At 31.7% G+C, this 144,179-nt stretch overlaps 1 protein-coding gene across 1 annotated transcript; it reads left to right on the forward strand.

Annotated features, from left to right (window-relative positions):
• The first annotated feature begins 19,161 nt into the window (after positions 1-19,161).
• Positions 19,162-118,869, forward strand: LOC111693165 (histone H3-like). Its single transcript, XM_023457358.1, has 2 exons — positions 19,162-19,376; positions 118,550-118,869. Exons 1-2 carry the CDS (start codon positions 19,162-19,164, stop codon positions 118,851-118,853), a joined length of 519 nt encoding a protein of 172 aa, XP_023313126.1. The 3' UTR covers positions 118,854-118,869.
• Positions 118,870-144,179: the final 25,310 nt, after the last annotated feature.

The raw sequence follows: 144,179 nt of genomic DNA on the forward strand, positions 1-144,179 counted from the left end.
CCGAAACTGTAATCCGCTAAAATTTTGAGACAACTGCATATACTCAAAATGTACAAATATTACAATCGAAAGCTTAATATAGGTACTTTTTTAATTTTTGGGGCCGGTTTCAATTTTTTTACGTTGTTTGTAGTGTCAATAACATCACCATGTTTATGACAGCACATCATTCGTGGTTGCATGTTAATTTGTACTCAATATTTTATTAATTTCATTTATAGATCGTAAGTAATGGGACACAATGAAATTCTGAAAATTCTATGATTTAGCCAAACTTGTCTTATTTTAAGGAGATAAATAACAATATGTTTCCCGTATCACAATGTAGTTATTAGAGAGCGCCACCTCTACAGCATTCCTGTCTTTGTCACTCCTAACGCGGACTCTCATCTTAATTAGCTCAGCTAAAATACGTCATTTTATACATGGAACACCCTGTATAAATATTTTTAATGTTATATATTAAATTATTGGTATTTATTTAAGTTGAATTAACATTCAACTATTTGTGAAGAAAGAAAAAGTTAATAAGTCAGATAATTAAGTATGTAATTATTTACAAGAATTAAAAAAAATCGAAGTCCGTGTCTAGTGGAGAACTGGATAAATATTTAATTAACAAATTAATATATCAGTTTTTCTTAATTATATTTCTAACTGCAAACAATTTTACACTTGTTTAAAAGCTAGTACATCCTTTTTCCCATTAATATTAGTTCCTAATGGTTATGCAAACATAATTAACTATAAACGGAAATGTATTATTATCTGTAATTATTATTAATTAGGTGAAATTTGTCTTATACAGGGCCATTAGTGTGAGAAAGTAAAATAACTCCCTTGTTACTCTTAATACAGAAAAAAGTTTATATAAAAGTTATACAGAATCAAGAAACTACAAAATTAATTTGATACATACATGGTGATGAGTAAAAACGGGTCACGCCAAATATTACATTTTTTAAATGGAACACCCTGTATATTTTTAAACATATGAATTTCCGAGAAAATTCTATATATGGCAATATAAACAGTTTATCATTTTAGTGCGGGGTTGCCAAGTTATGTAGAAAATTCTTCGAATTTTGGACAAAAATCACCTCGAAGAAGTTAACTTTCAGCTACTAACACTTGGAACAAAATAATAATCAGACAGAGTTATAGTCAAATATTAGACAAAGGCTATAAGCTAACATCGATATTTTATACAGGACATTTTTTATAATACGATCATTTTTAGAAAGTTTAAACTTGATTTTACTATTCTATTTTATTCACATATCGGTCCACTTCAACTTTTATTAAGCATGATCTATATCCAAAATTGTTAGTTTTTAAGATATAGCAACATTTCTGGAAAACTTAATTTTTATTATTTTAGAAAATACCACAAATAAATATTAACTAATAAAATTAACTCAACTCACGTTATGAACTGACAAGTTGACACAATGTGATAGTTTTTTCCATTTCATGCCACCGAAATTCATAAAAATTAAGTTTCTCCAGAAATGTTGTTATATATTAAAAACTAATAACTTTAGGTGTAGAACATATTTAATAAAAGTTGAATAAAATAGGACAGTAAAATACAGGGTGTTCCATTCGAAAAATTTTAGAAAATCAACTTTGAACTTTCTTAAAATGATCGTATTGTAAAAAATGCCCTATATAAAATATCGATATTAGCTAATATAGGAGTCTTTGTCTAACATTTGCCTATAACTCTGTCAAATATGTTTGCTCCAAGTGTTAGTAGTTGAAAGTTATGGATGTCTTATTAAAAAAATGTCATAATGACGTCTCAGAGATTACCTATTGACGTCATAATCGAAGCAATGGTGTCAAAAGAAGCACAAATGAATTTAAAAATTAACGTGTATGAGCGTTTTTCCCTACAGGTTTTTACAGGCCGTATTTTATTTCCGGTTTCCATTCTAAACGTTCACACTGTATAAAGAAATATAAGAGTGACTTTTTCCTCGAGATATCTAATGCAACAACAACAAAATTAATTCTTATTATTGTTTGTTTGTCGGTCCGGCACGTGAAAAAAAAATGTGTTTATACTCTGAATACAAATTTTGTGTGTCTAATGCCTTTGTGATAATAAATTAATAACATATGTACATTTTTCGAGAAAAAAAAATCTATCAAGTTGTTTTGCATGTCCTGTTTTTATGAGTCACATCGTTATAGATTTTGGCACGCACAGTGTTATCAAAATTTGTTTTCTTAAAATTGTTATTCATCCAATTTTTCGAATATTTATTGCCTCTTCCGCAAACATGACTTTTTTGACCCGTATACCTACATCAAAAACAAATTCCGAGAATATTCCGAATTGTTTGTGAAGAAAACATAACAATAAGTTTATTATCCTCTGCCCAGGAAGAACTGATTAATTATGAAATTTAGATTCGTACAATGAAGAAAATATTGGGTGAATTAAGTCTTTAGTAATCTGTGGAAATTATAGGATAACTTTACTAACATTGAAGTGTTGTCAAGGCCATAACTTCAACTTATTTATTCTGTGTTTGAAAACACGCGAGCTATATCTGCAGCTGTAAGGAGTGCTGCCTTGAATCCTGGGCAATTAATGAGTCATATCTGAAATTAATCAATCATTATTTTTAATTGAATATTATATAATTGCCTAAAATTACACGCTACGATTTGTATCCACAACAAAGCGTTTAATGATACATCTAGCGTATAGATTAAGTTATCTGTTGTAGATTAGAATAGTAGATGACTATACTGGGTCTTCAATTGCTTTTTCCTTCCTCTTATTTCTACAGGGTGGCCAGTTTTACGGTATACCTCCAGTATTTCCTGAACTAGAAGAATTACAGGGTTGGTTAAATTACAATGAATTACATTTGTTCGTGCCATTTGGAAAAACTGAAAACTTAATTGGCTTTTTTTCATTCTTCTATATCTTTTTTATTATTAGTGTAATGAAAACATCTATTAACATCTTTTTCACGACTTCTAGATCCTTATGTTTTCAATTGATCAAAGGTTGGTTACGTTTGATTTTTTTATGGAAGCTATATTGGATTTTTGTGGTACTAGACTAGATGTATAACACTTGGATGAAAATATTTTCTTAAGGACCAATAACATCAATTTTATGAATCATTTTATTTAATCGTAGTTGTCATGGAAATCAAATGAAAATTTTCATATTTCTGTTTAAATGTAAACAAACAATGTAAAAAAATCGATATGAGGGAAAGCAATAAAGGTTCGGAGTAAATCCATTGAGTAAAATTATCGAGTACATTTTCACTCAATATTGATCATTTTACTCATTTGTGATTATATTTAAACCAAAACTGAGCACTTTCATTCAAATATAGGTACTCCTTAAATAAATTTTTCACGTAAACTCGATTTGGTGCACTTGTACCTAAATCAGAGTAAATATCCTCATTACTGAGTGAGTATAAATGTATATTAATTTCGAGTAATTTGAATAGCGCCGTGAAGATGGCACCACTTACATATTGCTTCTGTAATCTCGACCACAGTTGATAGAGGCCCGTTAGATGCTCCAGAAAAGCGTGATCGCTAGGAGAACGGGTTTTAGCCAGCGGCGGCGGGTCTCAGCTGACGGGTCTCAGCCAGGACAGGAGGGGGCCCCGCGAAGTGAATTAATCCCAACACTGTATATCCTAATTAATCCTTTATGAGTGATTTATTTTTGCACTCAATATTTAGTTAATTAAAAAACAAGTCTGAATAAAAAATTACTATAATAGTTAAATTTAAATCATATTAGAGAAAAAGTCAACTCTAAATTGGTTTTATAGAATAAAGTCAAAAGTCGCTCAATTGATAGTTAGCAGTAACTCGGATTTGAGTAAACCCTCACTCATTTCTGATGCAATAATTTCACTCAGTTGTACACATACGAACTAATAGAGTGAAAATTTCACTCAATCGGGTGTGAACAGAAATTGATACATTATTGAGTAAAATTGAGTGAAATTTGAGTTTTTTTTACAGTGTATCATTTACTGCTGTATAGTCATCATAGTGTTCAATTGTTCTTAACATTTGTTTCTAGTGGCACAATATTCAATAAGTGAAATGCTAGATATTTTTACGTTTTATCATGAAAAATTGACAATAATTCATAGCAGGAAACAAATAAATATAAATTGTACAAATTTCATGTTTGAATTGATTGAAGCACTTCTGTTATTTTAGTTCGCAATCGATCGACACACTGGACTGGTCTATCATAAATCCTATTTTTTGCAAATCCCCAGAGAAAATATTCCAAGGGATTTAGACAAGACGACTTTGATGGCTAGTGTATGGACCATTAATTCCAATTCAGGAATTGTTAAGACGTTCATCCAAAGTAGTTTAACAATTCTGGTATCACAAAGATCAACTGTATCTTGCTGAAACCACTTTCATTTTGTCAATTTCTCAAAAGGCAAATTAACTAAAATATCCTCAAACTATTTTCGTAAGTAGAACTGAAGTCGATGATAAAATAACCATGACTTCGATATTTCTCAGAACCCCCACTCTTTGGATGAAAACTGATCCAAATATGGGTCAAAACTGAATGTTTCCTAAATTTTGTTCAAATATGATTTTCGTAGTATTTTGAGGTGCTGAACACGATGCCATTACACTGTAAAAAAAATAATTTACTCAAAATTTACTCAATTTTACTCAATAATGTATCAATTTCTGTCCACACACACACCATAGGGTGAAATTTTCACTCTATTAGTATTAGTACAATTCAGTGAAACTCAGAAAAACATCAGAAATGAGTGAGTTTTACTCAAATCCGAGTTACTGCTAACCATCAATTGAGTGACGTTTGACTTTATTCTGAGTATATAAAGCCAATTTAGAGTTGACTTTTTCTCTAATGATTTATACTTAACTAGTATTGAGTAATTTTTTACTCATACTAAGTTTTAATTTAAATATAATTGTATTAAAGTCATAAACTACTAAGTTGCCACAGCGGTTTCTACACTGTAAAAAAAATTCTCTCAATTTTCATTCCATTTTACTCAATCGATTTCTGTCCACACTCTATTAGTATGAGTACAACTGAGTGAAACTATTGCATCAGAAATGAGCGAGTTTTACTCGAATCCGTGTTACTGCTAACTATCAATTGAGTACCGTTTGACTTTATTCTGAGTATATAAAGCCAATTTAGAGTTGACTTTTTCTCTAATGATTTAAACTTAACTAGTATTGAGTAATTTTTTACTCAGACTAAGTTTTAATTTAAATATAATTGTATTAGAGTCATAAACTAATAAGTTGCTACAGCGGTTTCGACACTGTAAAAAAAATTCTCTCAATTTTCACTCCATTTTACTCAATCGATTTCTGTCCACACTCTATTAGTATGAGTATAACTGAGTGAAACTATTGCATCAGAAATGAGTGAGTTTTACTCAATAGCGAGTTACTGCTAACTATCAGTTGAGTGACTTTTGACTTTATTCTAAGTTTATAAAACCAATTTAGAGTTGACTTTTTCTCTAATATGACTTCAATTTAACTATTATTGAGTAATTTTTTACTCAGACTTGGTTTATATTCTATTTTAATTAAAATATCATTGTATTAAAGTCATAAACTACTAAGTTCACTAAGCTGCCACTGTGGTTTCTATACAGATATGTTTTAGAGACAATATTTTAGGTTTCGATTAAAGGAATTGGTGAACTGATCGAACGAACAGATTGCTATAACCTATATTGTACCTTATAATTACGTAATTATAGATAACAATTTAACTATCCGTTTATTTAACCAAATATTAATGGAGACTTAATATATTGTCTTTAATTACTGTAATTAAATCATTGCATTTAAATACAATTTTCACAAGAATAACCAGATAAACCGATAGTTGTCCAACTCCAAAGCACACCATACGCCATACTGCCATCCACCATGCCACGGTCACGAGATAACCTAATGGGACGATGGGAACAGACAAAGACCAATGCATCTGGATATAAAAAAAAGGTGAGATCACTCAGTAACGAGGACATTTACTCTGATTTAGGTACAAGTGCACCAAATACGAGTTTACGTGAAGAATTTATTTAAGAGAAAGTACCTACTCAGTTTTGGTTTAAATAGAATCACATATAAGTAAAATGATCAAAATGCCCAATATTGAATGAAAATGTACTCAATAATTTCACTTCATGAATTCACTCCGAACCTTTATTGCGTTTACTGACACCGATTTTTTTACAGTGTATTAAAATTTACCCATGACCTCAATATTCCTCAGAAATATCAAAATTTGCGTAAAAATATACCAATACTGCACCTATCTTAATTTTCAGTCATAAAAAAACACAAATTTTGGATTTTCTAAGGAATATCGAGGTGATGGGGTAAATTTTACTAAAAACATTGTGTTCAGCGCACGAAAATGTATTTGGACAAAGTTTAGATAAAAATCAGTTTTGATCCATATTTTGGTGTTTTCACTCAAAGATTTCACTTTTCTCCGAAATTTGTCCTGAAGTCATAAATGTTGACTGTAGGATCGTGTGGTCTCTTGGGTTTGGACTTTTTTTGTGTGGCTGTGTTATCTAAAATTTCCTTAAAATACTTTCATAGAAAGATATTTTATCTTTCTCGTATGATTCACCAGTTAAATGCTGTGCACCTTGCCGAATCTCACGCTTTGGAAGATGACCATGTAGAATTACCTCAAACTTGTGTAGAATTACCTGGAAATTCTTCGAAATTCTTGGATTTACCTGGATCCACGATTTACCTCGTGCCGGTGAAAAATTTTTATGATAAAACCTGCGCTAATACAACGGATACTGTTATCCAACAAAGGTTCCCACAGGATATTTATGTTGTTTTTGTAAAACTGGTAGCAATGCAAAATATATTTGTTAAACTTTTGACGCACGACTCCGGCCTGTAAAAATGGTGGGTACTAAGAAATCTTGTTTTTTTAATTTACCACGTCATGGTAATGTAAATAAATCTAGTTATTTTATTACAATCTAAACAGTGTAACTGCTATTAGTTACGTAATTTGAAGACCGCGGCAGACAGTGGTAGGATACGCGACATGTGGTGTCTGTAATTATATCAGATCCGCAAACCGAATTTTGTTGGAAGGATTTTTTTATGTACCTAATTAACAGTTGACCATTTTGTATTGTTACGAAATAAACTACATATTCCCGTCAAATTGTATTTATAAAATTAGTGTGAAATGGACAAGCTCACCGTTAACTTGTAAATTACTTTTTAAATAAATTTTTAAAATAGGTCATTGGTAATTGTTTATAATTTTTTGTTTGAAAATGAAGACACGACAAATAATATCTAATAAATCCAATAAAGCTTCAAAATTTTGACAATAATTATAGTCAAATAAAGTTTTTTCGTTATGAGGTCAACGCTTAAGTCCAACGTCTTCATATTTTACATTATTGCGACCTTTTGGAATGTGAGTGTTAGAAATTACGTAAACCGAGTAACAATAAAATTAGTCCTTCATAAAAAGTACAAAAAAATAAGGTGATGTATGTTCATATACCTCACTGAGCTTAAAAACATTGTTATTTTATGAAATTGTTGTAAATTTAAGACGTAAAAAAGTAATTTAAGTAATTGTTCTTGTCTTAATAATCTCTTTTTTCCTAAATATGCAGTCAAACCATATTCTTTGTTACCAAATGTCTTTAATACATAGTATATGTTTGCGGTTAGGGTGAATAAGAGGAATTTTTTTTATTTTACATTTTACGGAAAAATGCGCACTTGGCAAAAATGAGGTTGCCATGGTGAAACTTAACATTTCATGTACGTAGTGTCCAGAAAATAAAAAAATCTGAAAATATCACGAGAGAAAACTACCTTTATTTTTAATATTTCTGAAAAATGTCACTAGCCTAAGTTGTTCCAAATTAAAAAATACGACAGAATTCCAATTTGTGGAAAAATGAGCATACTTTGATTATTTACAAACATGGTGAACAGGGTGAAGAAGAATCACGGACTTTTACTTGTGGGGCCGACTCAGATTGTGTGTAGCAAGCTTTTGGACAATAACCTCGAGCAGCTGAAGCAACGAATTATAGATGCTGTATCTTTAGAAGAGATTAGACGCAGCTACAATGAATTCCTTGCACACCTTCAAATTTGTGTGAACGTTGGTGGTGGAGTGTTCGAATTATGTTTTATTACACTTACATACGTTTTTTCCATATTTATTATGTTCAGCAAAAAATTAAACCAATTCTGTGTGCTAATTCTTTTCTTTAAAAACGATTTAAGTAACTTCTTTGCCCGACTTTTGCAAAATATCACTTTTCAGAAATATTGAAAATAAAGGCGGTTTACTCACGTAACAGTTTCAGATTTTTTTATTTTCTGGACACCCCGTAAATGAAATATTAAGTTTCACCATGGATACCTTATTTTAAATTCAAGCAAAACTTCTTATCAAGTGTGCCTTTTTTCCATAAAATGTAAAATAAAAAAGTTTTTTCTCATTCACTCTAACCGCGGACATACTATAAAGGGTGAGTCATTAATAATGGTACACAACTTAATGGCAGATTGTTGACGTCAAAATATAGAGATTGAGCCAAACATGTCTTAGTCAATCGTTGCTCCTTTTCGTTCTAAAGGATTTTAAAGTTGAACAAATATTTTTTACTATATTTGAAGTATGTATGGACCGATTATTTTGAAAATTTGTAGTATAACGTTTGTTGAGGTGGCAAATACGAATATGCAAACAGTGTTGGGATCACGTCTAGGAGGCGCTAGTTATATTGTCGTACCAAAGTAAAAACTGAACATTTTATTATGCATATCATAACAAATTATTAATCATAAAAGATTCTCAAAGCAACCACCAGCGACTTCAATGCATTTATTTACATTTTCTCTTATGTTAAATAAATTTCTATGTCGTTTGATAATATAAACTGATTCTTGAATATTTGTCCGCAGTTATTCTTGACTATTAATAAAGTCTTTATAAATTAGAGATTTAAGATAGCTTCAAAAGAAAAATCCAGCGGATATAAATCATAGAACATACTTCGCTACCGCGTCCAATCCAACGGTGTGAGAAATTTCTATGAAGATATTCTCTTACTTCTCGAGTATAATGTGCTGTCAATTTATTATGTCAATGCCTAATACTTTGGAAAGAATACTTTTTAAATTTATTTCCCAAAAATCTAAAAAACTTAAAATGTCTGTATACAACAAATATATATTTTTTATTTAGAATTGAACGTATGTAGTTAAATGATTTTTAGTTAAAAAATTCAAAATTGTAAAATACGAAAAGTGAGACAGGTTTTTACATCGACAGGAAAGTATAACTAGCGCCCTCTAGACGTGACCCCAACACTGTGTACATATTTGTATTTGCCGCCTCAAAAAACGTAAAACTACACATTTTCAAAACAATCGGTCCATACATTCTTAAAATATAGCAAAGAATTGAAAGTATTTTTTCAACTTTAACACCATGTAGAACTAAAAGGAGCAACAATTGACTAAGGCATGTTTGCTTCAATCACTATATTTTGACGTTAGCAATCTGCCATTAAGCTGTGTACCATTATTAATTACTCACTCTGTATACAGACTGTCTTACAGTGATGACCCACTAGAATATGTCAATTTGAATTTTGGAAATTTACGGTTCGGGGTTTTCGAGGATGCTCTCTTTAAATAAAACAATGTCATTGTTGTAGCACTTCCGGTTCTACCGGAAGTCGCCATCTACTTGCTTATTTTAAATGGGAGATAATAAAAATATTGAAGCTTCGCTGTATCTAAATCGAACCGTTTTCGACGTAAAAATGTTAACACATGCAAGCGTTTCGAAAATTCCTTATATCTTTCTTTGTTATGGAAGCTGTCACTTGCTTTTCGGAACACACAACACCCTGTACAGTTTCGATTTTTTCAGATATTTGCGGTTTTCTTCCATTTTCAAGAATATTATATTAAAAATATATATTCAAATATGCCTTATTCTATAAGTACCAAGCATTTTATATTTATTTTATATCCATGAAACGTTGTGAAAAAAGTAAATTTACAAGTTTCTTCTTTCAGAATATCTATTGATTTAAAGTAGATATGTCAAAACTGTTCATTATAATAACAAAACATTTAGAACTGATATTATGTTGAAACCAGTACAACGATTTTATTTAAAATCAGTAGCAGGAGAGCTCTGGAAAAATTAATATTGCTTGAGATCCGTTATGGTAATAATATAAATAGTACCTTGGCGCTCTATCGTCCAAGTAATTTTTACAGGGAGAGGAACACATGATAATGAACAAAACGTCATCAGCGGGTTCAAAGCCCACAAATTTTACAATATCGTTAGATAAATTTATGAATATGCATGTGCAGGATCCTTTATTTAATGAATTATATTGATATTCAGTTCATCTTTGTCTGCTACGTGTCACGAAGCAGGTGGTTCAACTGAGACTGCAAAACGTGATCAGAAATGATTGCATTTCTAAACATAATTTATTACAAGTAATAGTTTCACATAACGTCAGATGAGATTCTTATTTTCTTTTTTGATTAACTGTTTGGAGCCTCGATAGTGCTTTATCTAATCATTTAAAAGTACACAAGTGAATTAAATTATTGGTTGTCTACCCCAGTGCTATTGTACATGTACTCAAAATTGGAGAGTATGTAAAACATGTCGAAATATGATGAAAACCTTAGTAGAGTTTTTGTCAGTAGCGGCCCCTAAGGGAGATACAAACAACACTTTTATTGTAAATGTAGTTTCACCGTTGAAGATAATATTGCATTATGGGCTAATTCAGACACGGGGGAAACCGCGCGGATGCATACAGCACGGAGCTTATTTATGTTACCTTTTTCGAATTCGTTCACACCTTCCCGCCGCGAATAGATGATCCGCGCGGATTCCTCTGTATTTAAACAAGTAGCCCTAAAATAATTTAGTTTATTCTATGTTTATTACAATATCTAAATTCAAATTTCTTAGATTGGAATATTGAATAGGTAATCTAATGAGTAATTGACATATACTTGACATCTCTGTTAAGTGTCATAAATAGTAATTTTCTCATGGCACAATTTGATACATTTATTTTCAGCAGGAATTTTTGAGCAAGTAACGAATTATTGAAATGGATTTTACTAGATAGATACTAGCATGGCTCATGCTATTAAAATCTAACAAGAGTACCTTTTTTATGCAAAATATGATAAGTTTTTATATTTTCGGTTCAGGGAGTAGAAAAAATTGCGTACAAAGAAAAAATTGTAAAATTTGCCCCGTTATCCCGCATTTTCTTAGGTCCCTGTAGCAAATTTTGATTTGGATATTATACCGATTATTAAGCATATAAATGGTAATACAACCCCAAAATTTCGGGATTTAATGTTAAGCCGTTTTGAAGTTATGAAATAAAAACTGTTTCCTGAGTTACCCCTTCAAAGGGCTATATCTCCCTTATAGTCCAATTAAATGAGCCTCTAAATCCCAATTTGGTCAATTTTTCTGAATTTTTGATATAAGTTATTTTAGGGTATATAATAACAATAAGTGAGTAATTTTTGTTTCAACCCCCGGCCAGGGGTGAAAAAAGATAAGATAAAGGGGTTTTTCAATATAACTCAAGAGCTAGAAAAAAAGTTTCATATAAAAGTAGTAGAGCATAAAATTCTACATAAAAATGGTATATTGACTTTTTCTTATACCATTAAAATTAACAGAGTTAGGGAGACTAGAAGTTATGGGATGATTTTAGAAATTTAATCTACTCTAAAAAATTTAAACTTTCTGTTCATTCTGTGATATTTTTTAATTTTTAATAACAAAGTTAAAACAATTAAAATTTTTTAATCGTTAATTTTTATGATTTAACACTAAAACAATTTATTTCTATGCCATTCGATCGATTATTTATAAAAAAGTTGCTTTCGAAATTTTGTTTTATGACAAAGATAAAAAATCACGTTCGTTTTGTGAATTTGTTATAACTTTTTTATTAAAAATTATAAAATATATCTATTTTTCTGAAAAGATCCCTACTAATATTATAAATGTGAATGTACGTTTGTTTGTTACGTTTTCACGCGAAAACTACTTAACCGATCATCATCAAACTTTGTACACATATTCTTGGAGGTATTAGAAGTAACATAGGATACTTTTTATTAAAAAAAAATATTTTTTCGAAAGATTTTCTATATTTATTGTTTCAGGTTAGGTGTCATTTTTGTGGTTAATTCGTGATTTTACCCTTGATCTCTGATACTTTTTTAATGGCTTCAAAGCGAGCGAAGCCGCGGGTAAAAGCTAGTAGGTTATTTTTGTAAGAGTAAATTGGAAACAAATTTTAAAATTCATTCATTTTTCTACTTGTGATTTTTTTAATTTCTGAAATCATCCCTTAATTTCTAGTCTCCTTAACTCTGTTAATTTTAATAGTACAAGAAAAAGCCAATATACCATTTTTATGTAGAATTTTATGCTCTACAACTTTTATAAGAAATTTCTTTTTCTAGCTCTTACCCCTTTTGAGTTAACTTGAAAAACCAATTTATTTTATCTTTTTTCACTCCTGGCCAGGGGTTGAAAAAAAATGACTGTCACTTATTGTTATTATATACCTCAAACCAACTTGTATCAAAAATTCAGGCAAGTTGCCCAAAATTGCGATTTAAAAGCCTATTTAATTGGACTATTAGGGGCCGCCACTGACAAAAACTCACTGACTAAGGTTTTCATCGTATTTCGACATGCTCTACGTACTCTCCAATTTTGAGTACCTACTTATTTCGTTAACACCTTGTATATTTACGGTTTAAAATTTTACTATTTCTATGGCCTTCTAAGCTTTGAATTTTCTTAAGTGTACAGTCTATTTTAGCGTGCTCTTCATATACAGTTAAGTCGGTTTGGTCCATTAACATTATAATTTATAAGTAGTCTCCGCAAAAAATCCCCAGACAAAATTATAGAAATTAAATTCTTTATTTCTTGTTCCGAATGTCCGAAATGCTATTAAATGAAATTTACAACCGTGGCAGTAACAATGTCCAAGATCCCTAATTATTTCATCCGTCTTCGATTAGATCTGGAGTTTACCGCAAGAAATTGACGATTTGACCGCAATCTCTTCCGTGAGTGTTTGTTTTCTTCGGCACACACCAAATTGTTTGATATATTTTTGAGAAAACAACGCATTTGGTTAGGAAGAATTGCCCAGAAAATTTTGTGATAATGTTAAGTACGTCAAATACGTTAAAGGAACTGAATGCGATAATATTTCATAAGAAATCAACGTTTGGATAAATCACCGGTTTAATAACCGTCACTTCCGAAAGGAAACGAAGATAATATTGTTTTTAAATACCTACTCATATCGGCAAAAGTAAAAGGAGGATTGAATGTATATGAATAATATTGTTTGTAAAAACTGATGTCGGTAAAAATAAAAGAGTGTATTAATAGCTTTAACAGTAAGTCAAAAAGGAATTTCTTTGAACTGTTTTCTATAATACTCCAGAACAAGACGTTTTCATTGTTGAGCAATATTTTTAAAATAATGAAGGTTTGTCAGCTTCAGTGCGCAATTTTCGTACGAAATCGTAATCAACTGTAAGAGATTAATTGAAAAATTAAGGGAGACTAGATCAATTAATTAGTGATCTTAAACACTCTGGCCGTCCTTCAACAAGTCGTTCAACACAAAACATCGAAGCAGTTCGTGAGTGCTGCTGAGACTCCAGGAACGTCAATTCGGTCAAGAATTGGACATTTCGAAAAGCTCTTACAGCGTATTCTAACGAAAGATTTGCATCTTCATGCTTACAAAGTTCAATTGACTCAAGAACTGAAACTTACTGACCACGCAGGATGAAATTTACAATTTTTAATTAAAATCCTGTTATTTTAAATCAAGGAGGCTTGATTAAAATGTTTGAATTTAGATTATACTGATGAAAAGTTGGATGTTTACTACACAAACAGTGATGAACATAATTCACAATATCAGCTAAAAGTGGTATGCAATCAATTTGACTGTGTGCTAACAAATATAAAAATTCGATACTGTAAATAACTCTTCTTGACTGTAATGAATTGATATTAAATTGAACTAAAAGTAATTTATGGTCATAACCAACTGCAGGATAGACACCTGTGGTTTTGAAATTTAAAAATTTCAGAAATTTCCTCTGAACTTTCTCTAAACTAGCGATGTAAACATTATAACAGGGAGATCAGACAGTACCTACCACAATATTTTAACTTAGAACTAATGTAACAAAAATATAATGTCTTAAGAGCTAACACAGTCAAATCAAGATCAGTCAAATCGCAATCAAATCTAGAACAGTCTCTCATCATGAATACCAACATTTTAAAAGCTGAACTTGTCACATATTCAAATGAGTGGAAAATGACAATTCCATGTCGAAACAAATTCCAATTCTTTCTAATATTTCAGAATAGAAAATTGCTTACTTGTAAATGTTAAAATTTTACACTTAGTAGCGTTCATGGTTGTTATTTACGTTATACCAACTGTTGTTGAATTAGGAGACAATTATGTATAAAGTTAATTTTCATGAACAACTTATGGTCGACAGCAAGAAATAGATGGACACATTGAATTATAAAAGACAATTCATTTATAAATAATAAAAACAACAATGGTCCAAGGTTCGATCCTTAGGGAACTCCGGATATAGCTAAAAAGTAGTCAATTTATGACCGTTGTAAGTAACATACTGCTGTCTATTTTGAAAATAATACTGAACTAATATTATTAATGATTTACCCAAACCAAAAGAGCAACGAGTAAAAGTGGCCTCTTTTCAAATGAAATGATACTATTAAACTCTAAAAGTATCAATCCTGTAAATTTATACCATGCATTTTATGTTACACGAAATGAAAATGCAGTCAAATTGGTTTTATGCAATATAGAAAAAATCATCCGCAAATATCTTCTATGGTAAAAAACACCATATACAGGGTGGGACATTAGTGTGAGAAAGTAAAATAACTCCCTTTTTACTCATAATAGAGAAAAAAAGTTTATATAAAAGATATACAGAGTCAAGCAAACCTAAACTACAAAATTAATTTGACACATACAGGGTGATAAGTAAAAACGGGACACGCCAAATATTACATTTTTTAAATGGAACATCCTGTATATTTTTAAACATATGGATTTCCAAGAAAATTCCATAACTGGCAATATAAACAGTTTATCATTTTAGTGCGGGGTTGCCAAGTTATGTAGAGAATTCTACGAATTTTCGAAAAAACATGACCTCGAAGAAGTTGTATTAACTTTCAGCTACTAACACTTGGAACAAAATAATTAGAAAGAGGTATAGGCAATATCGATATTTTATACAGGGCATTTTTTATAATACGATCATTTTTAGAATGTTTAAACTTGATTATCTAAAATTTTTCAAATGGTATTTTATTGTTCTATTTTATTCACATATCGGTCCACTTCAACTTTTATTAAGCATGTTCTATATCTTAAATTGTTAGTTTTTAAGATATAGCAATATTACTGAAGAAACTTAATTTTTATTATTTTATAGAATACCACAAATAAATATTAACTAATAAAATTAACTCAAAATGGAATGATAAATTATGAACTGACAAGTTAACACAATGTGACATTTTTTTCCAAAGCCATTTCGTGCAACCGAAAATAATAAAAATTAGGTTTTTCCAGAAATGTTGCTATTTCTTAAAAACTAACAACTTTATGTGTAGAACATACTTAATAAAAGTTGAAGTGGACTGATATGTGAATAAAATAGAACAAGGTGGTTCCATTTGAAAAATTTTAGAAAATCAAGTTTGAACTTTCTTAAAATGATCGTATTATAAAAAATGCCCTGTATAAAATATCGATATTAGCTATATGCCTAACATTTGCCTATAATTATGTCAAATATTTTTCCAAGTGTTAGTAGTTGAAAGTTACTACAACTTCTTCGAGACCATGTTTTTTCCAAAATTCGAAGAATTTTCTACATAACTTGGCAACCCCGCACTAAAATGTTAAACTGTTTATATACCATTTCCATATGTTTAAAAATATACAGGGTGTTCCATTTAATAAATGTAATATTTAGTGTGTTCCGTTTTTACTCATCGCCCTGTGTTTCAAATTAATTTTGTCCTTTAGGTTTTTTGATTCTGTACAACTTTATATCAACTTTTTTATGTATTATGAATAACAAGGGAGTTATTTTACTTTCTCACATTAATGGCGCACCCTGTATGTCGTTCAAGCGAATGTATTGATTTTGTTTCAAACTAGTTTATTCGGCTTATATAGTCGAATAAAAATCACCTGTTGTAGATGAGAAAACTCCGAGTAACTACTTCCATGTTAGTTGTACCAAATCAGCCACATTAGTTAACAGTATATCAAGAACAAAAACAATATGCAATGATGTTTTGGTATAAAAAACGTCAAATAGATTATTCAAAGGAACATTCTTGAACCTATAATAGCTATAGTCTTGACATACAACGTGAAATAAAATTCATATGCGACTATCTGTTGGAATGTTGGAATGAAAAAAAAGCACCAAATCTTATTGAAACTGATATTAGGAACCATGGACCAAACTGTCTATTATTTCGCACACCCAGCTCTAAAATTGTGCCAATATTTTGTTGTAACATATAGGTCAGTTCACTTCGTTTCGCTTAATAATATGTGTGATATAAAGCAATTAGATAGAGCAGTGTGAAACGGAATGCGGTTTTACTAAACCGGGCACTATTGCGATAATCTGGTGACACTGAAATGACAAATGGTTCCTGTGTCTCGACTGGCCAAGCTCCAGCCAGACGGTCGAGAGACAAGTCTTATGGTTTCCATCTGGGAAATTCTGTCGTGCTTCTACCAAGAAATTAACTCACTTCCGAATAATACCAATAAAATCAATGTTAACTTGTGAAACCATTACCAGGGACTTTTAAAATCTAGATTAATTGATGTGTAATGAATTCACGACGTGAGCAGAAATTCCGTTCGCACATCTGAGGTTACAGATGATCCACAGTGGAATACAAATTCTACAAATTATAGAATGTTTTTTTTAAGATACTAGTTTTAACTCTGGATAGAGGTAGAAGATTTTATTTAAATTCTTTATTTTCCAAATAAAATATAATACACAACTTTTGACCAAACAAAAACTTCGAAGTAAGCTGGGCACAACACGTAATCCTAGATTTGAGGTCTTCTTCTTTAACTGTTACTGTCATAAGTGGAAGATAATACTAAAATGCTTAAAAGACATAGAATTACTGTGTATTTGAGGATGACATATGTTAACAGGTTTTGGACAAATATCTATAACGTTATTTTAAATAGAATTCACAATAGAAATTTCCCCTGTAGGACAAACATGTTCTAAATATATCCTTAGGATATTTGGTGGGATATAGTCCCATTTTCCAGGGTTTCGAAGGACATTTATATTACAAATCAGGATGTTCTTTCATCGGAAGTCCCAAGAACATATGGTTTGGATTATATGCTATCCTCAAGACAGTCTGAGGGCAACTGATTAATATAGCAGATATATATTATATTTCGGACATCTGGGGATACCAATGTTACAAACCAATATATCCTCTAGATATCCCATGGTATGTCCCAGGGAAATAGGGTTTATCTTGATTAAATGCTTTTCTCCGTACAGTCTCAGGATGTTTGAGTACTAAGGCAGATATAGTTTATCTTCTTATGTTACAAATTAGGATATCGTTCATGTATTCCACCGTATGTCCCAGGGACCTGGTTTAGATCATATGCTATCTCCAAGGTAATCTAAGAAGAGAGGATATCTTGTGGGTCTCCGGGCGACATATTTTTATTTCTTACCTATAGTTATATGTAGGTATATTTCAAATTGCCATTTAATTGAATCAACTTGTACCTCATTCATCGGATGGACCATCAGGTACCATCTGGGTTCCAATATTGCTACATAGCAACTAAAAATTCCTCTTCCTCTTCTAATTAGTCCATTTCAAAAAGAAAATTCTCTATTTCCTTAATTGCGCTCACGTTATTGCAACCGCAATTAGCCAAAATCGGTGTCTTATTTATTCAAATACAATTAAACATCAATACAACATCTGAAATGTGTTAACATTACACATTATATGTCCTGAGTGTAAGAAACTGACTAACAGATTTCTTTTCCTACTACTTATTGTTTTATTGTAAACATAATTAAAAATCATACTTCACTGAACAACATTGCAAGAAGGAATACCTAGAATACAAATCCGTTCGATTTCCTTACAATTTTTTTGCAGATCTATACGATTTGACCAGAAATAATTAATAGGACTATCCTTCGAACACATTATTCTTGCAATTGGACGACCGTGCTACCATCTAGACATCCCTTATCTCGTCTTTGGTATCATTATCACATGCTATAAACAGATCAAATCGCTTTAATTGTATCATAAACATGAGAAATGCATCAGGATTTTAATGTCGATTTTATTATTTTGTAAGGATAGATTGTGCATAAGTGCAACAATAACCTTGAGTGTTGGTTCTCAAAACAAAAGCTGGGTCAAAAACCCTAGGCCTACGCGAAATTTTCATAACGCACAACCATGTGTGCAGTGATCCGAGGACGGAGGCGGTTCCACCAACGGTAGTAATCAGTAGAACAGTTATAATTTTTGTTTGAAATATAAACAATCCAGTAATTAAACTCACAATTAGATATGAAATATCTAATTTGTGTGTGTTTGTAAATGTGAAAAAATGGTACATTAAATAGGTAAAATTTTTTTATTTTTTCCTAACTATTTAGAAATGCAGATAGATAACTTCGTTTAAAATAAAATGATAATCATAGAGAATATTAAGTATAGAAAATTGTTTAAAATCTATGGACAATTCAAAACATATAATTTCTTGTAAAAACATTGTATTTATTTACATCAGAATGGGTTTGCAGTTGAGTCGCACTCTTATGGACTAATGATAATGCTTCCTACACATATAAACAAGGTTAGGGCAAAATATTATATTTAATGAATAATTCTAGACAATGGACCCTACCAGTGGCATTGCCGATAAGGCGAATAGCTGCCTTCTGAATGACGAATGCTTTATAAGCGCTAGTAGCATTGCCCCAAAGACACCATACGCTAGATGGCAGTGGAACAAAGAGATGTACATCTTCAATATGGAATTATCAACGTATGGTCGGAGCTGCCTCAGCAAGAAAACCTGTTGCGCCAGTTTAGAGCAGATGCGATCTATGTGAGTAGCCCAAGTTATGAAGTGAATTATGAGTGAAAGTAATATCACGAGTCTTATCCATGTTAAGCTTAAGTTTATTAGCAGAAAACCACATACTGGCATTGTCTAGATCGCTTCTGCTCGCATCAACGCCACCACGTGTTAACAAGGTGGTGTCGTCCGCAAATAAAATGCATGTAGACTTTTGAATGTTAACAGACAGGTCATTGATATAAATTAAAAATAGAATTGGTCCAAGAACTGATTCTTGAGGTACACCGGCAATTGTAGGCACAATTTCAGAATCAGAGTCACCAATGGAAAGGTACTGTTTACGATCGGATAGATAAGAGCGGAAAAGGTTCAGCTCTTTAGAACGAATGCCATAATATTCTAACTTATATAACAAGTAGTTTTCGATATACAGGAACATAACGTTTTTTTTATTATTGCCAAAAAAAATTTAATGTTAGCATAAAACCTGGGGGATGGGAGTTTTTTAGGATGCTAAATTTCAATATGTCATTGTCTTTTACGCTGCTTGTAGAGGGCGCCATCTATAAGGGTACGCTTGAATTAAATTGGCCTTAACTTTTTTGTTACCCTGTACATTGACGTTTCGTATTAGCGCGTTTATTCCCCTATGAATTTTAAGCAAAAAGGGTATACTAGGTCGAAATCTCAGGCCAACCGTTTACCATGAAAAAATTTAAAATTTATTCACCACCTAATCAGTAATGCAATGATCTTGAATTTTATCTCTTTACATTTTATTCATGCAACTAGCCGTTTTCGAGAAAATCACTTCAGATCGTTTAGCCAGTTGCCAAAACTGCATTATTTTGTAAAATATTGCTCAACAATGAAAACGCGTTAATTTTTCGTGTAATGTTCCATTTTTAATATCCCTGAACTGTCAGCTGTCGTGCTGCCTTTTTTTCATTGGCAACACTTTCACTTGTTTAAATTTTGGGGCACCCGATATACTTACGAGATTATTGAATAACTGTTTGGAAAAACATACTGTTTCAAAGAACTGATAAATGATTTTGTTTATAATTTATGGCTATATTCAGAGGTAATACCTAAACAGAAAATGCTGGTAACAACAAAAATAAATATTATATATTTCCCAACCAACAAAAAACAACTTACTACTAATACTATTGATACAGGAAGCATGTTATCTCACAAGATAGCAACAGGTGCTTTGCGACTTTTGGTGCGATGGGTTCCTGCCAATACATATCCTACAGTCCATTCACAAGCAACTTTTGTAGAAAATCTAATCAACACCTGACGCAGATAGCATCTGTGTGCATTGAACGTAGTAGAATGTGATGAGAACGATCTATTTCTAGCGCAGAGAACGTCGGATGTGCAGAGGATGCAGATTTCTGTGTAAATATTGAAGAAACGCGATATTAGCTCGCTGAGAATATTTAGTTTGGCATTATGCAATTGAGAAGGTGCTGGACGGAAAGTATGTGTTCGAGTGCAAACAAAATAATTGCATTGTATGTATCTTTATGAACATGTGGATATGTAAAGTTAATCTTCCATATTCAACAGCACGATGAGTGACGAATTGTGTATAACAGCAAAAAAAATAGAAGTAGAATAGCAAGTTATCACATAAGTAAGTGCAGCTGTAAGTTGTGTAAATGTATTTTCATATTTTTGAAAAAAATTGTACTATTGAAATATCGAGATATCAGGGAATGAAACTCAATTAAAGAAAAAAATTCTAAATCATCCTCTTTCCTTTAAAAGAACTACCTAGATTAATGATTATTTTCTGGTACTTCTATCAAAAAAATAAAATTATCTTTACAACTACAGTTGTCTGGTGTTATTTATTTGAAATATAGTTTTCGTTCTTTATTCTTTATCTTTTGGGTATTTTGCCACCTTTGAAAAAAGTAAAAAAAAATAATGAAATAAAATCTTACGCAAAAAGAATGAGTGAGTTGCTTAACCAAATCTGTCACACTTAAAAAAATAACCCAATAAAAATACAATAAACATGTTACTACGAGGGCGGGTCAATAAGTCCGTGACTTTTTTAATGAAACACAGGTTTTTATATAAAAAGTTATTATATTTTTCAACATAGTCTCCTTTGAGTTCTATACACTTAGTCCAACGTTTCTCCAATTTTTTTATCCCTTCCGAAAAATATGATTTGTCGAGGTCATCAAAATAGGCATTTGTTTGTGATATGATTTCGTCGTTGGAGTCAAATCTCTTTCCGCCGAGCCATTTCTTCAAGTTTGGGAAAAAGAAATAGTCACTCGGGTCTAAATCTGGAGAATAGGGCGAATGAGGGAGCAATTCGTAGCCCAATTCATGGATTTTTGCCATGGAAACTGCACATGTGTGCACCCTTGCATTGTCCTGGTGGAAAAGAACTTGTTTCTTGGCCAAATGCGGTCGTTTTTTTTTTCAATTCTTCATTGAATCGATCCAAAAGTTGGTATAATATTCGCCATTGATTGTTTTCCCCTTTTGAAGGTAGTCAATGTGGATTATTATACCGCGTGCATCCCAAAAAACGGTCGTCATGACTGACAAACTCACCTTTGCCTTCTTTGGCGCCGATTCACTCCGAGAAACCCACTGTTTTGACTGCTGTTTGGTCTCCGGTGTGTTGTGGTGGATCCACGTTTCGTCCACGGTTACGAAACGGCGCAAAAACTCGTCCATATTGCGGTTGAACAACGCCGAACATTCCTGCGAAATTGTCGCACGGTTGCGTTTGTGGTCGATTGTGAGCAAACGCGGCACCCATCTTGCGGAAAGCTTTCTCATACCCAAGTGATCATTCAAAATTGAAACCACTGAGCCATGTGAGATGCCTATGGCTTCCACAATCTCTCTCACTTTCAATCTCCGATCGGCTAAAACCATATCGTGAATTTTTTCAATTGTTTCGGATGTAGAGACCTCAACTGGGCGTCCAGAACGTTCGGCATCTTCCGTGCTTGTACGGCCTCATCGAAATTCAGTAAACCACTTCTTTACCATGGAAATGGATGGTGCAGAGTCCCCATAATATTTATCAAGCTTAGCCTTGATTTGAGTATTGTTTTTTTCCCGCAAAAAATAAAGCTTAATGAGCACACGAAATTCACTTTTTTCCATTTTCTTCTCAAAACGCGCGGTAGTCTGCTATCAACGGCTGCCAAACACAAACTAAATGACGCAGCTTGTTCAAATTTAGACAGGAGTCAACTGACAGTTGCCTGTTGACAGGAGCACTGTTGCCATTTCAATTAAGAGGCGGGAAATTAAAAAGATCACGGACTTATTGACCCGCCCTCGTATATATCGCCCCCATATCCAAAAGTTGTTAACTGAAACTTTCGAAAATGTATCTTATTTTTTTTTGATAGTATAAATTTGTTTGTTTTTGTCTGTTGCTATAATTAGAAATATTATATGATGTTTATTCTATCATTATTATATTTGGTTGAATACAAATTTTTTATTTTTCAAATTCTCTATTTCTAATGCAGTGTTCGTCCTTGTCTATTCGAATAGGCTATTGATTATATCCAAAAAACAGGGTTAAAAGGAACTATGACATTCAAGCAATTTTATTGCATGAATCGTTCAAAGCATCATTTTAGAATAAAAAACGCGGTGCTATTAAATTAGGGGGTGAAAATTGGAGATAGGGGTGAAAATGCACCCCTTTCAGTTTTTTAATTCTAGCTCGAAAACGAAGCAAAATTTCGCTATAGTTTATAGGAAAAATTATTTAGAGAATTGAATTTCCCATCGAAATGGCTTATGTAAAAAATTTAAAAGGAAAATTTTATGCAAAAAATCGTTAATACACAGTTTGAAAAAAAGCAACTTATTTATATATATTGTATATATTATAAATCTCATTTGAGAGTAAAAAAGAAATATAGTATGATAAACTGTAACTTCATTTGAAAAATCTCTCATAGTCCCATATAGTTGTGAAAATCTTTATTTATTATTAACAAATAAAACTTTTGAAACAATTTTTTATTAAGTAAAGAACCAATTCGTCGTAAAAATAATAAGAATTATAATCATTATTATGTTAAAATCGACGAAAATCTAAAAATATTTAAGTTTGACCTGTTACAAATACTCAGTCAATATGCTTCCAAAAATTTCTGAAAACATATCATTTTGAAGGGAATCTCATCTAGTTTTTTTGTGCAGCAATTTTCTTTCACTACTTCTACTAAAAAAAAAAAATTAGTCAAAAAAATAAAAAAAATCTAATTTTTTGCTTTTTTTGAAATTCAATTTTGCTTGGTTCGAGCTACAATTAAAAAATTGAAAAGGGTGCATTTTCACCCCCATCTCCAATTTCCACCCTCTAATTTAATAGCGTTACGCGGTTTTTTCATATAAAATCACCATTTGAACGATTCATGTAATAAAGTATCTTGGACGCCATAGTTTATTTTAAAATCCTTTTATCAATAGCCTATAATTTTTGCAGATCGAAAGGTCTCGCCAACATAATGTTTGTTGCGTTCGCAAGGTATGTTATAAATGCAATTTATTGAATTCTGAAATTATTATTTGGAAACAGGCCAGAACCAACAAATTGAAACTGTTAATAATTAAAAGCCAGATATATTTTGAAACACATTCTCCTACGTGAGATTCTTTGTTAGGAAAAACTGTTTTCGTTAGAATAATCCATGATTGATCCTTTTGGCACAAGGGTTTATTTCATTAATTTTTTTATATTATTACGCAGATGGAAAAATACCACCCAAAAAATAACTACAATTGTCCTCTATGATCCTCAAGATTAGAGAAACACAGTTTATTAAGAATTGTTGAAGAAACACTGAAAAAATAAATTTTGGTTTGCAGTTGCCTTGTGATAACTACAATGTAAAAAAATTACACTCAAATTCACTCAATTTTACTCAATAATGTATCAGTTTCTGTCCACACCCGATTGAGTGAACTTTTGTGAGTGAAACTACACAACAAAAGTGAGTAAATTTCACTAAAATCCGAGTTTCTGCTATCAAGTGAGTGACATTTGACTCTCTTGGACCTTCTGAGTATGTAAAACCAATAAGAGTAGACTTTTCTCTAATATGATTTAAATTGAACTATTATTGTGTAATTTTGACCTATGAAAAATTCCAAAATTAAATTAAGTGTCATCATTACTGAGTGAGTCTAAATGTAAATATATTAATTTCGAGTAATTTGAATGGCACCGTGAAGATGGCACCACTTACATATTGCTTCTGTAATCTCGACCACAGTTGATAGATGTTCCAGATAAGCGTGATTGCCAGGAGAGCAGACCTTAACCGTCGGCAGCGGGTCCCAGTTGGCGGGTCTCAGCCAGGACCAGGACAAGAGGAGGCCCCGCGAAGTGAATTAATTTCAACACTGTATATCCTAATTAATCATTTATGAGTGATTTATTTTTGCACTCAATATTTAGTTAATTAAAAACCAAGAGTAAAACGTAACAATAAATAGTTAAATATAAATCATATTAGAGAAAAAGTCAACTCTAAATTGGTTTTTATACTCAAAATAAAGTCAAAAGTCGTTCAATTGATAGTTAGCAGTAACTCGGATTTGAGTAAAACTCACTCATTTGTGATGCAATAATTTTCACTCAGTTGTACTCATACTAATAAAGTGAAAATTTCGCTCAATCGGGTGTGAACAGAAATTGACACATTATTGAATAAAATTGAGTGAAATTTGAGTGACATTTATTTACAGTATAGATAAATGAGATGAGTTAGATGAGAATTTACATGGTAATTTTTACAGTGTTCAAAATGAGGTCCCTGGGATCAATATCTGCTTATTTTCCTAAAGATTCCTGTATACTAGATGCGTTTGTGAAATATTTAACACTGTATCTTAAAACGAAGCCTCCAAGAGGAATTCTTAGCATGAGAAAATATTCTTAATTTAGACTAGGAAACACTCCTTCATTTTTCTTAATTTACATTTCAAAAACTGTGAAACTTTATAGCTAAGTGTGGCTATTTTTATTCCTAAATTTGCACTGTTAAAATTCAATACACCCTGTAGAAGCTTGCTTCAGAACCATTCACTTCGTCGTTTGATTTGGGCTGAAAAACTAATGTAGTACGAATTTGAGTTTAAATTCAATTTGTTGGGTATGTACTTATCTTTTATGGGTACGTGATTAGAAATATAAAAACGTGAATATGTCCCTGAACGTAGAAAACAAATGTAGGTGTAAAATACCTTATTTGTCAGCTGAATTTTCCTATATTTAGTAGTCACTGAGGTGCTCTGGATTTCCATTGGAAATGGGACAGTCATTACACGATAATCGTTATCGTTAATCATTTTGATATTATTTAATAACAAAATAACATTTTTATTACATGGCACTAGTAAACAGTTTTCATGTTTCTGCTTTTCAAAGAGTTGAATTTGAAATTAGTTATTTCGTTCAATCATTTGCATTGCAAATTGAATTAGACAATTCATTTGTGATTACAATAGAATAGAATTTAAAATATTTTGTTGCACCGTGTTGCAGAGGTAAAACCATAACAGTGAATCCCCACAGAAGGGATTTCCTAAGTTTGTTAAACCACGGAATGATGAACGGTACACGGCTAACTAGATACACTCATATAATAATATGAAGAATTTCCAGTAATTATTAACTGAAACTTGGTGCAATTTCTCAGAAATATGAGAAGTTCAGTACTGGATAAATTATTGATGTTTATTTAGCGCATAGGAATTTATAAACAGCAGTTATGTACTACAAAGTACATCTTCATTCATTATATGATCTCATTGTACAGGGTGTTCAATACAGTACTAGAAAATTAAAAATTTAAAAATATAAATTTGATTTATAGCTGTGACGGCATTAAACACAAAAACAAATGTTTTTATTAAATAGATTCTATGAAATTATAATTATAAATTTCTTAATATTGCAAATTCTAAACCTGTTTGATTTGTTTTAATTGCCAACATGAATTAAAAAATTCTTTTTGTATTTTTTGCTGAAATTTAGTAACTTGCTATATAATACAAAATAACATTATTCTAAATTCATTATATTATCTTCATATCAATTTATATTGCAAATTGTTTTGGTATATTTTCATTTATTTCAATTATTACGTAATATACCTTACAATTACACAAACCAGAGGTAGATATCTTTTTTCTTTTTCAAGTTATTGCTAAAATAGTGAGGTTGTGCTAGAACATCCTCCTTTATTTAGTTCTCTCTTCAGATATTCTGTTTCGTTTCTGTTATTTCTGCAACAGCAACATCTGCTAGCAATTAGCTAAACTTAACAACATTTAAGTACGTTAAAGTCTGCTCCCGATGTATTATTTCAGATTTTGTTTGGAAGTAAACAATGTGTATCGAAAACTGCATTTTGATTGAAACGTAAATTCTTGAAATTGAAAATATATGTTAGCTTTTGACCTACATTCTGTAAAAATCACGTAAAAGCGTATTTGTTGTTCATTTTTAAGCAATACAGAACTGCTAGTGTGTATTTTATACCTGTGTGAATTATAAGAAAGTTATTTTACTCTGAAAATCATAGCCCACTGCACATTTCCGGTCACATTATTCATTATCCTCTTACATCATTTAATACTGTAGGAGTCGCATGTCATTGTAATGATTAACATTTATAATAACATTTTTGTTTAATGACAGGAATTGTATGGTCGCTCATTTGTGTGAGTAGGAATTTTATTAGTTATTGAAGCAAGCAGTTCATTTAAATATACTAATACGATCTCAGGTAATAGTTTTTAATGAGCAAACGAAATTTAATGTATGTTTTTAATAAAGCAGATATTACGGGTGCAATGCATAAAGTAATTCATTTGAGAATAATTTTAAGATTTTTTCTGAATATTTTCCATCCGCGAAAATTGTCTTCAAAATTATCAGACATGGATTGGTTTTACGAAATAATTTTTGTCTAACCAAAATGTACTGACAAAAGTAGACAAATTAAAATAATTGCACCTTTTCGGACTAAAAATTAATTTTTGCACGCTCTGGTAATTTGACAAATTTATTGAATTTGTTGAAACATTTGTAAGACTTCATCAGAAAAATTGTTTAAAAACTTGTACATGTGTTCTCTGGTAAAGATTCTCGATTTTTCCACTTTGTGTCCAATATTTTTCTTCTTAATACCAACAGCTTTATGTAAAAATATTGCGACTTTGAGCATAGAGTTTTCAGCCCATAAGCTTCCTGGAGACTTTAGTGTTCTATTTCTTGAAACAAAATACGTTTTTGTGGTATTTCCAATTTTTTTCATGTGCTGCAAGTAGCTTGAAGATTTTCTCATATTTATCTTTGGACACATTCTAAGTTTGAATTTGTCACATTCTTGAATCATCAAGAATGTGACAAGAAGCTTAAGTTGTGGCAAAAATATTATCTTGTAGAAATTTCTAATGACAATAGATGTCCCTCGACAATAAATATTCGGTCTCATAGTAAATATAAACATAAATTTTTTAGTTTTGTTTAAATTTATTCAATATTTGAGCAAATAATGTCATAAGGACTGCGGTCATTCCTGTCCTGGTTTCGGACATATCCTCAACTAGTAAAGAGCACTTACTGACCTTAATTCTTAATAAATAATTATACTATTATTACCATTCTTTCTATCTAAAACTGTCACATTATGTCAGGTGTGACAGTTTTGAAAGCGGGAAAACTGTTTGAAACCTAAATTATCTCAGGGTGAGGTAATGCGTATTTTTTATTTATTAGCAGTTTTTAGAGTGTGACTTTTGTTAAAGAAAAATAAATTCATAAAAACAACTTATAATGCGGTCAATGTCATTTCATAGTATCAAAGGAGTTGGTAAGAAGAGCTTCAAGTCGTCGTCATAGCTCTTTGTAAGGTCCGACGCATAAACTAAAAATAAGATAGGACCCAGCACCGAACCCTGGGGTACACCACTGTGTTCCTAAGTTTCTCTTGAAGAAGAGTCTCTCGACAAAATTTCAATTGACGGGGTGGTACCAACCCGGAACATATTCAACAATGTAAAATCTAGATATATATGTATTATTATATTTATTATTATTTATTTTTGGGATGTGGATTCGAGACGTTTTATATTTTTAAAAGTTAAATTATTTATGATGAGACTCTTTATTATTTTTAGGGTGTGGGTTGTTGTTATATTGATTATATTTTTGATACTTAAATGTTTTATTATTATGTTGTTTACGTTTAGTTGAGCGCCTTTATATTTGAATATGAATTATGTTTACTCAAAGATTTTTTTGTTAATTAAATAAAGGACGTATCGTTTTCACAAATTTTCATCTATTCATAAATTTAGCAGATTATTATTTTACATGTGACAGTTACTGTTGTAATTTCTAATGCTAAGTTACACAATGGTAAATCCCCCCTTATATAAATTTTATTCTACGATGATGCATGCATACGTCTTTTATTTGACGTTTGTCAAATGGAAAAAAAAAATTTTGAAATTTATAGAACGCTTTTGCTTAAACGAGTGCAAATTTGCTTTATATATGTCGACACTTACATAAAAATTATATTCCTCAGCTTGAAGTAGTCGCGCTGCATTAAATGGAATGTTGCCTGGTTCCCTCGTTGAATTCGTACTCCTCGCAGAAGCTGTCGAAATCCTCTCGTAACGGCACAACCTTTCCCAGGGAACACACACTGGACTTGGTTTTATTATCACTTGTTACACTATTTTATATTAAACGTTTTCCAACTATATTCAAAATCAATTTGTTGTTGATGCTTCGGGTGTTTGTTGTGTTTAACTTCGATACTTTCGGTCAAATGTAATTTCTATAAATGTAACATTCGGTTTTCTGACAGTTCAGTCCACTTTGACGTTTCTTCCACCAGTTGACTATGATACGTAAGTACGTGAATAATTTTTGATTTTGTTGAAATAAACAGTTTTCATTTGTTTTTCAGGAGCAAAACTTTCGATGTGACACCGTTAGATGAAAATGACAAAACTGGCCTCCTAAATCCCGAACAGTGGTTAAATAGGAAGTCCATGACATTTGAATGTTTCTATGACAACAAATAAATTGTAATTTTGGAATTTTATTTTTACATATTCTAGCTTTTAACTAAATTTGGGATACATGAACTGTTCATATTTAGATTTTATGCATTTTCTTGAGTCTTTTGACACTACATACACATTTCTAGGTTAAGTTGTATGTCATATTGAAATGTTGCACGTTTTACCAAAATTTATTATTATTTCGGTGCATGGACTAAATTTCAGCATGTCTGTCTTTTCAAGTCTTTAACACTGTCTATACATTACTTTTTACACCGTCCTTATGCATTTTTTTAGGTAGAAACGAGCAAAAGTTTTCAACACCCCGTTCCGAGGAACATTTTATGCAGTCTAAACAACAAATTGACCTTTGATTGGATATTACACATATAAAATGGAATGACAAGGGTCTGTTACATATGATTTTGTAGTCCAGAAACATTTTTACACAAAGAATTTATTTATTATTGAATTATTAACATTGTAGGATAATTCTTTAGTGTTCTGTGCTACTTAATTGCATAACATGAGTTTATTTACATAATTTCTCGAATGTGCAACTTCTAATTATGTTCTAATTTTGACAGCTATGTCGTTTCGTTAGAAAATTTCGAACAATTACAAATTTTGATATCTAAATTACTGAAATACATCTTTTATTTAACTTTTGTATGCTAGTAACTATACTGCTGTTTAATATTTTTCAATATGTCTTATATTTCAAATTTTATTTATGTGATACTTTACTTAGTATCAGTTTCCATAACATTTAACTCTCTAATTTATTCATAACATAACAGTATGTATATGCAATTATGAACAATGTTGGCTTCAATAATAACATAAATATTTAAAGATTAGATGAATAGTGTAATCATAGACTAATATTTTAAACATAAAATTAAATAGATCTAGCACTAAAATATGTACGAAAGATATTAATTCAATGAGGTCTGGTGAATCGTAATTTCTAAGTTCCTATATTTCAGATGTTGTCAATGTTAAAATCTATTAATAAAAATGTATCCCATACGGTACACATTTTTTTCCCTGGCACTGTACCATAGGTGGACTACAACATATATTTTTTTCGATGCACTCATGAAAATTCCTAGGGAATTACTTTTTGTGAAACCGCGACGGCGCGGCAGCGTGGGTGACATATGCACTTACGTCTAACGTTTTTCTTCACATGTCTCAATACCGATACAATAAAATACCTAGCCGCGTGGGAGTGCTTGACATACGGGTCGTAATCTACTGGGACACGTAATTCCTACACATACGAAATCGTAGGAAAATTGGATTGTTGCATTTATGTAACGCAGTATCAGCTCAGTGAGCTGTTCTAGTTAACGCGAATACAGTCAATATTCCGCTTAAAGGTTTACTAAAAATGTAAATATTTCTTAATCATTATTTGTTTGTGTAGTTCCCTACAATTAGGGATTAACATTTCCGACAGTTAAATTTCATGATACTTTATTTTATTCGTTAGTACTGCTATAGTTGAAAGATGTTATGTGGCGAATTCTCCCACAGACAAAAAATTTATTAAAACATTGTTTTGTTTCTGATATTTTTTGTACTATAATTCGATTTATGTATACAGGATGTCTCACGGTGACGGACCATTAGAATTATTTCAGAAACTACTTCGATAAATAATGACGTCGACGTGCCACTTCCGGTTATACCGGAAGTCGCATCAACTTGCTTATTTGAAATGGAACACCCTATATATTATTGCAATTTTGGATTCTACGTGTTATTTTTGGACTTTTATGAAGTTTTTCTATTCCTAAAATTAATCGTTTTCGAGATAATTAATTTTTTTCAAAAAAAATGGAGAGAAACAGTGACTGGCTTCAAACCATGTGTATTTTATAGTAAGAAAGATAAAGCAACAATATTTATAGGGGGTTTAGACTCTTAAGCTTCCCATCCATACTTTCATAATGGCTTAATTGCATACGGGCTGCTAGAAATTTAATGCCGAGTTTAGTTCATTTCAAACCTTCATAAGTCGTTTTTTTAATGGAACACCCTGTATGTTTTTATATGTATATTCTGATACATAATTTTATTCTCTTTCGAATGGTATCAGGGTTTCTTATACCTATCTCTTCTAGTTTTTAAGTTATCTACTATTTTTTGTGTAATCACCTAAAATCGTGTAATTTCTTGTACGCATTTAAGCCACTTTGAAAGTATGGATGGCTCTTCTGGCAATTTTATATATAACAACATGAAAACTTTTGTCACAAATTGTACGTTCATACTAACATTCTCTTTAAATCTAATAATAACTTCCTTATTCCCCGATCTTCAAATTTTCTTTTGATATGAAACACTTCCTATTCCGTTGAGCTTTTTATGAGTTCGTGCTACGCAGTAAGCACTCTCCCTTTTTAAAAACTAACACTTTTAACTATCTTTCTTGCCACCCACTACTTTTGAACAAACTTACAACTACCTGTATATTCCCAAATTCCTTTCTTTCATTAAAAAAATTTCGTCGTTTTTTTATATTTTAACGCCTATAAAATTTGCTTTTTTTTCTTTATTTTTTATATTTACTACACAATACTAATATAATCTTTACTGAAATGGTGTATTGAAAGCTAATTTATTTTTTTAATATAAAAATTATTTTGTTACATACTGTGTTCAGAAATTTTGAAAATTCTGATAACTAAAGGCTCAATGATGTATTTTGTGCTTAAATCTTTGTAAAAATTAAATTCAACCTCGTTCTGGAAAGCAGTTTGTATGCTATTTTTTGTCTGTGAATGAGCACATCCAATTAATATATATTTTTAATATAAATAAATAACTAATAATACGTATTGTAGCTGTTATTTAAAATCATCGAAAATTCAAAAATTGGCCTTGAATTTAAATGTCAAATTTGTCGATCAGGAAGAAAGTTAGATTAAGAATAATTTAATAGAAAAATAAACAACTTAAACAATAGAAATAACATACGATTTGCACTGATAAGTTATAGAAATTGTTCAATCAAAATGATCACCGTTTTCTCTCAGGTATCAATTTACTCTTAGAAAATTCTCTTTACTGATGAAGCTTGTTTCTCTAAAACACTTTTCCGGATCTACTTGCTGAGGTGCCACTGCAACTGGATGGAGCACCCCTCATTTTAGTAATTTTGTTAGAGACTTTTTAAACTACCAGTATTCAAATAAACGGATTGGAAGAGGAAATAATTTCACACCTCCATAATCACCAGACCTCAACAAATGTGACTTCTTTCTTTGAGGAACGTTAAAAGAATTTGTGTATTCCTCGCCAATAATTGCATCTCGAGCAGAATTGTAGAATTGCAATATGGATAAATACATATTCATTATTAGCAATCAGCAGTTATTGGATAGAGTAGACTTCAATTTTTGACGAAGAATAAATTTATGTCCGACAGAAAACGGTGATCATTTTGAACCATTTCTATAACTTATCAGTCCAATTGTGTTATTTCTGTTGTTTTTTCATTAAATTATTCTCACTCCAATTTTTTCCCTAATCGTCAATTTAACTTTTTTCGAAAAACATAAGAGAGTAGTAATTTGTAGAAAATTGAAAGTCGAATACGAAAATATCAGTTATTACCGTAAAGCAGTGGCGTACTAATTTATTTAGATAAATCTGCCACCGATACCCTGTATCTCCACCACTGGAGTATGTAAATTTTAGGAAAAGCCCTCAGAGTTTGGACAATGTTTACATAAATACATGTGCCCAATTTCAAATTATTTCACTTACTAGTTTTTAAATTATTTAAAAAAATTAAAAATATTTGTTGCAGTTTAACACCCTGTATCTTTTTAACGAAGAGTCCTAGATAAAAACTTTATAGGAAAGACTCCCCTTAAAATTCACCAAAGAATACGAGGTTTCATTTTTGGTCACCATTTGTGAATCACCCTGTGCGTTTACTAAAATTTATTAAGAGTATATGAAATCAAAATTAAAAATTTTACTGGCAATCGACAGTATAGAAAAACCCGGTACGTAAAAAAATCACTCGTCTTCGCGATTTAATTATTTGAACAAGTGTAGTGAATAACCTCTAATTTTGCACTGTAATTGTTCTATGAACGTGGCCTAAATTTAGCTAACGCTTTTTTACATTTAGGCTAACAGTCATTATTGACCTTGACGTCAAAATTCGCACGTTTGAAGAATATCCGAGTACCTGGTCGCACCTTTAAACTATTTTTGATGAGCCTAAACAGTCAGCTTTAACCATCTTATTTACATATCAACGAGTTTTTCTTTTTATTGCGACATTAAACAATGCTACAATTCATACGACATACATTTTCTATTAATTACGGAGCTATTGGCATAAATCAAAGCGACAGCCTTCTTGTACCGAGTCTCACAAGTTATTTATTCAAGGAAGATCAGTAACGCCAAACGTTACGCAACAAATCATCAATGAATATCCATATAACTGCAGGCTATTAGCACCTGAAATATACTTGGTAAATATTCATACGTTTATGAATGAAGAACGTACGAACGTGATACTCGAATAATTTAAATTCAAATCGTACGATTTCTTAGACTATCGCTCAGGGCCGGCTCAAATATTTTCACTTTCGTTTCATTTAATTATTGTAATCCTTTTTAATGTTTCTATATTTTTACCATATCGGTGTTTGTTGATGTCACTGTTTGTATGAGTTGTTTTGCCAAATATGCATTAAATAAATATTGCTCCTTTTCAATAGACTCTTTTAGTGTGACGTCACATATTTAGGCAACCCACAACAAATTGTCAAAGTTGTAATTGTGCAGACCGAATCTGATGCTTGTGTACTATTTACATAGATACTATAAAAATGAACAACTTCAAATTAATTTATTTTTACAAGGATTTTAGAAGTATTTAAGAACAACCAATACGTGTTTCGTAAAATAGATACACTACAACTTACAAAAAATGATATAAAAATAATATTCCTAAATTTAAATAAAATAAAAATTTATTCCTACTGCACATGCTCGAGAAGAATAGCCTCATACGCAGGTAAGATCTTGTTGACATACCATCGCTGTCATCTTAGCATATTTTCTCTTAGAAAAAAATAAGAAGTGGATCTTATTTGTGGAAGGGCGAAATGGGCGTTGACTATTAGACTCCTTCATTATAGCCTTCCTTGTCTATCACATGGATTTCTATGGCTTACTTTATCGCTCTCTCGTAACTTCTGATAGACCATCGGTACTTTCCTACACTGTATATGTTAATCCATAGAATCATTTTTCCACTGTTAAAGATCTATCACTTTTACTCGTAATTTAAAGATGAGATCAAAATTCCACAAGATGGAAGAAATTCTTTGGAAAGTCGTTTTGTATTAGTAACCATTGGTGTACAGATAAAATAGTTGCACAAAAATTTGCTTCATATCATTTTCTTACATATGCAAGACATATTTTTACATTCGAATAAACAAAAACCTGTGCCAAATAAGAAGTATCAGCTATAACAATTTTATAGTGACATCAGAAGTGTTTCTTGATTCAAATTAGTCAAAAAATCTTAACGAATTAAGAGTGTTGACACTGTTGACTGAATAATTTCCAAACTGGTTGTCATGTCATTGGTCTCAGCTTCTGGAAGTCCTCTTGTTGGTATGTGCAGGGCTTCTGTATCGTTCTGGCCCTTGACGTATGCAAATGATTCGTTTCCAAATTTCAGATAGTTCTAACCCTCGTCTTAGTTGAAATTATTTCTGCAAGCCAAGCTATACAAGTACCTAAATTGGTAAATATGTCAGATTTTTGTCCGATCATTTGGCTTTACTTATGTATATTTTTAAGTCTGTATTACCCTTTTTGGACTTTACCAGAATCATTATTCTTAATTCGCGAAATATGTTTCGTGGAAAAACGCACGTATTGCGGTTCCCTTCGGCCGGCCCTGTCCCTCCATGAATAATGCGGCGACCTTTACAGAGGTCGGGAAACAAAATAAGATCTATTCTCCGTTCCAAAAAGCTCTACACAATTTTCCTTTGACGCAAGTTGTATCGATGAATATTGTGAATTCCTCCAGGCGGTATAAGCGTTATGAAATTAGTTCCTGAAATCCGTACGTTTCTTCTCGCTGCAACTCATTCATGAATTAGACCTTGTTGATAAGGTGATTCATGGCTTGTGTAGGTTACAAGTTGAACTACATAATCCAGTTTCGCTTTTTTGGAAACGCATAAATTCACCTGAACGTTTATTTTGAACTAGATACTGAACCTGTAGTTGTCAGATAATGTAGTAAATATTGTGTTTTGTTGTGGGAATAATTGTTGGATTTTGCGCGAACGGGAAATCCTTCGATTCTAGTAATCGCATTAATTGAATAAAATTCTGCACTTCTGTGGTTGTTAAGGTAAAAATCCCGTGCAAACGATAAAGAATTTGTAGTATTAGAATATGCAGGCTAAATTTGCCTTCAATGTCGTAGATGAGCAAAGTGTTTTTGTTTTATTTATTTGAATAAATGTCTAGACATAATATACTAGTCACAAAAATTGATTAAATTTAGCCATATTTTTTATAAAAAAACAAAATAATGCTTTGAAATTTGCCTAAATGCGTTACTACTGTTAGTTCTTGACCATCTGCGAGATGTCGCTATCTACGCTTCTGTCCAGTGACCTTTTATGACATAACTTATTTGAGGTTAGGTTTTTTATATAATTTTAACTTTATGTCGCTGGGTAGTAGACATCGACCTCTAGTACTCTTAAAAACTAACCTGTATCTTATTTCAAAGCATTGCATTGTGTTTTTTTGGCGAAAAATACTGCTATTTTAATTAGAATCAAAAATAGAAGACGATAAACCCACGATCCATAATAAAATATGGTCTTATTTCTTGATGTTCTCTCATCCTCTGAATTTATGACACCTTTTCAAAAACACCCTGTATAGTAAAATGTTAGTAGTAGTTAAAACAATTATTATGAATTAATATTTATAATAATTGTACAGTTCTTACATTAGTAACATTTATAAAATCTGGATAATTATTCCTCTCGCCTTTACTAATTGTCACATTTTTCTCAAAATGATTTGACCGCTCCATTTCAGTCACCGGAGGCTCAATATTATCCGACCGATCCGTCGTATTACTAGAACCTGGAGTTGAAATGTCATTGCAAAGAACGCTGTTGGCTATTTCATTGTTGTTACTTAAACTGTCAGCAACATAACTTTCTGCATTCTGGCTGATTTCCACCCACCATGTCTCTTGATTGCTAATAGATCAACTCCTGTATAGCCAGTAACGTTGCCGATGTTCTTCGGAACGATGGCCTGTATATGTTTCAGGATGTTCTAGTTTCAAAAACTGTGCAATCTTATTAGGAATCATAGAAAGGGTATTCTTACCGAAGCGTGAAATTTTTAAAATTTCTAACATTGTAATGCTTTTATATCTATCACAATTTGCTTATAATTACCTACTAACACAAAATTCGAAAAAATGGTATAAACAAGCAGTTTTATTAAACTCGTAGCTTTTAAGTTACTCGCTCTTACTCAAAACCTATATTCGTTTAGTAAAACTTTGCTTTTCTAAACCTGTTGTTTAATATAATACTATTTTTTGTTGTACGAATTTCTTTATTTATTCTGGAAGATAATGTAGATAAAAGTTACACCAATTTGACAACGCATCCGTCAAAAATATTTTCAGTTATAGAGTTGATTAATTTGAAGATTTAGTATTGATTTGGCGTAGCTTTTCAACAATAAGTGGGCTTTCAGCAAATTTAAGTATCGTCATATGTGAAATCTACTGCGCGAAACAAGCGCGAAAAACTTGAGATGGTTCTTCCTTGATAATCAAGGAGGGTCTTTCATTTATAAAAATATCTTAATATTACAGACAATTGCAGCAAATTCGACACTTCGTTCGATGATCGATTGGATCTACGAATTACGATGCAAAATAGTTTATTGGGAGACATTTAGAACTACGACCCCTCTGATCTCCAAAATTGTTGTTGTTACTAAACTGCTTTTTCATTTGAGAGACGACAACTTATCTCTTTTATTATATAACTTTTTCATGTTGAAGATTTTTTATATCTTTGGATGACATTTATTAAAGTTTTAAAACATATGGTCACATTTTTTATACAGTATATTGGCTGCATTAATGGCTTCAAGCTAGAGAATAAGACTACCCATCAGGAAATCGGTGAAATAACTGAGAATAACTAAAAATTAACATAACTTTATGACCCGGTATATGTAGAATTCATTGTTTTTCATTCTCCTACTAACTGTAAATCGTGTTTGAGTGATCTATACTCGATGATTCACGTTTGGCAATAAATGAGTTGCTAATTGTGCTAAAAATACATGTTTTACTACACGTTTAAACTATTTATTACATTACAATGCTTAGTAATGTTATACACACATTATATTAGACGGCTAAATTAAATATGTCTAGGAAATCTGAAGTTCAATGAAATATAAATAAAATAATTATGCCCAAGGTCGGAAGTTTGTTTGAAATAAAATTCTAATTTGTTCTAAGAAAACGTCTTGAAATTCACAAAATTAGTAATATTCCCAGTGATTAACATTACACACACAATATTTAATACGGTTTTATGTAATCTAAATATAAGAAACAGCTTTAACGTAATATTTCACAATGCAGTGCTATCGCTTTCCACTAATTATACATCTTTAGGTTTTGTAACTGGAGTGGTATTTGTCTAAGGAGGACCATCTTCACGTTGACTCACGTATCCTGGTTCCTCATAACTTAACAACATCTTGCACCATTCACTGTACATGCGGATGATGTGTACAATTTCGCATATAAAATTGGATAAACCACCAAATTATCGTCTAAAAATAATGCGGTTTCAGTTCCTCTTGCGTGGCGCATACAATTAATTATTTAATAAACTTAAGGTTTTATCACGACCGCAAGTATGCAAAAGAAATGCTGCCGCAGTGAAAGTAGCCGGTAAAATTGGTTTTATGTTGGGAAATTACTTCGCTGAGTAAATAGATAGGCCTGGAGCAACATTGTGAGGATACATTGAGTCATAATTTGAAATTTTATCGAAAGAAAGACGGAACATTTATTTCTATGTTATTTTTATATTCCTTCTGTTTATTTTTCGTGGGTACGTGATTAAAGTAAATGTGAAATGTACAGTCTTTCAGTTCTAATTTGTCAAACTTAAACAGGGAATAGGGAGTAGAAATGCGCTTCTAATGAAATGAAATGTTAAATTAATTCACATTTCGTTTTTTGTTTTTTGTTTGTGGAAAGTCAAATATTATTTTTATTCCACATTGATTTCTTAACATCCGACTTTTTTACTAAAAAGTACTTATCTTTCGTCATGCCTTCATCTTTTGAAATTTATATTTTTATGTTTATATCTTTTTTAATATTTAACTTTTCGATTTATATGTATGTATATTTTAAAAGCAGATATGATATCAAATTTTCGGTCGCACCAAATGGCTTTGGAAGAAACTGTCACGTTGTGTCAGCTTGTCAGTTCATAATTTATCATTCTATTTTGAGTTAATTTTATTAGTTAATATTTATTTGCGGTATTCTATAAAATAATAAAAATTAGGTTTTTCCAGAAATGTTGCTGTATCTTAAAAAACTAACAACTTTAGGTGTAGAATATACTTAATAAAAATATGTGAATAAAATAGAACAATAAAATACAGGGTGTTCCATTTAAAAAATTTTTTTTAGAAACTCAAGTTTAAACTTTCTTAAATTGATCATATTATAAAAGAGTCTTTGCCTAACATTTGCCTATAACTCTGTCAAATATCTTTGCTGCAAGTGTTGGTAGTTGAAAGTTAATACAACTTCTTTGAGGTCATGTTTTTTCCCAGAATTTTGTACATAACTTGGCAACCCCGCACTAAAATGTTAAACTGTTTATATTGTCATATATAGAATTTTCTCAGACATTCATATGTTTAAAAATATACAGGGTTTTCCATTTAAAAAATGTAATATTTGGCGTGTCCCGTTTTTACTCATCGCCCTGTGTATTTCAAATTAATTTTGTCCTTTAGGTTTTTTAATTCTGAACAACTTTTTTTCTGTGTTATGAATAACAAGGGAGTTATTTTACTTTCTCACACTAATGGCCCACCCTGTAGATTACCATGATTTTTTAAGATCTTCAATAGCTCGAAAGCCGCTCGCTAAATGACGAATGAGCGAGGGTCCCTTTTTGCTCTAAAATAAATGAGGTACCTAAAAATATAGTAAATACCAGTAGAAAAACCAGTGGCGTAGATTTTCTAAAATCAATAGGACTCCCCCATATCTACGCCACTGACGGATCTGAAATGCAGTCGATTATACCAAATTATAACCTTTGTATCATAAATGTATTGACCCAAATTTAAACGATTTCAAATGAAAATTTTTGAAATTATCAATAAAAAACATATTTTTTATTTTTATTTTGACAAGCTCTATTTCGAAAACGAAGCACTTGTGGACCTACGTTTATTTCGTATTTTTGGATGTAAAATCTGCTGTAGAATTATCTGAACAATATTTTGCAACACTCTGTATATAAATTTGTCTGTATTAATTCAATAATAGTAGAATAAAAGAAAATTTATAAAAAAATATAGAAAGAAGTACCTACGGTATTCTCACAAACGAATAGTTTTTCTGATATACAGTGGTGGGGAGGTAGAAGGTAATTGAGAATTTCTTGAGAAGTTGGCTATGTATTTTCTGTTAAACTATAAATTTTTTTAAGGGAATTTTAATGGACACAAAAAAGAAATTTTTATTCAAACTCGATAATTTACACCGCTTTCAAGAAAATTAAATTTTGGTGAAACGTAAAAACATATAGATATGTATTCAAACTTAGGAGCGAATGAAAAATTGCAATGACATATATTAGGAAAAACTTTTTCTTTTATATTAAATGACGTGATGTACGCACAAAATGGGAAAATTTAGACACTTTTGGGTAGATTTAATGTATTTTTCTAAAAGATAAAAAAGTAATTTAGTTAATGTTATAGCCTATAGCCTGGATTTTCGAGAATGATGAAATCAGAATATATTAATTCGTTTTCGTTTTGGTTGATGCCCCTTAACTTTTTTGTTTTATTTATGTGAAGATTTTTGGAATTCTGCCACCAAAGCCGTTTAAAGCAACCCGTGAAGGCCGCCGCAGATCGCCTAAATTTTCAAGCACGTTTCGAATTTTTGAAAAAAAAAGCAGTTTCTAAATCCAAGAAAAAAGCTCCAACTGAAACCAGAAGTTGAGTTATCTCCGACAGTTAGCTGCAATCGCAGATATCAGCAGTGGCAACTGCTGTCGAAAGTCAAAACTCAATGTTGAAAAATTAGCGGAGCCATCAGTAGGTGCGAGCAAGCGTCAACCTTGGTCAAGGGGAGATTATTTACCAGGGTCACTTTCGTGGTTAGTACACCAAGTATAACTCTCTTGAATATCACGCATGGTGCTGTTTGTATTCAGCTCTTTTCTGCATACAGGGTGGCCAAATGAAAACGAAACAGAGCCATTTTCAGGAACTGCGTCAAGATTGTAAAAAACGCTCAGACCCGTCGATTTTAGATTAAAGGGGGACATTTTTTGCTGGTACATATTTTTGACTCATTACGGGTTGAGTAATATTTCTTTTGAAAGCTTCTCTTTACAACAGACTTTAAATTTTATAATTCCGCCCAATACTTTGAAAAAAAATTGAACATTTTAAAATTTAAATTATGTTTAATTGCTTATACTTACTACTTAGTTGATTAAATGTTCAAACTGATGACCACCCGCTTCCATACAAGAATAAAGATTTTGTTCGAAACGTTCGCGTACATTCCAAAGCATCCCTTTAATCTAAAATCGACGGGTCTGAGCGTTTTTCTACAATTTTGACGCAGTTCCTGAAAATGGCTGCGTTTCGTTTTCATTTGGCCACCCTGTATATTTTACAATTAGGTAATACACTTTTTATACCAACAAATATTTGTTATAAATTTTTCAAAGCCAAGACTTTTGTCTTAGATGCAATAGTTACTACCAAGGCTTCAATACAATTTTATGGACGGTACCAAAGTTCTCAATGGTGAAGAAAAAATAAATTAATTTTAATGTATGTACTGATTTGTTGTTTTGAAATTATCAAAAAACTCGCTTTTAATCAACAACAATTTTATTAATATTTCTCCTTCATTGTAACGATTTTAAAAATGTCACAGAATCATTTATAAATTAATTGAATTGTGCAATTACACAAAAATACATTCCTGAAACTGTAGTTACCTCAGAAGCTCGAGTGCAAAACCGCAGCCTAATTAAAATATTGCATTTTTAAATGAAAGAAAGGATTTATGTCATGTTTCTTTCTCACAACACTCAGAATTTTAACGATAAATTATACGCAACAGTTTCTGCGAAAGGATGTCATCTAATTTATACCACTGTTACAATCAGTCGCCTGATACAAATCACATACATTTTACAGTAATCCGCATAGAATACGGTGAAATTTTTCGGCGGACAGATATCACAAAGTTTAAGAACCGCAAAATCTGGAGGCTTGAATCATCTGCGGTTTGTTGCATGCGACAAGCACATGTTATTGTGATTTCTTAAGGGAAGTAGGTCATAACTTTGTGGTCTCAACGATATCTGAGAAACAAACGATTCAGACCAAACCTAAATCGTGGTAGTCTAAATAGATGGTGGCACAAGTAAATTGGAATTTGTGAAAACAAAAGTATGAGGCAATATTTGGCAGCGATATTTCGTAAATTTCAATATAAAAGAGAATTGTTGAATTACTTGGGGCAGTAGTAATGGAAACTGCTAAACTGATTAAGTATTGGATTCATTGAGAGGAAAAGAAGCATTCGCAATAGCGGCTTAAATTTAATTTCAGGTCAAACGCGATACGCATGACTCATTTAATAATATTGTTATAATGACCGTATTATGGAAACGGCGTTATAGAAGAGTTGACTTATGTATCTATTTTTCAAACTATGTATCGTTTTTGCGGTCGCCGAATCCGAATAAGTTTAGTTTGTTGACCTTGAACTTACCTTAAACCAGAGCTAATCGCGTCAACCGGACACCGGATTCGGATTCAGCGACCCCAAAAACGTGTAGATACATAGGTTTAATTTGTTGACAATTGATTTTCTATATTTGACCTTGAACTGACCTTAAACCAGAGCTAATCGTGTCAAACGGACACCGGATTCGAATTCAGCGACCCCAAAACCACATGGATACCATGGTCTTGTCTTTCGGACCTGGCACTTTTTTTATAGGGCTGTGTAATTATTTTTATTTAGAAAATAGATTGATGATTCAATATATTTAACAATAATTACTTTTTATCTTTCTAGCAGCATGTACAGTCCGTACGAAATTTGTTGAGATAAAATTACAAGACCTCTGCATCACTTTCTTGGAATTAACCGCATTCGACACCCGAGGTACAAAAACATACTGTGTTTTGAAGTTACGAAGGCGTATTTCTTTGTATCGTCCTGTTAATAAATCAATGAAGATGAAAATAAAAGGAAGCAATTTAATTCCCAGTCGAGAGTATCGTTTTTAACCAGTATAATTATTTTAAGACAATTTTTCCAAATGAAAATTTAAAGGCACGCCCCTGCTTCCTCGGGTAAATTGTTACAGTAATTCCCATAACAGAACTTTACTGGCTTATTATTGCAATTCTATGTCAACAAATATACGGCTTGGAACCACGCCCTTGTATGTAACAATCCTGTAATGGTAGAGGTATGAAGACAATAACATTAATATCTTGTAGGTATCTCGAAAACGAAACATATCCGGCCACCGAAAGTACATTTTCTCTGAGACATTCCTTACTGGCCTCTGCGACTGATCGCATCCATTGCTTCCAAACGTTTCGCCGTTCTTCACTGTTGGCATCTTCAGTAGTGACTCATAGCCTTAGATTAAATAAGCACCGAAATGAAGATCAGAGCGGACCTAGGGGTGCTAAAAGCTGGTCCGCCCCCACAAAGCCCAGTCCGAGAGCAACAGGGGCAGGTTAAAGATTCCTAGCTAAGCCTTAAACCACTAATTGATATCTTATTTGCTATACACGAAAAGGACAGTTTGATTGTTGACTGAATAATACTCTTTTTACAGAAATATGTATATTTTTTAATAAAAGTTTGTAGTGAATAATACAAAAATTGGTGATCTTTAAAATATTCGTACTTATTTTTATTGAATTCTGTTTTCTCTCAGTATACAACTTGATTTTTAAAAGTATCTGTCGTATTTTTAGATTTATATTAAAGTTAAATTTATATAAAATTAATATGAATGGCTAATTAGAATGGTTCGTGACGAATAACAATTGCCGGGTAGCCACATATATTCTGTTTGGTATTCCCCTTAAGATATGAAGATTTATCTAATTGTAAAAGTTTCCTGTCTCATCCACCATTGAAGTCTAATTGCTTCTTCCTTTGGTTTATTCATCAGAGGGTGCGTCAGCGTGGCATTATATATCTTAAAACTCTCGTAGCAAATAAACCACAGAGTAAATACATTCGGTTATAAAAAATACAGCAAACTATCTGATGAACCGTTTTGTAGACGATGTGAATTGGTTCTAGACCCAGTTCTGACAATGATGTTAAATAATGGGTACTATATTACACAGATATGTAATAAATTCATTCAGTATTGAGGAAATTATACTACAATTATTCAAAAGATCATTAATCTAAAGTACCCTTACAGATATTTCTTTAAAGGGAAACTAAAATTATTGATTGCATCAAATGTTCAGCGGAAAATGATTGTTGTGTAATACAAATATTGTAACCAATATTTTACGTTTTGGTTAAGAAACTATTAAAGAGTGGTAGCCGCATTTTTGCATACATTTGCACAATATCTGTTGGGGGATTTGAAGGAAGGCGTCACTTTTTTCTATTTTTATCCAACTATAATTTCCTTCCGAATTAATACATCTGCGTCATAAGGCAAATTATATTGTAACCTCAAGAAATTATTTTACAAATGACGTAAATTTCCAAGGCCAGCATCATTTCTCTTTTCGTGTTGGAAGCTGCATAATTATAAGAATTTACTTAAAGATTTCATAGTTTTTTTTCTTTTAGTTAACAACCGTTTTTTTTTTTAATAAATATCACACTGAGTTTTATGTAACGCACCTATGTATGCTTCTGTATGCACGGAAAATATCTAAATTGGCTTTAAGTATATCCGATTAGTTGGATAGGTACTTCAATTTTTAAGACAATACAAGTGTATTCTGCAGGAAATACATAAGCAAAATAATAATCAACACTTATTCTTCAATATTTAATAATTACTTCACTTATTTCTTTCCTCGTATAACTTAAGTTTAAGTTCATTTTAAAACAGATGTTTTAATATTTTCTGAAAGTATGTATTTGTAGGGTTTCTTAGGCAGTTCTTCTTTTTTCAGTATTTTGGCACACTGAAATTAAAATAAATATATTGTTAAAAATATTGAAGATAGAAGGAAATCCCACAGACAAGACAAATAAATTATATAGACGACTAAGAATTCATTTATACAGGGTGTATCAGAGAAATGAAAGAAAATTGGCAATGATCGATATTAGAACTATTTCTCAAGCCAATGGCACATTACGATATATTTTACATATAACGAGATAAAACAGTAACGATCAAAATTAAAAAAAATTACGTTTACAGTATTCACTGAGCATATTTTAACTATTATGTCGGTGAGACTTTTAAATGTTAATGGTGGTGATCTACAAAATTTTATAAACAGGTGAGTTCTTTTAAAGATCTGAGGAAGCTTGAGAAAATGGTCGTTATTAAGTTAAATAAAACTAAAATAGAAATTTGAGAAGAAAAAAAAGTAGTCGGTTATTATTTTGTTAAATGATGATAAATGTTCAATGTTTTCTTCAATTTTGATCAGTGCTGACTGAGATCCTTCATAATCCTAATAATAGATTAATGTTATGTGATATCTCATCTATTTATGAAAATAAACTTTTTTTTAAAATATATATTTTATTACTAATACTTTTACTTTATTAATAAATAGCTAACAAGTTGAAATAATCCTCATTAGTATAATTTAAACGATCCCCAGGCACTTTTATTTAAATATTCGGCAAAAACTATTCATACAAGGCAATAATTTGATAACTAACTTGACAAATGTCAAGTTATTTCAATCGTTTTTGGAGTGATTATGGTCATGGTCAATTTGACAACAGGTCTGATACGAGAAAAACTGTTCAAAAAATTGAAAATTGTAAATATCTGTGAAAGTAGTAACGGCAACCCTAACAATGATTATATGATTTGGAAGGGAATTTCAATCTGCATACGACAGAGTAAAAAAACACAGGGGGTTCCGTTTAAGTTAACAGAGTTGTAGCTATTTGAAGTTATCAAAATGTGACAGCAATAATGAAACCCCTAGTATTAAATGTTTTAATTTATTGATATACCATAATTTAGTGTTACCTATGCCCTTTGTAGGATCAAAAATCCACTTGATATCAATTAAAAAAAAATTAAATTATTAATTAAAATTAATATCTCAAATTCTATAACTCCTAGGTATAGGGAATATTTAATAAGGTGACCCTCAAATTTCATGTATAATCCGAAAATGCAATAATATATAAGGTGTCCCATTTAAAATAACTAAGTTGGTGGCAACTTCCGGTATAAGCGGAAAATATTTTCATCGAAAAGTTCACATGGCCGGTAAACTGGGTATTCAAATTTTCAAAAAAATCCTATCATGGTGACTTCGTATTCTTCTAATGAATCAATTGCATTTATAACCCTGTATAATACACATTAAATTAATAGTTACGTAAAGAAAATTTAAAATAATGTACAATATTCAATTTTATCTTGTATAAACTTACATACTAGTAATTCTCAATTACTGGCTGATTTACTTAAAAGTTTGTTCTTTTTTGTCTTTTTCTGTGACACTAAAACGTTAATTGTGGAAAGAAGGTTTCCATTCATTTGTTTTTATATATAATTCTGCGCCGTGCGGAATCTTGTTTTATCAATTACAAAACAAACTTAAATATTTTTGTATGAAACACGACTTAAAAAACATTTTTTTTTTTGTATACTATAGGTATAGAATAAATAATTTAAAAAAAACTGAAGTTTGAGAATTGTTATTAGTTATATGGCGCTTTAAAAAAATCGAAGCAGGCTGAGGATTTGTAATTTTGAGGCAGTTATAATTTTCAGTTATACGCGTTTTTAAAATCTCTTCAAAAATATGTAGGTACGTGATCTCCGTTTGTGTTTTACTTCCTACGTTAATTGCTTGTATACTTATTTATCAAGACACCCTGTATAAGGATAAATAAATTTTTGAAAAGTGTTATTACAATAGAAAGGTAGAAAGACTAAGTTAACTTTGAAACAATTATTTTTCATTTTTCAGCGAAATTTCAGTTTTAGTATTGCTTCTTTGTTTCCTGATTTTTTTTTGTATTATTTAGTTTCCATTTAGAGTAGCTTTCATGAATTTTTTAAAATTTTTATTTCGACCTGTCAAAAAGTTATGAATTTTAATATTTTGGGTAAAAAATACCTGTAATATGGCAAAAACTAAAGATATAATAAACTTTTGTTTTCATTTTGTTTGTTTCAAAATGCAGTTTTATAAAAAAATATAAAAATAATACATTTTTAGTTTTTTGATCATTAAACCAAAAAAGTGCTTTCTGAAAGGGTGTATAATTTTTCTTCAAAATATTCTCAAAAATCGTCTTTCAGTATGCAAATTTATGAGACAGTTTCTAGAGTAGGACCTTATTTATGCAATTTTTTTCGAAATTCTTTTTTTAAATGTCTTGGTATTTTAATTTTTTACGAATAATGTACGCTATTAAACCTAATTTAATTATAGGTTAACGACGAAGTAAAAAAAAAACAATTTCAAGGATATTTGACGGATTTTATTCTGTATTCCATTAAATATCCCCGCCATTCATCGAAACGCCACTTCAAAGGATTTGACTCCTGTAGTTGCTAATTCTCTTAAAGACTGCGTTGGTACAACAATAGCGTCCATCTTACACGCGATATTTGCTTGTCTTTAAGTGCTTTGAATTGTTTTCATCATTAAAATTTATTATAATATTATTTTCGTTATTTAAATCAAGTGAACATAACGATGAGTGCACCGATGACTTTTTTTGCAAATGGGTGTATACACACTCATACAAATAAGTGTATACATATCAAAGAGAACTTTTTTTGTTGAAAAATCAAAAAACACCTAAAAAACATAAAAAAGTGTTATTTTTATATTTTTAAAAAATTTTACGATATCTTTAATATTTATCAAGTTACAGGTATTTGAACATTTTTAAATTCAAATGCTCATAATTTCCTGAGGGGTTGAAATAAAATTTTGAGAAATTCATGGAATGGGTACTAAATAATACCAAATCAGGAAAATTAAAGATGACCTCAGTACACGAGCTCACGACCTCAGTAAATTGACATGGCATATATGGCTCCATATGTGCAATTCACATAGAACATAAAAGAACAATTTGTTTAACATTTTAAAACTAATACAAATCACATCTAAAGTGCAGTCGACAAAGATTTAAATCCAAATTGACGATTAAACGAAGCGAAACGGCTCAAACAGTCGACAAAAGCAAACACCTGTTGCATGCTAATTGCCGTCTTCCTATTTGTCCTACATTCGCACAGCATTATCTTGATAAACATAGCCTTTACGATGTATTACAAACTAGTCGGTAATAATGTGCAAGGCGATTACTATACCATGTATTATAATAAGCGTAGATTCAATAAGCAGTTATATGTGCAAGTGTAAATCTCAATGTCATTGTGTGGTAGTAGTAGAGGAGTCTACACTAGGCGAGACTTATTGCGAACGAGGCTATGGCGCGACGTTGCCGGCCCTCCAGAAAAACGCGAGATTTGCGGAAATTTTATTTGGCTCAATTTTTCGTTCACTGTTGAACTGCCAGCCTCATAAATTTTATCTAATGCAGTACTAGGTTTTATTAATTCAGTTGAATCAAATTAAAAAGTACCTGCTACTGAATTTTTACAACAGCATAGTTTATAGATACTTCAAATCAGATATACGGGGTGTTGCATAAGTGTGTACAAAAAATACAGAACTGCAGTCCTTGGAAAATTTTACTGGGGGTCTTTCATATATATATTTTTTTTAATTGTAGCCTGCCCTAAAAAGTTACAGTCCATTAAATGTGGATGGTCCAACTGGTTTATTGAACTTAAAAAAAAGTAAATAAAAATATATAATTTAAAATAATTTTAGTGGAAATGATATTAACTTTACAAATGTTACTCAAAATAACCTCCACTTTGATTTTTTTTCCTCACACTGTAGATAAGTGGTGACGTCATCGAAATCTTTTTTAGATGGGATTCTGTCTTTCAACTGATGTATGTTATTTGGTGGTATTAGATAAAATTCGTGTTTTACGAAACCCCAGAGAAAGAAATCCAATGGATTGATATCTGGGGGTCGTGGCAGCCAAAGTATTGTCCTCTTGTACCAATCTAGCGGTCTTCAAAAGTAGCATTCAAATAATTTTTGTTTATTTGGGCGTTAAGTGGAGGTCCACCGTCTTGTTGGAAAATAATATGAACATACTCATTAACTGTTAATTCTTCCAAATACTCATAACTGTTCTCTTAAAAAATTGTTATACCATTCACCAGTTAAATGACCATCAAAGATGGCCCTAAAAGTTTTTTAGTGCCAACATTCTGACTTTATCGACTATTAATAATTTACGAACGAAGTATAACCCAAACAGATGAAGACTTGATAGCATTGCATTGATTTTTAAAATGTTGACCGTTAGCTTGACACCACAATTTTGAATTTTGCAAATCTGATCTCGAATTCGTAATCAACGACCACGATAAACCCTGTATACCCAATTTGGTGGAATTTGGTTCAATTTAAAAAATTTTGTTCGCCATATTGGATCCGCCATGTTGAATTTTGAAATTCTGACTTCAGATTCATAATCAGCAACCCCAAAAACCTAAGTAACCACCTTGATCTTGATGATAGGCCATTTAAAAAACAGTTAATTCAAAAATTCAACTACTTTTTCTGTTATTGGTATTATTAATTAATAAAATTAGTTTGTGGTTTTAAATAATAAAATTACTTGACATACCTGATGTTACAACAACTGTTCAAAATTTTATCCACCGACGTGTAAACACATTTGAATTCATCTTACTCAGTTTTTATAGTCTAGCTTCACCATAACACAAATGCTTCACCATAATAAAAAATGTTGTCTTGCTTCACCATAAATTAAAACGATATCCATCAACTCCGAGTTGCCATACACGCAAGCCATTTTTGACACTAACTACTAAAAAACTATTGTAAACACCACAGATAACAGGTAAACACTAGCGCAACGACGATGGTAAAATCGGATTTCAGTATTAGGACACGCTGAGGCCACGTGGCTCTCACGCGTATTGCGAATGACGCTAGAGACTACAGTTGTCCAGCTATGTAATGGTTGAATGTACTACAACTTTTTTCTCGGAAACTATAAGGATTTTACAAAAATTTTCTTTAAGATATTGACATTTTTCAGGCTGCATCTATTCCCAATTTTTTTTGGATAAGTTGGGAATCACCCTGTATAATCGTAGAAATCTTATGTCGATGGAAAGAAAATTAAAAAAAAATCAATCGTTCAAAAAAATTATACAATCCCATTTAAAAAAATATCGATGACGTTACCACTCGACTACAGTGTGACGAAAAAAAAAAATTGTGCGTCAGTGGAAAGAAAATACCACCCATTTAAAAATATATGTACAAATACGTGACAGGGTGTCCAAAAATGGGTATTCAAACAGACTGTATACAAAAATGTATTAAAAGCACGTTGTAAAAATACTAACATTTTCCTATTAGTTAAAAAATTAAAATTGTTCACAAACGTTAATCACAAACGTGTTTTAAAGTATTTTCTGACCCAGCCAACACTTAAAACTACGTATTTTGTTGCTTCCCGGCGACAAGCGGCAACGCCGCCTTTTGGATGTGGGCAGTTCCGAGCGTGCTGTGTCGCACGAGACCCAGTGGCGTGCGTCGGCGCAGGATGCCCGCCGCAGAGGAGGACGTGCACCGGCACGTGTAGACGGTCCGACAGGAACAGCCAGCCTCAAATATTAATGAAGCGATGGGGAATGTGCGCTTATTTTACGGCCGTTCGCGGTATTCCTCAGATACAATCTGAGGCTGGGGCTCATCGGGTATGCGAGGCGTCTGGCGCTGTTCGCGGATAGATCGGATGCTCTCTAGGAGGTGAAAGTGATAGCTTAAAGGAAACTACATCTCAGTTTGGCATGCTTTCCGACTTGATTGTTGTTTGCGTTGAGTTGATTCGCTCATTTGCTAACACCGACACGAGGTAGATAATAATACACCGCTCCTTTGCCACACTAAATAAATAACAACATAGAATTTTGACGCATCGTTGTTTATATTTTCTCAGGTTGATATAATAGTACAATATTTATGAGGAAATGTACTAAATAGGTACCTATACAAGCCATTAACAGTGAAAAACAGTTTCCACTTCTATTTATTTACTGGGCATTTACCCATCCGCAAAAATTTTAAGAAATTATTGAATAAAATAGTATTGCCTAATCGAAAAGCTCACCTTGCAAAAAGCAGGTGCTTTACAAAGTACTCATCGCTAGGCTTAGTGCGGCGTAGAGTGTAACAGGACCGTAGTCAGATTACGCGAGACTCTCGCCAAACCATTGACATCCAAGATAACAAGCGCCGAGCGCTATACTTTTCGGAGTAACACCAAAAAATCGCGGATGTTTCGAAATTTCCGCGTGATGCTCCGTAAACGATGCCAACCGTCACTTCTACAGTGATGTCAACGAGCCAAAACACAACCACTGCATGCGTACGACGAAAACCTGAAAAATCACCGATGTTTCCAATTTTCGATCATCGAGCCGTCACGACGAAAGGAAGCATCCCAAACGTCTCCATTTCATCGGACCATAGCAACGACGAGTACCCAAGACCACCGATGCAAGACGGGGAAAACAAAAATTTCACCTATCTTTCGAAATTTTCATAAAACGAATTCATTTCAAAATCCACCCCTTATCAGACTTCCTGGTCCACACTAACTCTGTGTAGTTTCAGACAGCTACCTACAACAAAACAGCCAGACCAGACAGAAAAAAATTGTGATGCCACTGAACCAGACTCCGCAGCAGTAGTTCTACCGGAATCCACTCTACTGGCGGACGAACGTGCACCCGCGACATTTATAGTTCTTCAGCCAGGGATTGAAACCGCTTATACCTCTATACCATTCTTAAGCTATTATTTCTCAGTAGTCTGAGAAATGAAATTTTCAAAACTGGTCTAGATTTGGCGACTCTCCTGATGAAGCTACTTACCATGGAGCCATGGAGTAGTTGTTTCCCACAATATCATTAATTAAAACGCAATATACCTGTGGTCAAACACTACAGAAGGAGACGACAGTGTGGTTAAGAGACACCGTCCACTTCTCTGCTTCCCCTCGCTCATTTGTTAATGTACGGATAGAAAAAATCTGTTCTAACAATTCTTAATCGCGAGCATTTCCGCACTGTGGTGATACCGCTCATGAGAATATTCCTGAGGAATGTGAACACGTTAATAACTCAGCTAGTCCCGAATCGCCTTATCTGCTTCATCTGTGTAAACTTTATTTCCCAAGGCTTTAACAGCTCTACGGCGGCCGGCATAAGCTATAATTTATGAGGGTCAGTCCGCTGCAACGGGACGACAGCGACGGCCTGGCCTCCGCTTTGGCATATTATATTAAAATTTCAAAATACAAATAAAATGTGTGCCATAATGAATGTGGCCCGGCGAGGGTTGACCAAAGGCGCCGACAGTTCTGAGACGGAGGCTTTTGACACCGCGACCAGGGGCGTGCCCGAGATATCTTCAAAGGGGCGTGTAATTTTCGAAATGGATGTATTGGATGCAGTGGTAATTTTTCTCTAATCTATGATTAGGCAAATAAATCTGAGTTACAAATTGGTAGCGCACGTTAGTCAGTGGCCACTGTAAAAAAATCCACTCAATTTCACTCAACTTTACTCAATAATGTATCAATTTCTGTCCACACCATATTGAGTGAAATATTCATTCTATTACTATGAGTACGACTAAAATTTTATGAGTGAAACTATTACAACAGAAGTGAGTGAATTTTACTCAAATCAGAGTTTCTACTAACTATAAAGTGAGTGACTTTTCTATTCGGGGTATGTAAAACCAATTAAGAGTTGACTTTTCCCTAAATTTAACTATTATTGAGTAATTTTTTACTCTTGGTTTATATTCTCTTTAAATTTTAATTTAAATATCATGGTATTAAAGACATAAACTGCTAAGCTGGTACAGTGGTTTATACACACATCTGTTTTAGAGACAATATTTTTGGTCTCGATTAAAGGAATTGGTTAACTGATCGGACGAATAGATTGCCATAACCTATATTGTACGTTACAGATTCGTAAGTAAGTATAGGTAACAATCTTACTATCCGTTTATTTAACCAAATATTAATTGAAACTCAATATATTATTATTTTTAATTATTGTAATAAAACCACAGTATTTAAACCCAATTGTCACTAAAATACCCTGATAAACAGATACTTGTCCAGCACTACACGTCATACACCACACCTCGAGATGACCTAGTGCGGACAGTGGGAATAGACAAAGACAACGCACGACAACCATAATATGGGGGGAGGCATCACTCAATAATGAGGACATTTCCTCCGATTTAGGTACAAGTGCACCAAATATGAGTTTATCTGGATAATTTACACAAATGAGTAAAATTATCAAAATTCTCAATATTGAGTGAAAATATACTCACCCATTTCACTCAATGGATTTCACTCACACCGATATTTTTATAGTGGATATGTAGAAGTTTGAAGAAATAATATGAATTATAACATTACAAAGCTTAACATTTACAATATTTACAAGGAAAACCACCAAAACCACCCTTGTGTAAACTAAAAATTTATTGGCTCTCAAACTTTGTTACATGAAACAGAACAAATTTCAAATAACTTCAATACTTAGTGCTTGTATTACGATACTGCCTCTGTCGAGATTTTACTCGACTTTAGTAAAACATTGAAAATATAATCAGTTACTTTTTTTAATGAATTATTAGTTTTCTGCTCTAACATTGAGGTGGTTCATTCATTACAATTACTATACATTTATTTTTATAGCGTTGTAATAGACTTTTAATTAATCCCTGTTAGTAGCTTACACTTATTCTCAAGAAATAGAATAGTTTTATGTGGAAATGAAATCAAGTACAATAGAATGCGTAGATCAGAAAAATGAACGATAAAGAAACCTTATGACAAAAAATGTTTCGCCGTGCATGAAAGTGTGCACACTACATTTTAAAGCAGAAGATTAATATCGTCGTTGCAGGTATTAACATCTTGAAAGTGACATTTATAAATTAAGATTGTTGTTGCAAAACCGAGGACAGTTTTACGATTTATTGTGCATGTCGCTAATGAGAGTTTTGGAAGCAGTTCCACGTCAAGCACTAGCTCTGCTGGAGAGCTCTTTAATGTCACGAACTGATAGAAATGCTGACTCCAAGTATTTGTGTCTATTCTCCATTAAACAGACACAATAATAGAGTATGTGTGTAGAATTATTTTCTTTGTATCCTCACAATCTGTCTCACGTTGGTGCTCAACCCAATTCTATTTAGGTGCTTATTAACATGACCTGTTAAAGTCTTATGGAAATTCTAACATCATTTCGGCTTAAAACGATAATTGTGTGATTTGCTGCAGCTCATGGACCTTTATAAGAGATCTGGCCTGATGCAAACCATGTCCATCTGACCATTCTTCCATTGATCGTGTTTTTATTCAATTGCCAATGGATATTATTACATAATATTGTTTTAACACGAATATTGGTTGTAGTGCCCTATGAAACGACTGCGTATGTCTCTGGCCATCATGTCAGTCCTTTCATTGCCCTTGTGAACATGAACCTAGGTTAGCTTTACACGATTTTCGTGCTCCAGCAGGAACAGAACACTGAGACACTCCCGGCCCCACGGAAGGTCTACGGGCCTACCTGATTATCTACGCCTCTGGCGACCTGCTAGATGCCTGACGATTCATAAAAAACTAATGTTCATTACGTGTTAGTATTTTCGATGGCTTCTTCAAAATTTAAATTTGTAGGTATGTACCTACTAGATTGCTCTTTGTCTTAAAAGGTCAAGTCTTAAAGACTTGAAACATAAGACGCATTAAATAATGTTTAAGTGGTTCAGTGTCGGAAGATCTTTTAGATTTCTTAACGTTTATTTTTATTAGTTTATGTAACGTCTTTATTTCTAAATTTTGTTAGTTCTAGTGCATCATTATATAGAAAAGTCTAAGTTATTCGTCAAAAAGTAAAGAACACGTTATTTATTACTGGCATATTAAAAATATGTTTTAGAATTATTTCTGCACCTTTAACTTAAAAAAAAATGAAACAAGTGGTTTCACAAGACAACTCACTTGATCACCAAAAATCAGACTACTGTCTTCCTTCGCCCTCCTTAATCACCAGACTTGACTCCTTGTGATTTTTTCTTATTTCCGAAATTTACGTCAGTTCTGAAAGAACGCCGTTTTCAGACTATTGATGACATGAAAGCAAATTCGTCACAGACTTTAAAGGCCATTTCAAATGAAGCTATCACCCAATAATGAATAAAATTATTAATAAAGTTTAAAAAAAAGTTTGTTTATTTTCTGAACAAACCTCGTATTCATCAAAAGTTTAAAAAAATCATTGACGTAGAAATTTTGATTGATTTGCGTTTCATAATATCCTTCAGATAACAAAAAATTTCTGCAGCAATATTTTTTTGGCCTTCTGATGGCTACATCGTAGATAAAATTGTATTTGAAAAAGGTCTACCTAGGTAAACATTTTTGTTGTGATTTGTGTTGTATTTGTATTTTTAATTATTTATGAAAGCTAAATTTAAAATTAAAAAAATCTCGCTTATTGTATAAATAATACCTACTTCCTTTCTCAAAAACCAAAATAGGAACTAAATGAACTTAGGCTATATACAATACAGGGTGTCCCGACATTAATGCAACAAATTTTGGTCATAGATTTTTTAGACAAATTTACCAAGTGGCCTCCTCTTTCGGAGTTACAGCCCCCTGAAATCTACCCTTAAGAAGTCTTTTTTATGTCTCAATACCATGATGTACGAGAATCACTAAATTTGGTACACAGGGGTTTTATGACATGTGGAATCTGATAGTGCTACGCTTTTTGGCGGGGTGGCAAAAATAAAAAGTACGGGTCTCCCAAATTTTGTTGCATTAATTTCGGGACACCCTGTGTAGTAAGTAGCACCGATATTCTAGGGTTCTTAACGACAGTGCGATCAAATGTCTCAGAGATATTTAAATACATAAATTTTTTTGAACACTAAAGTAGCTACCTATTTGTCGATCCGTATATTTATAGATTTTTTTTAAAGTATTTTGTGGAGTTCTAGCACCAGGTAAATTTTGTTTTGTGCAATTAAGGTATATGTACAATATATTGTCAGGTCCAAAAATGAAACCTTGCGTTCTTTGGAGAATTTTAAGGGGAATCTTTCGTATAAAGTTTTTATCATTCTAGATAAAAACTTGTTAGGAAAGACTCCATTTAAAATTCACCAAAGAACATGAGGTTTCATTTTTGGTCACCGTTTGTGAATCATTATTGAAAATTATGCTGCTTGAAATGAAATATAAAGTTTAATATTTTAAGTTTAACATCAATTAAAAATAGCAATACGTAGCAAAACAGCAGATATGCAAAACTGAAAAGAAGATGATGAAAAACTTATAGTTCTTTCCGTTAAAAAACTTCCAAAAAAAATGTCAACATTAACCTGTATACATCCAGTCTACCTATATAGTTTATATTTGTAATTCGTCGGCTTGTGATTCATTTTAAGTGATTGTGAGAGAAATTCCTGTGAAGTTTAGACTGGAACAGCATATATAATCTGTAAGTGAAATAATATTTCTTATAACCTAATGTGAATATAAGTTGGTCGTATTTATGAATTTGAAAATATTTTAGAGTAGTTTTATATTTCAAAAATTTGTCATCATATTTGACAGATTTGATAGATTTTCTCGAAACTGACAGATAACTAAAATATTCTATTTTCAGCAATCTGAAGTACAAGTAGTTCACTAGATAAGTTCTTAATAATAACATCCTTAATTAAACAATCATTTTATTTAAAAATATAACGGTTAGGTATGTAAATTATCATTTTCAGGTATTTTTTTTGATACACATATCACAAAAATTATCAGTTGATATTTTTCTAATATTCTTTATTGTCAAAATTAAAATGTACATACTAAAGTGATAAGTAATTTTGATTTTGAAGAACGTTTCATGTTTTCCAGGTTTTCCAGAAATATGTAGTTAGTTTTAGTTGACTGGATTGACTTAATTAAGTAAGTAGCATTTAATAGCTGATATCAACTAATTTCACTGAGAAGAAAATTCCATTGTTATAAAAAGAACAATTTTTCTTCTACTCTACAGGGTGATTCATAAAGGTGACCAAAAATGAAACCTCATGTTCTTTGTGCATTTTAAGGGCCGTCTTTCCTATAAAGTTTTCACCTAGGACGCTTCGTTAAAAAGATACAGGGTGTTAGCCTTAAAAAATATTTTTAACTTTTTTAAATAATTTATTAAAAGCTACTAAGTGAAATAATTTTAAATTGAGCACATTTATTTATGCAAACATTGTCCAAAATCTGAGGGCTTTTCCTAAAATTTACATGTTCCAGTGGCGGAGATACAGGGTATATGTGGCATATTTTTCCAAATAAAATAGTACGTCACTGTTTTACAGTAACAACCATGATATTTTCAGATTCGTCTTTCAATTTTCTACAGATTACTACTCTCTTATGTTTTTCGAAAAAAATCCTGATTTTTGAGAAAAACTTAAAAAACGAACTGAGAACACTTCGATATTCCAATATAATGCTTTTTAAAATTACATAATGGGCTGCTCTAGCAACTTTGACATTCTGAGCAGTTAGAAGAAAAAATAAAAAATGCTTTTCATCTGATTCAAGCAACAATAAATTTCCAACAAATTACATTTTCGTTACTATTCGTTTTACTCGAAAATCGGGCTTTTCTCGAAAAACATAAGAGCATAGTAATTTGTAGAAAATTGAAAGACAAATCCGAAAATATCGTGGTTATTACCGTAAAGCAGTGGCGTACTATTTTATTTAGACAAATATGCCACCGATACCCTGTTTCTCCGCCATTGAAGCATGTAAATTTTAGGAAAGACCCTCAGATTTTGGACAATGTTTATATAAATAGGTACATGTGGCTCATTTCAAATTATTTCACTAACTAGTTTTTAAATTATTTAAAAAAATATTTTTTGAAGTTTAACACTATCTTTTTGACGAAGCGTCCTAGATAAAAACTATTTAGGAAAGACATTTAAAATTCACCAGAGAATACGAGGTTTCATTTTTGGTCACCTTTTGTGAATCACCCTGTATATTGGTGTACGAAGTGAAAAAGGTACTGTACGTACCAACACGTATTCTTTTTATATTTTAGTGTTATGTCTATTTGCGTAAAATGAGACGCGCTACAGTGCGTCTACTTTTTCCTGTTAACAAATTCTTAGTTATAAGTCATTATTTGGCAACAATTGGTGTCTCATTGCTACTAACGTCTGGCCTACTATGATTTTTTATATGAGTAGGTACATTTAAAAAAAAGGTTGTGGTAGAAACATTTTATCGAAAAAAATGACACCATATTTATTTATTTATTTATTTATTTCATTCTAATATAATTATTGTAGGTCTCTAAAGATAGTTGAGTAACAAATTTTAACTGTCAAAATTAATTTTTTTTTCGACATTTGAAGTGAGTTCAATGTGAAATTATAAAAATGATAACGCAAAAAAAATGTGTAATATTTTGAAAAATTTTAATTTTCGAATCGAATTATTTTTTTCAACATTTTATGAGTATTTATCGCGAAATTGTAGAAAAATAACGCAAAAAATTTTTTTCATCTTAATCATCATTAATTGATGATTAAGGAGCAATAAATATGCTCCTTTAATTTTTTTATAAAACTTTCGATTCAGGAAAGGAAAACGGTTCGATCGATCGGCTTCAAAATTTAAAGGCCTCATGGGCATGTATTGAGCAAAAAAACTACAAGCATTGGTATTTTTCGCAATATTTGCAAAGTCGTTGATTTTCCAAAACAGCAGAAAAAGTAATTTTTGTACTTTTTCAAATTAATACTGAGTATATAAAAAAAAATCTCAAACATACCAAAAAGCCTTTGAAGAGGATTAATTTAAGTTTCCAAAGCCCACTATTCGTTCGCTGTATGATGATTCATGAGATATCGATGATTCAAAAAAAAAGTGACTTTTCAATAGCCAATATCTCAATGAGAAATAACAGCTACATAAAAAAAGTTGTCTGTACTTTTCATGCAGCATATGGCACCCGTAGGATTTTTGCCTCCTGATCACGAATCCGGTGTCAGAATTCATATCACAGGAATTTCCTAACCTTAAAAAAACAAGTCAAAAATAGCAAAAATTCATGAAAAAGTTCTAGGAAAAATACAAATATTTTTTTTTCTATATTCAAATGGTCATTTGGCTAAGACCCCATTGAATGTGAATTTCTAACCTCAAAAAAAAAAAAAAAACGGATCAATTAAGGTCAGATATCAGCCATGTTGGATCCGCTATCTTGAATTTTGCAAAATTGACCTCGGATCTGTGATCAGCGACCCTGAAACCCCCGTATACCAAATTTGGCGCGAATTTGTAATTTTTTGAAAATTCGTGATATCTGACCCGTTTTTTTTGAGGTTAGAAAAACAACCATCAATTCTGACCACGGATTCACGTTCAGCGGGGTCTTAACGATATAAATGAACATTTGAATATAGAAAAAAATAATTTTTCTATTTTTCCTAGCACTTTTTCGTGAATTTTTGCTCTTTTTGACCTGTTTTTTGAGGTTAGGAAATTCCTGTGATGTGATTGTTCAATTCTAACACCGGATTCGTGATCAGGAGACTACGGATAACATAAATTATGTCGTATGAAGAGTACAGATAACTTTTTTGTGTGTGGCTGTGTAATCATACAGAGAATTAAAAAGAAAACTAAATTGAAGCTAAATAATCAGACTAAATGACCCTGGCGTTCATTAGCCAAAAAAAAAATCTAGGCCCATTGACAGTTTTGAAAAAAAAAATTGTAAAAGTTTTGCCTTGCATTATTTCTTTTGATTGCAGAAAGATACTAAAAAAAAATTTTCTTCCCAAGATTTCAAAACTAGAATCTTCAAGTTCGAAATGCTCTTTTGTATTTCTCGATACAATTATTCAGCCTTTAAAAAATCACCTAAAAAAATTGGAAATTTTTCTACTCCTTTAATTTTTTTTGCTGAGTGTAGTTATTTGATCGCATTCTTTTGTATAATAGACATCAATACGATTTTTGACAATACAATAATATAAATTATTTTTGTGTATCTGGTGCTATAACTGTTTTATTGATAAGTGATTACACTACGTTAGCTAAATACGAAACGCGCACAACAAAGACCTTAACGCCCTGTAAATTTGCGGTTCACGATGACACAGCTCAGTCATGGGAAAGTATTGAAGAGACTTAATTGAAATGCAAAATTATGGACGCGATGTGACTGCGGTTAACTATCTGGTTCATCTTATGTTGAATGCTGGCCAATATTGTTGACGCATAAAAATGTTATCGAAAATATTATGGGGAATCGAACAATAAAATTTGCAAGTCCATAATATCGTTAAACGCAAAAATTACTTCACTACGTTCTCGAATGAAGAATGTGAACCACGATTTGAATTTGAGTAAAAGTAGAATTTCTGAAACTTTTTCAGAGTTTCCTCTGATGAAGAAAGCGATAATTCCCTCGAAATAGTGGACATGGTAATCAACCCGGTAATTGTCGAGCCAAAGAAGTTGTTCGACACAAAAAATCATACAAATTGAAAACGTCCTGTATCTCTGAAAGGGATCAATATAACGAAATATGACTTTCGTTGTTTATTTTAATTAAATACAAGGAATTCAGTTTAAAAACAACACATTTTTCGGCCCTGTACTTATATCTTAATATAATTCATGTTATAATTTAAATTTGATCGCCCAGAAAATTAAATACATTTAATTTAGCTGTGTGTCTATTTCAAAATTTGGATATTGGCCTGGATATTTTGTCCGGCAGAAAGTCGAATCGTGCCAATTTGTTTTAAGACGGAATTTCATTTAACTAAAAAATAAAATTTTTGGAGAGTCACCGTGGAATCCCCATTTGTAAATAAAAATGGTGAATCATTCGAAACAGAAGAAATATGTTCCCTGTATTAAAATATTTAGTTAAAGGTCACAATTTTTAAATATTTTTTCTCAGTAGTTTTATAATTAATAGGTTTATTATGTGGGTACATATGAAAAAAAGAATAAGTAAATTGTGTCAAAGATGTTAGTTTATTGGAATCTTTTTTTCTACATAATGACATATACTGCAAAAAAAATTATAAATAACTTATATTTTATCTTTCAACTTGCACTCTTAAGATTAAAATTGAAAATAAAAGTAAATTTCGATAAATAACCTTCAGTAACACTAACTCGTGTCCTAAAATTTGTTTACATAACTAAAGCCGTTCCAAATATACTGAGTGGCTAAAACCCATAGTACATGGTTATGTGAAAAATGGTTCAGATGAAAGTTACTGGTCTCCAAGGGGCACAGATTGTCATGACCTTGTTTGTGATCTTGAAGGTCATTTTCAAGATCATTTCAAGGTCAACTTAGTTTTTTTAAGTGGAAACCCTTATTTTCAACCCCAGATTCGGAAAGAGCGGAACTTTCTACGTTCAGATCATGTGTGGGGTCTATTTGACCCGTCAAGGTCACGCGAAGGACAATTCTGTCACATCTGTCGCGATAACGTTGTCGCCACAGTCTTTCAGCAGCGGTAAATGACCCTGCTTCAAAATAAACTTGTAACATGTCGTGTGCTTCTTCATTGGTGCATCATTGGTGTACACCATTTTTTCAAAAGCCTTATTCTAAAATTGTTTTACTGTCACATGTCAAGGATATCGAAACATGTCACCTCAAAATTTTACGACGTTTATCTGACACATTTTGCGCTAAACTTTAACTTCGGGGTCATTTGGGTGGAAAGATTCAGTAAAAAAAATTGACCTTCACGTGAGCCAGGGGGTTAAATGGACCCCACACATGATACATCAACTGAACCTCGAATTTTCTACTCTTTCCCAATCCGAGGTTGAAAATAAGGGTTTCCATGAAAAAAACTTAGTTGACCTTGAATTGACCTTGAAAATGATTTAAGGGCACGACAGTATGTGCCCCTTGGAGGCCAGTAACATTCATCTGAACCATTTTTCACATAACCATGCACTTTGGATCTTAGAAGGGATTTACTGAGAAATATCAAACCTCTTCTCTGTTACGAGTGCTAAGTAATAAGTTTCCATTTTCAGCTTATTGCAGACAACAAATCTGGGAACCACTAACGTTCGTCGAAATAAAATCCATCCAAATTTACAAAAAGAAAATAGGTATACATATATCTTCAGGTATTTTTTAACATCCTATATCTCAGAAATGGTCAGACTTATTCTACGTATGGTCCTCAGAACAAATGAGGAACTACGAAGAGGTTCAAAAAAATTTTACACTCATCTTATAAACAATTAGCTTGGGTAATATTTGCAAATCTTGTGAGAATTGTTATACTTTTATATCCGGTAAATTGTGAATGAATAAATTGTTGGCACCTGTGAATGGAAAAATTTGAGTATGTGCCAAGAATTCGCATTATTAGCAGGGTCATTGTAAACGAGATTCACTTGTTGATGAAAAACAAACAATTTTACGATTGCTAGCCAATAAATCCGGTACTATCTGGTATTAAATAATTTTCACGAAGCAAATAAGTGATCGTCTCTTATGTTCCAAATGCCATACTAATTTATATAAACACATTTTTTGCATAACATATGTTTTTCCGCGATTTCTGAGTAAGTCATATGTAAACACATCTAAATTTAATGATTCGTTTATAAAACATTTTAAACTTCCGTGCATTCATAAGAAACCTTAACATTGTTTATATGAGAAATAAATACTGAAAAGATATACATGTTATCTTAATGAAAAGTTAATATTGAAAATACTTCTGTAAAGAGTTAACAATTTTGCAGTTCTTTGACTTCACTCTTCTACTTTTTATGATTTATTTCAAAATTTAACCATACATTAAAAAAATAGCACGGAAAATGGTTCCGACTTAAAGTCTGCTGAGATCAGTGGGGCTCAGTTCTGCAGAGCCTTTATAAATAATTACAAAACCCGTGATCCGTAATTTTATTTTCTTGGCAATTCAATTTTTATAAAAATCTTTTTATTGGTACAGGCTGTCTTACGGCGATGCCCCATTAGAATATTTCAGAGGCTACTTCGATTTGAATTTTGGTCTTAGTTCTTTCAGGGGTGCTTGCTTTAAACAAAATAATGCCATTTTTGTAGCACTTCCGGTTATACCGGAATAAAATCGTTATCACGCTTTTTTACCATGAAAGTACAACTTTTAAGGAAAAAATTAGCCCTGATTCGTTTCTCTATGACTATTCGTCGAGCAAAAAGAAGCGATTTTCGAGATGACCTTTTTTTCGAAAAATCGACTCGAAAAATTTTTAATATTTTTAATTTTAATAAAGAAATTTTTTTGTATGCAGAGGGCTACATTTACAGCAAGTAACAAGTTTCAAAACCTTAATTTGCAACAGATACAGAAAAAACAAAAAAAAGTCGATTTTTGGTGGTTTTTTCGATATATTTCGAAAAGTAATATAGCAATCGATATATTGAAAAATACGAGTCGATAGGTTTTTTTTATTAGCGAAAAACGTTTTTTTGACTTTTATGAATTTTTGAGGGAAAAACATTTTTCTTATAATTTTTTTTCCAATATCACCATATTTTTTGTTTCTAGGTGGTATTTTTTGTAAATTTTTGTAAACATTAGGCAGTGACAGATTGATTGGAGTAATAGTCTTATTCAAAATTGTCTAATTTTTTGCATTATGCAAGTTGAAGTATTTGGGAGTATTTGGCAGGTAGATATGGGAATGCCTATCATTTATTACAGTTAAAGTAACCTAACCTAACCTATAACCTAAATTATAGAACCTGGACTGCAGAAAATCCTAATTTATACAGCGTGAGTCATTAATAATGGTACACAGCTTAATGACAGATTGCTGACGTCAAAATATAGTGATTGAGCCAAATATGCCTTAGTCAATTGTTGCTCCTTTTCATTCTACAGGGTGTCTCAGTTGAAAAAATATTATCAATTTTTTGCCATATTTCAAGTATGTATACCGATTGTTTTGAAAATTTGTAATTTTACATTTTTTTAGGTGGCAAATTCGAATATGCAAACAGTGTTGTAAAAACATGTCTAACTTTTTGTATTTTACAACTTTGATTTTTTTAACTAGAAATTATTGAGCTACGTTCAATTCTGTAGAAGCTAGTCTACTTCCCTTAAAAGTAGGCGTTTGGGTAGCTATATCAAGAAGACATATGCACATATAGTATAGTAGGGTCCATATTTCTTATGAAACTATAAATGCTGCAAAATATCGAACCCTTATTTTAGAGCCCTTCAACAACTCCATTGAGATTTAGGGATTTTTTAGTTGATAGTGCCAATCGTGCAATATTGGTTGTATATGCACAACGGACATATGGCTTGTAATCATTTGTAAAGATTGTACAGCGGGATCTATAAATACATAAACTAATTCAACAGTCTGCAGGGCGACTGCGAAACTAATTTAGTTCGCTGTATGCATTGTTTTTTCCGTTTTTCACAGATTTCCGCATGTCACTTGTGTATTTATTGTATATAAACACATTTCTTCAGAGAAATAACCGACATGGCATTTTTAACAGGGAAATATCCTGTTTATACGATTTTTTTTTTCATTCAGAATATAAAAATATCAGGAAAAAATTAAAGTAGAATGAAATAAAATTAATGAAATATACGCTTCCGCTTCAGCTTCAGCTAAGTTATTTTCTATGAAAATTGTTTTACCTAATCAAAAATCTGACACTGAGAAAAGCAGATAAGTTAAAAATTTAAAATACAGAGCACTGTACAGGGTGATATTTATAAAGGAACATATTCTAAAGGGAGGCTGACGTCAAACCATGGCAATTGAGGTCCATAGGTTTTATTCGAATATTGATCCATTTCGTTCTACAGCATGTTAAAGTCAAAAAAATATTTTCAGTTTTTTATAATATTTTGATTTTCTCTGGATGGATTATCTTGAAAATTTGCACACCTATGTCTTTTAAGGTGACTGTATTGCAGTTTCTGGGACGCTCCAGTTATACTCTCCTGCCAATGTAAAAATATGTCTAACTTTTTTACCCATCGAAAATCTAAATCTCAGCTATCCACGTCAGTGGAAGATTTCACACAGACATATTTTACTTTTGATCGGATATGTTTCGTGCCACATCTCATTTGTATACCCTGGAAAAGCCTGAATTAGATTACTACTGTACTGCATAATTAATAGATTAGGTGAATCAGAAATTTGCCCATTTTTTATAGATTTTTATGAAAAAAGGTAGTATACATAATCATGTTTTTCCAGATTATTCGATTGTTATTAATTATTGAAATTTTTGCTTGAATATTCATTTTTCATTTAATATAAAGGCTGTGAAAATAAGTGTTTTTCTATCTAAAAATATTTGCTTCTACCTACCAACAGTGAGTTTAATTTTTAAGTATACCAATAACTTCATACAAGTGTCATCATTTCTTCAAAAGTTACTTGTAAGTAAATATTTTAGTATATCTAGAATGTTTTGCTAATGGTACATGATTTTTTAAGTAGTCTGTTACAAATTATTTATTGATGGCATTATTTTCTTTTTTTATTTAAATCTCTCAAGAAAAATTGGAAGATTCAAAAGCAATCAATTGGACAAAAGGAATTACATTTTACTTCTAATAGTTTTAATTTTAACGTTTAACATAAATTTAACAATTTCGGTTTGTAAATACCTAGTAGCTATATTTTAAAAAATCCTTTTCGAAAACTATAATATTAAAAAATAGATTTCTGTGTGCCGTCTGTAAAATATCAAAACTTTTCGTGGAAAATTGTGATTTTTTTTGGAAAACTGTGAATATCTCGAAAACTACTTGTTTTCCAGTTTCCAAAAAAATCATTCTTATTCAGTGCATAAAAAGGTACACTTTCACAAAGTTTCATGTAAATCGCATTATTTTTGTGAGAAAAAAAAATAATAAAAACGAAAAAATCGGTTTTCTGCGATTTTTTCTTAAAATTTGAGGTTATGTTGAAAAATATCCGGCATAAAAGTTTTTAATTTTTTTATTATCTACAACTTTTGTGTAGATCACTTTAAGCTAAGAGGTAATTTTTCGCCAAAAATCGCAAAAATTAATTTTCAACCCCTAAACACCACCACAATTTCCCTTATGTCGAGTTTAATTTTTGTTTTTTTTGTTAATATTTTTTTAGCCTTCAAAATCTGCTTTGGCACCATCTGATTCTAATTCACGGAGCAAAGAAAAGACATTGCATTTGTTTAATACGTATTTTATTTTTGTTACGGAGAAAGCCATAATTTACAAGTTGCCAGGACATCTATTAATACTTACAAATCAAGTTTAACAAGTACTTAGTATTTTACATTTAAAAATCATTTACGTACATTAATACCGTAGATAATATTAGACGCCATATTAATGAGACCATTCTACTATTTGCTAAATTTCTTAGTAAAGAGAAATAAATTTGTTATCTAAAGAGCGTATCTAGTGCAAAGGATGTCCTATTAATACACGTTTTTTTCATCATTAATTGATAGTAAAAAACACTATTTTCCTGGTACACTTTTAGTAAATAACATTTAGAAAACGAAATGTTTTTAACGATTTAGCCATTTATATAGTTTTGTTTGTTGAAGAATTTATTGTTTATGCAATTCCTCACGAGAAAAATTCTTCAGATGATCCCTTAACCTAATTCTAATCTAACTTAAAACATATATGTCCTTAAGAACAGTTTTCCGTTGTTTGCAATTTTTTTTGTTGGCAAAGATTTTGAAAAAGTTGTTTCCTAAAACGGTAATTGTGGTGTGGAGAAACTAAATTCACAAAACTGTGTTTTAGAAAATCGGCTTTTGAATTGGATAAATAGGTTGGTCTAATTCTTATTTTTCTATTTAACTTAATTTGACTAGAATCAATCACAACGATAGAAAATTAAAGCAACGCGTATACAGGGCGTTTCAGTTCCAGTGAATCAAACTTTAACCACAAATAGAACTCAATAAATAATTCAGAATAAAGCAAGGGTCTAAGACACCGTTTTCATTGTACAGGGCCGTATTATATTGGTCGGTTTTTAAAATCATATTATTTATGAAATCTTTGGTATGCTTATAACAAATTGATTCAAATTTGGTGTGGTGTTAACATTTACACATGTGCATAATTTACTGTATTTACAAATTTTTGTAGGTCAGTGGCGTAGGAATGGGGGATTTTTTTAACTCAACTTCTACGCCAATGACCTAATAATCATTTGGGATTCATTTTTAGACTCCGTGGACAATTTTACATGAAAAAGGTATACTTATTGAAAATCGGTATAGTAATTATACCACCCTGTATAGTATAGCCTCTTTGAGTAAAAATAATTTATTTATTTGTATAGAAGGAAAAGAAAATATATTAGCTATATTTGACTCTTTAAATGACTAAAATTTTGAATGTAACACTTTTTTACCGTTTTGCAGATTTTTTGATAAAAAATAACAATTCTGTATTTGATACACTTCATTTCGGTAATAAATGTCTGGATACTTATTCCAAAGCTCATTTTTTTAATTTGACGAGTAATGATATCACAAAAGAAAAAGAAAAAAAGAACACAGATTTCATCAAAATTATTTCAGTTCAAATTTTACTACTTCGTGTTTTCACTAAATGTACATATTACATGTACTGTAAAATAAATTGAGTGAAATTTCACTTAAATTGCACTCAGCAATGTACCAATTTCTGTCCACACCCTATTGAGTGAAATTTTCACTCAGTGGGTATGAGTACAACTGAAATTTTGAAACGAGTGAAACTGTTGCTGCCGAATTGAGTAATTTACTCAAATCTGAGTTTCTCTTAACTATCTAGTGAGTGACTTTTACCTTGTTCTGAGCATACAAGAACAGTCAAGAATTGACTCTGTCTCAAAAATGATTAAATTTTAACTATCATTTATTCACACTTGGTTTTAAATTAACTACATATTGAGGGAAAAAATTTCTCTCCACACCCGACTGAGGGAAATTTTCACTCAGTTGGTACGAGTACTACTGGAATTTTGAAACGAGTAAAGCTATTGCGACCGAATTGAATAATTTTACTCAAATCTGAGTTTCTCTTAACTTTATGATGAGTGACTCTTAACTTTGTAATGAGTGACTCTTGACTTTGTGATGAGTAACTCTTAACTTTGTGATGAGTAACTCTTAACTTTGTGATGAGTGACTTTTTACCTTATTCTGAGCTGTAATAGTCGAGAATTGACTCTGTTTCTAATACGATTAAATTTTAACTATTATTTATTCACATTTAATTTTAAATTAACTCCTAAATAATTAATTTAGATATACAGGGTGTCGAAATTAATTAGACGTTATACATAGTGTTCAGGAAATGGTAGGAAATCTCTCGGATTTAGATAGATATTGCAAAAATAATGTAACAAATTTATATAATTTTTTATTTTCGGTGGCATAAATAACTTTAGCAGTTGAGGAATGAAAATCGATTTTTTTTATATATAAATTTGTCGTTTTGTATTAAAGTATAGGCGCTAGAACTTCGGGAAAAAATTTTGACAAATAAGTTAAGCAAGAGAAATAGTTTTGGTTTTTTTTTCGTTTTTGATGAGCCAATCCTTTAAAAATACATTTTTCTGATCAGACCCCACCCTTTGTCGAGAGATAGAACAAAATGTCAATAACAAAAGTTATGTGCAATGAATCCGGCTATCCATATTTGTACTATTTAATATATCTGAACAGAAAACATTTCTGAGAAAAATTCCAATTCTGTTTTGATATGTAGATTGCGCCCCCTAGCGGCCGAGCAACGAACTTAACAACTTTTTCCTGAGATTTCTCTTGGCCGATTTTTTCACCTTTGTTTTCCCGAAGCTTTAGGGCCTATAGTTTATCTAATATCGTACCTCGTCAACCTTAATGGGACACCCTGTATACTTACTTTAAAATTTTATTGAGATTTTCATACTCCTTAAATGAAAAAGGTATACAACACTTGTTTATTGTTTGTCGACCATGGATCATTTTCGAGATATTCACGTTTAGTAACGAGGATTTCTATTTATATTAAATATTAATAGTAGCAGATATCTTAAAATGACTGATGGTTCTTTTCGAATATTTCTGAAATCTGACATAAGTAGGATGGTATTTTTATAGCTATGGGTTTTATATCGAAGACAGTACATTGTAAATATAACAATCACTTAAAAAGTAAGATTTCAAGAACAGTTATAGAAATTAGACCAATAGAAGAACATTTTTTCCGATTTGAGTGTACCAAACAGTTGTAGACTTTATTGATAGTGTCTACTACTAATCTACTTCTACTAATAATGTTGGTTTAATAATAAAGAAATTAAATAATTGTCAAAATTCTCTATATTTACTCAGTAATTTTAGTCAATAAACATAGCCAGTACCTTTAACTCACACCTATTAATTCTATGTAATTAGAATACTTCGTTAAATATCGTTTTACAAAACCGCACGACGGCATCGATATCCATTAAGTTTTCATCGTAAATTATCCTTCTTGTTTGGTAACATGGACGACACACGATAAAAACCATATTAACAAATCTGAAACAGGCGAAGAGTGCCACCCTTTGCGGCAAGGAGCGCCATTGTTAGCAGCGATCAATGGGTCTCAGGTATTCCTTATCTGTTGATCCATCTAGAGAGGAATGTTTGTATGTTGTGGCATTATCATATTATTTTACATGGGCCGTGGGCCCCATTCAAGCGGCGACGGAGGTAGAAAGCGGTTTTGTTTCACTTTTTTTGTGTAGAAAGATCAACTATGAGACCGACGATTATAAAAATGACTGTAGCCGGCTAGAAAGGGAGCTGATGTAAACGACTACTGATTTAATAGAATATAAGGAGTGTTCGTAAATAATTAGGCATTCGCTAACTGGATAAAAAACTCGAATATGGTTATGCCATTTTCATTTGTTTTCAAGTTATAACGTGATTACAAATTTAAACAATTTCAAACCAGAGTATGTTTTATTTCAGTTCAAAAGTAGAAGACCTATCAGTGCCACTTTATGTTGCAATAGTTTAACATTTGATTTTACACGTTTGTACGATCAAAGTGTTACAAAATGCCAGGAACTTATTCAAATTTAGAGTATGCAAATATGGTGTTAGGGATATTACTTGAAGATACCTTTCCAGGACAGACTAATTCCAATTAACTTTTCTGCAACTTAGCAAACCACATACGCTTTAATAGTTACCTGTTATTAACCTACCAACTTTATTTGAGAACTACACTAGTAGTGATAGTGATAAACATTGTAGTCCATTTGTGGCACCATTTTCTCAACAAAGATTTAAAAGAAGTTATCATTTCTCTCCTCAAGTTTTATTGAGGATTCCAAACTCATTTCGATTCAATTCCTATGATTCTTCTTCAAGAACATTTCATTTTCTTAAAGTTTATTATACAGGGTGTTAATGAACTTACGTCAAATATTTTTGCCACATATCCGTTATGTCAAAATGAGGTAAATACACGGATTTGTGTTGAGTAAAATGTAATTTTAAAATTTGACTTATCTCAACATTGCAAGAAGCCACTTTTTGAGAACTTCTGATTTTCATAGAATATGTTCGATGTACTCACCATTTGCTTACACACAAGCTTCAGCGCAACGTATCCAATTAGCTCGCACGCGTTGCAATAGTGCCACGTCCTCTCGAACCGTATTATAAGCTTCGGCAATACGATGTCGCAGTTGGTCGATGTAACGAACTTCCGTGGAATACACAACACTTTTCATATATCCCCACAAAAAGAAGTCTAAAGTGTAGAGGTCTGGGGACCTGGGGGGGCACTGGCCTATCCAGCGATCGGGAAAAGTAATGTTTAGAAAATCACGCACTCCGAAAAAATTGAGGGGGGCTCCGTCATGCAGTAACCACATATTTTGCCGAACATTTAAGGGCACGTCTTCCAATATCTCCGGCAAGCGATTTTGCAAAATAATCTAGATATAAAGCACCGTCTAAGCGTCTAGGCAATTCTATTAAAGTGTCATTAACGATACCGACCCACATGTTCACTGAAAACTGTTGCTGCAAGGCACCGCGACGTATTTCGTGTGGATTTTCGATAGTCCAGTGGTGAGTGTTATGAACGTTTTTACACCATTTCGACTGAAACATGCTTTATCTGTAACAAGTATTTGCGCTGTAAATTGAGGATTTCTTGCATGTTCCTGAAGCAACCATTCGCAAAAACCTCGAAGTAGTGGGAAATCCTCAGCTTGAACACGTTGAATATGAAACGGATACAACTGGAAACTTGGAAATACGACTATTAAATGTGCTCTCGAAAAACAGCACAGTAATCACTACAACAGTGTATTACAAACTAACTCGAATATAGTCCGGCTTCATAAGAAATCTATAAACTCGTAAAAAGTGTTACAGAATTTTTTGAAAGTACTCACCGCGATAAAATACATGTATTTCAGCAGTTCCAAAACAGTTTTAAACACATTTTTAATTAGGTTTCTTGTCTATGTCCTTAAACTTCCGATACAAATTTGTGGCATCAGTTAACTCAGTCTTTGCTCCTTTTTCACCCCTTTACATTTTTAACATAAGTTCATTAACACCCTGTATTTTTCCTTCATTATCCTGTTTGCTTTGAAACATTTACTTCGTCCATGTAGGTTGAAGTTTTTTCACTAGTAAATGGTTTATGAACTATTGAATCCTCCAAAGTGGGATGTACCACTTGATGTACTCGCAGTAGGGAAAATTTGTTTGGTAAGAACAAATTTGCGAGTTATGGACTCCTCAATGTAGCCTTCAGCTATCGTTGGCGATTTCCATCCACCATGAATTTTTAAAGCTGTGAATTTGTTAATAGTGTATCCTGAATTTATTAATAGTGTAGTTGAAGTTCGACGGAAACAATGGTCGGGATATTAGTGAGCATCCTTCAAATTGATTAACGCAGCAACTTGTTTTGGCATTTTCCCAAATGTATGAATTCCTATTAATTGGTTATAGGTATGCTTTGCATATAAATATTAAAAAAAAATATTGTTCATTTTCTAAAATGCGTGATTTTTTATAGCAGGATATCCATCCGATTGCCCTTTCAAGAATGCTTTTAATTTTAGATACCTTCCAATTTCTATGTCGTTCAAAGTAGCTCTGAGCATCACGTATACACATATACAGGGTGTATCTAAATAACACCGAAAAAATTCAAGGGGCGATTCTCCGATGAAAATTAATAGGGGTCTTTGGTATACAATTTTTTGAAAAAACCCTCCCCTGAAAAGTTACGCCCCTCCTAAAATTACAAAAAAAAATTGTTTTTCTTTTTTATCTTCCACGTACATCAAGCTAAAGAAACCAAACTTGGTGAACATTATCTGTCAATAAAACTACACTTTTTGAATTTTTTTCAACCCTGAACTATTTTTGTAAGGGGTTGAAATAATCAACCCCTATGACATTTTTTCTTATAATTTTTTTTTCGATAAAATTTTTTCCTTTTAAAAAATATGTCTAAAAAACCCCATTCATTTACTAACTTTTTGATCTCTTCAAGTTTCTTCGAAAAGTTAAGGATTTATGACAAAAAAAAAAAAATGTATTGTAATGTATTTTTAAAAAGATGAGCTGTTTAACGCGAGTGTATTTTGCCGAAAGATCTAGTGGCCTGTTCTTTACAATGGAATCCGTAGAAACAAATGTCAATGTCATTTATTGTTACTGTTTCTTACTATTTCACAAGTTTCATGATTTTGTGTAGAAAATATTAGTTAATAAACCGAAAATATGGTTAACTATTCGAATTTAGAAATGGCAGATATGCATTTTACATATGGGTATGCTAACGGTAATGCATTGGAAGCGCAAAGACTTTATGCTGAACAGTACCCAGAGCGTAGATTACCCCACCATACTACGTTCACAAATATTCACCAACGCTTGCGGGAACTTGGAAAATTTGAAAAGAGAAGTCATGACTGTGGCCGTAGCCGAGAAGTTAGAACTGAAGCTGTCGATGAAGCCGTACTTAATTTAATTGAGGAATCCCCAGAAACTAGTACCAGGAAAATAGCTCGTGTCCTAAATGTAAGCCATTCGGTAGTTTTTAGAATTTTAAAAGAACAACAGTTATATCCCTATCATCTCCAACGGGTGCAGTCGTTACTGATTCGAGATTTTTTACCACGTGTGGTTTTTTGTCAATGGCTTATTAATATGATCGGCCAAGCGCCGCAGTTCTTAAGAAATATTTTATTTACTGACGAGGCGAATTTCTCAAGAGACTGTATTAGAAATTTTCGTAACAATCATATTTGGGCTGAGGAAAATCCTCATGACTTTTTTGAAGGAAATCATCAGTATCAATTTTCATTAAATGTGTGGCTCGGAATTATCGACGATCATTTAATTGGTCCCTATTTTCTTCCACGACGATTAGATGGTGACTCATATTGTCATCTTCTCGAAGAATTACCTATTATTCTTGAAGAAGTTCCCATTCAAATTAGGCAACGTTTATGGTTTATGCACGACGGTGCACCAGCCCACTTTAGTATACGTGCAAGACGTCACTTGGATGAGGTGTATGCCAATCGATGGATAGGTCGAGGAGGATATGTAAATTGGCCAGCCCGCTCCCCTGACCTTAATCCTTTGGATTTTTGCATATGGGGATATCTGAAATCTTTGATCTACTCAAGGCCAGTTGAAGATATCAATGATTTGCGAAACCGCATTGTAGCAGGGTGTGAAACGATAAAAAATTCACCAGGAATATTTGAACGCATACGCAATTCTATGAGAACAAGAGTAGATGCTTGTATTGAAGCTGAAGGCAATCATTTTCAACATTTTTTGTAGATTGTATTGTCAATATCCGACAGATTTTTATTTTTTGTTACTGTTATAACATTATTCATCATTTGTTCACTTTTAGTCTAAGTTCCAAACTTCTTAGCCTAGTAGAATCATAGGTCAACTATTTGGTTGAGTGTTTTTTAATAAAATGTTATTTAATATGACAATAAATGACATTGACATTTGTTTCTACGGATTCCATTGTAAAGAACAGGCCACTAGATCTTTCGGCAAAATACACTCGCGTTAAACAGCTCATCTTTTTAAAAATACATTACAATACATTTATTTTTTTTTGTCATAAATCCTTAACTTTTCGAAGAAACTTGAAGAGATCAAAAAGTTAGTAAATGAATGGGGTTTTTTAGACATATTTTTTAAAAGGAAAAAATTTTATCGAAAAAAAAATTATAAGAAAAAATGTCATAGGGGTTGATTATTTCAACCCCTTACAAAAATAGTTCAGGGTTGAAAAAAATTCAAAAAGTGTAGTTTTATTGACAGATAATGTTCACCAAGTTTGGTTTCTTTAGCTTGATGTACGTGGAAGATAAAAAAGAAAAACAATTTTTTTTTGTAATTTTAGGAGGGGCGTAACTTTTCAGGGGAGGGTTTTTTCAAAAAATTTTATACCAAAGACCCCTATTAATTTTCATCGGAGAATCGCCCCTTGAATTTTTTCGGTGTTATTTAGATACACCCTGTATTAACCATAATGCAGAATATTCCATACTTTTGCTTAATTCAGAAAAATATACCAATAGTACATTGTTTAAAGATATAATTCTCAGCCCGGTAAGCAATAAATTTTTTATATGTATTCGATTTTTCTGGTAATAAATTACACTCTATTTGCCTTGCTGATTCAATAGTTTCTGCGTGGAGTTAATGTGAATTTTTCCATTTCAAATAATAGTTATTTTTATGGATTTAAATAGGAACAATATAGCGATTACTGTGTACCTGTGGTATACCTAGTTATTTTGTTAATAACGCTCACCTCATAGCAACCACAGACGACCTGATGAAATTATTATTATTCATGAAAGAAGTATCATACAATTTTATTAATATAAAATAAATAGCTTTGTTTGCTATTATGATATTAAAATTGATCGGCAAAAAAATTTTGTGTTTAGTTAATTTGTCAGTAGAGGAGATTTAATGCCTTGGCTGTTTAAATAGACTCAGCTGCGCCTCGTCTATTAAATCCGCGGCAGTCGCGGCATTAAATCTTGTACGTCAGTGCCTAGTTAAACAAATAACTATTTTAAGAGCTTTAATTTCTAATTTTAATTTCTAATTCACTTCATTTTTACCTACTACTTTTTATTGATTTTCTAGAAAATTCCCCGTGTTTTCTTTATATATTCTCTGATATTTCGTTAGCGTCCTAGATACATCTCAAGACATATCGAGAACATGACAACCTGTGCAAACAGGTACCTGTCGGGCTTCAAGGCGCAGAAACCGACCAAAAAAACAAACATTTTCTCACAACGCCGAACACAATACACTGTCGGACGGATTCCAAGAATCCCGAATTCAAAGGCGCTTCTCAATGGCCAGCTAGACGTCAAAGAATGTTAGCGCCGCCGGCGGCTTTTCGGACGAGGAAATGAATGAAACAAATTTGAAGAATTCGCACGGACTTGAAGAGACCCGTCTGCGGAGGAGAATGTTCTTAGAAGTCTTCACAGGTTGTTATACATATCGGAAATGTGTTTACGATGAGTCCAATTACTCTTGACATAGTTTTGTTTGAGGAACTGACGATTACTGGAACTATTCACAGGTTTCAAAGTTCATTTCATATACGGTGCGTTCGCGTTGAAGCGGACACAATGCCGTTAAGTTTTTATTTTCCAGATATTTCAAAAATTACTTCTCAATTTAAATTATTTTATCGAAAAATACAAGTATCTAAAAAGTATATACAGACGCGGGAAAAAGTGTAAAAAATTGCTACGTTTTTGTGGTTCTCCATTATCTGCAAGAAAACTGTTAAGGCGGGTATCCACTTGTGGCAATGCTCCGTAACGTAACAACGAACATGTTACGGCCTGTTGCAAAAGGTGACACGGTTCGCTACGAAAGTATGTGTGGTTTTGGTCGTATCATTCATTCCGTAACGTAAAGGCGGGTATCCATTTGTGTCAAATGCCCCGTAACGTAACACAGAACATGTTACGTTACAGCTAGTGGAGACGGAAAACTGTTGCATGGTACGTGTAACAAATTTGACACGCGTAACTAATTCCGGACGTAACGAATCAGTTGTCGCATCAAACGGATGCAACAGTACTTTCTGCCATATGTTGAGATGGGGTTGCACATGTGATTTTGTCTTATTTTTTGTTTTGTCAGTCTTTTGTATATGGTCTGGGATCAGTCTATTTTCTGCAGTGACTAGGAAGAGTGTGTTTTTCTATATTTGTGCAATGGAGTGGAGTAAAGAAAAGATTTCCGGAGATTTCCGTTTCTTATTCTTCAAAATTGTATTATGAATAAAAATATATGACGCTGCTACTAACTGCAATTGCAGTGACGAATCCATTATTGCAGTCAGGTTCATACTGCGAGTTTATGTTCCTGTGTCGTCTCGTAACCTTGTTTGTTATGATACGACCAAAACCACACATACTTTCGCAGCGATCGTGTCACCTTTTGCAACAGGCCGTTCGTTGTTACGTTACGGAGCATTGTCACAAGTGGATACCCGCCTTTACAATTGTAATCACCCACAAAAAGTATATTCGTAGCATCCCACAAAAAAAAAGTATTACTTTTATTGCAGTAAATTTTTATAATATGGAATTTTATGGAATTCTACAATTTATATAATATTCATTCTTTCCAATAGGATCTTTTAGTTTTAATCGGGAAAACACTTGATTTTAAGTAAAAGCTGTTGAGGCATGAACTATACAGGGAGTGTCACGAAGAGGGCTCAGTAGGATTATCTTAAAAAGTAGTCAGAATTGAAATCTGAAAATTTGTATACAGGGATTTATCAAAAACATCTATTAAATGAAAATAGTGTTTTGTTATTTCAAATGGAACACTCTATATTTATGCATTTTTAATTCTACGGCAGATTGTAGACTATTTTCATATAAGGTACTATAGACCAAAATGTGACGGTTTAGTTGTTATCAATTTTTTTAAAAAATTGAGGGATATAGGTGATTTTTGAGAATAGAATAAATACGACATTTATTAATGAAATTTGGCATGGATAATTTAAAACCAATGGAATTCAACCAGTTTATGTCAAATCTGCAAAAATTCATACAGAGTGTTTAAAAACGTGTGGCCAATATTGTGGCGTTGAAATTGAATTTGGTTTCTTTTAATTTTTTTTAATTGAAGCCTCTCCCAAAATGTTACAGTCCATTAAATGGGGATGGTGTAAAGTGGTTTATTGAATTTAAAAAAAGAAGTAAATAAAAGTGTTTAATTTAAAATAATTTTATCCATAGTCACCTTATAATCGGACTTTTATCCACACATATGAACCATCTAAGGTAGAATAAAATAACTTTATTTCACTAGTAGAATAATGAAAAAATAATAAACCTATAATAAATTTATTTTTTTTTACTTATTAACATTAACATTTACATTTATTATGGTAATATACACTTCATTATATATTTTACCACATTTAACTTCCTTTCTGTTAATAACAACCCTTGTAGCATTGTTGCTATCATTTTGGGAACGCATAACATCTGCCGAAGTTTGTGAAGATTTTACACAAATTAGGGATGTCTCTTCTTGTAAGGAACAGCTATATTTTTGATTGATGTGTCTTAAAAAGAATATGTCTTGTGTTAGGCGAATTGGGAGCAGAGAAATATATTTTCTGCATATTTCAACAGCATTCACGCAAAATCCTTCTATAATTGTAAATTTTATTGAAATTTCCGTCTTGATGTCAGGTATTGAAACAAGTAGGTAACTGTCAACGTCCTGTACGTCATTAATTTTCAAATTTGTCAATTCGCAGCATCGACAGGCACCAGAAACCCCCATCATTAGTGCAACCTAAAATAATAAAAAGTACCCAACAACATGTAATGCTTCAAGCAGTAAGCTTGTTATATTTTCCAATATCTATATTTTCGTAGACCTTAATATAGTAGCCTTCAACATCGAATACTTCGACCACATAGATGAAATTGCATATTTTTTTCCAAATTTAAAAAATACTATAGCATGACTTTAATGTCATTACTCTCTGTTTTGTGTACGCTTCTTCTAAAAAAAATATTCTTTTCTTGAAAACTAAGAACAATACAAAACTTTTTTGAAAGACAAAAATGTTTGTGAATAAACAAAGGCATCTTAAAATATTAATTTACTTAAGAAATCTGAAAGAATACAAATTTTTGTAAAAAAAAACATGGAAGGGGTGATTTACTTCACCCCCTTATAGCAAACCAGGAAAATGGAAACTGTGCCAGTAAAATATGATTTTATAAATACTATAAGTAGGTATTCCAAATTTCGCTTGCTTATATTCAACAATTTTTGAGAAAAATTGACAAAACTAGTTTGCTCCATCCCCTTTAATGGACTGAACATTTTAGGGGAGGCTCCAATTAAAAAAATGTATATGAAAGACCTCCTTAAAATTTTCCAAGGACAGCTGAATTTTTTGTACACTCTTCTGTAACATCCGGTATATTGATTACCTTTGATGATAGTGGCACAATTCATTGTAACGTCTTGTATCTTTAAAGTAAAAGGTGATAAACCTATAGTTTTTAGAAAAATCTTATTTTTCTGTGAACTTAGTTTAGTTACATCTAGTGTTGCAACTTTTATGTAAGATCGTTTCGCTAAAACATTGTTCATATAATATTCGGTTTCTGAGAATAAAATTGTCTAACAAATTTTACACACCAATTAAGTATTTGGCGTTTACCTTCATTGTTTTGGAATTACTACTGTGCGGTTTTATGAATAATATCCAAGAAGCAAATATAAACACATAACAACAAATACAAAGAATTGCATATAGGTTTTTACAATGATTTTTTGACGCATCAAAGCTCAGCGTTAATGCTGCGGATGAATCCACAGCAAAAATTTCAAGAAACGATTGCCTTCTTTGAAAAAAATAATTATAAAAGAGAAAAGTTCATGTCCAGGATTTATAATGACGACAAATCCTCTTGATAGTCATCTTCAATTTCATTAAATGTTGTAAAAAGTATTAAGATACAAACAATGCATGAATATTGCGGTTTTGTTGCATCCTACTCCATAGCCTTCTCTTGCAGTTCCATTAGAAATGCCATCGCTAGTAGGTGGTCAGGGATGATGAATGAAATGGATATTTTTAGTGAAATACCGCAGAGGTATGAGAACTTCACTGTTGGGTTTTCTCAGAGTTCGTCGGGTGAGGGGTTAGATTCCCTTTTGTACAAATTTGCCGATGATGGTGAAATAGTGACTGTTAACTCTGATTTATATGGTGCTTCCGCACGTCCAAAAACTCAAATATATAGAGTGTCCGTGTACTATGAAACAGATTTTTGGGATCAAAATAAAATCAACTGATAAAGCTTGCCTCTGTCCTTGCTTTGTTTATAGTTGTTTATAAAAATTGCCTTTTGATTTTTACATTAAAAAATACTCTTTAACCACCATATTTAATTATAAAAAGTGTGATTGTACCTATATTTGACAGTTTTGCAGAACAATAAAACTCACAACTTTTAGGCATATTTAAAAAATTTCAACAAATAACAACGAAGTTATGGATAATTAAAGAAATGCTGTATTTCCACGTTTTTTATGTTTTTTTTGCAATAACTTTTGAACGATTTATCTGGTTTTATTCTATCAGGCGGCATTTTGTAGATCTTTTCATTGCGCATATTTTTCTTTAAAATCAATAGTTTTTCCAATATATTGGAAAAACTGATTTTCGAACTAAATTGTTTAAAAAATACAATGTTTCTAATGAATTGACTCACAAGATGAGACACTTTTTCTAGTGCTTTCCCCTACGTATTTCAATAATAGCGGACCTCAATTCATCGATGTTCAAATATTATAACAACTCGACTATTAGGAGATACAACCCTTAAAATTGATGGCCAGCGACCAATTCTTTTGAGATAAAACAGGGAAACTATTACATTTTTTTTAGAAAAGAAATCCAGAAGTGCCTTCACATATCAGACTCAAAAATATAATTAGTATTTTGTATCACCAGTGTACAAAGTATTTCAAATAGTTAAGAACGGGTTTTTAGATATCTATAACATATTTTTTAAAGAACAAACACAGATTTCTGATTGTTTAAAGTTACTCACAATCAGTATTAGCTTGAAATAAAATGATTGCAAATCAAGATAAAAGGTTTTTGACTGCTAACTATATTGCATTTTTTTTAATTAACAAAAGAGGAAGAACTAGAAGCCGTTTCCGAATTTGTTTCAAAAACGGTTTTCGAATATTTCGAAACAGAAAATCTAATTTCCTGTTTCAAATATCTCGGGCACTATAAAAGATGAGTAAGAAGTAAAACAATAAATATTTTTGTATAAAATTCGTTAAATATGTCTAACCAAAAAATATGTCCCAAAATGTTACAGCAATCAGTTATTTATTTTAAAAAATTTTTAAAAATTACTCACATTATTTTATATCGCGCACTTTAAAAATTTTGTTATCATTTCGAAAATCTACTATTTTCGCATTCTGAATTATTCTGCATTTTTGTTTTAATAACTGACAATTATTAAGTTATTAAAAGAACAATTATTTGAACAATAAAAAAGGTACGTAAGTCAAATTTTCCACTAATACACTTTTCAACTATTTTCCTCTTGTACGAGTTTGGATAAGCATATGTATAACTCAATGCTAGCACGTAGCCTAGAGCAACATATATTGGTTGACTTTATTTCGTAGGATCTTTCGAAAATTTATTTTGGAAATAAAGTTAAAACACATTTAAATAAAAAAAAATCAATCATTTCAGATTTATCCCATTCTATAAATTGTGATAAATAAAGATTTAATTACGTGGCAATTATTATTTGAAGGACATTTAATTATATGAATTTAATTAGAAACTACTAGGTATTCTTAATTTGAGAATGAGAAAAATCTGAAACTTCAACGACCATTCCTTTTTGTGAATTGTGTTTTACTAAAAATTGTGGCTATTCTATAAACTTCTATTTCATGTAATTTCAGTAAAATTTTTGAGTATTTACTTCATAGTGGCATTTATTTAAAATTTCAGTTCATCAGCATGGATTTATGAAAGGTAGATCAAGAACTTCTAACCTAATAACAGTCACACAGTTTGTAGCTAAATCCATTGATAAAAAATTGCAAACAGGGGTTTTTACACATTTTTTTTGGAGGCATTCGACCGACTTGGCTATGAATTTCCTGTTAAAATTATTTGAGTCTTATTCGTCAAATAGATTTCAGTATGTTCTATTTAAAGGGTATAAAGGACTTAGCCACATCTGGAGTGGTAGTCCCCATGGATCTATTTTTGGACCCCTACTTTTCAACATTTTTAATAATGATATAACCAATTGTTTAGATATTGATTACCTATGCTGATGAGTTGAAAATATTCTCAACCATCTATCCAAATAAATTTAATTCAAATTGACTGGTGCCAATTGAATCGACTTCCTATAATTATAGCTGTGTTACTTTAACTCTACCTACTACTTCTCGCGATCTCGGTGTTATATTTGATGACAAGTTATCTTTCAACTCACACATTGACAAAATATTGTCTAAAGCATGTAAGTCGTATGGCTTCATAGTCGGAAACAGTGAAGATTTTGTCCAAATAAAGATGCTGAAGACTTTGTATTTTTATTTTTTCAGATCTAAATTTGAATATGCTGTACCCGTTTAGTGTCGCCACAAAGAAAGTTTGTTAAATTTCTTAATTTTAAATTTGGTATCTCTCCAACAATTGGTTTTCCCCAATCTGATTTATTAGATCGACATTCGCTGAAAGCTCTTTAAGACATCAGTGCCACTGTACTATTCCCATTTAAAATTTAAATAACCAAATTGACTGTCCAGATCTCTTGCGTCAACTTAATTTTTACGTTCTGTGGGTCAGTTCAAGAGAGGGGAACACTTTTTATATTTCTGTGCTACCTACAAATATATTATATCGAAAATTCTCCTATTTACATAAAGTGCAATTGTTGCAATTTATTAGGAAATCAGTTAGATATTTTCAATTCCATCTCTACCAAAATATTTTTTAAATAATTTTTTCTGTTTTTTAAATGCAATTTTCGCCTATTGATGCTCTCTTTCTATATGAATGACAAAATAGTTTTTGTTTTATTTTAGTTTTATCCATTATCGCTTTTTCTTTATTTTAATATTTTTCTTCTATATTTTTTTCTCTTTACTTTTTACTTTACTCTTGTTCTGTAATTTTATTTTTGCACCTATGCACAGTGGTCGGAATTCCGAAAAAGCTGGACAAAAGTCGAAATTTCAAAGTCGTTGGTTTGCGTTAATACTTCAGAATATGCTAGAGAAGGAGTCATTGCGTAATTCCTTAAAGTGACAGAGAGCTGGCTCATGTGTATAGACCACAACAACTATCGGAAGTATGCTGCGACACATTAGCATATTTCACTTGCCACTGACCCTTCGAAAAGCGGTGAATTGAAAATACGTGCAAATTTTTACTAGAGTACGAATCGTTGTGTGCAATAGAGAGGGTGTTCCTGGAGTTAAGTAGAATACATTTAGAACCTCATTTTTCGAAAATTGCATGTTTTTATTGTTTTAACAAAAACGTCTTGCAATTTCCATCGATTTCAAATCACATCAATCGTAAATTATCGAAATAGTTGTGATCCCAAGAGATCCTGCACTATTGAAAGTTGGAAAATGCAGACAGTAGTGTCAATTTCATATATCAAAAGAGAAAACCATCGGATTTTTCCGGATTGGGGTTCTGAGTCATTTTTTGTGCCTCCATGTACGGCCGATTTATTATTGTAAGAGGCCTTAGTTATACATTAGCTAGCGTTTTAGTGTCTCTTCGCGTTCTAAACGAGCGTTTCTAATTCAAATTGTTTTTTTTTATGAACATGCACCTTTTTCGTGTGCCATTTATCATATTTTTACAAACTTTTATTTAACTTGCCTTGTTAGTATGGGTCATATTTTGCATACACGTTTAGTTTGGATGACAATGTATGGTTAGCTAAGTGACGTCATTTTGAACCCAATATGGCGGACTCCCAAAAATGGCGGACCAGTTATTTTTTGTGCACCCCCATGACATGGGTATCAAATGAAAGGATTTGCTGAGAAGAATACGAAAATAAAATGAAGAAAATTATAGATGAACTTATTATCTTATGATCTTTTAATTCATAATTTATCATTTTCGACAAGATCAGGCACCAGTAAAATTACGTAAATGAAAAAATAAATTTTTCGATTTTTGAAAGGAAAATTCCAAGAGAATTTAGAAACGCAAATCATCATTTTAGATCATCCTTTTTAAAAAGGTGCAAGATAGATGAAAATGAGAAAAGCTTTTCAACCGAAGCTATGGATAATATTTTCATGCTCTGACGGTTATGTGACAGGTGATGACGATGCGAATGACTCATGTGTATTAGAATTAGCTAAATAATTAGAATAAGCTTTATAACAAGAATAAGCTTCAATAGTATTTAGAAATTATTTCGTTCGACATGACGAATTAGTCTTTCGTACTTTCTTAATAATAATTAATTACCTCAAAAACCTCAAACTTCGACTCAATACCAGAGGCACTCGAAATTTCAATTAGATTCAATAAATTAACGTGATATATCGACCATTTTGTATCAGCCATCTTGAATTTGAGATTTTTGACTGCAAATTCGGCTTTAGCGACCTGAAAAACATAAAGTCCCCACTTTTGGTGATGATGCAAGTCTTTTTGGACTTTTGTCCAGCTTTTTCGGATTTCCGACCACTGTGCTATGGTGCGTGTTTCAATAAATAAACAAATTCGAATTAAATTTTATTTCCAAATAAATAAAATATTTTTGATGACAATTTTAGTCAGATTTGTAACGAAAATGTGTTAGTGATGACTAATAAAACAACTGATTATGCAAAAACAGAAATACTAAAAAATGTAACAGAGAGAATACTTCAATAATACCAAGAACTGAAATCAAAATAATACACAACTATTGGCTCACCATATTACATTTAAACTGGAGAAAATTTCTAAATATGTTCGTAAGAAAAAAAATTTATATTGCTAGCTTTGAAGTAGTTAAATATGGGATAGACACAGAAAAATATTGTTACGGAAATGAAAATTTATATCGACAAAAAAACATTCCTCTATTTCACGAATGCATATATCACATTTACATTATTACAACTTGTAGTAAAATACTTGTTTCGTTTCCATAATCGATTCAATTTTACTTCTATATAAAAATCAAACGACAGTTTCTGATCGTAAATCATATGTTATCTCAAAAATGTTTGCATTGCATTTAATTACCCAATGGCTCATCAGATGCAGGCGAATAGTACATATTATGTGGGCGATATGGTGCTATTTTTCTAAGAATTTCCGGTAAGTCCGGCATTCGTGCGTCAAAAGGAAAAAAACCCATCGAATAAGGTGCAATTTATAGTTTTGTCGATGTTTTATTACTCGCACATACTGGCAGAAGTATATAATTTTTGTATAAAGATGTACAGAAAAATATTACAATAGTTGCAAAATTTGTTAAATTGCAAATAGTATACATTATGTGACATTTAAATAGAAAAAAAATATATATTTTATTATTAGGCTCACATTTTTATAAGTCTATTTTAAAGGATTTACTCCAACTGAAATTTAAAAAAAATAAAACAATTATTTATCATATGAAATCAAACAATATTCTTCATACCAGAAATTTACGCATGCAAAAGATATCGCTTCCACAGATAAGACCTCTAACTGCTGATATTGTGAGCAGCTACTCCACGTGTAATAAATAATTATCCAAAATGAAAGCTAAACACGATAGGTATGTTTAAATATAATTAATATCGGTTGTCTCAAAATTCACGCAAGATTTGAATTTTGCGCCATTTGTGGTTGCAACAAGACGGTGTCACATGTTATAGACTTTAGAAAAAGAGGGTGACATTCTGGCGACTTTGTCAAAAGCTTTTATATTTAATTTTCCATATTTTAAAGAAACTATATTTTATTATTAACTCTCTCAGTGCTTTACTCTATTTTGAGAGCATATTTTTTTAAATTTATTTGAATTAGATAATACCTAACCTAGGCCTAACAGAGTAAATATGTGTGAGATTTAAATAAATCATAATTTTATCATTAAAAATTCCATCCATACCACATAATTTTTGTAGATATGCGGTATAATAAGAATATTTCAAAAGTAACTAAATATTTCCAGTAATGTAATTAAAATATCCTACTTCCGTATATACACTTCCCCAGCAATCGATATCGTATACATAACACCCAGTGTAATTTTACAAAGAAAAGTGTGATCACATTGTATTATGAATATTAGGATAATTATAGTCTGTTTGGAAATGAAAGAGAGTAATAAAACCCCGAGATAAGAACCGGCCATGGGCGTGGTAATATTTCGTTTCAGGTAATTATCGGGTAACACTAATGCTAACAAAAATGGCAGGGATTGGAAAATCGACCGTCTGCAGACTTTTAAAGGAAACAAAAAATGAACAAGATACTGTAAATCTCCCAAAATTATCTACAGGGAGGTCAAAAGTCGTTATAGATGATTTCTTCAAAAATGTCATTCGCAGAAAAGTACACTCATTTTATTTTAAAAAAGAAATACCAACGCTAAACAAAATTTTAAGTGAATTTTCAGAGGACAACGATTTGCCAAAAATCAGTAGAAGCAAATTATGGGCCGTCTTACGAGAGTTGAATTTTTGCTGGGAAAAGCAGAACAGGAAGTCAGTCTTATCGATAAAGATGAAATTATTTGTTGGCGAAGATCCTACTTAAGATCAATTAGAAAATTCCGTGACGAAGGGAGGAATATTTATTATCTAGACGAAACTTGGGTCAACGAGGGATATACTGTAACAAAAGTATGGGCAAGATAAAAATGTAAAAAGTTTTCGACAAGCATTTTTGGATGGACTTTCAACAGGGTTCAAGGCACCTTCAGGTAAAGGGCGAAGATTAATAGTGACACATATAGGTAGTGCCAGTGGTTTTGTAGATGGCGGTTTACTTTTATTTGAATCTAAAAATACAGGTAACTATCACGAAGACATGAACGCAGATGTTTTCGAAGAGTATTTTACACAGATGTTGGATCTTATTCCTCCGGGGTCTGTAATTGTCATGGATAATGCCAGTTACCATTCACGGCAGACTGAGCGGACGCCTACGACTGCTTGGAGGAAAGCCGATATAATTCAATGGTTATCCGGAAAAAACATTTCTTTTGAAACAAATATGGTGAAAAAGGAACTTTTGACACTTGTCAATCTTAATAAAGATCAGAAAAAATATGTTATCGATGAAATGGCAACAAATCGCCAAATAACGGTACTACGGTTACCACCTTATCACTGTGAACTTAACCCAATCGAATTAGTCTGGGCGCAGGTAAAAGGAGATGTAGCGCGAAATAATACGACGTTTAAATTAAGTGACGTGAAAATTTTGTTAAAAAATTCCTTGGAACGAGTAACTGCAGATAACTGGCAAAGATGTATACATCATGTACAAAAAGAAGAGGAGAAAATGTGGGAACTCGATAATTTAATTGACGTTACTGTGGAACCTATCGTTATCAATCTAGGAGACGAAGATAATTCATTAGAATATTCAGAGGATGAATTTTAATATACCTACTTTTTTATTTTCTTTATTGTACATTTATACAACACTACATTTACTCACCATAATTTGAATTTTCAAAATACATATATTTTTGTGTGGAATAAAAGTCTATTCATTAAATTTAAATAAATATTTTGATAATAATATTGAATAATTTTATTTGAATTACTAAAAACCCTCTTAACCCGGTTATGATGCTTAAAGTAGCCGCATGTTTTGAAATGCTGTTTTTATATTGTTTACTTATAAGAGAAATGGACCGAGAAATTGAAGTGGCATAGACAAAGAGGGATTGTCGGGGATTAAATTTTAGCTACTTGCTATAATTTAGTACAGTCCGATCGCATAAGTTTTTTTAAAAGTACACCTCATCCTATACCGATAATACATAATATAAAAATATTGAATATAAGCACCAGTACTACATTTATTTACGATTTGCATACATAGTAAGCTTTTATTACTCTCTTTCATTTGTAAACAGACTATGGAATAATTACGCATATATCACTAATAACATTCCCTGAAGCATAATTAATTATACCCTGGGGAATGAATATACACTGTCCCAAAATGATGGAACAAAATTCATATTTTGCTTCAGTTTAGATTTTAAAAAATCGTTGAAAGAGGTCAATTAGTAAATAGAAATTGTCACTTTTCTACAATATTTTATAGCCATGTTTGACAAACCTATAACGTTACCGACATATTTTACTTCCGCTATTTTCATTTCTGGGGTCAAAAGTATTGAAATATCACATTTGACATTGAAATTCAAGGTTAAGGTCAAGGTCACTATCAAATAGCCAGGGAGAAATCCTGAACTTTTTTTACCATTTTTCTTTAAAATGCTCTCGTTCCGGTGCTTTATAAATACCCTGTATATAAAATACACAAGTACTTAAAACGCTCTTCTATACCAGCAGCTAAAAAATTTCCAAAATAGAGTTGATTTGTAGTATATCTCAAATTTTTATTATCAAAGCATCTCATAGCAAAAAATTTCTCTTAAAATCATTAGAATATATCTGTGGCAAGTGGTATCTATGATATCACATTTCTTGATTAACATATGCATATTTATTATTTATATTTATTTCTTGATTTTTTTCTTCATTCGAAGTTTGAGAGGACATGATTTTAATAACAATAACCACGAAAAGAAAATTTAAATGAAATACCACTACTTTTTTTAGTTTATTTTTATTATGTCATTAAAAACAGAAAGACTGAGAAAAAAACATTCAGTTGTTAAACTTAACAGTTTATTACATTACTATGTTTTATAAAACAATTACAATTAATGATAATTGTTTGAAAAAGTTGTTTTTATAATATTAACAGATTGAGTTTCATTACATATTTTACTTGGTTAAATTAACACATTTTCGTCGAATTAATTTTGTTCATCGAAATATATCTTGAGGGGGTATTTTTGTGGGCAATTTTCAGTGAATTTATAAAATTTTTTGGAAAAATCTAACCAAGCTAGAAACAATATCTCTTCACTGTACTATTTACACAAGTTTTCCAACACGGTATAAGACAGCATCCAAACTGATGAGATATTTAGAATAAGAAAAATAGCATATTTTTTACCTGTTATATTTATCGTTATGTTTTCTGAACTTTACACGCCTATTGAACATACAGAAAATCACGTACGGCACTATAAACGTAATCACATCCTGTAGAATGTTTTCGAGAAAGTACTGACCGATGAATTAATCACAGTTATTGAGTACGTTTTACAAAATTCTCGACAAAACAGGAAAGGTACATTTTTCGATGTTTGCATGGATGATCTTTTTATACGAAAAAAAAAGAAATCCTGGTATTTCAAAATATCTATGGTTTGGACATAGTCGTTGTAGAATATTTTTGAGTAATATTACACGGAAAATAATCCTAATAAAGATAAAAATGTAACTGTTATGTTATCGGTTAAAGAAATCTTTACACTGATTACTATGTTCGTGTTCATGTTCTGTCACTGTCTTACTAAAACAGTGATTTCTTGTTTATAAAACACTGAACTTAAGGGTTTCAACGCACAGAACCTGGTCTGCTGCTTTGGGCAGCGGTTTTTGCCTGAGGAGGAATTTCCCAATAATTATCTATTTCATTTTTTTTTTCTACGTAGGAACTATGTAGCCAATGTGAGGTTTTTTCGTTGAATTGCTCTCAAAACTACTACTACTCCCTATGTGGCGTCACTAGATCGTTTAGTACCACGCGACCCCTGATTTTTAAGTTCATAAATTAAAAATTATATTGCTTAAGGATGGTTGCGTTGTTTAAACATAGTTTCTTACAATTAGTGCATTTAGTATTTATATCTCTGACGGAGACTGTGGCCCATGGGACTTATCAGCAATCTTATTGTCTGCATTAGCTATCTGCAGGTAGGAATGTGTTGACTAAGTTCTGTTAATTCAAAACATAATATATTAATATGCTTAGATGTGAGAACGGAAAACTAGTGATACGTTGTTGTCAGCAAGCAGTCAAATCGTTCGTAACAATCACTTCCATTTATTTCAAATGTTACAGCAGCGATATTCATATACTATTTAGTTGCCTTCATTTTTTTCCCTATATATAGTGTGGGAAAAAATCGACACACGTTGCTCCTATTTTCTGAAAATATAAAAAAAGTGATTTAGACATACAAACCCTAGCCCGAGAATAACAATGGCGGATCATAGACTCTTAACTAAGGTTAAGGAAGTGTAAGTTTATATAAATCTTTATTTATTACTTCTAAAAGTTGAATAAATAAAGCTCCTACTATAACTGTGTGTTACTTAGAATGTAATATTTTACAAGAATTTAGTCGGGAATTATAAATTATTTCTATTAGAATAATTCAAGTTGTAAATTGTAATACTTTTTAATAGATCTTTTTTTATTAAATTAATTATATTTTGTAGAGACTGTCAAAAAAATGTATGGAGTTGCCAGCATACATAGATAGAATTAATATGTAGAGGAATAAATCAAAAACACTTAATCTAATAATGACTATACTGTAAAAAAATTCGGTGTGAGTGGAAGCAAGAAAGGTTCGGAGTGAATACATTGGGTGAAATTATTGAGTACATTTTCATTGAATATTGGTCATTTTACTCATTTGTGATTATATTTAAACTAAAACTGAGTACTTACTCAAATATTATATACTCCTTAAATAAATTTTTCACGTAAACTCGTATTTAGTGTAATTGTACCTAAATCAGAGTAAAAGTCCTCATTAATGAGTGAGTTTAAATGTATACTATTTTCGAGTAATTTGAATAGCGTCGTGAAGATGGCACCACTTACATATCGGTTCTGTAATCTCGACCATAGTTGATAGGGGTTTGTTACATGCTCCAGAAGAAAAGGCGTTAGCCGGCGGCGGCGGGTCTCAGCCAGGACAGGAGGAGGCCCCGCGAAATGAATTAATTTCAACACTGTATATCCTAATTAATCATTTATGAGTGATATATTTTTGCACTCAATATTTAATTGATTAAAAACCAAGTCTGAGTAAAAAATGCCTCAATAATAGTTAAATTTAAATCATATTAGAGAAAAAGTCAACTTTAAATTAGCATTATATACTCAAAATATAGTTAAAAGCCGCTCAATTGATAGTTGGCAGTATTTCAGATTTGAGTAAATCTCACTCATTTCTGATGCAATTGTTTCACTTAGTTGTACTCATAGTAATAGAGTGAAAATTTCGCTCAATCGAGTGTGGACAGAAATTGATATAATATTGAGTAAAATTGAGTGAAATTTGAGAGATTTTTTTTTTTACAGTCGTGGACAAGAAAAGGTTATAATTAAATCAAATATCGTTCATAGATGGTATTAGACTTCCTATTACAAATTTACGTTTTTTTAAATCGCATGCCTCTTATAACTCTCGTACGGTTGATATAAAGTTTGACATCCAGCGATCAAGGACATAGTCGATTTGATGAAAGTAATTACGATGTTACCAGATTGCTGTTTCAGAGACATAATAGAACGCCTTATTTGCATAGAAGGATTTCTTTAAAACAATATAACAAATATATCTGCAAGCACTGGCCAGGCAACCATCCCTGCTTAAAGAACACCAGATTCCCAGGGTAGACGTTCAATCCCACGGCAGCTTCTACTCCGGACTGGTGCGCCTTCCTGTCCCCTATCTGGAAATTGCGATGTCCATTTAAACATTTCCAGAATACTAGCTTCTTGAGTGGACTATTAATGTTATTACTGGTTCTTTCTTAAATATTCGGCCTTAATTGGCGCTGTTGTCCTTGATACCGCGGTGTACAGCTTCGCTTGGGGGCAGTATCGGCCGCTGAGTATGGGGCGGTCTAGGCTATGTGTGAAAAGTTAACGTGGCGCTCTAGGCATCGCCGTACTGGAGCTCCGGGTACTTTGGACCATCGTTCTCGGTTTTTAACTACGAATATGACGTTTTAGGCAGATTTTCCCGGCTTTTTAGTCCCAAATGGAAAGTGTGGTGAATTTTTAAAATACATATATTTGTTATACACGGTGTTTGTAAATAAGTGCGAAATATTTTAGGGGGTAGTTGCCGAAGTTATTTTGTGAAAAAAAATTATATAAACATAGGTCGAAATATGCTTCGTTTCCGAGATACAGAGTGTATAAATTTTAATTTTTAATTATTTTTATTAATTATTTCAAAGAATTTTAAAGATATTGATTCGAGTGTTTAAAATTAAATTCTTTATTTATTTTTATTGTTTCAAAGAGTTTTGAACGTCCTGTATCTCGAAATCGAAGAATTTTTTACCCACATTCATATCAACTTTTTATTTTCAATGCTGAATTTTTACTTTGACCACGCTTTATTAAAAGAGCCCTTTAAATAAAAGATTAACAAAACCTGCAATAAAATATTTTTTACTTTTTTCCTCAAAAACGATACATCCTTCCAAAAAAAATTGAAGAGACCAATTTCATTCAGAATTGATGGCAGATTTCTAAAATAATATCAAAAGAGGAAAAAATCAGTGGTGTGCCATTTATTTTTATTAAAAATAGTTGTGGCATTCCCGCACGAACGCCACTGGTGCAAGTAGAAATATTCGGATCACCACAAAAAATGCTCATTTAACCCTCCAAATGGTGTTTCAAATTTCGAATCAATATCTTTAAAACTCTGAAATAATTAATAAAAATAATTAAAAAATTAAAATTTAAACACTAGTGTTTAAATTTTAATTCGAAACGAAGCATATTTCGACCTACGTTTATATGAACTTTTTTTCACAAAATAACTTCGGCAACCACCCTCTAAAATATTTCGCACTTATTCACAAACACCCTGTATACCATTTGAAAAATATGTAAATATTTCATAAATAATTAAATAATTAAATAAATAAATTAAATAATTTCTTTTCTCTATTTACTTTCAAAAATTGAAATTACTCAGACCTATATTACATAAACGGTATTGCTTTAAAATACGCAACACAATTAATTTTAGCTTTAAATAATAGGAAATAACAAGAAATATTCCAAAACGGTAATGCAGCTGACGGAATCAGGTCAGCCGGGAGTTTTTCTTGTTCCGCCACTGTAGCGCAAGGTGCAAACTAGCCTTTCTCTTTCGCTGCTATAATTTATCTAGGCTATACCTCGATTCATGAATGAAAATTCTGGTATCAATGAACATACGATCAAGGGGGCGTTGCATTTGCGCGGCGCCCACTATGTCTTTCCGGTTAACATTGTAAGAACTTAAGGCGGCAGACTGAGAAGTATCTAAACATTGCTGAACGTCTGTGTAAAATGATTTACTGAAGCTCATTAATTCCAAAACAAACGCACATAATTATTAATTCCATTAAAATAAATATATTGTAATAAAAACGTTTAAAATGAATAAACAAATTTTAGAGTAATTTCTCAGTTTGCAATAAAAGACACTGCTAGGGAATTGTAATGTGATTGGATGATAACGTCGAACAAATCGCGTATCCAAAAAAGTTACAATATCTCCTAAATGAGGCCCCAAATAAAAATCTTACAAGTGTGAAAAAAATAGAATAAAACGCTGCTTTATCTAAAAAAATTATTCGAGAAGCATAGGCATACTCAAAAAAAATAAGGGATCGATGGGTACTGCAACCCCCCTCCTCTCCGTTCGAGCTCTGATATTTTAAACCAAAATTACATAAATGGTGTGCCAACATAAGATCAAAATATGTGCAAGTCAAATAAATATCTCTACAATCAAAGGAGTTATCAATAAAAACAATTTTTTAAATTTTAATTTTGACACGTTGTGTGGCATAAAAAAAGTCCCATTATATTAGTCAAAAGAATGTGTGGTTAACAAGTTGATCTACTAATTTGTAACACCCTGTAGAACAGAATTACTTTAATTTCTTTTTTGATTCTAATGACCAATTTTTCATATGCAGCGTGGTAAAAAAGTTCTGCATAAAATTAATATTTTCGTTAAACAACTTGTTTTCGAAAAACGGTGAGTCCCGTCGATTTTTATTTGATCCACCTTGTTATGTGGAAAAATTTTTTTTTCGATAATCCACTTACGGCAGCGATGACATAATATATTTTTTTAAATGACAACGCATATTTTTTTCGTTCGAAATTGATGACAGTGATAATTATCTAAACAACGGTGTGAACATTTCGATGTCTTACATAACAATTTTTTTTAGAAAAATGCACCTTAAGTTCTTATAAGTGATAATTGTCTACTTACACTATTAATGGCTCCGAAAAGGACAAAGTTGACAAAATTACATTTCAAACGAGTAAAATTACACTAATGTTTGTGTAAGTCTAGCGAAATTGTTCGAATTGCCCACCCTGTACCATTTGGCATTGTCCTAAGCGTGTGTAAACGCCGTCTATACTTCGTTCAAGCATTCCCGGGTCGATTTGATTTATTTCAAAACGAATACGGTTTTTAAGTTAATCCAAATCACCTGGTCTGTTTGTGTACACATGCGATTTCAAATAGCCCCACAAAAAAAGTCTAGAGGTGTTAAATCAGGCGAACGCGGAGGCCACTCGATTGTTCCGAGTCGCCTGATCCACCGGCCAGTAAACGTGTTATTCAAGTACTCCCGTACTTGCACTCCATAATGGGGCGGTGTACAATCCTGGTGAAACCAAATTCTTTCCTCAGGAATATCAGGATCCTCGTTGTTCGGGAATAACTCTGCTAAGCCTGGGACCAAATCGAACCGCAGGAAATCCAAATAGCGAGCAGCAGTTAAATTTTCCTCGAACAAATACGGACCTAAAATACGACGCCCTATTATTCCCGCCCAAACGTTCACCTTTCGGGGGTGCTGATGATCTACTTCTTGCACCCAGTGCGGGTTTTCCTGAGACCAATACCGGCAGTTATGTCGATGCACCGATCCATTAAGATAAAAAGTAGCCTCGTCAGAAAAAATTATGTTCTTGAGGCTGTCGGGGTCTCCGTTACATCGATGCATTAAATCTTCACAAAAGTGGAGACGGCGGTCTGGGTCGTCCTCAGTCAATGCATGTAACAAGTGACCCTTATAGGGGTGAATGCGTTGTCATTTAAAAAAATATATTATGTCATCGCTGCCGTAAGTGGATTTTCGAAAAAAAAAATTTCCACATAACAAAAAAAAATTGTTTAACGAAAATATGAATTTTATGCAGAACTTTTTTACCACGCTGTATAGTACAGATGTCTAGACGTACTTTTTAAATCCATGGAATCATAGCCTGTTCTTTAAGCATTTTTTGGATGAGTGCACAATTTTTTAGATCTGAAGAAGAGGAAGGATGAGGCACAGCACCGAAACTGAGAAAAAAGTAATAAAATTTGGAATAGTTTAAAATGTACTTTTATCTGAGAAATAAAGAAAAATCCAAAATATTCAGTTGCGTCGAAATTGCGGGGTTCATAACAGTGTCTCCTAGATCCTTTCACTAGTTGCCAGATTTGTATACCAATTTTTACTTTGAATTAATTAAAGATTAGCTCAAGTTTCATAAATTTACTTAAACTTATTTGATTAAATGTGACGTATTTTTTAAACTTCAACTCACTTCCTTTTTGGTTCATTTTAAACTTTTCGATCAAAAATGACCCAAGGAACAATATATATTTTTATGCTAATTCTTTATACATGTTTAAATTAAATTAAAAACAAAAGTGAAACCTGAGTCAGTGTCCAGATCTAAATTTTAATATTTTGCATAATACGTTACACAAAAAATAAAGAAATACTTAATATATGATGATTTAATTTATCTTTGACACTAATAGGGTGATTATATTCAAATTAGTCAAATTACGTATTCCAAGTTCATGTCAATTACATATATTGTTACCACAAACATTATATGGCTTGCAAGACTTCTATTATAGTCATCATTATAAAATGTTTTTATTTTTTAAAGGGCAGAGGAATACTGTCAATAAATTAATAGAAGAAATGATTCAAAAGAAAAAAAATCGGAATATTGGAAACGTCAAATCATTATTACTTACCAAAATTGAGAAATCGCTTGTTGAAATTTAGTACTTTGACTTATTCCTCGATTTTTCGCAACAGCACCACAAACCTTATGGGTTTATGGACTTAGGGCTTTTGGGCTTAGGGTTATGAGTTCGGAATTGAGCGTATCAGGCTCTTTTGCGTTTAAATATATTTCCAGGTTGATACAGTACGTAAATTATCGGCCATATCTGTAATTTTTAGACATTTTTTAAGTTTATTGCAATAATAGACGTGAATAAATCGCGAGTTTGGTACTTTTAGGTTAGGATTCAGCGCACAGAAATCCTTACATTACCGTTTCTGGGTAAGAGGGTCGGCCAAATTTTGTCCACCTGTGTTATTAATTATTTTTGTTATACTTCTAATCGCAAAAGGTGGTTTTGAATAATCTGCGAAAATTGGGCCTTATATATAAATTGATCTTCTATATTTTCACATATGATTTCTGTTTAAGTATGTAGTATATATTTTATTAATTAATAATACTCTTGTTTCAGCTTCAACAAAATCTGCTGCGCTCCAAATAAAAGGGTAAGTACTGATTAATTATTGTTATTTGTTGCTATTTTAAACGCTATAAAAACGACACAAGCTATTGAATAAATTCTTCTAATTTGCAATGAAATTGTTGTGGGATCATCTCTTAATCACCAGCGGTAATCTAATGAAAATCTTATATTCAACCCCAAGTACTATAAATAATTTCAAAATTATTTTAATTTTCTACGCAGCATTGGTAAAATCTTGCAAAAATTCAAAATGGAGAATAGTATTTCATGTTGAATTATTTTTTAGATAAATCCGACTTTAAAATAATTGAAAAACTATTAGATGAATACATTGCAGTAAGTAGTAGGTACTCATAAAATTTGTTGAACAAATTAATACCTATACTAGGGTGGCCCAAAAAAACGAATATTTTTTTTCGTGTTTCTTGTGAAAATATGTTAGTTTATCATGTTTTAAGAGCCCCCTCAAAAAATCAGCTCAAAAAAAATTTTTTAGAGGTGGCTCAAGCTTAGAAATTTCCAAAATCGTCAAAAATTGAATTTTTAAAAATTTTTTTGTCTCGTTATTTTATTATTTTCTAGGTTGAAAAAAATCTCGATTCTGAAAGTTTCAAATCGATATTTTAATTTCTAAAGGTCACTCATAATTATTTTAACTCTAAAAGTAATGTACCTAAAATGCTTTCGAGCGACCCTAAAAATAAATATCAACGAACTAATAATTTCTTTTATTGAATTTGATGAACAAAAGAATAGAAATAAATCACGAAATATTGTAACATCTACAAAATGAGTTTCATTTCTTTGTAGTCTTCGAAGAAAAATGTTTCACCTTTATAAAGTAACTAGTCTTAACATAAAACATATAAATTCGTTATTTACAAAATTACCTTTTAATTTTTTAAGTTAGTTGTAGTTAAACTGAATTTAATAAATGGAAAAAACATAATTGAAAACATTACAAAATAAATAGAATGCTTACACTATTCCAGATAGAGAAAAAATGAAGAAAAATATAATCATACTAAGGAGACATAAAAAAATAACACAGCCCACAAAAAAAAGTTCTGTACAAGAGACTTGAGTACACAGATCCTGTGTATTTGTTGATGCTCAATCCGCAGCACAAAAACCGATCTACCAGGATATTTTTTAGTAAAACGCTAAAATATCACCTAAAATAGGGTGAAATAGTAAGGGTAAGGTAGAGCGTTATAATGAAATGCAACGATTTGAAAAAACTTTGAGAAAACATTTTATAATAATATTTTGATTGATCATGAAATAATGCAAATCGAATTCATTTTCCTTGTTTCTCATTTTTAGACATTTGCCTAATTTTACTCAAATGATTAAATTTTTTAAACATTCTTAACGTATTTCTTTGGGTAGTAAACACTAATTTCTATTTTACTTTTCAATCCGCCATAGTGGGCGCGCCATTTTGGATTTGAGAATTTCCGAAAAACCTCACATTCGTGATTGGCGATTTTGAAAACTATCGACAAGTTTCTGCCATAACCTTCAAATTTTGAATGCTTTTGAATCTGAATCTGAATCTTTAATTCAGAAATTTTCGGTTTCTGTGTAGGTAATCTGTGACTTTGTCACTACAAAATGAGAGATTATTCTATGTTTCAGTTACAATGTTCTTAAAAATTACTCATACTTGTTACCTAGTAATAATGGTTAAAATTGAATTTTCCAATTTTTGACTTGCACCTAAGAATAATAAGCATGTGAAAAATGTTACCAATAAGAAATGGAGAAATAAAAACTTAAGAACTTTTATATATGACTATACAGAAAATAAATAAAAATATTAACCGATGACGTAGTCCGCTTCTAACCACGATTACATTTACATAATCACCATTACGTCAGAGGTTACATCTAACTGTTTCTTGACGTTTACCGATTTCTTGAAATAATGGAGCTTATACTTTTATTCAACCGGACCTACGCATAACAACAATTTACATTTATAATTGCATTTACATATTTTACCGGAACATCCGAAATTTGATAATAATTGAAACCCACACAGAAATTATAAGGGACTTAATACACTGCTTTTAATTTCGATGATTTTGTCCGTTGGAGAAGATTGTTTCAAGCGTGGTTATCACAAAATTAAAATGTAAATGTGATAACAATTTGACGGGATGCGTTAAATCATCGAAAACGGATTATCTAACGACAGCTTTATCAGTAGCAATTAGAATAAACCAGATTAAATTCAAAGATGAAAACCAAACTGGGTTAGTGTTTATATTAGTTTTTATCAAATAAATTCTATCTGGGAGATAACTGTAATGTTATTTTAACATAACCTAAAAATTTTAACAATCAAAACGTAAAAATAGAGACCACAGAAAATCTTTGTTTTAGAAACAAAAACACATTAATTTTCCAAACGCTGATAATTTATTGAAATGCATAATATACCGAGTTATTTGCATTTTTCATTTTTGTTTGCTTTTTATCTCAGTTGATATTTGAATGTAACGTTTCGCTATAAAGCTATAAATTTATCAAAAGGATAAAATCCAATTAGATTAGAAGTATTTTTTAACATTTCAATAATGTGCCCATAATTAAATTGACATACTAATTACGTTGAAAATAAAAAATAAACGTAGGTCGCAAGTGCATACAATCAAGCATCTGTAGCTCTCTCAAAAGAAATTTTCAGCCCTTTATTTATCAGAACTTTTTTTTTATTTTTAAACGTAGAATCTGAGATGAATTTGGCAAGCTAATGGGATTTACTCATTTTCTTGCTTCACCTTCTATTACAAAAAAAGAATCAGGTTTTGAAATTCCGTGATAAAATTTAAAAAAAGAAATATCCCAAAAAATTGCAGTAATTTTTACTCCTAGCCCGTTAGTTCATTCATTTCCATATCAAATCTTAGAACTATCGCTTTCGTATCTTGAAATAGTTAGCATATCTCCAAAATTTCAGATACTTATTGTTCACACCTGTTTCGATGGTATTGAATAAAATCACTACTAAAAAGCATACCATCAAGGGGTTGTAGTTCCTTTAAAAGAACATTTCCGATCTATATTAGAACTTTTTCTTGTTAATATTTTAGTTATGGAATAGATTGCAACAATTAAATGACAAACTCGTAACTATTCAGTATTATTATTTAAACTGTTTCGATATGGTATTACCTATGTGTATTAGACTAGGGTCGGTAATTTTTGAAACCAAAAAAATTATAGTAGGATGATGAAACCCATTGGAAAAGAAAGATAATATAACAGAAATGAAAGGAAAAATAATTTACGGGCGATCTGAGGTCGGGAAGGGGTAGGGGGTGAGTTTTTAAGGGTAAAAAACGGTTTCCCTTGATTTCCAGAAAAACTACAAGTCTTATGGAAAAAAGTTAAATGACTAAGTTGTAGGTAATAAAAAGATCTGCAACTTTTGTGTTTATACTTTTTTTTACATAACCTCAAAATTTATATGAAAAATTCAAATAACCAAGTTTTTGGTTTTTTATTTTTCTTTTACAAAAAAAAAATTTTTCACGAAATTTGGTGAAAACTTACCTATTTATGTCCCAAACACGCTGTAATTTTTTTGATTTGAAATATTTATTTTTTCACCTTATTTTTACTTAATATCGAAAAAGCACCCTAATTTTCAATCGAAAATTCTCGCGTCAGCAGATTACGTATTCTCATTTAGCATCCCTTAAAACGTCTTACCACCAAGTTTCATCAAAATCGATACAACTTCAGGCGAGCACTCCATGATGTCGCGAAATGTAATACAAGCCTGTAATTTCTCTATTTTTTTGGTCGATTTAAATTTTTTTTTTGAAATGTAGGGTAAAAAACTCTATCTGACTGTGACACTGGTGTTTTTTATTAATGCAATACACGGCCAACTACTGGTTGTCTGAAGATGTATCGAATTTAATGAAAATGATGCTGAATGAGAATACGTAATCTGTTTTTTGGAAAAAAAAATCGCTAATACCATTTAGCTGTTTTGACGTCAAAAAAAGGCGTCCTATTTGGCCGTGAATTGCATTAATAAAAACAGCAGCATTACCTACAGTTATATAGAGCTTTTTCATCCTACATTCTAGAAAAAAAAATTGAAATCGGTCAAAAAACAAAGAAGCTACAGGTTTGTATCACATTGTACTATTTTATTTACAAAAATATGCCTTTGATACCCTGTACCTCCGCCACTGGATCATGTAAATTTTAGGAATAGCCCTCATATTTTGGACAATGTTCACATACATACATGTGCGCAATTTCAAATTATTTCACTTACTAAAATTCCAAAAAAAATTCCAATTAATTGACCTTTAAAGGATGGTACCTATAGCGTCAACCACAATTTATTGACAATTTTTGAATAGTGTCTTTTATATCTTAAAATTCTCCAAAAAATGCAGTCCTGAATTAACCCAAAATTAAAAAAATTATCAAAAAAGCGAAAAGGATCAGTAAAGGATTATTTTTTATTAAACTATTTTTGCCCAATCAAAAATCTTACACTGAAAAACTATCACTTTCCTAGTTATCCAAAGAAATTATTATATTACAATAAATTTAACAGTAGCCCCTCATAAAAGTTGCAATAAAGTGTACTCATTTACATAAGATTGGAACTACCACTACTGCTTATATACCTGCTTTATATTGTTAGTGCCTATTGTGACATAAACGACATGAATGGCATCATAAAACTACTTCAATTCCATTAGCAAATAGCAAACCACCAGGCTAATATCCCAATTGCAAGCTTAAATGTGCATTAAATATAAATATTTATATAGCCCCAAAGGACTACTTATCTTATGATATAATTGTACTGGACACTAGCAGTAACAATAATTTTTGATACGTAAAATATTTGGCTGTGTGACTGACTGATAGTTGGCTTTAGTACGTTTGTCAGCTAATTATGTAACGTAGTGTTTATTACATATTATTTATATTTCCGTCTCGCATTGTAGCAGCTGTTTACAGGGAGTAATAAGAATATTTGGTCAAACTTCTACGTCACAAATTAACAAAAACAGTTCCTGTAAATATTTGGCCAGAAATTCTTCGTTATGGATATACAGAACGTTTCAAATTAGTGCAACTATACCGTTTATTTAAAGTAGCAAGTCACAATTCGCGAAAGTCATACCAATAATACTTTATTCTAGTAGTAGATAATAACAAAGTCCTCAAGATATCGCAAAAACTGTGATACTGGAATTCCTTTAAAGGAAAATTAAGCAAAAAAGAAACCCTTTATAATTGATTATTTCTAAAAAAATATAAGGGGCAGGGCTAGAATACTACAAGGATATTCCGGTACATTTAGCTAAGTTGATCTTTATATTTTCACGTATTTATGAATCATTTTTTGTTGTTTGTGTAATCCAATATGGACAATAAAGCTTATATCCTTTAAAGGAATGCGTCACTTCGGTTCAGATTGAAAATAGGAAATTACCAGCTTTTCCTTAATGAACAAAACTCGCGAAATAAACGGAGCATTTTGTTAACGCTTCCGGGAAAATTTTCCAGTTACTCCGGCGTTATAATTAAAAGAAGGAAGTTAGCTCCAAGTAGATCGACCTAGTTTTGTACTCAACGATTGAAAAATAATAAAAGTGTGTCATTGATACCAAGATAAAATGCAGTTCAGATAGTCGTCTACTAAAATAAGTAAAAAATAAAAAAAATACCGACATTAAATGAAAATCCTCGTGGTAATTGTTTTTGCATTTTTGATTACATACAAAAATTGATTTTGGCATGTGTTAGGACTATTGATTTAGCGGAAAAATTTAAAACAAAATCACGAGAAGTGTAATTTCCTTACAAAATATTGAAAATGTGAATTGGAAAAAAATTATTATCAATTTAAGAGTTATACACAAAAAAAAAGAAAAAATTTTAAAATGCCTATTTTTAACAATATAAAATCGTAATAACGGTCATAAGTATCAAATTAATTTTTAACCAAAATAACGGCATTCAAATTAAAACATCTTTATATAGTGTGGCAGCTAACCGTTGCAACGCATTGTAATTTTCGAGTACTTACAGTTTTCTAATATCTTTTGCTTATTATACAGGGTGTTTTTTAATGGAGTAGCATAAATGATACATACCAGTGAATCTACATTTCAAAAGAACACGATCTGCAAAAAATCGCCTTAGTAAAATGTTCACCCCTGAAGAGATATGGACCATCAAAAAATTTCCAAAAAAATTATGAAAATTGGCTGTAATTTGAAAACCGAACGAGGTACAAATAACAAATTTTTTACAGGTTGTTTATTAATACAGATACGAGTTTTCAACTATTTTTCGAAAATTTTAACACCTCGAAAGGGGTTGAAATAACCACCCCTCAAGCCATTTTTTGCCATAACTTTTATGTTTCGTAAAAACTCGATATCCAAAAATACGCATTAGATAATTTCAGAAACTTTTACCTTTCTGGCAATTTTCCTTTAAAGCTTTTCGTTTATTAATAAAAAAATAAAATGTATTACCATTCACCTCACACCGTATAATGATTGCAATCAATCAAAGAAAAACTAAGTGTGCTGCTGTCATGCCAGTTGTCAAAATTAACTCTTCTGTAAGTTGTCACTGTTATCAGCTAAATACTTTTTGGGTGTAAATTAACAAGAATTATGCCAAATTTTACTAATGATGTACATGCTACAAGTGTATTTTGAATGTCGCAAAAACTGTGCTGCGTCAACAAGAGCGTATAATGAGAGATATCCAAATCGTCAAGTTCCCCACAGACAAACTTTTTCGGCGGTAGAACGAAGACTTCAGTAAACTGCAAAAAACAGCCGCATATTGAGGGTACCGACGGAAGACCTACTGTTCGTACTATTTATCTTGAGGCTGCAGTACTTGAAGAGTTTGACGAAAATCGNTGTAATATGTAATATGTAATCTGTAATATGTAATATGTAATATATAATATGTAATATGTAATATATAATATGTAATATGTAGGTAATATGTAATATGTAATATATGTAATATATAGGAAAAGAAATAGAGCAACATTTATTGATACATTGATTAAATTTTCCTGTATCACTCATTCGCAGAGTCTATCCGGATATCATTTAAACTTCAATTCCAGTAATATTTTTTTTGTACAAAACTAATTATTCAGCGCCTTTCGTTACCGTTTTCATCGTTTACCTAATTACACAATTTAATTACATACTTCCACCCCTTCTCAAAATAACTTTTTTAGGCCATTTTAGAAAAAAACATTTAGAATTTAAAAAATGTATGGTATTTTTTAATTACATTTTACAACTGACCCCTTTTCGGAAGATTATTTCTCAGGGCAATAATTATAACCTTGTAAAAGCTACTAACCATTGTCAGAGACAGTGTTTAGGATTAAGTGTCTATCCCATTTATTAATACTGTAGATGTAAATACCTTTATTAGCCTGTTAGCTACTTAGGTAGCTCAATTTTTATATTTTCTCAGAAATCCTCAAAGTAATAAAATTCAAAGCATTATTTGATGTTAACAGTAAGAGTAAGTAAAGATCTAACTACTAATTTTTTTAAGCTGAAAAATTTGCTCCAGTAGTGTAAGGATAGGTATATTACCATGTTATAAATACATAAAAAATAAATAAAAACTCCAATTCTATTCACATCACTAGAGAAAATTGTTATGCAGGCTTCTGTATGAAATATTCGTAACTCGATAAATATTTACACAATGTCTGATATTATTTGTTTGTGACATAGTTTATTTTTCCTCTGGATGCTTAGGAATTTTTATGTATGTGAAATGAAACAAAAACTTTGTCAAGGGGTGTTTCTGTAGAATTTTAGCTAAAACTCACAACTAGAAAATAAAATACAAGAGAGTTAATATATTTGCTTAAAATTAGACAACAGATATGTTTTAAGGTATCTGTTTCTGACATTTCTGCTAAAGTAGGCACAAATAAGTCCCCCCCTCCCAAAAGAAAAAAGAAAAACGGATTTTCTACAAAATACCTTCAGATAATATTTTTGTTTTACCAAACATATCAATTGGAATAATTATTTCCCGCAATAAAAGCAGTTAGAATATTTGATTTGTTATTAAAAAAATCAAATGACGTCATTCTCCACTCCCATATCATTAGATCAAACGTTCCTAGGTTATGCAATACCGTACCCTCTCGGTCCTGATACGATTTGGTCGAAATCCTGAACTTTGTTGTGCACTTCTATATCTCTAATTATTTGACCATGTTAGATAATACCATATCATTCACAGCACGTCAGTGAATAGCAAATAGCTATGTTTTTTTTAGCTGCATATTAAATAAATAATATGTAAATTCTAAGATAAAAAGTTCAATACAGATGTTGTAACGTCTTGTTTTCGGAATACAGAGTTTCGAAATAAAAACAATGCATTTATTTAAATCGTTTGTGGTGAATTTATTAAATTTTGGCTAATGACTAATTATGAACAGACATTCATTGAGTTGGTACTCAAATCTGTCAATGAGAACCAAATTGGATAAGCGCTTTTAATTGCGGTTGGCATTTTTAATAAAAGGTGTTATTTTTTAAAATTTAAAGTAAGTCTACGACATAGCTAAATTGATAAAAAATAATCTCAAAACTATTGGTTTTACAAAAAAGTATAGACATTTTTTTGTTGGAAATACAATTTCAAATGCAGTGTTATTATCTAAATATTGTATATAATTATTTATTTGTCATTTTTAGTTACAAGCCATTTTGACATATTACAAAAGTACACAGTACCTATATAACAGCTTGGTAGAGACCTTTTCTGATTTTTATCTTTTGAATCTTTTAACTATAGGTGTAAAGATCATAGTAAAACTTTACGTGAACCATTAACCATAAATCATCGATCTGACAGTAAAAAAAGGGTTGAAAAACATATTTTCATTCAATTTTCACCAAGCGTAACGTTGAGATTATCACAATTGTGCGTATCAAATATTTTATTCTAATTCATGTATAGTTTCAGCAATGGGCATAAGTCTCACAATGTCACGCAAAAGTTATGTAATATTATAAACGCAATTTTCCCTTAACTGTTTCTGGAAATCAAGCTACATCCCCTTCTAGTAATTCCTCTAACTAAACTGCACGTTGCAAAATAGGGACCTAAATTATATTGCATTTTTTCAAATATCTCGTAAAAATAAACCCAATGTTGTTATGATATCGTTAACAATTTTTATGAAATTGTTTATGCCATTTCTTATTGTTCATTCATTTTTTTAAACTGAATATATAGTATAAACTACAAACGTGAAGCTTTGGGTTATTGTGTCAATCAAATGGGGTCAAATTTCATAGGATATATTGAGCCATAATTTTCATAATAGCATACAGTAACCGTAGTACTTTATATTCGTAATCGATTTTCGGGGGATCGGAGAAAGAAATCACAATAACCTTTCGCTCAGAGCTAACATCATGGACTCCTTTGACGTCAAAAACTGGGTAATTTCCAGGCCATGCTAACTTATTTACTTTCACAAATGTAAAACCGATTCTCATCATCAATAATGATGGAAACCTGATAGGATTTCTGCAGATCGACGCAACATTTCATAATGGCATACTCCACATCAACCGAATCAATTTTCTGAACGCGACTGCCTGCCACGCGTGCATTGTTGTGGAATTGTTATTGTCAGATGCTTATACAAGATCATATTTTAGGTTTTGACTGTAAGGTTGTCCCAGTTACCACTCTTTTAAGAAAAAAGGTAGTAAATGCAAAATGAGTACCTAGATATGTTTTGATTTTTTAATGTAAATTTGACATTTATATGGATGAATTTTCTTTCAACACTTGAATTCAAAACCGGTAGAATAGACACACTGTTTTGACCTCAGTTTTGACTATATCTTCCACACTATTAAAAGCAGACCCATCAAACCATAACTGTTACTCTAAGAAAGCTTTCTAATAGAACATTTAAAAGTATATTCCAGTTAAAAAATTATAAGTTGCTGTCATTTTACTTAACGTATTTTTTCGAAAACACCATTAAAAATAGTGAAAAATAGAGAAAAATAATTGTATTTATCTACTGGATATTTTTTTAAGAAATAATGTACGAAATAATGCTACAGTCATAATATAGTACATAAATATCTGTGTATGTAATTACTATGGATTTAATAAGTATATACATACATTTTTTAATTATCATTTTGTTTAATTTCTTTAAAATTTATTCCTTTCTCACAAGATATTGTTTTTCCGCCTTATCTTTACTGCATCATACAAAATTTATTCCAATTTTCATTTAACTAAAACTTTACAGCAACAACAACAACAACAACAACAACAACAACAACAACAACAACAACAACAACAACAACAGCAACAACAACAACAACAACAACAGCAACAACAACAACAACAAAAAACAACAAAAACAACAATAACAATACCAACAACAACAATTTCAATATGTTCATATTCATAATATTCGTATTTTACGATGCAAATAGTCCAAGTGTCATCAGCCTATTTGAATAAATACGACATTTTATTCAAATTCAACTGTGCATCTCGAAAACCAGTAGCTTCAATTTCAAATTGGTTTATTTTTCGTATAATTCTACGACGGCGCGCCAAAGTAAGAAGCAAGATAGACATGATCAACAAAATAAAAATTTATTATTTACTGTTTTATTGTTTTAATTAGTACCGTATTAATTATTTTTCCAATAAACAAGCTGTGCACAGTTTTGGAGCATAACAACGATCACTGCGTTGTAATTGTCACTATCTTTACATGTATTGTTTTGTATTGGTAGACATTTTTTGGTGAATAGTTTGATTTGCAAATACTCAAACTTCATAATAAATGTAGTCAATTTCGAATTTCATTAGTGAATATTGCATCTACTTTAAACTAGATTATGGTGCAAGAGACTGGGATCAGACATCTCGACAATGACATATACAGAGTGATTTACAAATGGTGACCAAAAATGAAACCTCGTATCCTTTTGTGAATTTTAAGGGGAGTCTTTCGTATACAGTTCTTATCTAGGACGCTTCATTAGAAAGATACAGGGTGTTAAACTTCAAAAAATATTTTAATTTTTTTAAATAATTTAAAAACTAGTAAGTGAAATAGTTTGAAATTGGGCACATGTATTCATATAAACATTGTCCAATATCTGAAGGCTTTTTTTTACAAATTATTACTCTGTTATGTTTTTCGAAGGAAGCCTGATCGAGTAAAACTTTAAAATCGAACTGAGAACACATTTCGATATTCGAATATAATGCTTTTTAAAATTACATAGTGAGCTGCGATAGCAACTTTGACATTCTGAGCAGTTAGAAGAAAGAATAAATAATGCTTTTCGTCAGATTCAAGCAACAGTAAATTTCGAACAAATTACATTTTTGTTACCAAAAAAATGTCGGGCCTGTGTTCATGGAATTAGAGGTATTTTTGAGCATTTATTAAAATAAAATCGTTAAAATGACTAATGTTATTAATTAAACATTAAATATATTAATAAATAATTATAAATAAATAATTAAACCAAATCATTAATGCATTGATTTATTTATTGGGTTTGATTTTCCAATGTAATCATTCCTCGATGATTCAGTGAAAAGTGTTATATTTCGGTATTCACAGGAAAATCCATCTGTTTTCGTGAATAATTAACGACTGTTTCTAACTTTTGTGGCACAATTTATGTCCAGGAAGGGGCGGCACATTCCAGCGCAGCAAAAAGCTTACTAGGGGGTCGGGTATGGTAAATGGCTTTACTCATAGCCATTCATTCTGAGAAATTTTAATACATGACCCAGTACCGATACTGCATGAATAATACATCGATTTCGGATCATAATTTCCAGAAGCACGTACCTCTCTTAATGAACAGAACTAGTTTTTTCATTTCCTAAATCTACTAGATTATTCGAAATTCACACGTATTTGCAAGTTTTTATTTAAATAACTTTGGCTAAAATACAGGGGGTTTTTAAATGAAGTAGCAAAAATGGTACCAGTAAATGTAGAGCCAAAAATAAGAGGATTGAAGTAAAAATACCTTATATAAAAGTTGCACCCCTGAGACGATATACCCTCTTAAAGGAGGGGATTGAAATTCACGTTTTAATTTTTTTTCTTTAACATGAGGAATGCTAGAGACACGAAACTTGGTATGAGCATCCTACTAATAAACAGACAACTTTTCAATATTTGTTCGATCATTGGCATATTTTATAAAGGAGTGAAACAGTCAACCTCATTGCAATATTTTATTAGAAATTTTTTATACGAAGCAAATTATTTATTTAAAAATATCTGTTGGGAAGAATGATTTATTGCGCAACTTTTTTACCTCTTGTAATTTTTCGATAAAACTGGTAGTTTTCTAGTAAAAAAATTAGATGCGTCATCGTTCACTAAAGGGGTAATTGCGAAAATTTGTAAAAATAAAGTGGGCGGATGTCATAACAAATAAATTATTAAATATCATATTAATAAATAGACACTTTCTGTGAACCAATAATTAGTACCAATTGATTAATTTATTATCAGAATAATTATGACCAATGACGAATATGTCGACATTCTCCAAGTGTTTTTCGAATTCAAAAAAAATAGTAACCTGCAGCGTTACTATTTTAAGACTAAAGATATCCAAACCGACCGATTCCTCATAGACAAACATTGGCCTCGGTGGAAAGAAGACTTCGCGAAACTGGTAAAATTCAGCCCAATCGTGAGGGTGCCGGAAGAAGGCGTAATGTCTGAACTGTTGAACCTGAGGAAGCTACACTGGAACATCTAGAACAAGACTGTGGTACAAGCACAAGACAGGTGTCCAGGCAACTGCAAGTTTCTCAAGTCTTGTGTGGAATGTAGCCCATGAAAATCTTTTATACCCTTTTCACCATCAACCCGTGCAAGAATTGAATGACCCTGATTTACCTAACCGCGTGGATTTTTGTCAATGGTACATTAATATTTCCAGGCGTGACTTAAATTTCCTAATGAATATACTTTTCACCGATGAAGCAAATTTTCCTAGAGTAGGTGCAGTAAACCTTCATAATGTTCATTCATGATCGGAAGAAAATAGTCATGAAATATTTGTTTCAAGATGTCAACATAATTTCAGTTTGGATGGGAATTGTAGGAAATACTCTGGTAGGTCCTTTTATTCTTCCATGCCGACTTAGAGCGGCCCGAGTATCTTAGATTTTTGAACGCAAATCTTCCAACATTACTTGAGGATGTACCCCTCGCTACACGTCAGGTGATGTGGTATATGCAAGATGAGGCGCCTGCACACTTGCCATTAGAGAATGGTTAAATTTAAATTACCCAAATCGCTGGATTGGTTGTGGTCGTAATGTCCCTGTTTGTTGGCCTGCACGTTCACCTGACCTAACGCCTATGGATTCCTTTTTGTGGGGACACATAAAAAGTATTGTTTATGCCACTCCTTTTGCCTCCTTAGAAGAACTACGCTTAAGAATGTTTCAGGCAGCAGATGAACTTCGGAATAACCAAGAACTGTTTGTGCGAGTGCGTTATAACTTCAACAGACGTATTAGGTTATGCCTGCAGCAAAATGAAAATTATTTCGAGAATATTCTTTAANGGTGAACATTTTACTAAGGCGATTTTTTGCAGATCGTGTTCTTTTGAAATGTAGATTCACTGGTATCATTTATGTTACTCCATTCAAAAACACCCTGTAGGTAAAGAAATATAATTTTATTAAATTTTGCAACACAGTTATAAAGTAAATATATTATTTATTTATCGCTCAGAAACGGTCAGCATTAGCATTTTATAATTTACTGTTTACTTCTTAATAAAATTAGTCAATTAATTAGTAAAAAAAAACAGGTAGAGAGACATTTTTCAACACATTTTTCATTGTTACAAGACTCGCACCACCCATCAGCGGACAAACTGTATTTTGAGTTAATAATAAATCGATTTGGCGGCAAATCCATCGATTTTGCGAACGTTTACGATGTGCAGATAAAATTATAATAGACTCTTTTAGCGTGACATCAAATATTTAGGCAACCCGCAAATTGTACAGACCAAATCTGAACATTGTGTACTATTTACATAGATACCATAGAAATGAACAACTCCAAATGAATTTATTTTTACGAGTACTTTGAAGTATTTAAGTACAACCAACACGTGTTTCGCAAAATAATTTCGCAACACTAATATAATTAAATCTTACACAAAACGATATAAAAGAATATTCCTAGATTCAAATAAAGTAAAAATTTAACATTATCCGTGTTATTCCTAATGCGCATGCTCGGAAAGAATAGCCTCATATGCAGGTAAGATCTTGTTGGTATCTAATATCTGTCATCATTACCTAACGTATTTTCTTTTATTTTGTTTGATCTCGGCATTTTCTAATTCTAAGAAGTATTTTTATTGTTTTTCCTGTTGTAGTGCTGTGTCAGTGTGTTTATCGAGTGTTTTTTTTCTTCATGTGGTTTATTATAGACGTACTCTTAACCATAACCAAACTTTTCTTCGAGGCTACTTCGCTTACATGAAATTATCTTTAATGCGCATGCTAAGTAATATTGATATAGTTTTAATTTATTAATTATTATTAAGGTCAATATTGTTCTATAAATTTAAATATACAGGGTCGAGTTACAAAAACACGTTTTTTTTTGTCGGCCTGTGTTATCTGTGTAAAAGATACATTTCTGTCGTTTTCCTGAAGTTCACCACAGGAGGCAGTATATTCAAATTTCATCATATTTTATGAAGGCATTTAACAGTAGCTCAGAAAAGTTGAAACAAGCCGCTGCGGCTGCGGTCGTGATCCTTCACCCTTAGAAACTTAAAGCCGTAATTGGAGAAGTGACCAATTCGTGACCGTTAGGTACTAATCTGTTAGGGATTTTCAGGTCTTAAACGAGTAAACCGTTTAAGGACATGTACTTTGTACAAATATTTGCAAATAACTTTAGTAATACCGCGTGTCTGGGCCTATGGCTATAAAATTTTCTCGGAAAATATACTTATTTAATTTTAGATATGATTTAGTAATATAGGTATTGTTATAAATCTACATAAAACTGTTCTGAAATATAAAATATGTTCGATACGTGCACATTTTTTGATTGCTGTAGAATTCTTATTTGATATACCTACCGATGTTAAATTTTTTTTAGACCTTAACAAATCAGAAAATTTCTTATTTTTTTTAATATGCTTCAGAAATTCACTTATTCATTTCATTTTTCCATCTTCAGCCATGAGGCGCAAAAAAATAAAAGGTTTTGTTTAAAAATTTCTAGTTGTATATCACTTCAAAATATTTTTATAATAGAAGGTGTTAATTAGGTATGTAAAATAAATTCAACAGACGATTATTTGAGTAATTTTAAGACAAAAAGTCCATATAAACATGGTCCGCAGATGCTTCGTTTTGAAGATACAAGGCGATAAACTTTTGTTTACCCTGTATACTTAAATCATTTTAACTTGTCATATAAAATTTATAGATCATTCCATTACACTTTTTTTTTACAGCTGTTATTACTATTTTTACCAAATTTAGCAAAATTTGTATCTTAGGTATTAGTTGATTTTTATTTGAAGAAGGTGATCATTCCACACATTTTTTTTACAAAACTAAGAAAGGTTAAAGCCCTACTTTTAACATTGTGGTAAATATAACGTACTCTATCCTTTCTTCTACATATTTTAAATATTTAAGGAAGCTCAAAAAATAAACTTTCAAGTTTTAAAAGTTTTTAAAAATAATAATTAGATTATTTGAAGAAAAGATACATGATTTTTGTATCAGAAGATTTTAAGCTCTGTCAATCAAATCCGCATACGTTTTAGAATATTTTTTTTAATGCCTCAAGCGTAAAGTATCTACCATTAACGCACACTTTTCTCGAAAAGAATAGAAAATTATTACATTCTATTACATTTATTTTATGCCTGCCTATTGCAGCTTGAAGTTCAATTGACAAAGAGTTATACAGGGTGTTAAGTATGTACAATAAATTCGGACGATTATTTGAGTGATTTTAAGACAAAAAGTTCCTATAAACATTAGCCCGCAGATGTTTCGTTTTCAAGATACAGGCTGTTAAACTTTTGTAAAGAAAATTGCTATTTCGTAAATATCTTATACACCCTTTACCCAATTTTGTTGTAATTTGGCAATGTTACTTGTAGTGTGTGTTAAGGTACCGCTTGGGGCGCCATTGGACTTAACAAATCTAATCAAGTTAGGGTTAAATTAGCCCCTTAACACTGACAAATTACAACAAAATTGGGTAAAGGTTATTTAAGATATTTACGAAATAGCAATTTTACAAACCTTTAACACCCTGTATATTCGTCGAAAAGTCACAAATATTTTTTTCCCATAGGCTGAGATATAATGATGCCACGAAACAACGTTTTTAATACCATCATATTATAATATATGTAATATGTAATATGTAATATGTAATATGTAATCTGTAATATGTAATATGTAATATGTAATCTGTAATATGTAATATGTAATATATAATATGTAATATGTAATATATAATATGTAATATGTAGGTAATATGTAATATGTAATATATGTAATATATAGGAAAAGAAATAGAGCAACATTTATTGATACATTGATTAAATTTTCCTGTATCACTCATTCGCAGAGTCTATCCGGATATCATTTAAACTTCAATTCCAGTAATATTTTTTTTGTACAAAACTAATTATTCAGCGCCTTTCGTTACCGTTTTCATCGTTTACCTAATTACACAATTTAATTACATACTTCCACCCCTTCTCAAAATAACTTTTTTAGGCCATTTTAGAAAAAAACATTTAGAATTTAAAAAATGTATGGTATTTTTTAATTACATTTTACAACTGACCCCTTTTCGGAAGATTATTTCTCAGGGCAATAATTATAACCTTGTAAAAGCTACTAACCATTGTCAGAGACAGTGTTTAGGATTAAGTGTCTATCCCATTTATTAATACTGTAGATGTAAATACCTTTATTAGCCTGTTAGCTACTTAGGTAGCTCAATTTTTATATTTTCTCAGAAATCCTCAAAGTAATAAAATTCAAAGCATTATTTGATGTTAACAGTAAGAGTAAGTAAAGATCTAACTACTAATTTTTTTAAGCTGAAAAATTTGCTCCAGTAGTGTAAGGATAGGTATATTACCATGTTATAAATACATAAAAAATAAATAAAAACTCCAATTCTATTCACATCACTAGAGAAAATTGTTATGCAGGCTTCTGTATGAAATATTCGTAACTCGATAAATATTTACACAATGTCTGATATTATTTGTTTGTGACATAGTTTATTTTTCCTCTGGATGCTTAGGAATTTTTATGTATGTGAAATGAAACAAAAACTTTGTCAAGGGGTGTTTCTGTAGAATTTTAGCTAAAACTCACAACTAGAAAATAAAATACAAGAGAGTTAATATATTTGCTTAAAATTAGACAACAGATATGTTTTAAGGTATCTGTTTCTGACATTTCTGCTAAAGTAGGCACAAATAAGTCCCCCCCTCCCAAAAGAAAAAAGAAAAACGGATTTTCTACAAAATACCTTCAGATAATATTTTTGTTTTACCAAACATATCAATTGGAATAATTATTTCCCGCAATAAAAGCAGTTAGAATATTTGATTTGTTATTAAAAAAATCAAATGACGTCATTCTCCACTCCCATATCATTAGATCAAACGTTCCTAGGTTATGCAATACCGTACCCTCTCGGTCCTGATACGATTTGGTCGAAATCCTGAACTTTGTTGTGCACTTCTATATCTCTAATTATTTGACCATGTTAGATAATACCATATCATTCACAGCACGTCAGTGAATAGCAAATAGCTATGTTTTTTTTAGCTGCATATTAAATAAATAATATGTAAATTCTAAGATAAAAAGTTCAATACAGATGTTGTAACGTCTTGTTTTCGGAATACAGAGTTTCGAAATAAAAACAATGCATTTATTTAAATCGTTTGTGGTGAATTTATTAAATTTTGGCTAATGACTAATTATGAACAGACATTCATTGAGTTGGTACTCAAATCTGTCAATGAGAACCAAATTGGATAAGCGCTTTTAATTGCGGTTGGCATTTTTAATAAAAGGTGTTATTTTTTAAAATTTAAAGTAAGTCTACGACATAGCTAAATTGATAAAAAATAATCTCAAAACTATTGGTTTTACAAAAAAGTATAGACATTTTTTTGTTGGAAATACAATTTCAAATGCAGTGTTATTATCTAAATATTGTATATAATTATTTATTTGTCATTTTTAGTTACAAGCCATTTTGACATATTACAAAAGTACACAGTACCTATATAACAGCTTGGTAGAGACCTTTTCTGATTTTTATCTTTTGAATCTTTTAACTATAGGTGTAAAGATCATAGTAAAACTTTACGTGAACCATTAACCATAAATCATCGATCTGACAGTAAAAAAAGGGTTGAAAAACATATTTTCATTCAATTTTCACCAAGCGTAACGTTGAGATTATCACAATTGTGCGTATCAAATATTTTATTCTAATTCATGTATAGTTTCAGCAATGGGCATAAGTCTCACAATGTCACGCAAAAGTTATGTAATATTATAAACGCAATTTTCCCTTAACTGTTTCTGGAAATCAAGCTACATCCCCTTCTAGTAATTCCTCTAACTAAACTGCACGTTGCAAAATAGGGACCTAAATTATATTGCATTTTTTCAAATATCTCGTAAAAATAAACCCAATGTTGTTATGATATCGTTAACAATTTTTATGAAATTGTTTATGCCATTTCTTATTGTTCATTCATTTTTTTAAACTGAATATATAGTATAAACTACAAACGTGAAGCTTTGGGTTATTGTGTCAATCAAATGGGGTCAAATTTCATAGGATATATTGAGCCATAATTTTCATAATAGCATACAGTAACCGTAGTACTTTATATTCGTAATCGATTTTCGGGGGATCGGAGAAAGAAATCACAATAACCTTTCGCTCAGAGCTAACATCATGGACTCCTTTGACGTCAAAAACTGGGTAATTTCCAGGCCATGCTAACTTATTTACTTTCACAAATGTAAAACCGATTCTCATCATCAATAATGATGGAAACCTGATAGGATTTCTGCAGATCGACGCAACATTTCATAATGGCATACTCCACATCAACCGAATCAATTTTCTGAACGCGACTGCCTGCCACGCGTGCATTGTTGTGGAATTGTTATTGTCAGATGCTTATACAAGATCATATTTTAGGTTTTGACTGTAAGGTTGTCCCAGTTACCACTCTTTTAAGAAAAAAGGTAGTAAATGCAAAATGAGTACCTAGATATGTTTTGATTTTTTAATGTAAATTTGACATTTATATGGATGAATTTTCTTTCAACACTTGAATTCAAAACCGGTAGAATAGACACACTGTTTTGACCTCAGTTTTGACTATATCTTCCACACTATTAAAAGCAGACCCATCAAACCATAACTGTTACTCTAAGAAAGCTTTCTAATAGAACATTTAAAAGTATATTCCAGTTAAAAAATTATAAGTTGCTGTCATTTTACTTAACGTATTTTTTCGAAAACACCATTAAAAATAGTGAAAAATAGAGAAAAATAATTGTATTTATCTACTGGATATTTTTTTAAGAAATAATGTACGAAATAATGCTACAGTCATAATATAGTACATAAATATCTGTGTATGTAATTACTATGGATTTAATAAGTATATACATACATTTTTTAATTATCATTTTGTTTAATTTCTTTAAAATTTATTCCTTTCTCACAAGATATTGTTTTTCCGCCTTATCTTTACTGCATCATACAAAATTTATTCCAATTTTCATTTAACTAAAACTTTACAGCAACAACAACAACAATAACAACAACAACAACAACAACAACAACAACAACAACAACAACAACAACAACAACAACAACAACAACAACAACAGCAAACAACAAAAACAACAATAACAATACCAACAACAACAATTTCAATATGTTCATATTCATAATATTCGTATTTTACGATGCAAATAGTCCAAGTGTCATCAGCCTATTTGAATAAATACGACATTTTATTCAAATTCAACTGTGCATCTCGAAAACCAGTAGCTTCAATTTCAAATTGGTTTATTTTTCGTATAATTCTACGACGGCGCGCCAAAGTAAGAAGCAAGATAGACATGATCAACAAAATAAAAATTTATTATTTACTGTTTTATTGTTTTAATTAGTACCGTATTAATTATTTTTCCAATAAACAAGCTGTGCACAGTTTTGGAGCATAACAACGATCACTGCGTTGTAATTGTCACTATCTTTACATGTATTGTTTTGTATTGGTAGACATTTTTTGGTGAATAGTTTGATTTGCAAATACTCAAACTTCATAATAAATGTAGTCAATTTCGAATTTCATTAGTGAATATTGCATCTACTTTAAACTAGATTATGGTGCAAGAGACTGGGATCAGACATCTCGACAATGACATATACAGAGTGATTTACAAATGGTGACCAAAAATGAAACCTCGTATCCTTTTGTGAATTTTAAGGGGAGTCTTTCGTATACAGTTCTTATCTAGGACGCTTCATTAGAAAGATACAGGGTGTTAAACTTCAAAAAATATTTTAATTTTTTTAAATAATTTAAAAACTAGTAAGTGAAATAGTTTGAAATTGGGCACATGTATTCATATAAACATTGTCCAATATCTGAAGGCTTTTTTTTACAAATTATTACTCTGTTATGTTTTTCGAAGGAAGCCTGATCGAGTAAAACTTTAAAATCGAACTGAGAACACATTTCGATATTCGAATATAATGCTTTTTAAAATTACATAGTGAGCTGCGATAGCAACTTTGACATTCTGAGCAGTTAGAAGAAAGAATAAATAATGCTTTTCGTCAGATTCAAGCAACAGTAAATTTCGAACAAATTACATTTTTGTTACCAAAAAAATGTCGGGCCTGTGTTCATGGAATTAGAGGTATTTTTGAGCATTTATTAAAATAAAATCGTTAAAATGACTAATGTTATTAATTAAACATTAAATATATTAATAAATAATTATAAATAAATAATTAAACCAAATCATTAATGCATTGATTTATTTATTGGGTTTGATTTTCCAATGTAATCATTCCTCGATGATTCAGTGAAAAGTGTTATATTTCGGTATTCACAGGAAAATCCATCTGTTTTCGTGAATAATTAACGACTGTTTCTAACTTTTGTGGCACAATTTATGTCCAGGAAGGGGCGGCACATTCCAGCGCAGCAAAAAGCTTACTAGGGGGTCGGGTATGGTAAATGGCTTTACTCATAGCCATTCATTCTGAGAAATTTTAATACATGACCCAGTACCGATACTGCATGAATAATACATCGATTTCGGATCATAATTTCCAGAAGCACGTACCTCTCTTAATGAACAGAACTAGTTTTTTCATTTCCTAAATCTACTAGATTATTCGAAATTCACACGTATTTGCAAGTTTTTATTTAAATAACTTTGGCTAAAATACAGGGGGTTTTTAAATGAAGTAGCAAAAATGGTACCAGTAAATGTAGAGCCAAAAATAAGAGGATTGAAGTAAAAATACCTTATATAAAAGTTGCACCCCTGAGACGATATACCCTCTTAAAGGAGGGGATTGAAATTCACGTTTTAATTTTTTTTCTTTAACATGAGGAATGCTAGAGACACGAAACTTGGTATGAGCATCCTACTAATAAACAGACAACTTTTCAATATTTGTTCGATCATTGGCATATTTTATAAAGGAGTGAAACAGTCAACCTCATTGCAATATTTTATTAGAAATTTTTTATACGAAGCAAATTATTTATTTAAAAATATCTGTTGGGAAGAATGATTTATTGCGCAACTTTTTTACCTCTTGTAATTTTTCGATAAAACTGGTAGTTTTCTAGTAAAAAAATTAGATGCGTCATCGTTCACTAAAGGGGTAATTGCGAAAATTTGTAAAAATAAAGTGGGCGGATGTCATAACAAATAAATTATTAAATATCATATTAATAAATAGACACTTTCTGTGAACCAATAATTAGTACCAATTGATTAATTTATTATCAGAATAATTATGACCAATGACGAATATGTCGACATTCTCCAAGTGTTTTTCGAATTCAAAAAAAATAGTAACCTGCAGCGTTACTATTTTAAGACTAAAGATATCCAAACCGACCGATTCCTCATAGACAAACATTGGCCTCGGTGGAAAGAAGACTTCGCGAAACTGGTAAAATTCAGCCCAATCGTGAGGGTGCCGGAAGAAGGCGTAATGTCTGAACTGTTGAACCTGAGGAAGCTACACTGGAACATCTAGAACAAGACTGTGGTACAAGCACAAGACAGGTGTCCAGGCAACTGCAAGTTTCTCANAGACCCGGTACCGTCGCTCTAAGAGAGATCCGTCGTTATCAGAAAAGTACGGAACTTTTAATTCGCAAATTACCTTTCCAGCGTCTGGTCAGGGAGATCGCACAGGATTTCAAGACAGACCTGCGGTTTCAGAGTTCCGCCGTGATGGCCCTGCAAGAGGCCAGCGAAGCGTATCTCGTCGGCTTATTCGAAGACACCAACCTGTGCGCCATTCACGCCAAACGAGTCACCATCATGCCGAAAGACATCCAACTGGCCAGACGGATCCGCGGCGAACGCGCCTAAACCGGGAGGCAGTACTCTAGGATAATTTATATATATATATATATATATATATATATATATACTTATTTTAAGAATGTATTTGGATATAAATATTTCTCAGTAATAAAAATATTTTGTTTCAAACTCACAACACCTAGTACGACAGCCAGGATCGTTTGTAAGTTTAACCAAACAGGCATAGGTCGGTTTGGTACTTATTGATGGTCCTCATCATTATGTCGTTAGAACGATCCAGCTGCTTTTGTGTCGTTACTCAAAATAAAATGGGTATACACAGAGCGTAAGTGGCTCCATCTATCGTACTACTTCCAACCTACGCCATTCTATGACCTGCTAAAATTTTCTTTCAAGAAAACATAAGTTTCATTATAATATGCCACATTTGTCTTGAATAATTCCTACATTAATACTAAATCTTAAATATACATATATATTTTAAGGAACTGGTGGTTTTGAAACAAATATGTTTCAAGTTTATGATGAACTGTAAGAGATATTATAGCTAAAGTTCGAGATAATATAAATTGTAAGAAAAATTATAGATTACAGCAAATATTTCACATAGTTTGAGGAAGGTATATATATTTGAGTAGAATAAAATAACATTTACGGCAAATAATTCCATTTAAAACTATCTGCTCATTTGATCCAAATATTTTTTTCCAGTGTACATTGCATTTTAAATGTTTTTGATTAATACAGTGAATTAGTACATTTTTCATTGAGGTAGGGTCAATTTGTGTCCTTTTTAATTCAGTATAAATATTTATTTTCTTTTGCCAATTTCGAATATTATGCCATCATCAGGAAAACAGGAAAATGGCAATCATTGGGAAAAACATTGATTGCGTATAAATGACACTGTTTGTCCCCAATTTGCCACAATGGCTTGAAAGAAAATTTACAAATATATTAATTTTCACACAAAAACTGTCATTTATTAGTAGTTTTATACAATCAATTCAACGATGAAGGAAACGAAATGTATATAGGTACTGAATTAAAACATTTTACTCCATCACAGTCACCATCACTCTGTACTATAATGTATTTCGTCAAGTAGTTAATACATTTTTGGATAATTAGATATTTGAAAAACGTCTGATTTAAAACAAAAGTGGTTTATTTAGAATTGTCAACCATCGACAATTTTTCCATATTATTTGACATTGGTCTGAATATTTTCATTAAAATAACATTTTAGTATGTAACACCTGTAATTAAATAAAATTAGTTTTAATTTACCCCTGAGGAATAATAAAATCATTTTTCCTAAGATGCTATTTGTACTCAGTTGATGAATTTTTAAAAACTTCTGATGCATTTGGCATTGGTCTTACTGCATTTTCTTTAGTTTTTAGATAAATTTAAACAGTACTTAACAATTTAAGCATACACATTTTTATTTTCACTTGCCATACATATTTTGCTATAACCTAACAAGATCAATAATTACTAGACACTTCTTACACTAGACCTATGGAATTTTATACTGAAGTCCTAAGAAAATGTTCCTTCGAAATGGGAAGATATACGAGGTATACTGTAAAGCAAATGTCATACCTTTAACTGTTATTGCTTACTATTGCCTACTATCACAAAGCATTTCGTTATATCTATTGACACAATGCGACATCGGACATACTAATATGAAAGTGCTTTAAATGTATCGCGTTAGGTGAATTAATCATACAAATAAATTATATTGTAAGATACAACTACTCCACAGCTTTAAATTATAGCCGCAATATCTGGAAAGATCTAAAATCATTTATCAGAAAGTCGGCACAATGTTTTGTGCTAGTAGGCATTAAAGTAGCAATAACGTTTAAAGGTATGACAAATGACGTATGCCTTATGGGCTAGAGTTCACCCATACTTACTTACATGTCGGTAGATAGACATCCAAATATAGACCAGGTAATAAAGAACGATTTACCCCAAAATATCTAGATTTTCGCTGCCCGGTCCGATTTTAATGCAGTTTTTTGCATTTTGTTCAGAAAGACCGTCGGAAAAAAGTCCCGCCTTTTTTATTATCCGGAAGTGACGGAATCTTGCCAAAGTGCACGAAATACCGCAAAAATTGGTACTCGGGGGTTTTGGGGGGCGTAGAATTTGAATATGCATATATCCAGTCCACCCGACCCCCCGGGGGGCGACTTCCGGCCACCTGGGGGGCGCTGGGGGCACGTGGATTGCAAGGTTCTGCGAATAACTGGAAAAATTGATCTTGGGGGTTTTCGCGGGTGCTGATTCCGAATTCGAGGGTGAAAAATATCCCCTGTGCTTGTGGTGGGTGAGGGGGGGGGTGGGGGTTGAAATCTAAAGTTCTCGAAATGACTGGGAAAATGTATCTCGGGGGTTTTCGCGGGTGCTGATTCCGAATCTGAGGGTGAAAAATATTCCCTGTGCTCGTGGAGGGGGCGGTGGGGGGCAAGGGGTTATAATATTCATATTTTTCACCTCGAATTCGGAATCAGCACCCGCGAAAACCCCCGAGATCCATTTTTTCAGTCATTCGGGGAACCTTGCAATCCACGTGCCCCCCGCGCCCCCTAGGCGGCCGAAAGTCGCCCTCCCGGGGGGTCGGGTGGACTGGATATATGCATATTCAAATTCTGCGCCCCCCAAAACCCCCGAGTACCAATTTTTGCGGTATTTCGTGCACTTTGGCAAGTGTCTCGGATGCGATGCACTTCTAGATGCACTTTATGCACCCGCGGTGCATATCCGCCACTTCCGGATAATAAAAAAGGCGGGACATTTTTCCGACGGTCTTTCTGAACAAAATGCAAAAAAACGCATTAAAATCGGACCGGGCCGCGAAAATCTAAATATTTTTCTCTTTATTGCCTGGTCTATAGCTAATTCATTAGTAAAACTAATTCCTTGTAATATTCACACTATGTAAAGTTGCAACGGGCGAGTTGAGTCACTAGCAACGCGATTCACGTTTTGCACGTAGCTGTCAATAAAACAAGTTTGTTAGACAAGGGCAATGAAAGTTTTTGTCACCAGAATATTTTGGAAGTATATTTCAAGAAAAAATTATGTTGAAAAATGGTATACACAAGAATATAGAGATATATTCTTGAATAATTCCTCCAAATTAGATCTAGTAGAAGCTAAAACAAGTATTGGGTACCTTAGGCTTTGTTTTGAGAACATTTTTTCTAAGATAAAAAACTGAAGTCTTCGTTGTAAGTATTTAAAATTTTGCTTTTATAAACGCAGAAACAGTAAAACACGGTAAATGTCAAAAAGTCCATTTACATATTGTATACTTTTTTGTTGTGGTTTGCTGATTCCCGGTGACGAGCAACTAAAAATGAGTCATGTAATTTTTTAAAATCATCACCTTCGTTAAATTGTTATATAAAGATTTATCATACCTAGCCACCCAGCTATCATGCTGTATGTAAGTGATCAGTAATATTGCAAAATATTGCATAGGAGTCACAAAAAGTCCTATTATCAAAATGAATTATGAAAGTAAGAAAAGAGCTAAATTAAGCATTTTTTTCTTCAAATTATCTGATGTAACATATGGGTAGGTCGGTTTTAAGCATTTCATTTATTTTATAACAATAGACAATTTGAAGTTATAGTTGAAAATACATTTTCAGACATGTCTACTCCAAGTTTATCTACGCCGAGTTTGATAATTGAAAATAATATTAAATTTATGTTCTATAGCTAGTATTTGCAATATTTCAATAACATTGCAAAAAGGTTTTGGAGACTATATCCCATGGCAATTGGTAGAATTGATTCAATAATAGGGGAGAGATGCCACAAATACTTCAAGGAGACATTTGAGGCATATTATACTTTGAATCTAGTCTTAACCATTACTTCGACTTAGCTGTTTTGTAGTATACAGAGTAGACCAATTTCCATGAAATTTTAAGCTCTGAGGATTGAGTTTGCTTGTCTTTGCAAGACACTCTTACTCTGACAAACTGACTTGCTTTGAATCCGTCTTGGTTTAAAGGCTTTCGCGGCAGTTGTTAGTGGCTGAATAATTAATCCTATACGTTTCGGGAGATATATTACTCTCAGCCTCAGAAGAAACGCTAAATACATGGCACTCCGGTACATGGTATTATACTCACTGGTCTATGTCGTTCTGGTACTTGATTTTAGAAATTATGTTGGTTCTTCTGAATTTCTATTGCCTTTCTGAAGTCTTGGTAATAATTTTGCCCCTCTTTTCTCTCACCAGAATTGTTATTAGTCAGGTGACCTTAAATTTAGTACCTTTCTATTTTTTCTTGATAAATTTCTTGATACAATTGGCACCAGTGGGGGTACATTTAAAGCATTTTGCAGAGAAGATTATGCCAAGTGACATTTTACACAAAAATTTCTCTAAACAGATGTAACATCACTTTGGACAAAAATCACCATCTAATTAATAACTATAGTTAAACTTCATATTTATGATTGCTTTTTAGGTGACTTTATTTTTAAATTGAAACTAGCAAATGTCTGAATTCATTAAGTCAGTGACTTAAATAATTTAAATTAGTTTCCAAGTAAAGAAAAATTAGTGGGAGTACATGACAGAAAAATATATAGTTCTTGGCCAATTAGACATAATGCGTCTTTCTCCAAATACTTGTATTTAAATAATTCTGAAAAACACCTGAATTTAAACTGTGGGTATTCTAACTATCGTTGACTGCTTTTTTGACAATTCGTGGGTTTGGAAAATCAGTGGCAAATTATATGAAAAATTTCCCAGGAACGTAATATATCTGAAATTATGTTCTTTCCCTTTATAAAAGTATAATTATTTTACTACAGCAGCTGCAGATCCCACAAAGTATTTTTCTGAAATGCTATGCAATTCTTTTGGTATTTTGTTTTAATATAGATGGGTGCTTTCACTGATTTCCTCACAATAATCTTTAGAAAGGAAATACCGCACACATAATCCCTATTTAAAGACCTGACACATTTTCCGGGACATTGATTGTATTTAACAAGTGGTTCACTTAAAGGTCAGAGGGCGATATTGATTCAAGTTCATTTACATTTCACTCCAGCAGCGTGGATTGGAACTCATCGATTTTATAACAAGCAAAACTCATTTGTTAGCGGTGAAAGTTATACGAATTACTGTTTCCAGAAAAATCATGTACACCAAATAAGGTGAACAGTACTTGGGACTATTTACGAGTATTATACAGTTTGACTAAAAAATAAAGGGGCGGATTGCAATATTTTATTTTTTATTTTAACATATTAGGCTTTTCCTGCAAAATAGTTTTACATGATAAATTCATGGAATAGGTAATCAGAATGTCTTTAATTATTATTTCTATTTGTTAATATAGATTATTTTGCATATACATATTAGGTATTTATGTAAAAATACCAGATTCCAGTACCATAACCATGGAATAATATTAATTTGCTAGTGTTACGGCTCGTTATTATTATTTAATTGATGGTAATACTGAATTTACGATATATCTAAGGGACTTGTTTGTCATTTTCGAAAATACATTTTTTAAATTTTAAACAACTTAATTTTTAAATATTTGAAAATACCATACTTCCGCTTTCCGTTTCTTAATTTTATTTTTGTAGGTGAACATTTTTTAAATAATTACCAAACGGAATATTCGGAAAAAATTGTGTTCATGTTTTTAAATTCAGACAAATATGTTTCTGTCCCCCCCACCCCATATTTTAGTCCTGTCATCGTTGATCGTGGTGTCTTAGCCCATTCGTCAAACTTTTCGGCATGATATGCATACAACCCCATCGGAATTTTGAGACATGGGTTCACCCAAGCCAGTCCATACTCCCGAATAGTTTTTACCCCCCGCATAGCTCCCATTGATTTTATTATGAACGAGACTTCGAACAGCTGACGATGTATACAAACCTTTAACCCATGTCCAAGTCTAACCTAACAAGGTAAGGGGGTTGCGATGTCACATTTGATAGTTTTAAATGTCAGTTGTTATGGGTTTTTAGATAACTTGTAAATACGATTTTAACAGTAATTATTAAGGAGTTTAAAGTAAGTGCAAAGAAATGTAAGAAGTGTACGAGTATTACGGCAACTGAGCAAACTGTTGGTAAATTTTTGAATTCAGGACACATCAAAATGCCAAATGTGGCGCGAAGTCAAAGGCTTTAAGGGTGAGTGTAATATTTTTATTTTAGAAAAAAGATATGTTTCCGGGTGCCATGTCAATAGAATCTAACTGTATATAAGAAGCCATATGTTTTATATTGGCTATATAGTAGTTTTGACATTTTTTTAAAATTGGAATTGCTTTCATTTTAAATTATGTGAATGTTATCTATCATCATTTTATATAGAATAATTTCAAATAAGGCAAGGGCCAAATACTATTTTAAAATATGTTCATGTGATATAAATACTTCTTACGCAGTGTGTTTAGACTTTTTATTATTTCGACAACGGCAATGATCATACTTTAAGGATTATACCCACATTAGATTCAATTTTATGTTTTCTAAATCATAATACGTCTAAAACCATTTTGACTTTATTTTGAAATGCAGAATATGCTTAATTTCAATAACATTTACTTGTAGAAACAAATTATATCCAATTTGAATCGGTACTCTTTCCCGGAGTACAATTTTTTTTAATGTCAAAAAAAACTTGAAAACAATCTGTAAAAGTTGCCTGAACTTTCAGCTTATTAGTCTTATATCCGCTTCCTTCCTAACGATCTTAACAAACAATAAATTTAAATAATTTTGTTTTAAGAAATTCCAGTAAAGATGTAACATAACATCGTGTGATTCTGGCAGTACCAAGAACTATATCCCAAAACTGTACGTCATTCGATTTCTGAGTAGAATATTTTTATTTGCCACCCATGGTAGATACTATTTTCTATGTGAAATATTTTGATAATTAATCACGTTAGTTATAAAATTGCTTAGTTGTCGACTTCGAAATAACTAAAGAAAAAGTTTGATTATTGGACGCCACATCCTTATTAAAACTTTTAATGCTCGTATCTAAAATATACATCCGGACAGACTATTCGGGGAATGTCTTCAGGTGTTTCTTTCTTAATAACGTGCTAATATTTAAGGAGGTTATTCTTGGGTCCATTTTAAGAAAAAAACTTCATATGAATATATGTCCTAAAAGTCTTAACTTTTGAACTACAGGGTGTGGATGAAAAAACTTTTTTTTATCATAACTTTGATATTACCCTAGATATTTTGTCAAATTTGGTACACGCTTTCTATTCATCGAGATGTATTTTCTGATGTACAAACAATTTTATTATTTTTGCCAGTTGCGTCTATACAGGTTTTGTATTGAATATTTTTGAAGAAAAATATGTTACGCCAGGGTAATTTTCTTTTACCATTCCAAAATGTATGTAGATTACTGTAATTTCATAATTTCAATGTTTAAAAGTTATTATCTTAAATAAATTATTATTCAAAGTTATACATTTTTTTTCTCGTAAGTGGTCCAATAAGATGCAAATGAATGAATTTTATTTTTTATGCGAAAACCGTATGTCAAACGAAAAAAATTGAGGACACCACATTTGCTCAGAAAGGAATGAGAGGATTTTAAAAATGATTTTTACTAAAAGAAAAAGTAGTGGCGTAACATATTTTTCTTCAAAAATATTCGATACAAAATCTGTACAGACGTCACTGACTAAAATAATAAAATTGTGTGTACATCATAAAATATATCTCCATGAATAGAAGGCGTGTACCAAATTTGAAAAAATATCTATGGTAGGTAATACCAAAGTTATAAAAAAAATGTTTTTTTCATAAAACTTTAGCACCCTGTAGTTCAAAAGTTAAGACTTGTATGACATATGTTCATATGAAGTTTTTTTCTTAAAATGGACCCAAGAATAATCTCCTTAAATATTAGCACGTTATTAAGAAACACCCTGTATATGTTTCTCTTTAAATTGACTAGAGTATATTTTTTCAATTCAAATGCTTCTATCCCCACGCCAAAATTACTGTCCTGGATCTTCTTTCAATGTCAAACATTATAACCAGTCAGTCGATTTGCAACATGTACACTAATTTCAATGGAATTTAAGGTATCGTAAAACTACGTGCACCCAATTATACGGGGTGTAACAACGACGTTACAGTAAACTTTCAGCAAACATGAAAAAATGATATTTTCTGCAAGTTTTTTGTTTGGAATTCTGGTTGGTGAATTCGAAAATTATTTTATATTTTTCTGAGAAATTGACTAGTAATTCTGCAGAATTGTTATCATTGCCAGAACTGTAGATATTGAGCAGGGGTTAGTCCTTTTCTTAAACATTATTTCTTTGTTAAAATAGTTTGTTATAGGAAACAAATTAGTGATGATAAATAAACTTCAGTCAGTTATTTGTTTGTCCCGCGTGCCTCGTCCATAGCCACTGCGATCCGTCAGACATAATTTCCCTCCTGTTTTTCAAAAATAGTTTTAAACTGAAATATATCGAAAAGTCCTGAATCATACAGTAACATATTATATATTTTTGAGAAGAGAAAAATTTAACGAAGTATGCACTAATATATACTGTTGCATTAAAAAAATTTCTTTAATTTAGTGATTTCCATTATTCAATTGTTTTTTTCTAATATTGTTTTATAGAAATTCATAAAAAAGCTAAAACTTTTGTGTCAAAAACTTTTTTGTAATTTCAATAATAAACTCACAATAAGTTGTCAAATTACCCTGTACATACAGGGTGAACAAAAAAATTATGACCATGTTAGTGGACCAATGTTGCTGTAAGTAGCGGCATCTAACGTCAATGGTGAAATTGATACCATTTCCGTACTACGCATGCCAAGTAATAACGCCATACCAAATTTTATCGAAATCCGTTGAACAGCTTTCAAGATATTTCAGAAAATAATTTGAAATAAAGTTAATGAAACAACCTGTAGAACGGAAACGAGTAACATTTTGATAACACATTAGCTAGTGTCCAATTAATTATGGGACATCCTGTATAATATAGAAAAAAGATCACTCTGTATATCTTTAGTAGGAATTCTCCTTAATAATCCATACAGGGTGTTTCAGTTCGAGAGAATCAAAATTTAACCACAAATAGAACTCAGTAAATAATTCAGAGTTGCCTTATAAAGCAAGGGTCTAAGTCTCACCGTTTTCATTGTATAGGGCCGTATCGGTCGGTTTTTAAAATGATATTATTTATGAAATCTTTGATATGAATATACCGAATTGATTCAAATTTGTTGTGGTGTTAACATTTACATAAGTGCATAATTTACTGTAAAATTTACAAATTTTTGTAGGTCAGTGGCGTAGAAATGGGTAGTAAATTGTTTTTCTTTTTTACTCCAACTTCTACACCAATGATCTAATATAATCATTTGAGATTCATTTTTAGATTTCGTGGACCATTCTACATAAAAAAGGTACACTTGTTGAAAATCGGTATAGTGTGTCGTTTTACCGAAAATCTCAGTTGAATGGGAGACTGTTCTGATTCAAAATATAGTTTCGTAAAGATAGGAAATAAATGAACCTTAGAATTCAAAACAATATTAAATAATGTCATCGGCAAAACGACTAGTAAATTTTAAATATAATCCCTTGTGTATTATTTATTGCATATGTAATGTGGTGAATTCCTTCTCTGAGCTCAATTTTTTATTGCGCTGCAATGCGGTGGACAACATGTTCAATGGCATCTACTCTAAAATATCATGTGTGTCATTCTAAAGCAATTATAGGTATCCCTGCTCATTCAACAGTCCGTTTGTTTCAAATAGATATTATTCCTTTAAAAAATTACACCTACATATTAATTTTAAATCAGTGCTTTGCGTCCATTACAGTATCCGTACACAATGATTGCCATGAATAAACTGTCATTTTATTCATCACTAGCTTTTACCCGCGGTTTCGCTCGAAGAGTGATAGAAAATCTTTCGTAAAAAATATTTTTTTTTTAATAAAAAATATCCTATGTTACTTCTAATACCTCCAAGAATATGTGTACAAAGTTTCATGATGATCAGTTAAGTAGTTTTCGCGTGAAAGCGTAACAAACAAACTTACATTCACATTTATAATATTAGTAGGGATTATTATTAGTAGTAGTAGGCTTCGCTCGCGGGTAAATAAATATAGAAAATCTTTCGTAAAAAATATTTCAACTGAGACTTTCGGTAAAACGATACACTATACCGATTTTCAACAAGTATACCTTTTTTTATGTAGAATTATCCACGGAATCTAAAAATGAATGCCAAATTATTATTAGGTCATTGGCGTAGAAGTTGAGGTAAAAAATCTCGCTTTACTACCCATTCCTACGCCACTGACCTACAAAAATTTGTAATTTTATAGTAAATTATGCACATGTGCAAATGTTAACACCACACCAAATTTGAATTAATTTGTTATAAGCATATCAAAGATTTCGTAAATAATATAATTTAAAAAACCGACCAATACGGCCCTGTATAGTGAAAACGGTGAGACTTAGACCCTTGCTTTATAAAGCAATTCTGAATTATTTATTAAGTTCTATTTATGGTTAAAGTTTGATTCACTCGAACTGAAACACCCTGTATATTATGTTATATATTATTTTTCTCCAAGTATTTATACTTCTTGTTAAAACATTTTTATGAATTTATCTGCAGCTGCCGTTCTCTCATCTTCCGGGAAAAAATCTGTATTCTCTATAGCTGTTGAAATAGTTGACAGAGCTAAGCCGTCTTGATAATTTGTTATTAAATAAACGCGGAAAATGGCCACAACTCGGAAAAATCAAGATTCCTTTCAGTCCTGACGCCGAGTATCCCGTACCATTAAAATATTAATAAACAGGTAATTATATGCCGAGGCTCCTTTTTGTGAGTCATGTACGCGTACGCGAAATATTTAAATTCCCTTTAATTGTTCCCGGCATGACAAATTTCTCAAAAATAACCGCGGCGAATGGCAATCGCAGGACGCAAAAAGTACCTCCCAGAATTTAATAGGTCAATTAGCGACAATAAAAAGCGAATCGCTTTAGAACGGAGGGGAGTACGCCAACCAGGGGTCCGACAGCATTCCTCGTTTCGTTTACTTTTCAGGGCAGTCGTAACATCTACCGAGCGTTAATAAAAATAAACTCGTCATAACTAATTTAAAATCCTCAAAATTTTACTATAGAGTGTGTCTCTTAATTCAATTGCCAAAGTTCTACAACAAGAAGCTGCTTGGTCGAAATTTGTACAAGAACTGGGGGTCAATTCTAATTCGGAACGAAGGTTAAAACTGTAGTATAACAACCCCGGGTTCGATCGAAAAAAATATAAACGTAGTTGTGGCCAGAAATATGTTTTCGTCATAAGGAATACGTACGTTGTATACATCTATTTTTAATTGACCGGAAAGCGCTGACTACTAACTTTAAACAGGGGAAGTATGGTTTCATTATATAAAACAAAAGTAAATACACCTATCTTTATTATTTACGTACAACAAGCTTCAAATTAAACAAGTGACACAGAAAGAACAACAAAAACATTAACAACCATTTAACATAAAATGAGAGTGCCAGGCTCACCTAGAGCTCCTGTAGGAAAAGAGCATGGCAGAGAAACCCACGATCGTTGATCTAACTACCCAAATATAAATACAAAACAACTGCTAACAAAAGGCATAAATTAGGATCCTTTGCTAATGATAATTGACTTATTTAATGTCTCACTAAATGTCATCTCACTCAAATTAGACATACACACTTTCAAGTAAAACTGAAGAGGTTATAATAATAATAACAACAACAACAATAATAACAACAACAATAATAATAACAACAATAATAATAACAATAATAACAATAATAATAAGTAAGGTACTGGAGTCCCATACGGGAGGCAATCCAGCTATGAGTTGAGATTTCGGAAGATATGTTTTAGCAATTCTTTTTTTGTATTTAATTATTCTTTTACAGATTCATTCCCCACGGGCCAAAATGTTAGTAAATTCAAGAAGGCTCTTATATGCGTATGACATAAAGTGAGCACAAGAAATGCTTTATTACTTGTTTTTCGAACAACGTAATCATGACAAAACAAGTTAAATGTGAAACAAAGAAGTTGTTATTGCAATATCTGGGCAGTCACGACAATATATACATATTTTAACATGTAATAAAAATGAGCAATTTTTAATAATAATTGTAACAATTTTACCTTAGAAAAATATATGCCCTTGAGCATAAGACAATGAAGGCTAAACATTTACAGAGTTATTATCATGAAACATCTATAATCATCACAATCATAAAATTACATAGAACAATTAACAACAAAGTACTTAGAGAATAATTACCTGCTAACTAATACCGGTTAAACACTTTTAATTTTTCACTAATTGTATATTTTCACCGTGCACCGATCGTCTTACTTTTTCACTCTGCGCTGTTCTCACTTCCACTCTCTAGGCTTCCTTCCAGAATTCCCTACCTATAAGCGCTTGTTTTTGCGCTTCCTTCTGCCAACTGTCAATATTACGTTTTCATTATTGTATAACACCCACGTAACAGGTGACGTTGAAGTTGGTGCGATAAGTATGGTTTTGCACAAAACCAATTCAAGTATTTTTGTCATGGAAAATATGTTGACTGGAGTTTACTATTTCATGGTCATCTTCATAAAAAAGGTTCTACAGTGCTACAGTGTCCAAACTCACACTGGCGCATCCCGTCCTGTATCACTTCTCATTATTGTAGCCCCGAAACCCAGAAACTGTGCTACAGCGTAATCCTCCAACAAAGCACCAGATTCATCGTGCTGATTGAAGTGACTCAATGGTCGATCCTTTTCCATTGCGACTCTCCCCCAGCTGATTGTCAGAGGTAGGAATCTAAACCTGATATTCTCAAGGGTAGGACAGGCACTTTTTGTAGTACATGCTTTCAATTGCACTTTACACTGAGGCTTACAAGTGAGTCTTTTCTCACTTTCTATTTGTAGACACTTTTTCCGATTTGACACTTTTCGTGTTTTTTCATTGTTTTTGGTTTTGGCTAAAGAGCATTTTTTGGGAGGTCTGAAGACTCCTTTGTTTCGTCAAAGTACGGTTTTAGGACAATTCGAATTATTTGACTCAATTTTCATGAGAACATCTAAACGGAGATGTGTTGACAATATAGTTGTCAACAATTCTGTACTGTTCTGGACTGTCCTCTGACAGAAACAAAACTAACCTATGGACATTAGACGAGATAGGTCTAAGCCTGAGTTCGCAACATATTTAACAATCTTTTCAATGACTAAAAAATATTTATTTGTAATATTTGAATAGCAACAAAATATGTAGTGAAACATGTTCAATTCAACGCTAGTGAATACTTGAGGTAGTACTTTGCACTGACAGGGACATTGCTCTGGTTATTTTCCGGCGAAAACAAGAGCTTTGGGCAGGTTACGCCAAGTTCTAAAGTAGATCTTCGGTATGTATTTTAACGTCTGGCATCTCCCAAGTAGCACTTATCATTGCATTAACATAATTACAATTATCACAGTGACAATGAAGCGTTTGGTCACCAATGATCCATGACCAAAAAACAAATGATTGCGTCTTATTCATCAAAGTGGGGAATGCTTTTTTGGTTGTTAAGTAGGTCCAATAACATTTTTAGAGTTGACCTCGCCACTGTCTTCAAAGTAATGGGTTAGTGATAGCTAACCAACTGCTAAATCACATAATATTCACATGTAACACTCACCTTTGTTATTTGAAACGAGGAAATTTTTGTTTGAGTTAGCTAGTGCAAACGGGATGGCAATATGGAAACTTTGAAAGAGAGAACGCATGAAGGAAGTAGGTCGGCGAAAAAAGAAGAAGTGAAGAGTTGGATGTAACCAGTGTGGGTTTTCAAAAGAAAGGAAGCCTGAAGGTCAACGCATTTTCCTCTTAGGAAGCACCTAATTTCGATGTGAATTTCCGGTTTCTCCGCAGAAAAATGGTAGAGGAGATTTGACATATCAAACTTGATCTTATAAGTTTATTTTGAGAAACAATGGTGGGGAAGTTTCTAGTGTGATGTTCCATAAGACAATCAATCAAGACAATAGCCTCCCGAAAAGCATGTGATTCTGGAACGCATTCTCATTTCTGAGCAGTAGAACGAAAAATCGGGCAGACTACTACAAATCGTGTTACCGCCACTCAATAAAATAAGTTTATCCATACGATTTACAGCTATTTAATTTATCCAAATAGGTTCGTGATATTCATCTTTTGATATAAATAAATACCGAAAATCGGTGTTTAGATTTCTCACTACTAAGAAATCAAGATACTTATCAATTTTTTTTTAAATCATGTCTTCAAAACATTTTTTGAAATAAAAGAAATTCAACATCAAGATGGCTAAGAACAGTTCGAGTCCGTAAAACGTATTTTCTGTGATCAAAAACATTAACCAAATTTGGCGATGATATTTCAGTTATTTGAAAATAATAGAGACCATTCTCAACAGGTCAGCTTTAACACCTTTATAAGTAGTGAAATTGGCCTTTACCACATCTGAACCCTTTGTGTCACTTTTAACCAATAAGTGTAGATTTATTAACGGTAACTTTCCTTCGTCTCTACTCGTATGATGCAATACGTTTAGCTAAACAGAAACATGTTTGTTTAGACTTGATTTAATTTGTATTTTCCGCCAATACACCAAACAGCACACTTATCCATTTCACGTAAGCTACCTTAAATTGTTAAACCTGTAATAATTGGTAATTTATTTTGATTTATAAATTCGTTGCGAAAATTTTGTGGCTTATCTTCCAGCCACACATACTTTAATTTTAATAAGAGGATCCGTTCCAATGTTTGTAACCACAAACCACTGCACATATGCTAAGTCTGATATCCTAGTCTGTGACTGGGACATTCATTGGTTTCGTTACATGAAGTATATTCTGGCTAGTTTCAGGAGATTTCTAAGAACGATTCATTTTATGGGAATTATACAAATCTTCAAAACTATTTTCAGATAAATTCCTCTAATCTTTTCGTTCCGTTGAAGACAATATTTATTTTGGGAAGTTGAAACATAGAAATATGTTAGGAACAAAACTAGTTCAAAGAAGGGTGACAATTTTTGGCCCAATACATTCATCTTAGAAAAGTCTGCTGTCCTACGCTTTGCTGTAAATTGACCTGTTTTAGAAATATAGAGGAAAAATAGAACGTGCGTTATGCGCACATCATGACAGTTATTTGGTATTTAGGACATGGGCAATACCAAGAAACAGTAAGACTACCCGCCGAAGATTTATCGCTAGTGCCAGTTTTGCAGGAGTATTCTGATGAAGATGGCTCCACTAGAGCGCTATTAAATAATATTAAACATCTTAAACGTTACAGTAGCCTGAGTGGTAAACATTACGCCAAAAATACTTTTTAGAAAAATTCATTATGGGTAGAGCCACACTGAGGTAGATTCATTTCTCCGGACCAAAATACATGGAAATACCATGGTGTAGTCCGTTGCGCATGACCTTTTTTCATTTGTGGGTTAGTGTAATTTTTGAACAACAACAGCTTTGAAATCAATATTTTAGAAACCGCTCAATTTTTAGGGTTATGGCAATTGACTTTTTTCTTTGCTAGACCAAGTAGACATTTCAAACTGGGACGTTGTTGGCCCAAAATCTCATAAGACTTTGGCACCCTTAGTAGGAGTAGCTGATGCAACTGAAAATTTTATACACTGATTTGGCAATGAACAAACTGTAAGTGCATTGGACTTTGAAATGTTTCATTTTTTGATATATGTATATGGATTCCCTCTTTCTAACAAAACAAGAACTTGTGCAATGGATGACAAGAGGCCTCTGTTCCAGTGCTAAGAAGGATATAATCTTTTGGAAAAAATATAGCAACACTTTTTGGAAGAAAACATGACAAAGCAATCCAATGTAACAAAAATAATCATGCATGTGGAAAATGTATTTTTTGAAAATATTTTACAAAATCAGTTGTATACAGTGTCTTCTCTTTAAAACATCCTAGAGCGACATCTCGAAAACCAAAAGACTTATCTATGTTTTGTAAAATGTTGTGTAATGCATTCAAATCCCGTGAGCTCAGATAAATAACATTATTGTTGCTGTGCGGTACTTCTTGAATATATTAAACTAAAAACAACATAACATAGTGTAAGTAAAACAATAAATAAAATAGGTCTTAAATAGTAAGCTACAATCTGGATGTATAGGGATATTTATATAACATTTTACCCCCCTTAATTTTTTTATTTTTTGAGTCAGGCAAAAATAGTGAATATAATAGTTGTAGGGAATGTCTCTGTAAGTTTAATGACATTACAAAAATAGAAATTATACAGGGCGTTCCAAAGATACGAACCAAACTTACGTTTTTTTAAATGGAACACCCTGTTTATTATTCGATTTTCGAAATCGCCGCCTCTTCCTAATTCCAACAATGTATATATGTTGTAGGTTTATGCAATAATTTGCTCAATATTTTGTATTGAAAGACTGTATCTCGCCATGAAAAATAAATAATAAATATCAAAATCGGACTGTTAATCGTGTAAAATAGATATGTTTCCATAGAACCGATTTGACACATGTAACACTATTTTCTCCACTCCTTTGAAAATGGTGTATAACTTTTATAGTGTTGATGAAAAAAATTATATTGTTCAATGTTATTTTTCTTGTGAGAAGAATGCAATGCGCACTAGACGCGAGTCTGCACGAAGATTCCTCCCAAGACGTATACCTCATAAAATATATATTAGATATATCTACAACAAATGGTGAAATACTGGTACGGTAAAAAATAAGGAAAGAACAAATAAACCCCATAACGTTATATCTGAAAATATGCAAGAAATGATTTTACTTTACTTTCAAGAAAACCCGAAACTTTCGATTCAAGATGCTTTAAAGCATTTGGAAACATCCCGGAGTTTGATTCACAGAATATTGAAAGTAAACAAATATAAACCATTATCGCTGATACAAAAATGATATGGAAATGACACTAATAGGCGGCGCGAGTTTTGTCAAATAATGCTAGATAGACATTTACGAAATTAAGAATTTATAGGTTCGTAATGCTGCTATTGACTCTATTACATTGCCGCAACAACAACTATTACTACTTCTTCTATTGTTACTACTACAATTACTATTACTAATCTACCTATCATCAGCGTCAACGGTACTGCTACTATTACCACTGCCATCATGTTTGATATTACTATTATTATCTGTTTTATATAATTTATTAGATTCTATCTTGTGGACTGATGAGGCCACTTTTACAACATGTTGCGGTTTTAATAGAAGGAAATCACATCACTGGGCATCAGAAAATCCACACCAATATATCTCAATTCAGAGGCGAAACAAGTCCAGATTTTATCTCTTTGATGGACTGAAATATATTGAACTTTCAGAAGAGAAATATGTAATTTGGTAAATGCTCTAGATGTGCAAAATATTGTCTGGCAGCAAGGCTGTGCTCCAGCATACAGAACAAATGCCGTTAAGCAGCACCTAGACAATACTTATTTAAAATAGAGCATAAATATCTAATATTGTAATTTTATTTTCCATAGCATTTTTATATTGCCCATTGCGAGATTCAGTGTTTCAAAGCAGTATATTGAGCAAATTTTTAAGTAAACCTACAACACATATATATATTGTTGGAATCAGAAAGAGGCAGATATTCCGCAAATCGAATAATATACAGGCTGTTCCATTTAAAAAAACATAAGTTTGGTGTGTATGGTTGGAACGCCCTGTATAATTTCTATTTTTTAAAACTCGTTAAACTCACAGAAAGATTTCCTACAACTTTTATCATAACTATTTTTGTCTAACTCAAAAAATAAAAAAGTTAAGGGGGTAAAATGTTATATGAATAACCCTGTACAGATTAGGCAAAGTTCACTATGGTTATTATTAATGTTTCTTATACTCTTCAAACTTTAAATGAAGATATACTGAGAGATTTATATAATTAGACACAGTCTTATTATTTACTTACCTTAGTATTTATCTATAATATTATACAGGGTATTAATGAACTTATATCACAAATTTAAAGGGGTGAAAAAGGAGCAAAAACTTATATCGGAAGTTCAAGGTCATAGAAAAAAGCTAATTAAAAATGTGTTTAAAACTATTTTGGAACTGCTGAAATACATGTATTTTATCGAGGTGAGATACTACTTACAAAAAACTCTGTAACACTTTTTACGAGTTTGAAGGTTTCTTATGAAGCCGGACTGTATTTGAAAGTTTGTAATACATTGTTGTAGTGATTGCTGTGCTGTTTTTCGAGAGTACATTTAACAGCCGTATTTCCAAGTTTTCTTTTGAAAATGGCGCATTTATTTAGCATTCACGAATATTATGATATGCTCATAATTTATGGCGAAACGGAAATGCTCAAAGAGTTTGTCAAGTATACTTAGACGGTACTTCATATCTACATCTTTTGCAAAATCGCTTGCCGGAGTTATTAAAAGAACATTAAATGTTCGGCAAAATATGTGGTTATTGCATGACGGAGCCCCCGATCACTTTTTTCGGAGAGTACGCGACTTTCTAAACATTACTTTTCCCGATCGCTGAATAGGCTTTGGCAGCTTAGATAGATGGCCCTCCTCACCCCTTTAGACTTCTTTTTGGGAGAATATGTGAAAAGTGTTATATATACCACGGACGTTCGTGACATCGACCAACATCGACATCGTATTGCCGAAGCTTGTAGTACGATTCGAGAGGACGTGGCAATGTTGCAAGGCGTGCAAGCGAATTGGATACGTCGCGCTGAAGCTTGTGTGCCAGCAAATGGAGGGTACATTGAATATCTTCTATGCAGTTTTGAAAAGGTGGCTCCTTGCAATGTTGAGGTAAAAATACAACGTAAAATGTAAGAATATATCGCAAAAAGAAAATGTAATTTTACACAAAAGTGTGCATAAAGATGTAATTTTACACAAAAATTTGTAAAAAAGATGTAAAATGTAATTTTACACAAATGTAATTTTTCACAATTTTTATCACCTTTACCTATTAATATTGTACTCCCACACTACACAGTTTGTGTTAAAATGCATTACGGTTATTTTAAAAACTCTGTCCAAAGTTGGTTAAGTTTTTGTTAGAACACAATGTATGAAGATTATATTGACGTTATCTTCGAGTTAAGGTTTTGCTATCTTTAGTATAACTTACTTCCTAACGCTACTATTTCACAACTGACGACCACAGAGATAGTAGTTGCCCTCAGGAAATACGTAAATGCATTATAAAATCTCTAATTCTATGAATTTCAAAATAATAAATTGGAAATCAAAAATGATGTTCATATTCGATGTAAATATACTTAGCCGAAATTAAGAATTTTCATAACTACGTAAGAAGTTGTGGTGAATTTAATTAGAAAAAATGAAATTTCGTCGGAAATTTTTACAAATTACGCACACGCATTTCGGAACAGTTATTTTTAAATACTGCCGGTAGAATAAGTATATCTCTTGATAGCTACTACTAATTACGTAATCCATTGAAATGGTAAACCTATGACAATATTTGTGGTATACAACGTCTCTCCGGATGGGATACCGCACTCTTGTAAACTTTTTTATTGTTGATTTTTCGAAAAAAGTTATTCTTAATAAAAAGTTTTGCTTAGCTTGGAAAGCAAGGAAATCTTACTCAAAATTCGTATTTGGAAATTTCCAATAATTTTGAGTTCAGAAGACGAATGCCCTGCGCATTCCACACTTCTAGTGAAAAACTGGCTTGACCTACACTTTCCGAACAAGTAGATCGGACGCTATGGATCAATACCTCCATTAGATTATTTCTTATGGGAATACCTAAAGCAAAAAGTGCATTCAAACGATTTTGATAACAACATTGATTTACTTAAGCAAAAAAATTCAGGAAGATGTTGCCCCATAAACGAAGTTGTTAATGGTAGAACAATTTCCGGGCCAGTTGCCACGTGGTCAGGTTAGCTTTCTTGACGTTTCGAGAGACATATCGCTCTTTTTATATCTTCTTTCACAGTTATTTCTGAGGAAGAGAGCGATATGTTTCTCGAAACGTCAAGAAAGCTAAACCGAGTAAAACAAGCAGACGATAAGTAAGAAAAGTAGGCGTAGAGAAAAATGCAGGTCTACAGAAAAAAGTTGTCGTAAGAAAGCGAAGGTAATATACAAGCGGGTGTACAATAAAATAAACAGGACTAAAAATGGCAGACGTAATGTAAAAAATAAGGGATCGAAAAAACGCGAGTGAAAAGTAAAACAAGTGTGCTTAAACTAAGACAGCAGGTGTAAACTAAAAAACCGGATGTAAAGTAAAAAAAGGCTGAAGAAAAAAGACAACGGAAGCATACAGAAGAAAACGCGAGCTTAAAATAAAAACAACTGTGGAATAGAAATGAGAGTAGAAACTAAAAAAGTACGAGCAAAGTAAAAATCACACGAGCATAATAAAAATCGGGCGTAAAAGAAATGCGATAAAACTGGCAGGAATAATGTACAAAAGAGGACCAAAACAATATGGACGAATAGTAAAAAAAAGTGGAAGTAAACTAAAAGAGGGGGTGCAAAGTAAAAAAATGAGCTGAAAGTGAACGAGTTTGTGGTAAAAGAAAATGCAGACATATAGAACAAAATACAGGCTTACTTTAAAACTTAAGGAGAATAAGAATTGCGGGCGAAATTAAAAAAAGATAAAATAAAAATAAGAGTAAGCAAAGAAAAATGTAAAGGTAAAATGAAAATAGGGCTCAAACTAAAGAAGCTGGTGGAAAGTAAAAAAATGGGCGGAAAGAAAAAGCGGACATAAGGTAAGAACAACCATAGATTAATGTTAATCGTTAATCATAAGATAATAATTATGCTTACTTACATCAGCTATAAAAATTTGGTTAATCATAAGATCTTACATCAGCTACAAAAACTGGTTTTCCAAAACTCATAAGACTTCAAATAAAGGACTTTATAATCATTCTCTCAGAGAGAAAGAGATAGAGAGAGAAGAGCTATATGGCTTTCCCTAAAAAAAAAACTATGTAGAAGCGCGATCGGATTCGCTCACTTTCAATTTCACTTATCTCGATTTTGGGACATGGGTCTGTGACAACATTTTATCAGGACATCTCAAACTGTAACATATTTCATTTTCAGACAATTTGACGGGTTGCCAATTTCCATTAATTATGTGTACTTTAGACTTTGACGGAAGTAATTCCAAAGATGCAGTTTCTGCTTGTTGTTTTGAATGTTTTCTTGCAGACTCGATTACAGCCGTATCAAAATAAAAATCAGATAATTTGTAATTCATCAACTACTATCTATTACAAGATTGATTGTCGTTAAAAAACTTCAACTGTTGGACAAAACGACGTACATTTGAGAACGAAATGCCATTGTAAGCACTTGACAATTTACCACACTCGCCCAAAATGATGGAGAGTATGTTTAAGTGAATCCTCCCAGAATTCTGTTGAAGGGTTGGAACATTGTATTTACCTCAAGTTTTATGACGGCAAAAGATCCCATTTTCCAAAATGTAAATATAATATAATGTTTTACCTTTCTAATAGGTATGAACTCCCAAGTCGATTTTTTTCATTTTGTGATAGTTTCTTAGGGGCTTGCCTAGTTCAATTACGGAAAACTAACCTCTAAGATTGAGGTAACCTGTATCATGTTTACATTAGATCATAGTATGATTTATAATCATTCAGTTCTAACAGGGAGAAATCTCTATTTGATTACATCATGTTGTATCAATTGTGACTAACTACAGTAGCATACACTAGGAAATAGAATAAGTATCTTCAGCGAAGTAAGGCAATTTTTTTTATTTTTCATATATTTCGTATAACAAACAGCTGTGTTACTTGGGTTTTTCACTGGACAGCGTCTGAGGTATAGTTTTCATTGTTGATTGACAAAGTATATAAAGCGAGCTTTCTGTCAGTTAGTGAGACAGTGACTGCTGAGGTGTACTGAGCTTAACTTGTTGAGGTGCTTCTGTACACTTATATTAATGAATACCATGGATAAAGGTAGATTTTTCTTTCTTTTTGTTATCAGTTTTTCTGTTAAGGTATTTTTTTTTATTATAAAATGATTTTAAAAGATTTATGTGTTGAAAATTCTGAAAATATTAAACATTATTTTTGCTTTAATCTCCAGTTTGTACAAATTTATGATGGTATTTTGATGTAGAAATTGTTTAAATATTGAAACCTGAAAAAAAGTGGGTTATTAAAATCGTGATTTGATTCTTGATATATTAACTGTACTGTGTATACTCAATATTAAAAACAATTCTTGTATCAAAATAAATCACCTAATTAAATCCCATGAAACAGTCAATATATTATGTTTATTTCTCATTGTTTCTCTACATTTAATTTTAGCATATAAAATGTATCCGTCTGATATAAAATTATTTCTCAATTTTAATATTCCATTTGATCAGCCAGTACGTTAACAAATCAAAACTTATTTTAACAAAGAAGCTTAAGTAAGTTCTGTATCAAAGGAAATCCAGTGCAACTATTTCAAATTTTATAAATTTAAATGACCAAAACATATCATGACTGAAGACTGGTATATCTTCGTATTACTATGATTTCAAACATTAAAAGATGGTCTTAATAAATACAGATCCCAGAATGATGATAATTATTTACTAATGTATATAACTAAACAATGTGCTCTGACAATAATGTTAGGTATACATTTTTTTTCATTTACATATAATACCGGGCACTGCAACGGGAAAGTGAAGTAGAGTTTTGATTGACGTCCTGTTCCTAGGTACGTTTTCGTTCTTGTTCTCAGAAAATTTAATTGGTTTTTATTTTTGATTAAAATCAAACTTTCTTCTTCGATTCCTTCACAAATTTTATTGAAACGATAATATTCTCCTTGCATTTGTTTATTGCTTTTAGTATTTTGGTATTAATTAAAAGTTCGTGAAGGTGATGCAATGTTTTGCAAGGTATAGAACGTGACAAAAAATAAAAAAGTTTTCTTCATCCAAATTTAAATACGTTCTCATAAATAAACATTTTCTTGACTCCCTAATTTTTGAGATAGAATGGAATTCCGTATTTAAAGGTGGGGTCGACGATTTAGAAAAAAACTGATTGGTTGGTTGATTGGTGATGGAGCAATTTTGATTTCGCATTCGGATTCGGCATCAAAATACTACTTATAAATATGGTCCTACAGTCATTTCAGGAGATCTCGACGGTTATACCGAATGCTGATCCCTTCCAAAGCGAGATCATCCGTATTTTCTGTATTTAATAGCGGCCCTTCGCGATTTAAAAAAATGGAGGGTGATGGAGCAATGTTTGCATCGGATTCAGATTCAGCGCCTCAAAATACTTGAAGATATTTAGGTCTAGTCATTAGAACAAACCACTTTTTTTGTGTGCCTTTGTTATTGAAGAAACCAGAAAACATATTTGCGACTCTGGTTTGAGCTGGGACTAAATTTCTTCTCGTTTAATGTCATTTTATTCCTTTTTTGCGTACGCAATAGGCTCATACATTTTGAAGTAATTACTGTAACTGTAACCGTATTTGTGAAAAAGTTAATCTCCAGATAATATTAAAGTAGTAATTATTATTTTTTCGGTGATATTATCTAAAGTTTCGGTAAGATTTCGTCTGAAATTATTATTCGCCAATCGACATTAAGGGCGTAGTTTTAGTGACAAGCTTCAGGCACTAAAATGTCACATTTACTGTCTAGGCATTAGAATCACTTTAACTGCCGCTAAATTAAAAATTAAAATTTGTTCTTTAAGGAAAGTAATTTTATTTATTGTAAAAATTTGTAGTGAAATTAGAACACCCTGTAGAGATATCCCTTATCCTGTTTGTTTTGAAACATTTACTTCGTCTATGCATGTTGAAGTGTTTTCACTAGTAGATGGTTTATGAACTGTTGAATGCTTCAAAATGGTTGAATTTAAAAAATCGCTTCCAGCACTTGATGTACTTGCAGTAGGGATTTTTTTGCTAACAACTGATTTACAAGTTATTGACTCCTCAAATGCAAGCTGTTGCATTGTGCTCTACTGCCTTGTTAAACAAATAACTATTATTTGTGACATTTGTCTTTCTCTATTTATTTGGGCATTCTGCTGTCTGTTTTGAATTAAAAAAATTAACCTCAGCCGTTCATAATTGTATTGCTCATTTATTTATGTATTTATTTATTTATTTGGATGTTTGAATATCGACATTATTTAAAAGAGAGTCGCGTGAGGTACATGTAAACTATCGTAAAAAATAAATTGAAATAGATTTGTTTGATTAAATTACTTGTAAATAATAAATAATATTTGCTCTCATTAATATTATAAGAAAATTATAATTGGAGCAACCGTGTGATAATCAACTTATAACAGCAATAGTATGTTAATGAAATATTAAAATTATATGGTTGTAGTTATAATTAATCACAATTTCGACCGTTAGTTACTAGATAGACGCTACCCTTCAGAAATCAAATTTCAATCACTGGCGATTAAATTTGTTTAGTAGCTAATGAAATAATATAATTATAATTTAATAAAAAGAAACATTAAATACGATAGCAAATCTTTTTGTGAGATGTATGCAATTCTATTTACCCTTTGCCTTACCAATTATTTTTTCTGAAACCGTCCGAAAATTTCCCAATTTTTTAATCAGGTACTGGTTTTTCATGTTTGTTTTAGCAATAGCTATCTTACTTTTTTTTTTAATTAATAACTATATTTGATTTGGAACAAGGCAGAAAATACCATTCCGAATATACTCGGGCGTCATAAAAAAATTACTGAACAATCAAGTAGAAAAGGACATTACTGAAAGAAAGAATGACAGAAGTAGCGAGTTTCTTTACGTACACTATTTCCTTGATCATCGCGCTTTTTGGAACGTGCTTCACAAACTTTTGTAGGATTCGTTTTCTTCTGTATTGGTGTGAGAACTTCAGGAAAGTGTCTTTCAACCAATCGTGGGGGGTCGGGTGAATTTCCAAGCCGACCAGATTATACGAAGGAAAAATGGAAATTAAACTCCACCCCAGTTATCTCGAGTTAGTAATCTGAGATCTGAAGGCCATTTCCGAGTTAACTCGGGATATTAAGAAAGGGTTAATATTTGCTACAGTAACACGTTACAGCGGTAACGTGGAACAAGCAGTAGTAGAGGCAGTGTCAGCACTGTTGAAGAGAATCTTCGACCTATCTTTCAGCTAAGAAAGTAG

The sequence above is a fragment of the Anoplophora glabripennis genome, unplaced genomic scaffold (genome assembly GCF_000390285.2).
Source record: "Anoplophora glabripennis isolate ALB-LARVAE unplaced genomic scaffold, Agla_2.0 scaffold64, whole genome shotgun sequence".
In the NCBI taxonomy this organism is placed as follows: Eukaryota; Metazoa; Arthropoda; class Insecta; order Coleoptera; family Cerambycidae; genus Anoplophora; species Anoplophora glabripennis.